The sequence below is a fragment of the Mytilus galloprovincialis genome, chromosome 14 (genome assembly GCF_965363235.1).
Source record: "Mytilus galloprovincialis chromosome 14, xbMytGall1.hap1.1, whole genome shotgun sequence".
In the NCBI taxonomy this organism is placed as follows: domain Eukaryota; kingdom Metazoa; phylum Mollusca; class Bivalvia; order Mytilida; family Mytilidae; genus Mytilus; species Mytilus galloprovincialis.
The window spans coordinates 10,742,488-10,886,666 of NC_134851.1; the positions used below are offsets into that span (position 1 = coordinate 10,742,488).

A 144,179-nucleotide genomic window follows, 5' to 3' on the forward strand; every position below is an offset into this window, starting at 1 on the left:
AATAAGTATGTCTCTACAACAGTGGAAAGCAGAAGTTGCTATCTATACATGTATCTTGCTAAGGACAGAATCAGTAGAAAAATCTATTAACAAAGCAAATACTTCTTTGTTCCTTAGAAATAATAAGGATCCGTGTGCTTGTTTTCGGAATAGAAGCCATTTTATTGGCATTTTTCTTTTTTAAAAAAATATGAAAAAATAAGCAGGATTTTTTAGTTTTTTCCAAATATGACTTTTTGGACTATAAGTATTGCAATTATGAAAAGAAAATTAGTGTAAGCGGGTACATTTTGTTTCTGGTACTACACGAATAATATCAGAGACTTCCGAATATCAGGCAAAAGCACATAAAGAGGATCGAACATCATTTACAATAAAAGGTAACAGACATGTTTCAAATAAGACAGCAGTTGTATACCGCTGTCCGGAATTCATAAATCGATTGAGAAAAACAAACAAATCCGGGTTACAATCTAAATCCGAGGCAGACACATCAAATATAAAAGGAGAACTGCGACACAACAGAAACACAACATTAAAATGTAACATGCACAGAAACGAACTATAATATAACACTAGGTATTTTCCTGAATTGGCATACTGCATAAGACGATTTATTAAAAAAAAACATATAAAACTCAACTGACGACAGGGCAAACACTCATTGGAATCTTGAAGATCAAAAGGATGAACAAACTAAAATATACTTTCATTTTTATTAAGAATACATAAATGTGGTTAGTAGGTTAATGATAATCTCGGTTTTTTAATGAATAATATTAATTTATTTATCCTTGGTGGAATACCATATAATCAGTACCATATAACTTATCCTTAATTAAAAAATAATGCCTTTCTTTCGTTAGTACACACGCTCGTTACAATAAAAAAAAATCAGTACTAAGACCTATTATGATTTACTCTTATTTTCGTCTTGTCTCCATATGAGCATCCTTTATAAGGATCACCACCATGAGTTATGGCGTATAAAGAAGGACATTTGGAGCCTGTATCGGTACAGATTAATATGAGCATTTGCCTACCCAATTACCCAGCCAGGCCGTGGCGGATCTTATTACCAGACAGTTAACCTTCCCTAACCATAATACAATGTAATAAATTAACACATTCCAACTCACACACTCACCTGATTCAGGTTGTCAACACAATTGTTAAGTAACATGTTTCGTAAGTGACCCTTTCTTTAAATATCGCGATAATACCTGCATTTTGATGTGTAAAATTAATAATTGTCAAATTGTACGTTTCAAAAGGTTGTAAAATATCAACACAGCATTACAAGTTTGTTATTGCTATTTTTGTAAATATCGCGATAATATATACTTGCAATGTAGATGGAAAAGTTTCAAGAAGTATATTTCTCACAGTGACAAACTGTCTGTTCATCATTACAGGTATTTAAAAATAAAATTGAAAATGGAATTGAGGAATATGTAAATGAGACAACAAACCGACTAAAGACCAGATAACAACCGAAGAACACCAATGGGTTTTCAACGCAGTGTGAAAATTCCGCATTCGGAGAGGCCCTTAACTGGCCCCTAAATTAAAATGTGTACTAGTTCAGTGTAACTCAAAACCATATAAAGAAATGATAAATGAACTAATGAAAGTATTGATGCTTCAAAATAGTATTTAAATTGAATACCATATTGTTGATAGTTTTATATTTTGATATTCTTACCGACATTTCTAATTATGATTTTACAAACACTATTTGAATGAAAAACCTACTTATCTTATTCCAATTGACAAAATGAACAGAGTTCATCTAGGTGATATTTATTATCAGACGCACGTTTAATACATAAAAACATATACTAATGCTTCAAAATATTATTTACAAAATTGAGCAATCGTTTAGAAGTTGCTTAGTAAAGGCAACAGTAATATACCCCTGTTAAAATTCGTAGATCGATGGGGAAAATAAAATGGGGGTAACAAACAAAAGCTTAGGGAAACACATTAAATGAAAGAGGAGAACAACGAATTAACATTTAAATGTAACAAACAAAGAAACGAAATAAGCATTAGACAAAATATATATCTTTTATTTTATTAAAAGCAGAATTAAATCGAACTGATCAATGTGCATCGTAAAAAAAGTTGTTGTATCCGACGTAGGAATACTATTGTTTTCTATCTTCATTAAATCTACAAGTTTTTTATGGTTGTTACGGGCATGACATTGTACAAATAATACTTCTGGAGGAATTTAACGAACCAAATCAGTGGCAATACTATACCCCAACTTTATATAGTATCTGTTTGATGCTTACCATTTCTTAACTTTCAGTACTATGGGGGGAAGCAACAAATTCAAATCCAAATTCAAATCATGGCAAAATATCTCCTTACATTTCGTCTGTGGAAAAACCTTTTTGATTTTGTTTTTGTTATGATGTTTTTTCTTCACTTTGTGCTGCTAAGATGTCTGATGGTTTGGTTAGCAAGAGATTTTCACACATGCTATCGACTAGTGTAGATGAATATGTTATACCAAATGCCTTTTGAAATTTGATGCGTCTCTCGTACAAGTGAGAGATTTAGCGCTATAAAACCAGGTTCAATCCACCATAAGACAATGCCTTTACCAAGTCAGGAATATGACAGTTGTTATCCATTCGTTTGATATGTTTAAGCGTTTTATTTGCCATTTGATAAGGGACTTTCTGTTGTGAATTTTCCTCGGGGTTCAGTATTTTTGTGATTTTACTTTTTGTATCAGTGTTATCTCCTTTTACACGTGTTTTCCGTTGTTTCATAACTACTGCTTTGAAAGATAACTGTGACACGTGAATGTTACAAAACGGTAAACTGTGAATGATTTAATTTATATGAAATTTTCAGCTTTTCAAAATCAAAATAAAAACATCGATAACTAAAATGTTATTTAAAAGATTTAACACCCTCGCATATCCATATGATATTTACAGATAAGAAAAATTAGTTTAAGTGAGTGTCCCAATTTAACACCAGCTACAATTAAAGGTAACATGCATTCTTAAAAGTAGACAAAGGCTTTACGCAGTATGTTAGAAATGTAAAATTCATGCAAACATTTTTTCCATCAATCCAATTTATTCTTTCAATATATGTTAACTTATTTTTTGTTAATATGACTTTGAAATGAGTTAAGCCATTTTGATTAATATGTCAAGTGTGTCTTTCTATGTTGTGATGTAACACTTTAATTTCAAGTCAGGGCGAAGGTTAGCTCCTTTTGAAACGTTTAAAAACGCTGCGTTTGTTGTGCCTGTTCTATGTCAGAAATCTATTCTTCGGTGGTTGTCGAGTGTTGATGTTGATGTTTTTCGTTTTTATACTTATTTTGGGTCCGTTATATCTTGCTATTTGGTATGAGCTAAGGTCCCATGTTGAAGGCCGTACTCGTCCTATATTAGATTGGTTTTCTTTTACAAATTGTGGACTTGGATAGAGAGTTGTCTCATTAGCACTAATAGTTTTTATAGCCAAACAAGTACAAAGTTGAAGAGCATTAAGGATTTAAAATTCCAAAAGTTTTGTAAACAGGAAATTTATAAAAATGACCAAATTATTGATTTTCATGTCAACACCGAAGTGATGACTACTTGGCTTGTGATACCTTCGGGGACGAAACGTCCACCAGCAGTGGCATCGAACCATTGTTGTTAATAGTTATCAAAGGTACCAGGATTATAATTTATTACGCCAGACGCGCGTTTCGCCAACGTAAGACTCATCAGTGACGGTCATATCAAAATATTTTTAAAGCCAAACAAGTACTAAGTTGAATAATACCACCTCTTATATCTAAATATTGATTGCAAAAACCGTGTAACTAAAAATAAAACAACTTCTTCGAAGCAGCTAAATAATGAACACAATGAATCTGAAAATGCATTTGCAAAAAATTGGTCAAAATTTTTAAAATCACGTAGAAATCGAGACATGACCACCACGGAAATAACCACTTACATGAATGACTATTGGGTTTAGGCGAGTAGTGTATCAGGAAAAAGTAAAGGAGAAGTACATAACCATAAAGAATGTCGATGAAAATATTTCAGTAAGACAGTTGTCACTTGGATGGAGAGTTGCCTCATTTGCACATATACCACATCTGTTTATATCTATAACAACAATATTTAACCTCATTTCAATGAAACATTTATTCAGTTAAAAAAAAAGATTTGAATGATAATAATGGACACACAAATTATATTAGCAATGATGGTATTACCATTTGGTAACTAAATGATCATGTTTCCGCAAACAAATTTCAAAAACCACCCACACAGATTGTTACAAAGACTTCAAAATTTAACTTAAAAAAACTTATTCGGTGAATGGCCTCCCAATCAAGAAAGTGAAATATGTAAACCTTTATGTATACCACTATTTTTTTTACAATTTGTCTATAAGTACTGATTGAGTCAAAATAACTCAACAATAAACAACAAACTTGACAAGGCAAATTATGGGCACATAAGTTGCTCTCCAACATTTTTCAAACTTAATGAAAAGGTGTTATACATTATACATTATGTTTGGTAAAACACACCTCCGCCAAATTTTTGTTTGGTTAAAACATGTTTGTCCGACTATTTTGATGTTTAACCAGGTTAAAACGTGCAATATTAGACTAAAAAAACAATATGTAGTTGCAACTTTGATGGCCATTGAGAAAGTTTGCTGCCTACCCAATGAAATTGTACTTGCTAAATTATCAGCATAAGTTGTATTAAATCTTTCGATTTCACTTTATCATTTCTACAAGTTAAACATAAAAACAGAAAGATAAGATCAAAAGAAGTCCTAGCAGTTTGATTGACATTCTTAAGAAGATTCCCCTATGTTTCATTTGCCTACTTCTTTTATTTTTATATAATATGCCTTTTTGAACAATGGAAACGCTAATAAATTCGAGTATTCCAACACAGATTATGATTTTCGACTAAAAAATCAGAAATTTTTTATTCTTTAGAAATTTCTTACAGGTCCAGTCAAAATCTGACAAACATAAAACTATAGATTTAGCTAATAACAAAAGTGGGTAATCTGCAGCTTTAATTGTATTTGGCCGGGATTTTAAAAGTTTACCATTGTTTTTCATCTTACCCATCGAATGCTTGATCAAATCAACTGAATGGGCGTGTTTTCAAACAGTTGCATCATATAAATCGATGCCACTGCTTGTGAACGTTTCGTCGCCAGCCCAGTAGTCAGCACTTCGGTTTTGACATGAATATCAATTATGTGGTCGTTTCTATAAATTTCCTGTTTACAAAACTTTAAATTATTTGAAAAACAAAGGATTTTCTTGTCCCAGGAATAGATTACCTTAACCGGATTTGGCACAACTTTTGGGAATTTAGGATCCTCAATGCTCCTCAACTTTGCACTTGTTTGGCTTTATAACTATTTTAATATGAGCGTCACTGATGAGTCTTATGTAGACGAAACACGCGTCTGGCGTACTAAATTATAATCCTGGTACTTTTGGTAACTATTTAAATAGATTTTACAGGAATTAGATGACAACCGAGATATATTTACGAAACTACGATTTACATTATTATGCCCTAGTAGTTGGTGCAAATCACTCTGTATGTCTAAAATAGTTTGTGCATGCGCAAAATAAATTACCGCATGTGTCCCATAACCTTAAAAATTGTTACCAAACAAATTCATAATATCATGAAATATCCAAAAGGCACCAATTAAATAGTAAATAGTTCAAATGTTTATGTGTGACTTTTGTTACATTTTCGCAAATGCGCAAACCCTTTAGAGTCAAATATTTATTTCTATTAAATACGTTACATGAAAGGAATGTGGCCACCAAACCTGATAATATTTTTGACTAAAAGAAGGTCAAAGAAAAAGAAAAAAAGAACTGGAAAACAGCCATTTTTGAAAAAGGTCGTACCCATCTTTTTTGTCATGGTCAGCTGTTTTTTCTTAAAAGTGTATAATAATAATGTTTCGTGCTGGTTTTAATGTTTGTATCATTATTTGCACAAATCTCTGGATTTCTGCTACATTTTTTAAGATGGGTTGTTGTGATGACAAGGATGACGAAGATTTTTTTTATGTCATAGCTATTTTTCAACAAAAAAGTAACATGTTTTCTTATAATATTGACCCTGTTCCTTAAATATCGCGATAATGCTAACGTCCCATGTGTAAATGAAAAAAAAATATAAAAATGTGCAATTTCATGATTCAAAACGTCAGATCAGAATTTCAATGCGTAATATTGTCATTTTTTTTTTTTATAAATATCGCGATAATACTTGCAATGTAATGAGTAGATAAAAAATTATCACGTTGTGCATTTCACAAAATTTCAAACTGTCTACTCAGCATAAGAAGTATTCCTGTAAATTTGTGTATCTCTTAAATAAAGAAGACATGGTTAACATGGTATAACAATGCTGTAAAATAGTTTCAAGAATGAAAGTATTGATGCTATATACGAAAATCTAAAGTAAATAACACATGGTCGACAAATACATGTTTTCAGTTCATAACTAATTATGTTATAAAATTGATATCAAAGGAGATGGTATAGTAAAAATTATTGTTTGGCCCCTTAACAGTGTAGTACCTCGGAGTAGGGTCGGTTGTGCTCCACTGGCGGATGAGACAGATCTGGACGACAAGGAGTCTCGTTCTGGATATGTCAATCTCAAAGCTATTCCTAATAACAGAAATGTCGTGCTACAATTTGTTTTAACTAAAATTAAGTGCTAGAAAAAAGACTTCGATTAGTGTATGAAAACCTATCAAGGTCATCCGGATATAAGGGCGAAAAATCTCAAGCGTCTTTGTCGATAATTAAAACCTAAAATACAATAACAAGTTTCAATCTGATTAACAGGATTTATTAGATTTGACAAAATGTCAATGTTCGCAGAGAAACCATAACTTCCGTAATAATCCCACTAGTAAAATCAAGTTTATTATCGCAGCTAGTTGTCTGAGGAGCTACCTGAACGAGAAAGAACTCATAACGTATAGTTGTCTATGGAGCAGCCTTCAAAGTCTTCCGGGACTACCTACACGGGAAGACCCTCATATCGTATTCAAAGATAGTACAAAAAGGCAACAGAGGAAACCACTGTTCAATGATCATGATTCGTTCATGTGAAAACAAATCCGGATCACAAATCAAAATTAAGAAAAATACATCAACTATACACGGAAAACAATTGAACAACAGAAACACTGAATATTAGAAGCAAAAACATTAAACGTCAACATACGAAGATACGTACTTGATTCGAGAGTCACTGGAGAATCTTTTGTAGACAAACTCACGTCTAGAAAATTCAAAATGTTAATCCTGGTATTTATATTAAGTTTTTTTTTATAACAACTGCCATATTCCTGACTTTGAATAGGACATTAAAAAAGTGTGTGGTGGAACCAGGTTTTATGGACAGTAAATTCTCACGATTATATGACAATGACAAACATACCGTTAAAGTGAATATAATACGTGACAGAATTGCTCGTCAACTTTGTACTTGTTTGGCTGTATAAATATGTTTCTATGAGCGTCACTGATGAATCTAATCTAGACGAAATGCGCGTCTGGCGTACTAAACTATAATACTGGTACATTTGTACCTTTGATTTAACCATTTACAGTACAAAAAATAGCAAGAATACTCAAGACAGAACAAATACATTAATAGGTAATAAAATGGTACATTACAACATTTAAACCTCAGGTTAACAACGGATACCTCCCATGACTGACTCATATATGTTTTAAAATTTTACCGTGCATTTATAATTATGATTTGACGAGCAATATTCCAATGAAAATCATCCTCATCTTTATCTTGAATGTCCCTCTGGTTATCGCTCCTCTTTATCTTATTCCAAATGAAATAGTGAGGACAACTGTATTAATAGAGCTTATTTCTAAATTTCCTGTTGATAAAATTCAGTACCTGATATTGTTTTGAGATTTCAACTATAACATGCAAATTTGACAAGTTCTACTAAGATCTTATTATATCATCTGGAGGCCGAGTGGTCTAGGAAGTTACTACTTCAATCACTGGTCAGTCAACACAGAGGTTGTGAGTTCGAATTCGCTAATGTGGGTGCATTCGACTTCAACGGTTACCTCAATTGACTAGTATTGTCAGTTTTCCTATCGAAGGTCGATGGATTTCCCAGGGCACGCCGGCTTACTCAACCAATAAAATCTGGCCGCCACGAAATAGCATAAATGAGGTGCTTAAAAGAGGCGTTACAGTGCCAAAAATCAGATCAAATTATATCATCTGAAATATGCTTAAATTCATTGGCCTAAATTATTTTACGAGCGTGCAGATGAAATTTATTTGTAAAAAATTCATTAAATTGAACTGACCCATGTGGTGAAAATTTGTCTATCCGACTTAGGAATACTATTGTTTCCTTTCGCTATTAAATCTTTCAGGTTTTTTTGTCGGTTGGTACTGCTATGAAATTATAGAACTGTTACTTCTGAAGAATCTAACGCAACCAAAGCAGTGGCAATAACATACCCTAACTTTGTGTTATATCTGTTTATTGCTTTCCAATTCTTCATAATTTAAATTTCTGTAACTGAACTTCACTACTATGGGGAACTTATCAAATTCCACTCATGGCAAACTATTGTCTTATCGGGGCCTTTTATAGCTGACTATACGGTATTGGCTTTGTTCAGTGTTGAAGGCCGTACGGTGACCTATAGTTGTCAATGTCTGTGTCATGTTGGTTTCTTGTGGACAGTTGTCTCATTGGCAATCATACCACATCTTCTTTTTATATCTCTTTACATTTTTTGTCTATGGAAAATATTTTTTGATTTCCTTCTCGTTAGGATGTTCTTTCTTCAATTTGTGCTACTGGAGGCTTATTTGTTTGGTTAGCAAGATATCGATAAGCCTTTTTGCCACATGCAATCGAACGGTGTAGACATCTATTTGATACCATGTACCTTTCCATATCATACATATCTCCTTTTTCACGTTTTATTTCTCACAAATGTTTCATAACTACTGCTATGGATCCGTAAAAGACAACTGTGACTGTTACAAACGGTTAAACTATGATTAATATATATAAAGTGTTCAGCTTCTGAAATGAAAACATCGAAAACTAAACTGTTATTTGAAAAGATACACAACCTCGCATGTTCATATGATATTTACAAATAAGAAAGATTAGTTTTAGAGCTTGCAGAGTATCATAAACATTTATTATATTACATGTCTCTGGTTACATCTATTGAAATGTTTAATATAATTTTGAGGTTAATAACAAGAGCTAGAATTAAAGGTAACGTGCCTCCTCAAAAGTAGAAAAAATCGTCAAGCAGTATTTTATAAATGTAAATTCTGCAACCTCCATTCATGCCAAACGTAGTGCACATAAATCAAATTTATTCATTTAATGTATGTTTACTTATTTTTTGTAAAAATATCTTTTTCTTTGCACCTGTACTAAGTCAGGAATCTGTTGTTCAGTGGTTGTCGTTTGTTGATGTTGTTCATAAGTGTTTTGTTCGTTTTCATATAGATTAGAATGTTATTTTTTTATTGGAGAAATTTTGAACTTGTTATTTTGGGCTTTTAAATCTTGCTGTTTTGTTTGAGCCAAGGTTCCATGTTGAAGGTTGTAGTTTGTCCTATATTAGTTTACTTTTACCAATTGTGGACATGTATGGAGAGTTGTCTAAGTGGTACTCATACCACCTCAATCTAAATATTGATTGCAGAAACATTGAAACTAAATACATAACAACTTCGAAGGAGCTAAATAATAAACACAATGAATATGAAAATACATTCGCAAAGATTTGGTTAAAATATAAAAAAAAATTAGCAGAAATTGAGATAAGACAAAAACCACTAACATGTTTGACTATTGAGCTTAGGCGAGTAGAATTAAAGGAACAAATAAAGGGGAACCACATGCATAGATGTCTATGACAATATTTCACCGTTGTCACCTGGATGGAGAGTTGCCTCATTGACACACATACCACATCTTTTTATATCTATAAACAGCAATATTTAAACATTTATCTGACCTCATTTAAATGAAACATTTACTTTGTTCAGTTAAAAAAAAGATTTGGTTGATAATAATTGACACAAAAAACGATTGATGTTTCAGAATACAGGTTTGCTTTCTACTAATGGTATTATCAATGGTATTACCATTTTTCAAATAAATGATCATGTTTGCGCAATACACATTTTTAAACACATGTCAGAACCCAACCCCACCAAACGTTGCAAAGACTTCAAATTTAACTCAAAGAAATCTTCGGACTGCTCAATGAAATTGAACTTGCTAAATTATCAGCATATCATGCATATGGCGTATTAAATCTTTCGATTTCACCTCATTATTTCTATATATTAAACATAGAACACATTATTACCACCAGAGATATGAACACAATTGAAAATCCGTTTCTTAAAGGTGCAACGTACAACAAACGTATTTAAAGTGAATAAGTAACGAATAGGTAACGAATAGGTAACAGGGTATTAACCGAGCGCTGGAACGGGTACATGCACGCTAATAGGGTCATTTCATCTCTAATTACACATTGTTACCACCAGAGACATGAACACAAGTGAAAATCCTTTTCTAAAAGGTGCAACGTACAACAAACGTATTATATGTGAATAGGTAACGAATAGGTAACAGGGTATTAACCGAGCGCTGGAACGGGTACATGCACGCTAATAGGGTCATTTCATCTCAAAGAACACATTGTTACCACCAGAGACATGGACACAATTGAAAATCCTTTTCTAAAAGGTGCAACGTACAACAAACGTATTATAAGTGAATAGGTAACGAATAGGTAACAGGGTATTAACCGAGCGCCGGAACGAGTACATGCGCGCTAATAGGGTCATTTCATCTCTAAGAACACATTGTTACCACCAGAGACATGAACACAATTAAAAAACGATTTATTTCAAGGTGCAACGAATACCCTGTGCATTAAAATCGAATAAGGAACGAATAAGTAACCGGTATTATCCGAGCGCTGGAACGGGTACATACGCGCTAATAGGGGTATTTCATCTATAAGAACACATTATTACCACCAGGGATATGAACACAATTGAAAATCCTTTTCTAAAAGGTCCAACGTACAACAAACGTATTAAAAGCGAATAAGTAGCGAATAGGTAACGAATAGGTAACAGGGTATTAACAGAGCGCTGGAACGGGTATATGCGCGCTAATAGGGTCATTTAATCTCTAAGAACACATTGTTACCACCAGAGACATGGACACAATTGAAAATCCTTTTCTAAAAGGTGCAACGTACAACAAACGTATTATATGTGAATAGGTAACGAATAGGTAACAGGGTATTAACCGAGCGCTGGAACGGTTACATGCGCTCTAATAGGGTCATTTCGTCTCTAAGAACACATTGTTACCACCAGAGACATGAACACAATTAAAAAACGATTTATTGCAAGGTGCAACGTATACTTACCCCGCGCATTAAAAGCGAATAAGGAACGAATAAGTAACAGGGTATTAACCGAGCGCCGGAACGGGTACATACGCGCTAATAGGGGTATATCACCTCTAAGAACCCAAATCTACCACCAGAGACAACAAAACAATTGAAAATCATGTTTTAAAAGGTGCAACGTATGATACACGTATTATAAGCGAATTATAAGCGAGTGATGGAACGAATTAAACAAAGTAATAACATGCTCCGAAACGATGTACACCCTGCTAACATGTTTAACCCCAACACATTATGTTAGTATGTGCCTGTCCCTAGACAAGAGCCTGAAATTAAGTAGTTATCGTTTGTTTTTGTGTTACATATTTGTTTTCCGTTTATTTTTTTGTATATGAAATACGGCCATTAGTTTTGTTGTTTGAATTGTTTGAAATTGTCATGTCTGGGCCTTTTATAGGTGACTACACGGTTTGGGCTATGCTCATTGTTGAAGGCCGTACATTGACCTATAGTTAATAGTTTCTGTGTCATTTTGGTCTATTGTGGGGTGTTGTCTCATTGGCAATCATACCACATCTTTTTTTATATGCAAGCGCTAACACGGTGATTTCATCCCTTCGAACCAAGATCCATCTTCAAACATACGGACATAAAGCAGTTAAAAGGTAGAACGTATAAAAATCAAATAAGGAACAAATGAGTATCGAACATAAAGTAAAAGGATCGGTTGAGCACAAACACATATAAATAGGTCATAAAAAGATCATTTTACCTCAACAAATTTAGAACTATTACCAGATATAAGAGTATAAACAATTATAAAGGGGGAAGGATATTAAAAATCGAATAAGTAACGAATAAGGAATAGGGAATAAGTAACGAATAGGTAACGATAGGGAATAGGGAATAAGTAACGAATAGGTAACGAATAGGGAATAGGTAACGAATAGGGAATAGGGAATAGGTAACGAATAGGTAACGAATTGGGAATAGGGAATAGGTAACGAATAGGGAATAGGGAATAGGTAACGAATAGGGAATAGGGAATAGGTAACGAATAGGGAATAGGGAATAGGTAACGAATAGGTAACGAATAGGTAACGAATAGGGAATAGGGAATAGGTAACGAATAGGGAATAGGGAATAAGTAACCAACTTGACGTCCATGAATAAGTAATAGTATGCTAGCTGTTGAACGCGGAAGATACAACAAAACAGTTTTAGAAAATAGAATATGTCCTTTATGCCATAAAGATGTTGAAAATGAATTTCATTTTATCATAACATGTTATAAAACTAGGATCAAAATGTTTAATGAAATTTCTAGTATTGTCCCTAGTTTTAATTCAATGAGTGAAGAAAACAAATTTGATTTTATACTTTGCTGCGAAGAATGTGATATTTTCCTTATTATAGTTAACTATATAAGTGAAATATATAATGAGAGAAACAATTATTATGTCAATACATGAACTATGTAATTGACAGCTCAACTTATAATGTTATATATAAGCATACTATTTGAATTAATAATTTTAAAGAGGAGGCATGCTGTCAAAAATAGTATTATAATTAATATTAATAATCTATATTTTTTTTTCTTTCAATGCTACATGTTTGTAGTGTTTAATGTCTATTGTTTTGTAATAAGTATGCCTGTCTGTCTGTCTGTCTGTCTGTTTGTTTTGTTTTTGTTTTGTATTTTAGTAAAAATCCTATTGTTTGGATTTTAGACTAATACAGTTCTTATTCTTATTCTTATTCTTATTCTTATGTATACATTGAACCACTCAAGGTTATATATCTGAAATTCATCACTCGCATGTTTGGAATTAATGTAACATCAGTGTACATATACTAAAGGCATTACAATGAACACAAAATGAACGTCTATACAATTGGGTTAGATAAGTACGGTAATGTTTGGTCTTTCTTTTATTGTGGGAAACTGCAACTTATTTCACTTAAATATTATCTGAAAAAAATCTTGTAAAATGTTACATGTAACTCATTCAAATTATCAACCACAACGTATTCCGCATCTGCATGGTTGCAGCAAGATAATTGTATCCTCAGTTCGAATAACATACAGATTCAGGCTTTTCCCTGGTCGGCAAGAACAAAAATAATAAAACAGCAAACAATATTAAGTGGTAGATTATCCGAAGACACGGGCAAGTTGATGAAACCTTCAACTTATCTATAAGGGTGACCAGATCAATACAGAGGTAACGTGGCATCAGCTATCAGCTGGGAAAACAGACAAGAAAGATCGAAAATTGCCATCACAGCAAAAGAGAAAAGATGAAATATCTGTTATTAAATATTTAATCCTATGATTGTCAAAATTACAACTATCCACTATAGACCGAATGACAAAGATGTTGACAACTAGAGGTTATGGTCTTGAAAATTATAAAAACTCATCGCATTAAATCATCCATGATATTTCCGACAGGAATAAGTGATTAAAAACTTTAAAATAGAATGACAACAGCGCAAATTAAGTTGAAGCAGTATTCAAAATAATATTACGCCAGAGAAGAGCCAACAACAACAAATGTATAATAGACTGCTGACTTTGAACAAGTACATACAGAATGAATCGGGTTTAGATATGGTTGTAGGCCATGCCTTTATTTCTAAATGGTGAACTAGTGATAACCATCATGACAGACAATCAATTTTAGGCTGCTTAATTTTATCACAGGGTTAAACTATAAGAACTCAAAGTTGATTCACTTTAATAACTGATCACAATTAATGTATACGTCTAGTAAGAAAAGTCATTTTTTTCTGTCGTGAACCAAACTACCAATATGTAGAGCGTATGTTCCTTTTGATGATTAAAGGTAAGACACTCGTCTGTTCTAATGTTATAATAGTTTTTTCAAACAAAACTTCCGGATAACCATCACAAACCTAATAATAAAGTATGTATTTGTCGACGGAAAGTATTCAATGTGCATTATTCCATGTCTATGCAGCATACATAGCAGCATCACACTTTCCTGTGTGCATTTCTTTCAAACTACTGAAACCATTTAAACATCGCATACATTTGTTGTAAGTGTTTTTTTAGATTTTGCAAGGAAAATCTTCTTTATGTCACAATAGTATTGATCTTTTCATTTAGTTTTTCTGTTTTTCTTAATTTTTCTGTAATCTTCTAACAGATCGATAATTTTACGACTTTCACGCATGAATCCATAGTGAAACACAGTCAAGCCATGGTTATCTCTGGATTTTAAATCTGCTCCGTTGTCGAGTAAGAATTGAATAATTTCTGTATTCGATGACAAACAAGCTTCCATTAGAGGTGTTAGTCCTGAAGAAAATTTAAAGTTCACGGAAACTCCACCATTAATCAACAATTTTAATAATTTAGTTTTGTTTGATAACAATGCCTCATACATTTTCAGTCGGACTTCGCTTGATTCTTCTTTAATCTGCTTTTTCATGATGATACAGAATTGCCCTGTGCTGTTGGCAGAATGTGAAATGTGCTAAGATAATTGAATTTTAAGTAAAACAAGAGATGTAGGTGTTAATTTAATTTGTTAAACATTTTTTCATTGGATGATTCAAACCTTCTGTTAGCCAATGCTTCAAGGGATAATGTATACGTTGTTTGGGTGTTTTCGAACTAATTGAGTATTTTTTGTTATTATCACTAAGATGAAAGTTGTTTTTAAGAAGGTTTTAAGATTCAGTTTAAAAACAAAAACAGAATTACTCTCTTTCAAATAGAAATCAAATATAATCAAACAGGGTGATGAATACATCGACGTTTAAAGACCAATATGATACAAACAGTTATCTTTCCTTCATGACAAATGATTCAACATTCTAGCAGTGCCTGAACACTGAGTATGCATCTCCCAGTTGATGCGATGTTCCAGGGATTGTGTTTTCAGTCATGATTTAAGTCATAGAGGATTGTTGCGCAAAAGGAAACTTTCAAGCGAAGGGTTATAAGTGGTTAAGTTAAAATCATCGTTTCGTGAATATTACAGATTCCATCATTAGTTGGTTGTCTGTTATAAAATATCTATTTCACCTGATTTCTTGTAGCTCGTTCTTTGTTGTCCGTGTTGTATTTTGTGCACTGTTGTTTATCTGTTTAATTCTCTTTTTTTCCCAGCCATGTCGTTGTCAGTTTATTTTCGACTTATTACTTTGAACGTTTTTGGAACGTATTTCACCATTGTTGCACAATATTACACAAGAGAACATGAAACAAACCTTGATAAACATTTCACATGACTCTTATAGTATATAAAGATCATAGATCTCGAATACATGTTCAGTTTAAATAGAATTTTATACAAATAAATTAAATTGGATTGGGTAACAGGCATCACCTATGTAAGCCCTCTTCACATATTATATGTCATTTGGGACACAAGCCTCTCCACATATTACCTGTCATTTAGGACACAAGCCTATCATAGATATGTGATCATGATGATTGTTAAACATATGTTTTGCAGATATAAGTTGTATATCCTTTTAACCATAATGATTTTTTTTTTCATGAGTACCACACCGGTGCTAATGAAAACCGTCGAATAGGAATGTAATGTTGCATCGCATCTCAAGTGAGATATAAAAGTGGACGTATGATTCTCGTAGGGTATGAACTGCGAAATTCACATGTAAAAAATGACATCGTTATATTTGTCATGGAAGAAATGATTGCATTTTGGAGGTTAAATTGACCTTTTAATCATTGCTTGACATATCTCTTTTTGACATTTGGTAACATTGCTTTTTAATTATTGACAAATCATAGTTTTCAATTTGTTTTAGTGAGCGTTCATGGGGAACGCTAATTCAAAAAAAGGCCTTCCGACTTATACAACTTATAAAGTGTTTTGACATGTAGGAAGAAAACGGATAAACATTAATTCTGATATATCGCCTAAACCTGAGTATCTGTATGGGTTTGGGCTGTAAGAATTATGCTTAAATTGAACAAAAACAAAATATTTGGTAAAATACACAAATGTATTTTGTCTAACTGTTAATTTGTCGTCAATACATTAAGAAGATTTATTTGCTTACGTGATACCATTAATGCTAAATGTCAACTTATACATGCTATAGGTGTAGGTCAAGATGTTTAGCAGCTCTGGCTGTTTCTGTGATATCAGTTATTTTGAGCCTATTGCCTAACTGTCAATTTATACATGTTACAAGCGTAGGTCAAGATCTTTAGTAGACTTAGCTGTGTCTTTGATATCGTTTAAGTGCAACAATCAAAGTTAACTTAACTACTATTTAATTTAGATATTATATTTGATTTTGAGCAAAATATGAAATGAAGAAAGAATGATCAATTTCAGACGCTCTTGAATAATGCATGCCGGAAAAGTCGGAAAGCATTAGACGACTGGTAGAAGTGAATAATTGTTCCATTTGAATGCTAATTTGGCTGTTAAAAGATCTGCTTACCATACATACATAGATAGGTTAATCAGAAGAATTTTGATCATAGTTACTCGTCTTTAAAACAAAAAAAACCTGCAGTTAATAATTAGTGAGGACTAAAAAAAAGATTATGAACGGGGCCAAGGCATTCATCCCACTGGTTAAAAGTATAAATGCGAGCCATCATATTTGTGTAATGAAAAATAAAGGAAACTAAAATTAAAATATTGTATGTAAATATATAACAGTTATTCTCGAATTTAAATATGACAAATATATTAAATTACCACGCACAGATTCTTACAAATATTAGACTGGGTATAGAAATGCTAAATGTTTACTGAATGTATAATAGTATGTCATTTTGTTTTCAATGCTTGACCTATAATTGTTTACTTTTATAAAACAAATATGATATGGATGGAGAGTTGTCTCATTGGCACTCATACCACATTTTCCTATATAAATTAACATGAACTTTATGATTAAAATCATAAAACGTATTTAGAAGATTTATTTTTGTACAGTTTCGTCTTTATGTATCAGGCTATAAAACCACATGTAAACACTTAATGATTTTACTCCCTTCTTTTTATTGATATTTTTAGGTTTTCTCTGGGTTTTTTAGTTTTTTTTTTTGTGATTATGTGCATTGAAATAAGTTAGATGTTGGATATCCGAAATAGTGTTTCTTATATATCGCAACTAAAAAAGTACTTACATTTTTGTAGCGTAGTTACAGCGACTATACAGGACGTTTTGGCCTTTTGAACTAAAATGGTTCAATTTGTTTAAATTCAAATTCAAAATTGCATGTTGATAAAGTCAAAAGTTGAAAATACTTTTGAATGAAATAATAAGGCAGTTGCGTTTTAATGAAAATATTCTTCTAAGTATTCCGATTTCGACGACTGACAATTTCATAATTTAAAACAATTGTAGAAAATTCTGGGTTTTTCTATCATGTTCATCATTATTGATCACAAAATACTATATGCTTTTAATCCGTTCTTTTTCTTGTTTTTTATGGATTTTTTGGGTTCTTTTGTGATTATGTACATTAAAATGAGAACTTATTTTTTGCTCCAACAAAGCATTGGAAAAATGTTTCAAATATATCAAAAACTAAGAAATTTCGTGTGTGTAGTTCAGTTACGAAGTACGTTTTATCCTTCCTAAACAAAGTGAAACTTTGAAATATTTGTGAGTGAAAAAATAAGGTAGTTGCGTTGTAATGAAAATATTCTAACATTCCGATTTCGACGACTGACTATTCTTTGGGCACACTAATATAAACAAGACTGTTTAATAACCTTAATTAAACTGAGTATATAATACTAAGATTATCGTTATCAGTTTCGACAAATTGTGGATTTAGTTTATCTTAACAAATTGATAAGTTTAATATGCCTAATCAATTTCCAGGTTTTAACATCATAAGCTAATCCTTTTTTTTTCAAAATTTAATTTTTGTTGAGAAATGGAACCTGTGTCCTCTATAGTATCATAAACAAATATCAAGTTCCCCTTTGTCCAAATAAGAAAAAAAAATGATTCCTTTTTCATAATTTATTAGTCAGTTCATCTAATTACCTCTTTTTATAAATCTGCGAGGTGGGTTTTTGTTATTTTGTCAACCCCCTGATATTTCCCAACATTGTATACTTCTTTGTAAAATGCAGGGATGTGTTAGATAAAATCTTGATGTTTCCTCTCTTCAAAATTCATTTTAAAAATCAGCCAATTTATACCAACCACAATGTGATACATGACAGAAACCAACTTCCAATTTGAAACGCTTTACTATTTCAAAGACTTTTCTCACACAGCATGTTTTAAGAGAAATTCAATAACTCATTTAACTATATCAATCATGTGCAAAAGAGGGGCGAAAGATACCAGAGGGACAGTCAAAGTTATAATTCGAAAATAAACTGACAACACCATGGTTAAAAATGAAAAAAGTCAAACAGACAAACAATAGTACACATGACACAACATAGAAAACTAAAGAATAAGCAACACAAACCACACCAAAAACTGCGGGTGATCTTAGGTGCTCCGGAATGGTAAGCAGATTCTGCTCCACATGTGGCACCCGTCTTGTTGCTAATATTACAAAAAATCCGGTAAATATTCTTATCCAGTAGGTCACATTCGTGAAAGGTTAACGAATATTGTAGTTATGACGTAAGGAACATATCCGAAATCAATTATGAAACGGTTATTCCATAACCAACTCGTGATGGCGTCCTTAAAATTTACGAAGGGATGATTTCAACTTCACTATTTGGAACTCTTGGTTTAATAGCTTCCTTGTGAGCAGCAACCCTCTTTTAAAATAAGCACGGAAATATCTTATAGATTGGGAGATATATATATACTCCCGTATGCATGTGCTGCTGGAATATTTTAATCCACCATTTTCTACATTTGAAAATTCCTGTACCAAGTCAGGAATATGACAGTTCTTGTCCATTCGTTTTTGATGCGTTTTGTTATTTGAAATTGCCATGTGATTATGGACTTTCCGAATTGATTTTTTTTAAGTTCAGTATTTTTGTGATTTTACTTTTTGCTACTTAGAAATGGAAAGTTCACAATTGGAAAGCTGAAATCCCACCTTTTTTTATGAAACTTAATCAAAATTTTTCATTTAACCTTATCTTGATTAGTATTCCAGATGTATTTATAGCAAAAACTTTCTATATTTTTTATATTTCTCTAGATTTGTATAAAATGTGGTTAACTTAATGTTTTTTTTTATATAATGAGTATAAGTCCAGATCAAAATTTTGGTTCATAACCTCAGCTTTTGTATCTATTATTGTCAATATCTTATTATATGTTTTTGGCTATGTTTACCGTGTTTATTTTGACTATAGAATATAGGAAACGTTTAGTTCTGTCTGTTCAAAGTATTCATGCATTCTTCGTTTTCAAGTTTGTAATTGCCTTATGTGTGATCCAAATTATTGTTTCATTGACATTTTCAAATGATAGAAGTTTGAAGCGTTAAGGTATTTCAAAGTGTAAATATTGATGTCTATAAACTTAATCAGTTGATTGGTAGAGTTTGATTTTGGCAAGTTTAATAGACCTCTTCGTTGTCGACTTTTCGTGAAGTTCGGTATTTGGATAATAATTTTTTGTCTTCTTAACACCTTAATAATGTTTTTGGTATATTTATTATACCTTTTGATGTTTAAAATCAATGAATAAAAAAGATAGCCCTAACATATTTACGTTCTTCAATAATATATTGTTATTGCTGTGCAACAGTGGATACATTGAATTCCTTTCATAGTGTTTTTGGTACATTTCTATGAAATCACAGCCTATCAAAAGAGAGACGAAAGATACCAGAGGGACAGTCAAACTCATAAATCGAAAAAAAACTGACAACATGTGCTTATAATGAAAGAAGACAAACAGACAAACAATAGAACATATGACACAACATAGAAAACTAAAGAATAAGCGACACGAATCCCACCAAAACTAGGGTTAATCTCAGGTTCTGTGGAAATATAAGCAGATCCTGCTCCACACGTGGCATCCGTTGTGTTGCTTGTGTCATAACAAATCCGGTAAATATTCTTATTTGGTAGGTCATATTCATGAAAGGGAAGTGGATTGTAGTTACGACGTTGACGAGATCAGATTGTGTTACCAATTAATGTTCGTTGAAAAATCAATTGATGTTGGTCTCATTATATTTGTTCGTTCATTACTTTATGGTGTTGAGATGTTTTGCGTTTGTTAATCAAGGTATCGAAAAGTTTTTTCGTATGTAATCTACAGGGTAATTCATGTAATACCGAATACTTTTTTCCGAATCACAGTTATCACCCGTTACTTGCATTCGTTGCATAACTACTCATTTGCATGCGTCATCTATGTCTATTACTTTGACATGTAATTGCTTAACTGTGAATGATGCATTTACTCATGTTAATGTTTTCAGCTTCTCAAAATAAATATAAAAACTAACTTGTTATTTGAATACATTAACACTTAATCAATAGTAGTTATGAAATGAATAGTTACATTTGCATACCAAAAAGAAAGAACAAATATTGATACGAAATCTCTCTTTACACTGTTTTTATTCGTAATTACTGCGTCGTAATGTAAGAGAAAATGTTGACATGTACAAAATTAAACCAACACGTTACAGCAAATTACATGGGTCCGAAATGCTTTTCTGGATTAACTTTTATTCGGAACGAACAAAGCATAATATATAAAAGCAAATAACGTATATGCATTATAAGAATAAAAAACTTAAGGAGCTTTAACACAAAAACAACATACAGAGTGAATTTAAATCATAATTTCTAAATAGATTTAAAATTAGACAAAAGGGTTTTTATAAAACAGGGACGAAAGATACCAAAGGGACAGTCAAACTCATAAATCAAAAATAAACTGACAACGCCATGGCTTAAAATGAAAAAGACAAACAGACACACAATAGAACACATGACACAACATAGAACACTAAAGAATAAACAACACGAACCCCCCAAAAACTAAGGGTGATCTCAGGTGCTCCGGATGGGTAAGCAGATCCTGCTCCACATGTGGCACCAGTCGTGTTGCTTATGTGATCACAAATCCGGTAAATAGTCTAATTCGGTAGGTCACATTCATGATAGAGAAGGGGATTGTAGTTACGACGTAAGACAAAGAATATCCGATATCATTTGTGAAACGTGTCGTTACCTAAATACTGACTACACAGCTAAAAAGTGATACCGACAGCATTAAAATGAACAAAAAACTCTGAATGACAAATATAACAAATATAACGGTTTTAGCTTTCAAAAAAATTACTTGTACCAAGTTAAATAAATGGCAGTTGTTATCTTATAGTCATTTCAGTATGTGTTGCAGTTTTGTTTGGTGTTTTGTTGCATTTCAGTGTTTCTGTTGTTTCGTTAATTTTCGTTATAATTGATGTGTTTCCCTCAGTTTTAGTTTATAACCCGGATTTGTTTTCTCTCAATCAATTTATGACTTTCGAACAGCGGTATTCTACTGTTGCCTTTATTCATCAAAAATTAATTCTTGGGTGCCTTGATATGCTGATTCTAGCAATTTGCTTATATCATGTATATTTTGGATATAGGAACATAATAGGTAAATATCCAATTTCGAATTTTGCAGTTCTTTGACCACAATTATTGTGTGTCACAAACATATGCTATATCAAATATTTCAAATATTTTGGTCACGAGCATCACTGAAGAGACATGTATTGTCAAAATGCGCATCTGGTGCAAGAAAATTGGTATCGTTAATTTTATCACATATGAAATCAAAATGCAAATTAACAGCTGTTTTAAGATTAAATGTCGTGTCCACACTTGCTCAACTGTTCTTGGTTCGACCTCTGCAGTCTCTTGTCTTCTATATGGTGTTTTATGAACTGTTTGTCTTTAGGTATTTGTTTTTTGCCACGGCTTTGTCAGATTTTTTTCAGCTTATGAGTATCAATTTCAATTTTTCTTGCGTATCTTTCGCCTCTCTTTTGATGTATAATCTTTTTCGTAAATGACATCTTTAAAGAATTGCGCTAGGAGTTGCAGTTGAATACGTCTGTGTATAATCCCCGTTCCTTACTCTTGAATATAAATATCTTTACCTATCGCGTTTCTAAGCGAAGTGAATATTCCAACTGTCGCTCCCGTTTTCTCGTGTTATATTTTTTCGTACTTCATGCGGTAACTTCCCGAGAATTACTGGTATCAATAGCGATCTGTACATTTCCTGACATTGTCCGAGAAACTCTAAACCCCGTATGTACGCTTCCTATTTATCGTGAAATGTTCTCAATCTTTCTAATGTATCATGTATCAGTTAATGTGTGATTGTGATGAATCGTGGTTTCGTATGAATCCCAGAAGTATTCCCATTGTAAAATATCTCCTTTGAAATCGGGAAGCGATAGCTTTGGTAGGCGATGGTTATTACTTGAGGTCGAACTTGATTGTGATAATTGCTGACTTGTGTGGGTAAATGGTTTTGAATACGTAACAAACTCTGGGGCGTGCGAATCTATTACTGAATTACTAAATCACAGCGAATGTATAGATCTACACGTAAGAGGGATAATATCATGCACCCCTCAGAATAAACGTCTGATCTAGGATTTGCATAATCAGAACCGAATGAGAACCAGCTTAAAATAATATAGATTCTAAAATTAGCATTATAAGAAGAACACCCTCCTTTCATTAATTTAAACATATTTATTTATAGTGGATTGGGAAACAAGTTTTGCAACTTGTATTAATCCCTTTCCACTTTGCGGGTGCGAGTGCTGCCTTGTAGCGGCATTAGCCTACTCTTTTTTGAAATCTATAAGGGTGTCTTTAACGTGCAAGAGATATGGCTCTCTCTTAACACGGGTCAGCCATTTATCGTCCCCTTCCGACGGACTATCATCGTTTCCTCAAGACCATACTCGCAGATGGTGTCAAGGGAGAGCCGAAAATTGAGTTCCTTTCATTAGAACTAGGTAATGGCTTAACAAAATATTGCTATTTCCTTCTAAGATCTAGTAATGTTGTATATTACCAAGACTGAATCATGAGTTATATATTTTTTTTTCACAAGCACAATTCTAATATGGATTATTTAAATGCATCGTCTAATTGCAGGATTTCACCTCTAAAAGTTAGTAAACATTAACAACTCAGGGGGAAAAAGCTCCAACCTGTAAATGTTGTAGCTTGAATGAAGAGGATGAGACACAAATCTTGCTCGACTGCACCCCATAACAAATGAAAAGACAATTTCCCTAATTGAAGGAGTGTATATCAGCATTATTAGTTTGTAATCTTGTACAAGCGCATTTTCTGAAAGCGGATATTTATCAGCTGCAAATGAACTGTTTGTATCATATTAAAGGAAGTAGTACATTATCAATATTAAAAAAACTGGAAAAAGATCTATGTGGTGTGCATACTAATACAATTTGGAAACTACACTGAGATACCCCCAGTTTCTTCTGAGTATTGTGCTTATCAGTTATCTAGTTTTCTGTGTCTTGTTTTATACACTGGTGTTTGTTTTGTTGTGTCTTTTTTCTACTGCCATGGCGCTGTCAGTTTATTTTGACATATGAGTTAGATAATTCATTTTGGTATCTATCGCCTGTCTTTTACTGTTAACTTTTTGCTTTGCTTGGATTTCAAAATTATTAAAAGTCAGGACTATGACTAGCGCACACATTGTGTTCAATGCTTTTATAGACAGAAAACAAACTGGTAGAAACGGGTATACTTCCCCTTCCTTCAGTTCATATACAGTACTTGTTTTAGGTTTCAAACCTGTGAGGTCCTTATATTAAATTATGTGTTGTGGTAAGTTATTTCACATACATATGGTGCTCCATGATAGAAAACATATGAATGCAAAAGAAGACGATAACTCAATTGATTGATGTTTTTTTTTTTTCAATTTGACTTTGAGAACTCTGTGCTAGTTCTTTTGGTGGTCAGGTTTTTTTGGGGGCGGAAGAAGCCGTAAATAGCTTAAATCTTCAGCAGGAAAATTTAATAACCCGTCATTTAAGATTGGAGTCGTGCACACCTATCACTGACGGGGGAAAAGGGGGGGTGAAAATTGCAACCTTAGTGTTGACCGGCTAGTTATAAAGTTGTTTAAATACTTAGAACACTCGGACAAAAGAAGAAATTAATGAGTGAGAGTAAACAATATTGATGGGTCAAGCTCTTTCTTATAAATAGTTTGACCAAAAATCTTTATTGAAATGACCATTTTGCACCAGCCCTGTAGTCAATACTTCGGTGTTGATATGAATATCAATAATGTGATCAAATTTACGAATTTGCTGTTTACAAAACTTTGAATTTTTCGAAAAACTAAGGATTTTCTTACCCCAGGCATAGATTACCTTAGCCGTATTTGGCACAACATTTTGGAATTTTGGATCCTCAATGCTCTTCAACTTGTTTGGCTTAATAAATAATTTGATATGAGCGTCACTGGTGATTCTTATGTAAACAAAACGTGCGTCCGGCGTACGAAATTATAATTCTGGTACCTGATAACTATTGATAGAAAATGAATTTAAAACTGTGGAACATAGTTTTAGGGCAATCATGCTTCACTTGATATTGACAGATCCTTATGAATAGTGACTGATGTTTAAAACCAGGTATAATCTACCATAAGGAACCAAGTCAGAATGTAATGTTTTCCATTGTTTGATGTGTTTGATTTTGAATTTAAATGATAACGTTCCATTCTGAATTTTTTTATTGAGTTTTGGTATTTTTGTTGTTTTACTTTCCAGTTATGTATACCTGTTAATAAATCATAGATGTTAAAACACTCACCCATCTCATTGTATATTTACACAGTTGTGTGTGAAACCTTTTAATTATTTTTATGTTAATTTTGAGAAGCTGAAAACATTCTATAAGCCAATCAGACATTTTGTCGGGGCCTTTTATAGCTGACTTTGAGGTATGGGCTTTGCTTATTGTTGAAGGGCGTATTACGGTGATCGAAAGCTATGTGTCATTTGGTCTCTTGTTAAGAGTGGTCTCATTGGCAATTAAAACATATGTTCTTTTGATTATCACTTTTCAGTTAGTACACGGTACCGACTTGTTTACTAACCTAATGTCTGATTGAAAATTTAGAATTCATTTAGAAAGTTTAATTTTAACTTACTCACGCATTGTTTAACTTATTTCTAGGACCTTTTTCGTGTTATAGGTTTATGACTGTTTCGGTTCTTATACAACATTGGAATAAAGGTTAATCCAGAAAAGCACACATGTAATTTGTTATACAGTGTTGTTTCCATTTTGTACTGTACATGTCACAATTTTCTTTTACAGTAACGAAGGAGTTGTCACGACACAGAAACTTGTGTAAAGCATGTAAAGGGAGATTTCGTATTCATATTATTTTTCCTTTTTGTCTTGCAAATTTGCTTTTAGGTTTCTTTCATTTAATGCCAAACAGTAAAACCTGTAAAACTAGACTCGTTCGGATATCATGTCATTTATATTTAGAAATGAGCAATACGTTTTTCAACATATCGTATTTTATAATATATATTTTCGTAAAACATCGAATGATGAGCTGTTGCTCATTTATTTTGATCAAACTCTTTGGCTGAAATGGATATATTAGGTCAAATACTAGTGCACTAATGTCAACATGTTTATGACTTCTAACTGACATACCACATGACCTTATTGCACTGAGTGTACTGATTATATTAACCGATTCTTTTCATAACTAATATCAACCGAGTGTAAATTTATTGCAATAACAATTAAGTTTTTGTGTTTATTTTTGAGAAACTGAAAACATCAAATATAGCATTTACAGTTTAATCATTTGTAGCATTTACATGTCACAGTTATAGATGACGCATGCAACTATGTAGTTATACAACGCATTCAAGATACAAAAAAAGTATTCGGTAATAGTTGATTAACAACTCTGTTTGAATTCATGTGACAAAAAGTTTTTGGTATTTTGTTAAACAAACACGAAACATCTCAATAGAGTAATAAACAAAAAAAATATAACGAGAACAACATCACAGGTTTGTCTCAGGGGAAAAGGATACACATAATTCGATCGTGTTCAATAGGTGTCGGAGACATTAAAATTTGTAAAAGTCAAATCAAATTTGAAGGTGACAACTCTTCAACTACAGCACTCTAATTCCGATTCTAAGATGTCTAATGCTTAAAAAAGAAATAACACGTTAACTTAGAGCTTGAAACAGGTATTCATTTGAACTAAAATGAATACGTTATCTGAATTTAATCGGGACAACACGAATACAAAAAATATTACTTTTATCACATTTTACCTTTTTGGCAAATGACTGCATTTATAGTTCCACAGAATATTATAAAAAGAAAAGATAGAAAGCAAATATTATAAATATGTCGAGATACGTCATAAAAAGATTGAACCCTTAATATAGCATTCATGGCCTTAAACCAATAAAAAAAAAATTTCCCCCAAGAATTCACCAACAGTTCTCAAAGTGACATTGAAATACTTCAATCAATCGACCTAGCGCCTTTTTTTGCATGAATAATCTTTTATTTATGAAACACCATCTGTATGTGTACAAATTTAGCACAGCACAGTATTTATTTTGTAAAAACTCACAGTTTTAAAATATAAAATAAATACCTTATACGAATTGGATTAAGAGTAAGTAAATCTTATAATCAAAGGAACTTTCACGGTAAGTGTGTTATATTCAAAATTGATATGTCTGGGATACTCATATTTGGATGAGCAGATCCAAACATAATTGTTTGTGCTGAGGTATATAAGAGTAGTTTCTGAGCCATTTTAGCATGTTAAGATTTAAGTGATGTAACCAAAACAGTTTGATAGATATTTACAGTAGATTTCGATCATAGTTAGATGGGGGAAAAAAGATGTGGTGTGATAACCAATGACGCACTCTTCACAAGAAAACAAATGACACAGAAATTAACAGCTATAGGTCACAGTACGGCTTTCAAAACCTTTCCGTATAGTTAGCTATAAGAGGCCCTGAAATGACAAAATTTATGTAAATCAATTAAACGAGAAAACTAACGGCCTTATTTAATGTACAAAAGAATAAACGAAAAACAAATATGTAACACAGCAACAAACGACAGTCATTGAATTACCGATTGAAAATGTCAATCCGGGTGCAGACATATTAAACCTTATAATACAGGGTTAAATATTTTGCCCCATAACACCTATTTTTCTTTTCATAAAGACTTTAATAGCTCATTATAGATTATTTTCCAAAATTTAAGCAGGTTCTTGAGGTTTTTCTTTCAATTTCAGACTCAAGTAATACCAATGCAAATATAAGGTAAAAGTCCGAGTCAGCCTTTTTCAGCCATTTTTTAAAACTTAGATATCACAAAAATGAGCTCCATGACCTATCAATATTTTTAGCTTATTTTGTTCCTTAACTCATGCTCTTTCGACTTAAAGTATCAATTTCAATTTCTTGATGTTTTTAGTGCATCCTTAAAAACTAAGGATGTCAACGAGTACTTGAGAAATCGAGTATCGCTCGGTAGTATCGAGTATCGATTATCAAAATGATACTCGACTAATCGGTTTACTGTTATAATGTTGTGGCTTTTTTTAATAAAAAAATATTTTTATTGAGAGCGCTTCCAGGGAAATTATATAGTAATCAAAATGAATGAAAATTAAAATACAATTCGAATGTTTGCGTTTAACTGTCATTTAAAATTTCTCCAAACAGAAGTACGTGTAGGATATATGATCACGAGCATTTTTCCAAGGCTTACACTTTTAGCTATTCTTAGTCCCTCCCACATCTTTGTACCGTCAGAGCATATATTTTCATCAGTAGAAATGTTATTACTCAATTTATTTCACATGACTGGGCGGAGTTTATCCAGTTCGCTCATAATAAACCAGTCCATCTATATAGATAGGTGTTTTAGGATACACTCATCAGTGCATTGTCCAGTCATTCTTTTGTAAATTCCTTGGAGGTCACTGATAGGTGATTAGAAATCAATAATAACTATAACGGCAATTATCGTAATCACACACATTTTCAAATCGACTGTCCTCATGCAAATTAAAACGTAAGCTCTGCCCGATCATTTAAAATAACAATGGTAATAGTTACCTATTTCATTGAAGAAATCGCTATGTCCCTGAAAAAATTGACAAGATAATATAATTTAAATAAGAACAATTGTATTGCACCGTGTATCGACCTTCTACAAACGATTAATGCCATCCAATCATCACCCCTTTGTTGATAATTAAATATGTTTTTATGGTTTTCAAATACTGTTGTTTGGGTAATACTTTTTTCTATAGATATTGATTAATTACTTGATTAGATTATTACCAGTTTAAATAATTAGTACAAGTATTAAATGAGCTATTAGTTATGGTATAAAATCCCTTCAACTATTTTTTAGTCCTTGGTAATAATGTTGAGAATATTACGATCATAAGACAACGACCCACAATACAGAACATGGGTATAATTTTGTGTTTCCCTTTTATTTAAATGTTTTACCGAGCAAAAACTCGAGTATCGCTCGGTAAATCCAACGAGTAATCGATTCATAAATCGCAACCGAGTTGACATCACTATTAAAAACTAATTAAAAATCCAAATATTACGTACAATGAGAAATGTTACGCATTCTTTGACAAATTATCATTTCTTCAGTAATTTTATTGCATGGTGTCAATATGACATCTAACTCCTCCTATTTGGTCTTATCTTACAGTGTGATAAATATGTTGTTGTCCCTGCAGATAAAGCCCCAAACAACATCATTTTTGTGTGTAAAACTCATTACATTAACAGCTTAATAAACGAATTAGGTATTGACAATTCACTTGGAAAGTCAACATATACCTTTACGACACTTAACAAAGAGGAAATCCTGGATAATCATAGGTCTGTTCTACGTTTCTTTGGAATTTCAATCAAAGATGAAGAACGGACTGGATCTTCCATCACTGTATTGGATACCTAAACTACATGGGTGTCTTTACATATAACGGTATATTGCTGGGTCTTCCAAGTGCTCTACGAAACCTCTTTTTAAATTGTTAACATCTATTTTATCAGCAATCAAAGCCGGGATTCAAAGTTATTTTGAAACGGCCTATTCTAAAGGTGGCGTGAATCTGATGTGGAAACTAAAAAATCCCAAATTCTTTCAGGACGCATACAATATAATTCTCCTTCATCTTGCAATAATATTAAAACATTTGACTTTTCTACACTTTACACAAGTATTCCACAATCTAAAACAAAAGACAAATTGAAAGAGTTGGTATTTATTTGTTTCATAAAAAAGAACGGCCAACGTAGATACAAGTATCTAGTCTTAGGGATGGTACTTATTAACGGATCACTCTGATTCAAACAAAAAAATTCTCTGAAAGTGACATTATTAAGATTCTTGATTTCTTGATTCTTGACAACATATTTGTTACGTTCGGAGGACGTGTTTTTTTTTCAAGACTGTTGGAATTCCAATGGGAACCAATTGTGCCTCTCTTCGTTTCGACTTGTTTCTTTATCATTATGAGGCTGAATTCATACAGGAACTTCTTAGGAAGAAAGATAAGAAGTAAGCAATATCCTTAAACTCTACTTTCCGCTATATAGACGATGTTCCCTCACTAAATAATTCAAGATTTGTTAATATGATGAACGCATCTATCCCATCTAACTAGAGATAAAGGATGCAAGAGATACAGTTAAGTAGTCCTCATATCTTGACTTACATCTAGAAATTGACAATGAGAGTCGGTTGAAAACAAAACTTTACGACAAAAGAGATGATTTCAGCTTTCCAATTGTGAACTTTCCACTTCTTAGTAGCAACATTCCAGCAGCACCTGCATACGGGATGTATATCTCCAAATTGATACAATATTCCCGTCCTTGTTTTTCCTATCATGATTTTGAAAGAGGGTTGTTGCTCACAAGGAAGCTATGAAACCAAGAGTTCCAAATTGTAAAGTTGAAATCATTCCTGCGTAAATTTTACGGACGCCATCACGAGCAGGTTGACCGTTTTGGAATACCCGTTTCATAGATGATATCGGATATGTTTTTACGTGGTAACTACAATCCCCTTCCCTTTAATGAATGTGACCTACCGAATTAGACTATTTACTGGATTTGTGATAACATTGGCAACACGACGGTGCCACATGTGGAGCGGGATCTGCTTTTCCCGTCGGAGCACCTGAGATCACCACTAGTTTTTGGTAGGGTTCGTGTTGCTTATTCTTTAGTTTTCTATGTTATCTCATGAGTACTATTGTTTGTCTGTTTATCTTTTTCATTTTTAACCATAACGTTGTCGGTTTATTTTCGAGTTTGACTGTCCCTCTACTAGTATATTTTGTTCCTCTTTTATAAACATATGCAATGGCCTTTGCATTGCAGAATTGATTTTGTCTTTCTTTTTTAAACGATACTATTGATTTATTCATCAAATACGCGTATTACATTTTTACATCAAGAGTCCTAATTTTTCGTACGTATCTTCACATATTTATAATATTTACTTTCTATATTATTTGATACTTTTCCTGTGGAACTGTACATGCAGTCATTTGCAAAAAAAAGGTAAAATGTGGTCAGATAAAGTATTCATTTTAATTCAAATTAATACATTATTTCAAGCTCTAACGTATTATTTCTGTTAGTAATGCATTAAAATCGGAATTAGAGTACAGTAGTTGAATTTTGTTTTGACTTTCGCAAATTTCTGTTTTGATTTCCCCGCCACCCATTGAACAAGATCAGATTATGTGATGTTGTTTCTGGTTATATTTTTTGGTTCATTATGGTTTTCAGATGTTTCATTTTTGTTAAACAAGATACAACAATAACTTCTTTCTTAGTGAGCTCTTTGGCCTACAGTTCTCAGTATTTAAAACACTTCTTCACTAGCCTTTCAGCACTGATAGTGCACGTTTCATCACATCCTCTCAAGGATGCAGTCGACTACAATAATTATTGACAACGATTGTCAGTTATCCTGTCTAAAGTCGGTATGTTCTTTCTGGGCATTCCGGCTTCCTCTTTAATAAAATAAATAAAACGTACCGCCAAGAATTAGCCAACAGTTGTCAAAGCGACGTTGAAAAACGTCAACCAATCTAAGTGACCTTGAAACATCAATCAGAAAATCGTCTTGTTTTGCTTTCACATTCTTAAAACATGGAACACCATATGCATGTTAAATGTTAAACCCCACACAGTTTTAGAATCTGAAACAAATACCTCACATGAATTAAATGAATGGATAGACCACGACCCTCCCAATTTGTTTTATATCTATTTAAGCATTAAACAAAATGTTAGCAGTATTAATAATCAGCACTTTTATTATAGTTGTTTTGTCTATTGAAATCCAAGAAAAGCAATAACCTTTAAATAGAAGTGAATAACCCCAAATGGACATTCTAACTCATCGGTAGAGGAAAAAGAAGAAGAAATCATGACATAGGACAAGACAAACATCAGTCTATTAAATACGAGACAGAAAACTAGAGACTTAGAAACACAATACCCAGTTGAAACAGGGGAGATCTAAAAAAAATAGTAGCTAAATTATATGACTAAGTAACTTACAACATAGATCCTTTATAAGCATTTGAATATTGATAATGCACATAAGAATACCAAATAATAAGTTTATTATCAACTGTACTGTCTAAAAAAAGAATGCCTTTGTCAAAAGTTGTAGCCTTATAATGCTATAATTATATACTCCAACAATTCTGGAAAATGTCTTCTCATTTTTGATATAATGCAGTCAAGCAGGAAATGCGTTTCATCCTCTTCATTCTAGCTACAACATTTACCGGTTGTGGTACTCGTATTTGGGTGATATCGGTTATCTCTCGTAGTTGATATATTGAGAGTAAAGATTCAATCTTGTTTAAGTGGCTGGTTAAATTGGCATATTTATAAGGGTTTTACATTTAAAGAGTATCTTTATATTACTGTTTTCAGAGGATATAAAAAGTAGATGTGGTGTGATTGCCAATGAGACAACTCTTCACAAGAGACAAAAGGACACAGAAATTAACAACTGTAGGGTACCGCAAAGCCCATGCCGCATAGTTAGCTATAAAAGGCCCCGAAATGAAAAATGTAAAGCATTTAAGCGAGAAATCTAGCGACTTGTTTTTGTTCAAAAAAAATGAACGAAAAAACAAATACGTTACAAGGTAAAAAATGAAAATTAATGAATTACAAGTCAGGGTACATAATTAAATAAGTAATTTTCAAATCACTGAATAAAAGAAAATAAGGTCAAATTTACTGTCGTGAGTTTGAATTAATATTTCTAAATAAATTATAACTTTATAATCAGACAAAAGTTTGTTATTAATCATTTCGGTACAGAAGTACTGACTACACAGCTGAAATATGATATAAAAAGGATGTAAATGAAGCCTATGATACAACTCTTCACAAAAAACAAAAATAACACAGACATTCACAGCTACTGTTACCGTACAGCCTTCAACAATACGCAAAGCCCATACCCCATAGTCAACTATAAAAGGCCCGGAGGGTACACTAACAGTAGTGTGACAAAATGTCAAATTAAGATTGGCATATATTATGTTTTCAGCTTCTCCAAATTAACACCAAATTCAGAGGATTTTACCAAATGAAGACCTGAGATCAAACGAACCACACGCTAATTATTTTTTTTTTATATATACAATGGGTGCAGAAAGGGATAAATTTACGAAGAATTAGAGAAATGATGTTTTCAGCCTCTCAAAATTATCATCAAAACAGACCTGTTAATTAAAAGGTTTCACACACACCTGTGTATATTTAAAATACGATTGCTGTGTGTTTCAACATCTATAATAAATTAACAGGTGTACATTAGTGGAAAGTAGAACAAACAAAAAAAAAACCAAATAAAATTCATAATGAAACGTCATTTATCAAATGGCAAAATCAAAAGCTCAATCACATCATAAAATGGAAAGCATTATTCCTGACTTGGCTCCTTGTGTAGAAAGGGTGGATTAAATCTGGTTTTAAACCATCAGTCACTATTTTTATATATGTCAATATGAACTTAAGCATGGATGCCCAAAACAATGTTAACGTTATAAATATATTCCTTATTAAAAATGATCAATTCAAGAAATGTTTTTGGTTAAAATATTTATAAGAAACAGTCTAACCCAACAAGAGTTTGTCCAGTCTTTAAACCTAGATCTTTTGCCAGCCTTTAAATATTGATAATTTCCTACTTCCTAAATAATGATACAAAATAACAACAGACAATTATCAGCTGTACAATTCCTGCTTTAAAAAATGCACATGTCAAAGATTGAGGATTAAAAATGTTGATTACATACTCCTACATGTTCTATTTCTGAAAAATGCTTTTTCCTTATTTATATGATGCAGCCCATTAAGAAATTAGTTAGGGTTAAGGTAACAATCATGTAATCAGACGAACTTTTTCTGTATTTTTACATATCTGAAATTTAAAAATCTGGGCAACTACGTTAGATTATTTGTACTGACGTTGTTTATCGTCTTAATGACTTGTTATTCTCTCCTTTAGTTTGTCATTTTAAATGTTAATTTTACTTTTTAGTCTATTTTTGGTGATATCATTGTTTGTAATCTTGTCTTTCATTTGTGCTAATGTGATTCGTCTACATGCCTTTTTGTGTTTGTTATATATTTTGTTTGTTTTAATAGTGATTACAATTATAACACAATGTTGAATGACGTACCCACATCGTTGTCAATATGATGGAATTTTATCCAGCAGACATACAAGTGAGAGGTTAATAACATTAACGGTACCTATTTTCCTGCACCAGATGCGCATTTCGACAACACATGTCTCTTCAGTGATGCTAGCTTAAATCAACTTTAATCCGCAATTTTCTACATAAGAAAAGGCCTGTACTAAGTCAAGAATATGACAGTTGTTTGATCTTTTTATTTTGCTGTTTGATTAGTGATTTTCATGTTTGATTTTTCATCGAAGTTCGTTTAATTTTTGTAATTTGGTAAGCAGACTAAAAAGCTACCGAAAGTGCTGAGATATTTGGGGGTATTTTCCGATCCATACCATTTATTTGATTTATGTAACCAAAATTGTTTGATAGTTATTTACAAATAATTTTAATGATAATTCAGTAGGTAAGCTTGTTGTAGAGCGGTTTTCTTTGGTAGTTGATGTATTGATAGTTAAATTCAATCTTGTTCTAGAGATTGGTTGAATTGGCAGAAACATAAGGGTTTGGCGTTCAGAGTTTCTTTATTTTACTGTTTTCGCAGGATAGAACACTCTGCACGACATTTACATTTGTGTATTTCAGTATCACGTGATAGTGCTCTAATTGACAGTAGCAGTACACAGTTCGCTGTTCTTGCTGTTAAAGATTGAAGATTTTAAAATTTTTGTAAGAAGAATTTATTTAATTTATCCATCTGAGACTTGTTCAAGTGTAAATTATCTAACCCATAGTTCTAATGTCTACTTGCAATGTGCATTCTACCATCAATGTTAAGTTGTTTTTCATGTGGTTGTGATCAAGTAATTTCTAGTTGAGACGTTTATTTTAGGGGTATATGATATCATCCACTTTTAGTGAAGAATAACCGGTTGTGGTTTGTCTGAGTGCTTTTAGTGTATACTTTCCTGTTTGGCATGCCAGCAAGCGTTAGTAGTTTCAACAGTGGATTGTACATGTTGGACAAACTCCAAATGTTATTCAAAATGAGAGACCCTTTTGTTTCCAAGTACACACAACTGGCTAAAGGAGGCCATTCAAATACATTTACAATAAATATCAAAAGAGAAGCGAAAGATACCTTAAGGAAATTAAAGTTCAAAATCCGATAATAAACTGACAACGCAAAGGCAAAAAAAAGACCAAAGACCAAAAATTCATTAAAAAATAACATAAAAAACTTAAGACTGAGCAACACGAAACCCTAATCATGCTAATTAAACCCTGGGTCGATTTTAGGTGTTCTTGGAATGGTAAGCAGATCCTGCTGCACAAGCTGCAGCTGACGTTCAGATACTGGTAAAAGACAATACAATTGTTCAAAGTTTAAAAAAAGTTGGCTATTTAAAGTCCATTAACAAAATAAATGACTATGTTGGACAAGATCATGTTAATGCAACATGATCATTAACCCTGCTTGGTACCAGACCGACATGGCACTAGTTCAAAAGGTAATAGTTCACAGGAAGACATGCCTACCTATACAGACACACTATTCATATCATTCCTCCTCCAAGCCATCATGTCCTTACTCTTTCTCTTTGATTCTGGGTGCATATGCAAGAATCAGTCTGGCCTCGTTTTAAATATAATACCTCTCACACTAATATCCAGTTCAGAAAAAAAAAAAAGAAAATTAATCAGTTATTCTTCCAATGTGGCAGTCAAAGAAAAATAACTCTAATTCAAATTATGTCAAAGAAAAGTTGTTTAATGTTAATGAATGTACTTGTTCTACACATGTAACTGGTATAACATTATAAATATGTATATAAATATAGTACACAGACATGACAGACAATTAAATAAATAGATATATCATAGTGTTACAACCATACATGTACAACATATTATTAAAATGTACCATTGTGAGAAAACTTGATGAGCACATGTGGTTAAACCCATATTATCACAGACAAATGATAGATCTACTTAATTCAATTCATCACTTAAGGATGCTCGCGGGTATAAGATTTTCAACAAAAAATCAAACATTTATTTTTCATTACAAATTTTATTTATTACCTTAAGTAGTTGTTGCTATATCATATGGTACAAAAACTATTCCAAAAAGGTCAATTCGTGTTGGCCCCAGATGACTTTTAAATTGTAGGTATCAATGAAACAGCTCATAATTATCTCCCTTTGGTCCAAAAATGACATTTTTTGGCATTAAAATTAAAATATCTTTTTTAACTCATTGGTGACCTATATTTTTTATTGTTGTTTTCGAATAAGCTGTACATAAACTAAATAATTGTAAAATTTAAGCGATTTCTGTAATTTAGTTCTTTTTTTATTCATTGTTACTTCGATATTACCGCTATTTCTACTATTAGTTCAACGAAAAAAAGGACACTAACAAAAATGTATCCTTCTTTCGAAGGCAGATTGTGAGCATAAATGATCGGTGACCCCATGTTTTTATTTCATTTTTCTATTAAGTTTAAGATAAAGTTAATTTATAGAAAAATATAACGAAATCCTATATCAAATAAAAAAAAATGATTTAGACCTGCAAGCCCACTTAAATGTAGATAAATTCAATTCATCATTTAAAACACACATTTCCTTCAACATGTTCAAAATGTATAATCAGCTAGACATGCTAGACATCTTGACATATTTAAATTCAGTAAATTTGTATACAATAAACATTTTCAATTACAAATATTTGAAGCAATGATTATGGTTATCATTATGATTATGATGATAATGAAGATGGATAGCTCCTTAAGGCCACATTTAAAAGAATGTCTGTGTCCCCTCCCCCGGGTCTACCTTTTGTAAACAGACCAGGAAGGCAGGTTCTTTTTTTTTTTTTTTTTTTTTTTTTTTAACTGGATGTGATTGTGGTTTGACTTGTCCAGTCCAGGCCACTTATCAGTTGTTTGTGCTCAATTTGAGTGTATTTATTTAGATTATCAATCCTTCTGCTTTCAAGCACTTTCCAAAAATGGAAACAAATTATTTTCAGGAAAAAAATAATTTCGATTTTTTGGTGGAAAATAATTTTTTGACCCGGGGGCTTATTTTTGACCCGGGTGGGGGGAGGGGAAATAAACATATTTTTAATTTTGGCCTAATCTCCAGTGGCAAATTTAATTGACATGATAGATATATATGCATATTTAAAGACGACCACAAATTTTCAAAGGGTGGTGCTACTCAAAGTTTAAGAATTTTAAGCACCACTGTTTGATTTATCCGTGGCTATCCTTGATCAAAATCTGTCAACAGAATACATAAAACACATTAGCATTCCTACAATTTCAATTATAAACAATGATAAAAAGTTGTAATTTACAAATAAGTTATAAGTTAATTCATAAATAAATCTAATTTATTTCATTTATGATATAAATTGGCATAGTTTAATTATGCTGAGCTGCACTGTGTTTATTCATTAACATGATTAAGGTACAGTATTTTACAATAGATCATTGAGACTACAGTTTTTACTAACATATTATTGTTCATTGATCACAACAGAAACGATTGTGAATTTTGAAAACAGGATGAGACAGTACATTAAATTTATCAATTCTTAAACAACAGTAACTTTTGATATCATTGAACATTACTATTGCAAACCAGATGAGACAGTTGATTAAAGTAATATAAGTGAATTGAGTACATATATAAACATTCATGTACTTAAGTGTCAAAATCCTAATAACAATTGATTGCTCTAATTCCTTTAACAGTATAAAATTGAATTAACAATAGATTGCAATGTATGTAAAATTCTATTTTATCAGTTGATGAATACTGTACCTGTACAGTATTTCTTTCCAGTTATTCCCCTTTGATCCCACACTCTTCCCCATTTACCATTGGATCTAGTATCCCATTCTCACCATTCACCAACCCTGATGTTGAAGCAACAATAGAGGAGATCTGATCAATGTGAATTTTTCTATGCATTTCATAATTGCTAAGAGATCTAAAACTTTCTTTACAAAACTCGCACTTAAATTGCAGTTTATTGGAGTGTGTATTCATATGAAATAAAACGTCAGCTTTTTTACTGAACGTCTTGTCACAAATATCACACTTATAATGTAGTTCTCCGTTATATGTTCTTATGTGCCTATTCAATGCCCTATTATCAATAAAACCCTTTTTACAAATTGGACAAATACAGAGTTTTTCCCCTTTATGTTGTTTTACATGCTTTTGCATGCTACGGTTATCAATAAATCCTTGATCACACATGTAGCATTTAAATGGCGTTTCACCAGTGTGTATTCTAATGTGGCGCTGTAAATCATAATTATCACGGAATTTCTTCTCACAAATGCCGCAAGTGAATGGTTTTGGATCAAATGGAATCACGTCTTTCTGGTGCCATTTTTTGTGCCGCACTAAGTTATATGAATCTCTATAGCATTTATCACATTCGTCACATTTAAATATCGGCCCCTCTGCAGTATGTGTTCTTAAATGACGTTGAAGATGAGCACTACGTTTAAATTTTTTATCACATAAAGAACATTCATAACGTCTCTCCCTTTGCTTTAACATTTCTTCTGTTAAATTCTGATACTTTTTTACTAAATCTTTTTCTGCATTTACTTTAACACTTATTACTTGTGCATCTGTTTGTAATTTTGTATAATTTTGACTCATTTCATTTTCAAGTTTTCTCTCAACAAACTGATTATGAATTTGACCAACTTTTAAAGTAGACAATTCACCTACTCTTTCTTCAGAATGAACTACAAATAGGTTACTTCCCTTTGCAGAAAGAGAGGCAGGAAAATCATCTAAATTTTGATGTGGGACATCGCCAGGATTTGATGTTAACATACTGGTATCATGGGGTGGATGTATAATTCCAGACTGGTTTACAGTGTCAAAATTAATTTCTTGATTGTTTATAGATTCAATTATAGCTGCTTTGAGAGATTCATTATCCCTGTCATCCAATAGACTTTTAGGTTTGTGACTAAAATCAGGACTTTTCTTGTCACAATAATTACATATATAAGTCTGTCCTTTAAGAAAGGGTCTAATGTTTCTTGATGAAACCCTGGCCCAAGGTAAAATGTGTGAACAAACATAACAAGCAAAGATTTTGTCACAAACTGTGCTCACACAATAAGAGCTTTCTCTGGAATCTTCTTCAGATTGGTTTTCTAATTTTAATTCATCACCTGGTAAAATGTACATTTCATTCGTACCATATTCCTCTAGATCTGAATCGGCCTCCATGATTGACATATCATTAAAAAAGGCGATTAACTAACACCAATTATCAACTACCTGAAACAGAATAAAATAGATTTAGAAACAGAAACAAAGATTGATTAATTGATTTCGTTACCTATTCAGACATCTGACTCAGACTTTTTTTAACTGAGTATTACTGTGCGTATTGTTGTGCCTATTGTTGTAAGTTTGTTTTTTCTACATTGGCTAGAGGTATAGGGGGAGGGTTGAAATCTTAAAAAACATGTTTAACCCTCCAGCATTCATGCATTGTTGCGCCTGTCCCATTGAATCAGGAGCCTCTGGCCTTTATAAGTCTTGTATGATTTTAAATTTTAGTTTCTTGTGCATATTTCAGTTTAGTATGAGGTCCATTATCACTGAACTACAAGTAGTATACATTTTTGTTTAGGGGCCAGCTGAAGTACGCCTCCAGGTGGGGGAGTTTCTCGCTGTATTGAAGACCCATTGATGGCCTTCGGCTGTTGTTTGCTCTTTGGTCTGTTTGTTGTCTCTTTGACACATTCCCTATTTCCATTCTCAGTTTTATTGTTGTTTAAAACACTACTTTTAACACCATGAACACTATTGGGTAAAAATGTATTTTGGGATGGAAAGTTTTTATTGGTGGAGGAAATCAAAGTACAAAGAGAGAACCACCAATCTCCATCAACATACTGTCATGACTTTATGTTTTATAAACCAGATGAACTACTTCCTTTTACTGGTATCACTTGACCAACAGAGGCCCAATTTACTGGTATCACTTGACAAACATAGGCCCAATTTTCTGGTATCAGTTTACTAACATAGGCCCAATTTACTGGTATCAGTTGACCAACAGAGGCCCAATTTACAATCAAAGAATTCAATAAGTAAAAGAGTTGGTCTGAACTTTGAAGGTAACTTGAAAGTTTAATTGGCTACACATCATGCAGATTGTTGGTTTTTTTTTTTATTGCCGAATTGACTATCATGGGTGTCGGAGTAACTAAAATTCATAAATCTATAGGAGGGTTGTAATGAGGTAACATGAGCCTCATAATGAATAAACATGATAAAGGTAAAAATTCTTGCTATTTGACGTTAACAGTAAATGTTGGTGCATGACCATAAAATGTACGTCTTTTAGACTATAAAAAAAAAATCACGATAAATATTTTCTAAATAACAATGGTAACAATAATTATTTGAGACATGAAAATATAGTATATATATATACCAATACACATAATTAACAGCGCCTGGTGATGTTTCTGAAACATTCATAGCCTGTCTGGTTTCGGTCCAAAAAGGACATCCATCAGAGGCAGAATGGTGGATTAATGGAGTTAACCGGCGATTCAGATTAAACTGGCGGTTGAGTTACTGATACACATATAGTTAATATGGCTTCTACTAACATGACTAACGAAAGCTCCATTTGGAGTTACATTGTAATGTGTTTAGAGACCACTTATGTCAGTACACCTTTCCTATATTGCCTATTGATTTTTCATTGACATAAGAGCTCTAATATAAAAAAGAAGATGTGGTATGATTGCCAATGAGACAACTATCCACAAAAGACCAAAATGACACAGACATTAACAACTATAGGTCATCTTACTGCCTTCAACAATGAGCAAAGCCCGTACCGCATAGTCAGCTATAAAAGGCACCGATAAGACAATGTAAAACAATTCAAACGAGAAAACTAACGGCCTTATTTATGTAAAAAAATGAACAAAAAACAAATATGTCACACATAAACAAACGACAACACCACTGAATATACAGGCTCCTGACTTGGGACAGGCACATACATAAATAATGTGGCGGGGTTAAACATGTTAGCGGGATCCCAACCCTCCCCCTAACCTGGGACAGTGGTATAGCGATTACCTGAAATTGATGTATAGGAAATACCTACATTACAAACTTAAAGTTTTGAAAACTTTTTAACACTGAGGATTAATATTTGTCTACCTTTGATCTTAAAAAGGAGTACTAAAGATAACTAAAGGCTTAAATGAAGCATTCTCAATAAGACCCCCCCCCCCCCCCCTCTCTCTTAAACCAAATTTTGTAATAGTTTTGACTTGACATTTTGGTGTATCACAAGCTAAAACATCAAGACTGCATGACTACCATGAAATACTATTATTAGACTTGATATGTAGGTGTATCATAAACCAAAGATCAAGACTAAATGATTACCATGTACTTCTTAAATGATTAAAAAAACCTTTACCCAATGCGAAAGCCCAAATCTGGTTATATCATCAGGTCACATGATTACCTTATAATGTCAAATGTTTGCTGTAACATGTCAAAATGTTAACTGTAACATGTACATTAGCTAAATATAGATAACTGTAACCATGGAAAATCCAACTGGGATTTTTCACTGAAAGGATAATTGAACCTGCTAAGATATCAACCACATACATATTATCCACTGGATAACTTTGATCCGCTGGTAAACTCTGAACCGCTGGTTACCATATCTATATAAATAGGGTGCAAACATTAATCCACCATTCAGACATTCTGCCTCTGATGAAGGTTCTTTTTGGACCGAAATTGGTCAGGCTTATGAAACATCACCAGGCGTTGTTAATTATGTACATGTGTTTTGGTATATATATATACTACATTTTTATGCATTTACATTTTTCTCACTGATACACATAGTTAATATGGCTTCTACTAATGAAAGCTCCATTTGGAGTTAATGTGTTTAGAGAGAACTTATGTCAGTACACCTTTCCTATATTGCCTGATAAGTATTTGAGACCTCTGACGAATCATATTAAGGATATTTTGAAGAATCACAATGAGAATATTATGACGAATCATAATAAAATCTTAATCAATTTGACGCAAACTGTAGCCTAATATAACCATTAACGCCTGACAGTACCCTTGTATACATGTACATGGTATAGGTGATCATAGGTGCTGTGACAGTGTGCGTATATACATAATTAGTTCTTCCAGATAAACACATCCTCATCTCTCAATTGAGGTCTAAGCATGATGCATTTTTGCTGACTTTTTGTAAGTGTGACACATGAAAGTCAAATTATTGTGCCGTGAAAACAGGAAATGAAGTCTAGCGGGACTTGTAAGGCAATTTACCAAAAAAATGAGAATTGCATAGGTACTAAGTGTAAGCAGGGTAAGGGAATTTGACATAACAATAAGCGGGATACAGGAATCTGACATCACAATAAGTGGGTTCCAGCATCAGAACCCCCCAATGAGACCCCCTTCATTCTTCACGCACAAATAAAACAAAAGGGACCAGTCCCAAACACATTTTGATTTTTAAACATTACCTTGATTCTAAATTATGTATCTGTATGCAACTTATGGTAAAAAAAAACATGGGACAATATATATTGACATATAATTATACTACGTTCCCAAGAAAAACATATCGGAAGAGATATTCGAGAAAGGGGAGAGAAACAAAATGCATCATTTTTTCATAATCAAATATTCGTATAATACTATTTACCACGATCTATTGCAGATCATGTGGCCGTGTATTTGTACAGTGTAAGATCAGATGACAATTACTTAAAGACGGTCGATGGTGTTTTAGCTGTCTATGTCTATATTACTCTGATCAATTTCATTATGTGCGGAAGGTTGTCCGGGGAAAGTTTCGATTTTTCCAGCTTTCTATTACTTCCGGTTTTCAGATTTCCTCCCAAAATTATGGACTCGGGTAGCTCCGAAAAATCTAGTCCTACGGCACCAATAAGTTTTGATATTGAGGTAATATATGGCAGATGTTATGTATGATAGAGTGTGAAGTCTTTATAAGTAGGTCTTAAGGTACAAATGTTATTCTGTAAAATTTCTCCACTTGAAAACAAATTATAAGAGTGTCTCAGGTCTACCTCAGTACCTGTCTTCCTGGTGAACTATATCATATGTACATGTCTGGTAAGAGGGTATGAATGCCCTTTATCGTCGGTCGTCAAACAGTATTTTTTTTTCAACTACCATAAGGGTCAAATTGGTTAAAATTCATACCTGCCAACTTTTGAAAATGCCCATGGGGGTTTTAGCGCGTGACAACAATTTCAAAGTTTAAAATTCTTTGCGACGACTATTTTGCGCGAAAAAGTGTCATTTTTGCATGATTTGTAAGATGAGCTTACATCCCTTTTTTTAAGTTTATTTGCATGATTCTAGTTATTATATCAGCAGAAAATATGAACATGTAGCTGTAAGACCAGGAATTATTTTCATGTGTAAGGATACTAAATAGTTGTTGACTTTTCCAATTTAAAATTATACACAAAGAAGGACTTTTATCAGGTTGGGAACAACACATAGGGATCCCCCCTCAATGTTAGGACATTAAAAACCACTTTTTAAGTACAAATGAGCATTCATATTATTTGAAGAAACTTTTCCCAAAGAACTGTACAGCTTATGATCTATCATTGTCTATCTGGTATTATATGGTCAACACATGTCCAAGAATTTTGATATGTTCTTGGCCTTAAATCTTCTTTATTATTCAAAATAATAGGACTCTTCATTTAGAAAAGCTGTTCCAAATATAATGTCAGAATTTCCCATTTCTAAGTTAACAAATCTACATTTTCCTATTTAATTTTTACAAGAGTGACCCCTTGACTAAGGGTTGTCCCTCATTTAAGGGATTCCTCATGTTGATGTGGGGAGGGGGGGGGGGTCCATGTGGAAAATAATGAAGAGTACATTATCCTTTAAATGATTGAATACATAAATAAAATTATGTTACAGTAAGTGTACATGTTATGTCAATAAATTAGTGAATAAACTACTATTTATTATATTCATGGTAGTACTGCATCATTGAAGTTTGTCAATCAGCCATGCTTTTATTCTTATTCAGTGTAAGAACCTCCTTGCAGTTGAAAAATCATTTGCCATGTTCACGTTTTTACAATTCTGACCAACAAACAGAGGAATACAACACAAGTTCAATATCTAGCATGTTAAAACAATCTTGAGAGAAAACGTTTTTGATTGGCTGATTAATTTGATCATGAGAAACGCACAATTTGATTGGCTGAACACGATTTTCCTCCATTGGACACAGTTCAAAATCGGGAACAACAATATTTTTCGTGTAAATTTTCACCAAATCGTGTTTTAGAGGGGTTTTCAGGAACACGATCGTGCAATCGTGACAAAGGGTCAAAATCGTGTAGTACACGCCTAAATCGTGAAAGTTGGCAGGTATGAAAATTTTAGTGTGATTTGTCAGACCATCCTTTCAATTATTTTTCAGAGTTCTCAAATAATTATTGTTACTGTTTTAAAAAATGTGATTCGTCGAAATCACTCAATTTTTTAAATCGTCTAAAATAAAAATGTACATTTAATCATTTGTTAATTGTCATGCACCAAAAATGACTGTAAACGTCATTTGGCAAGAATTTTTACTGATATTTGTTATGAAAAATGATTGTATTGTACCCCCATTACCATTTGTAATTACGACTCTCTGATAGATGTTTTGTGTTGTACTATATACACTGCATAGTATTGACGAGTCACAGAAAAACTCCCAAATGCCACTACAACATCAGATCAATATTGGATCTATAAATACTATGAAACAAAGTGACAGACTCAGTAGTTTATTTCTGAAGATGAAAATATTGTAAATATCAAAAAGAAGATGTGGTATGATTGCCAATGAGACAACTCTCCACAAGAGACTAAATATTAATAACTAAGAAATTAACAACAAAAGGCCACTGTACGGCTTGTACAAATGTATAACAATTCAAACGAGAAAACTAACGGCAAAATTTATGTAAAATAAAAATGAACAAAAAACAAGTATGTTTCATATAAAAAAAACAACAAACATTGAATTACAGGCTTCTGACTTGGGACAGGCCCATACATAAAGAATTTGGCAGAGTTAAAAATGTTAGGGGGATCCCAACCCTCTCCTTAACCTGGTACAGTGGTTATTGGAAAACACACAATGTAAGAACAAACTATAAAATCAGTTGAAAAAGGATTAACTCATCAGACATGTGAGGTAGATACATATAAAAATAAATCTAACAAAGTCATAGTGGATGTGGCAGGGTATTAAGACAATTGATAGCTACAGGAAATGAGAAACGTATGTATACCAGTGTATACTGAGGGAATCCTATGTCTGCTGCTATATGCATGCCATGCAATTTCACTTAAATGTAGTCAAAATGTCACAATAAAATAAGGAATATACAATAAGAGAAAACAATCAGAAATATTACAGATCAGAAGATATTTATTAATGTACATGATGTTTGCTGGTTTATTATTTATATCTACAAATGATCTAAGACATTTGTAAGAAACAGAAAACATGTTAATCCTGTTGATAGTTGAGATATTTTAATCATCGTTGGTTTTCTTTTTTCAGTTTGATGATTCTGAGTTTCAAGCAGATCTGCCTCAAGTTGAAAATCCAACATTAGAAAGCATATTAAATGAGGTATTTATATACAGAAATTATTGTGTGCATTTCATGCATTTATTAACGGGATTTCTGAAGAAAAATGAAGAATGTTAAAAAATGGGAGATTAATTATTGCGATTATATACAGGTTAAATTATTCGCATTTATGATTTAAAGAAAACCTTGCTATGAATGTTATAATTTTATGTTTTATGACATATTATCTAGATATTTAAAAGCCTTGAACATGCATGAAATATTTGCCACTGGACATTTAGCAACAAACATTTGATCATTCTAGACATGCTAGAGTTGATAGGTAAATTAAGGGGCTCTTATTTGAATAAGGCTACACTGTTTTGAGAAAACATATTCTGTGTTTCATATTCAGCTTTCAGATTCATATATTTTGAAGATGCATTGCATTTAAAAGCATGTTAAGTGTTGGTGTGATCAAACAGCAGGTGAAGATAGTGTTATATATAGACATTCATAATGTTTTTACCTATGGATTCTGTTTATTGTTGATTTTATGTATTTCAGCAGGTGAAGATATTGATATATATATATATATATATAGATATATATATATATATATATATATATATAGACATTCATAATGTTTTTACTTATGGATTCTGTTTATTGTTGATTTTATGTATTTCATCAGGTGAAGATAGTGTATATATATATAGACATTCATAATGTTTTTACTTATGGATTCTGTTTATTGTTGATTTTATGTATTTCAGCAAGAAGATGATGAATCTCTACTAGAAGAAGATGATGTGTCTGTCCCCTCCTCAGTACAGCTCTTTAAGGATGCTGGGGACACATCTTCTTTATCAAGTCAAGACAGTTTGTTATCAGACAGACCAAGAAAACGGGAAAAGTTAGCCAAAGTTTTATTTACTTTTTCAAGTCACTGCATCTTTTTTCAATTTTTAATAATATATAATATGTACATCAAGGGTTATCCATACTGTTTTTTATCAGACAGTCTAAAATAATGGAAAAGTAATACACTTTAATTTTTTCCCATTGTTAATCATATAAAAAAAGGCTTTACTATCAGACTATTAGATCTGTAAACTGACAAGTGTGATTAAAAGTTCTGAAACAATGTTAAATGAAACGTACAAACTTTTTATTCAACAAGAATGCAAGATGGGGAAAAAACTTTTTTATCTAAGTAATTGCCTTCCTAGGACATATTGGAGTAAATAAGTAAATTGTACCGTGTAGAATAATGGAGCCTAAATGTATATCAATATAGGTTCGAATTTACACTTAATGTTCATTTTCTTTTAAAAAATAAATTGAACATGTTGAAAAATTAACACTTTTGGACAATCAGATATATAATGACATACAAATGTAAATGGCAACAATAATGAATTTGTATTTTCAGGTTGAGAAAGAGCATACATTATAAAATCCATGGATCTGTACTGAAGCCCAGTAAACTGAAGAGTATTTCAGCTCAATTGTTGTCAGCTGCTGTAAGTTTTATACAGAGACAATCCCCATCACTCATACCTGCAACCTTTCAAAGCTAGAAAGTAGGAATCTGAGTTTTTTTTTTAAGTTCCACTAAGGGGGAAACTTGGTCTAATTATTTCATTAATTATATTCCACGATTAATTTGTTAACACCTGAATGCATCGACAATGAAAAATCTCCAATTTATCATTCAGAATAAGCTCAAGATTTACCTATCTGGATGGATGAAATTAAGATGATGCCTGATTGGTCACCTCTTCTACACAATCCAGTCTTTAAGAATTTTTATCATGTTAGAAATTCAGGCCCTCAGTATAGATTTGTTACAGGAAGGGTCTGAATTATTCTTGCTAGGGGAGACTTTCTGGACGACCTTTTCTTGTTCATAATTTTAAAATATGCCCAATTTATGGGCATTGTCTGTCTTTTTGTGCGTCTGTCCCGCTTAAGGTTAAAGTTTTTGGTCAAGGTAGTTTTTGATGAAGTTGAAGTTCAATCAACTTGAAACTTAGTACATATGTTCCTTATGATATGATCTTTTTTAATGCCAAATTAGAGTTTTAACCCCATTTTCATAGTCCACTGAACATAGAAAATGATAGTGTGGATAAGGCATCTGTTTACTAGGGGCACATTCTTGTTATAATAAAGATATGTAACTACACTGATGAGTATGTGAGTGTAAAACTTGCCCATGACAAGGTGTGTTGAACAATGATTTTAATTGAATAGGAGTCCAAATTATCCTGACAAATGTTGTTTGTTCTTTTGAAGTGGCGCAGCTATCTTTACAAATGAAAACTGCTTACTATTATAGGCAAGCACTAAAAGTTTTGTTAAATAATAAACGAATAATGTGACACATTAAAGGAAGAATTGCATTTACTTTCTTCTACAGGATAGAGTAGATGCTGGTATGCCAACAGCCATAGTGAGTATTTAACAAGTTAGATGTAGATAAATAGATATTAGAAGATGTGGTATGAGTACCAATGAGACAACTCTCCATCCAAGTCAAAATTTTAAATGTAAACTATACAGGGGCGTAGCAGCCGGTACGGCAGGTACGGCACTCGCCGTACCAATAATGTTCGTTGGTACGGCATGCCGTACCTAAAATTTATATAAAAAATATCAAAAAATAAGGGTTTTCAACGGAAATAAAGAAAATAAAGATTTTACAGAAAAAAATCATGATAGAAAGGTCCATGTAGAAGTCATAGCAATATACGGTATACATTCATAAGCAAAGTTCGAAAACTCGTATACGTAGTATATACGATAACGAATAATTGCCCTGTATTAATCAAAGTACGGATTTTTTTTTACTTACAAAAGATTTTAATTGACCATGCATATGGTCATGAACAGTCATAGTACTATCAATAGCATGTTACTGCCTTCTACAATTGTTCTGGTTTAAACACAAATGGCATGGAAGAATCAAAGTTAGAACTCTCAAATGGAGAAACAAACGTTGTGCGGCAAGCATGGAATTTTGTGTGACTGGCATACAAGATTAAAGTTTAGAAAGCTATAAAACCAGTTTTAGTCCAGTATTTTCTACTTTAGAAAATACCTGTACCAAGTCAGGAATATGAAAGTTGTTATTCATTCGTTTGATGTGTTTGAGCTTTTGACTTTACCATTTGATAACGGTATTTTCGTTTTGAATGTTCCTGGGCGGGGTTCGGTATTTTTGCTATTTTATTTTTTGCAACAAAACATTGTCAGTTACTCTGTATGCATGCACCATAAAGTTTAAGTAATCATGACTAAAATATAAACGAGTTGTCCCAATTTTATTGCGTGCCGATCTATCCGCTACAAAGACAAATAAACGATCTGCACATTGTTAAAATGCACATTCTGCTTCTAGGCACCAAGACGATCGGAATATAATCCAACTTCAACAACACCATATACAGTAACACATTTTTACTGTTTTATCAATAGTCATGTTTTGGTAATATCTATTTGACGTGGCTCGGTACTTATACATCCCGCCATTGTGAATGTGTGATATCATTTGTGCTATGGTAAATTTTTGTGATCGCGTCTTTCATTTTTGCTAATGTGCGTTGTATATATGGCTTTTTGTTTTCCTTCAAGATTTTAAGAAGTGTTTGCAAAGAATGTTGCATTTTGAACAAAACATACGAAAAAAACTGAATGCGATTTTCACTTGTAATTTAACACATTTTTTATTGGAAAATAACAATTTTTTTTCTTCATTTAACAGTTATTGTGTGAATTTTATATATAATAAACTAAATGTTCAAAGGTTACGTGCGACACTTGGTTGTATATTATTTCTCGTAATTTTGGAGGTTTACACTCTACAAATCTGCAATCTACTGTGTGATATCGAAAAAAAAAAAAACTAAAAGTATTTAGCGTTCCGTGACGCTAAAATCTGAAAGCAAGTGTTACGAATATTCGCCGTGGATATAAATCTAGCATTCACATAGTAGACGTGCCAACCTTAGCATGATCCTTAGAAATAAAGTACATAATGATAGACCAGTCCTAGTCACAGTGATTTTTTTTTAATTTTAGTTACTGAAGCCCTAAGTCTGATCTTCGACGGTTTACAAATACGTTTAATGCTATTAGAAAATGCTATTCCATTATATTCCCTGAACTCTCTGCATCTAACTGTTATGTATTTTTTTTTTCCGGTTACCAACCTTTCCCCCTGAAATACCTGTTTTTTTTTTCTTTAAAACATATCATATAAAAAAAAAACATGTACATGTATACATGTCATATGCATATAATTACGGAAATACATTACTTAGGGATTCGAATCAGTATTTCTCTTCATATATTAATCAGTCTCCCTGTAAACAAAAAGGCAAATAACTGCAAATAAAAAGTTGATTTTTTTGTCTGATCTTTCCTATATGATATGTACCGGGTTGGTGTGTGTCCAGGACTTTGTCTCACCCAATTACGATTCTAACCATGAAATACTATATATTCCAAATGGCTTTGAATCTACTAAAACTTGTTGAACTTGTTTAAACACAAGTAGATTTTCCTCTTGACTGAGGTTATTTTGCCAAACAGGAGTGTTTTATATTTTATGGGAACGGAATAGTATCTATTGTACGTTTTCGGACAAGGGAGTACACTCGAGAAGACAATGCTTACTGCTTTCGATTCTACCACAAGTACAATTTTTAATTTCTTCAAGATTTCTCTTAATACATGTTCGTTTAGATTACTGCAATCCATCCGAAGTCTGGCATGAAGTATTTGTCCTTTCCTTTCTCCATATAAATAATAATTTGGTATTTTACTTAAATTTTGATTAAGGTAACGTTTAAGTGTAAACTTAGATGGGACCAAATCTGATATCGTCCAGAAAAGCATTTCAGGATCGATCGAATGACTGACGTAAGAAAAGATTTCTGATACAATGCTGTTCTACACTTTATATGTTGTGTGTCATTCGTTCGACTTGTGTCATAGTTATGAATATTAAACAGTTGTGAGGGATAATATCGCTTAAATAATCAGGGGTCTTATTGTGAAACATTTCATGTTTTTTACCGTCGTCTTTCTGATAGTAACTCCCATCCTGTTTCATTGTATAATTTGTTTATGGGTGATAGCTTAGTACCGCCAGTAACTAGCATAGCCGCTTCAAGTTGCATATTTTCTAGTTTATCACTTTTAATAAGAGCCAAAGTGGTCGACTGGTCTAGCGCGCCGATCATAGTGCAATGCAATTTGGTACCACGATATCTCAGTTCGAATTCTGGTGAGGGGAAAACAAAAAATTTGCTAACGCAAATTTACAGTTCTAACATTGTTGGGTTGATGTTTAGAATATTTAAATACGTCTGAACGAGTGACAACTCTACAACAGATTTATCCATCGGATCGCTAGCAGTGATGGTGATACAATATATACAAACTAATCTGTAATCACGATGCCTTTATAAATGACTTGTAAATTGGGATGTCCCTCTCTAGAAATGTTGTTACTTTGTTTGTTCTAAGTTGTTTGAACATTGTTATGTTGCTACTACATTATCGCTTTAGCAGTTCTAGCATTGTCGTCATAAACTTATTGATCGTTATTGCGATGAAACCATATTCACAATGAAAATAGATTTTTTTCGCAGTGTCATAGATTCGTCGTTTGTCTTACCCTTACTTGATATTGTATGAGAAATTCTGAAAGTTATCCATCATGTTTATTTATTGGTCTTTGTAAAAGGAATTTAGAAAATCTGTTCATCGGTCAGTTCATAGTTCCCTTTACTTCCTGAATACTTTTAGCGAAGATTTGATAGTTTAATAATTTCCTACAACCGGTATGCATATTCGGAATGGCGCTTTTTTTTCTGTCAAAAATTTTCAAAAACAAAAAACAATCAAAAGTATTGTAGGAGCATGCCAAGGCCTGGCAAGGTGTCCAACACAAAGTTAAAGTGCGTTTATTTAGTTTTTTGATAAAGTTTAATTGCTGCCTTTTCGACACGATTCATGTTTCAAATTCTGTTTTCTATATTTTGAAATTGATTTTAACACAAGAGAGTAATATAATTGCACATAAAACAAGTTTTTTAGGAACTAAATTTAAGTGTCAGGAGATTGTCAGAATGCAGGATTCAAGTTGCACTTTTTATCATAATTTTTTATATTTTGATTTAAAAAAAAAAAAGAGTCATATTTTAAATTGTTGCCCATAAAACTAGGGTTTTAGAGAACCAAATTTAAGTGTCTGGAGGTTGTCAGAATGCAGGATTTTGCTCTATTTATTAAAATTTTCTCGGGGGCCTTGAGCGGCCCCCGAACCCCTTGCCGCATAACCGCCTCTACGAGGCGGGATGCGTCGCTTCGCGACCCATCATGATTTTCTGCCGTACCAATATAAATTAGGATGCTACGCCTCTGCTATATATGGCAAAGTATGTCCATCAACATGGAGCCTTACATCACACTGAACAATAAGCTATAAAGAGCACCCTAAAGAATAGTGTAAAATCATTCAAACAGGAAAAAACACAGTCTAATCTACATGAAAAAGAGATTCGAGAAGCACTTATGAACCACATCAGCAAACAACAACCACTGAACATCAGGTTCCTGACTATAAACTATAGTTTCCACAAATAAATGTCTATAGTTTGAATTGTTTTACAATGGTCATTTCTGGGCCTTCTATAGCTGACTATGCGGTTGAGCTTTTCTATAGTTGAAGGCTGTACATTGACCTATAGTCATGATAGTTGTTTATTTCTGTGCCATTTTATTTCTTTTGTTGTGAGTTATCTTAACAAATTAACAATGGGCAGTTATACCACATCTTCTTTTTTTGTCAATAATTACTGTATACTACATGAACTGCAATTACCTTGTCTGTCCATCATGTATTTTCAAAAGAGAACAATTTCGACTTCTTTTTAACCGGAATTTTGTGACAAAAATGTTGGTTATTGATTTGGAGATGTACAGAGGGCGGTCGGGCGTCAACCAAATGTTGTCTGTGCATTTACTCATAAACCGTTCAACCAAAGCTTTTAAAATTTTAATATGTTGTTGCTGACAACAAAATGAAGGTCAAGTTCAATAATGACTTCAATTTGGACTTTTACCGTTCAGGAGTTATGGTTCTTGAAAGATTGAAAAATGGCGTTTCCAGTCGTGTCCATGCATTTACACATGAACTATTCAACCAAAGCTTCCCAAATTTTGATATCTTGTTACTGATGACAAAATGGAGGTCAAGTTCAATAATGTCGATTTTGACTTTTACCGTTCAGGAGTTAAGGTTCTTGAAAGATCGAAATGGCATTTCCATTCATGTTGTTGCATTTACTCATGAACCATTCAACCTAAGCTTTTCAAATTTTAATATGTTGATACTGATGACAAAATGGAGGTCAAATTTGATATTGACGATTTTCACTTTCACCGTTTATCAGTTATGGTTCTTGTGATATTGCCAGGACACAAATAAATGTTAATAAATCAGGTTTGCTGTCATTGTGACAGCCTCTTGTTTTATGAATGAGTTACACCCGGCCAGTTGACATGTCAGAGTTCAATCAGTGAAAATTAATTCATGAAACAACTAACTAAGCATAAAATTTTCATTAATTTTAATTTGTTTGTCATTATTATTCTTTACCGTTATTGTTTTTTTTTTTGTTGGATTTACCTTGAATTTCAGATTTTGTGTGGCAGTTTCAAGTATATTTACATGTATTTAATTGATTTTATATAAATGTACCATGTATCTTCCCTCTTGACTAATTTTAATGCTACTATATATATAGCTACATGAAAATTTACTAAATGAAATGATATGTACATTTTGCTGGTTTAGTGTATATATATGTATAATGTATTATAAAACATTTTTATTACAGGTCGTATCCTCACTAATTGCCATAGGAACGTCACATGGTTTAGTCTTAGTATTTGGTAAGTCATTAGTTATGATTATGACTGGTAATAGTAAAGTTTTTTTTTTGGAATAGAGCATCTTCTTGAAAAAATATTGACTTATCAAAAAAAAAAATATGGTACATTTTAGAATCAATGTAATTGAATTTTTTTATCTATCTATTTAAAAATATTCCTTCAAGAATTTGAATACAATTGATTACTTTTAATAATCCCTGACAGCAACCAAACAACTCCCATAACCAAAGTAAAGATATACAGATCATGATGTTATTATTATAATTTCATTGATTGACTGGTAGAAATATTGTAAGACAAGCCCCCTTGTCATAAGGACAACCTTGAGATATTCTTAAGCATGACACATCAATTTGTGTTTCAGACCCTAAACAAGTATTGAAGTGGTGTCTAGGAAGTACAGCTGTGGGGACTCAGTATGGATCTGTATCAGCTCTGGGATTTAACAAAGATTGTACCAGGCTTTTGTGTGGGTTTGCAAAAGGACAGGTAATAGTTATAAAAAAAATTTCATATAAGAACATGTGGGTTTTTTTCTTATTAAGGATGCTTGCTACACAAGGTTTCAACTTGTATGTCCTGAGTCATAAAGTTATGAATAGATTTAAGGTACACAATACAAAGATTTTTCATCCCCATTCAAACATGTCAGGCATCTTTAAACTGATGTAATTCCACTCATCTTTCTTTATAAATTTTATAAATGAGGTAGCAAAAGAAAGAAGAAGGATTAATCTTTCAAATTGTGATAATTTCATTATGATATAGTTATTTCATAATTAATTGTTATGTAATTAGTTGCCATATTGTGATGGTCATACTTGAATGAATTTAGCTTCTTTGTTATTCATAGCATCCCAAAATATTTTATAGATTCTTGCAAAACACAGTTTGACCTCCAAAACCTCTCTAATAAATCTTCAATGAAGTTTGCAACATCAATTCATAAGCGACCACTAAATTCCAAAAAAAAAATTTGTTCTATTGATGTTTTTAGAAATCAAAGACACGGTTTTGGATGTCAAGGTGTGTTGTACAAGAATCTATAAAATATTTTGGGATGCTATGAAGAACAAAGACGCTAAATTCATTCAAATGTGGACATCACAATGTAGCAACTAATTATGTCATAATGAAATTATCACAATTTGAAAGACTAATCTTTCTTCTTTATTTTGGTACCTCATTTATAAAATATGAAGAAGGGTGAAATGAATTACATCAGTTTAAAGTTGTCTGATTGGGAGTGAAAAAATCTTTGTATTATGCTACCTTAAAAGAGACTATAAAAGACTATAAAAGATTTGTCATTGATATCCAATTCTCAAAATAAAGGGGGGATGGACATTAATGATGTGGTACATTATACTACTGGCCAGGGGTATAACTATGTAAATATCAGCTGAAGGATTTAATCACATTCTGTTGTTAAGGAAATACTATTCTTCTCAATTATCAAAATTAGTGTTTGTCAAACTGCTATATTTCCATTGAAATTTTTCTGATAAAGCGTGTGGTTCAATTTTTTTTTTAATTTTTAATTTTTTCTCAAAGGATCAAAGCAAATATTTTATTAAAATCTTAAGAAAATTAAAGGAGCCATATTAATGGTAGTCTCTGTGTTTGGTACCACCTAAAGTTATTACAAAGGTCAATTTCTGGCTTCAGAATTTCTTTAGGAACTTTTATACTTTATGAAATTTGATTACAGAAGGTCAAACATATTTCTGTTTTTACTCTCAGATTACTATGTGGGATTTAACTACTGGCAAGTTATTAAGAACAATAGCTGATGCTCACCCACCTGGAACTGCTGTTCTTCATATCAAGGTTAGTGAAAATCATTTAGGCAATACAAAAATTAATGTTCTTCAAATCCAACCTACGCTATTGAAATTTTATTGGTTTTGTCCATTATTCAAAATCAAACATACATTTAATGAATGGCTATTATTTATTTTAAATTTATTGAGGCAGAGTATGTAAAATGTGAAGAGTCAAAAATTAATTTTATGGTTAAAAAAATTCAAAATAAATGGTTGGCATTCATTATAAAATAAATTTCTATCAAAAATAAGGCTCAATGAACTTTTTATATTATTTATATTAACAAAAACAATGTACACACATGTCAGCATATGGATACACAACATCAGAGTGGGCGTGTAACCATAAAAATTGACAACATTGAAAATAAAAATAATACTTTTAACCAATCAGAAGACAGTAAATACACCAAATTTATTTATTCACTAGACTGAGTATTTATTGCTGGTTATTAAAAAAAAAAAAAAAAAAGGTTTCAAGCGATAGTAGTGGACTGATGTTTGAACAGGAAATAAATTCAGGATTTTTTTATTGATATCAAGTTAAAACAAACAAATGAAAGAATCTGCATAAAGCTTTAAAAGTGAAAATCTATTGTTATTAGGATTTTGTGTACAAATAAATTCCACAAAGAAACTAAAGCCCCCACAAACTTTGATGAATCCACTCTTCGCAGATACAATGTATATAAAAAAGAAGAGGTGGTATGATTGCTAATGAGACAACTCTTCACCAGAGACCAATGACACAAAAATTAAAAACTATGTAGACAGCTCTCTCACAAGCAAAAGACGTTATCTGTAAAAATATAAAGGTGGCTCGCGGGTCTAAATCAATTTTTTTATTTAATATAGGATTTCCCTATATTTTTCTACAAATGCACTTTATCTTATACTTAATAGAAAAATGAAATAAAAATATGGGGTCACCGTTCATTTACGCCCACAATCTGCCTGCGAAAGAAACATATATTTTTGTTGATGTCATTTTTTTCTGTTGAACTAATAGGAGAAATAGCGGTAATATCGAAATAAAAAAAGAACTAAATTACAGAAATCGCTATAATTTTACCATTTTTTATTTTATGTACAGCTTATTTGAAAACAACAATAAAAAATATAGGTCACCGATGATTTAAAAAAGATATTTCAATTTTAATGCTAAAAATTGGCATTTTTGCACCAAAGGGAGATAATTTGGAGCTTTTTCAATAATATCTACATTTTAAAAATCACCTGGGGCCAACACAAATTGATTTTTTGGAATGATTTTTGTACCATATGATGAAGTAACCACTACTTAAGATAAAAGATAAAATTTGTAATGAAAAATAAATGTTTCATTTTTTTCTGAAAATCTTATACCCGCGAGCCACCTTAAGGTATATACTACATGCATGCGACACATTCTACTGTAGTCCTGTCACATTGTTGTTTATGTCATGTGTATATATGATAAAATGATTATAACTTATAATGGTGTGTATTTTTTATTGACAGTTTACAGACAGTTTAGTGGTAGCTGCCTGCAGTGACAGTGGTGGATCTGTGTTTGAGCTGGAATTTAAGTATGATCTTTATTGTGCACAATGTTGTTGTTATTATTATAAAATTGTTAAATTTCAAAGTATAACCTAAAAAACATTTTAAGGATATCACTGGTTATGTAATGTTTATTGTGATACATGATAATTTTTCTCTCTGATAAAGTTGCAGATTGCTTGTTGCCAAAATATTTCTAAATCAGAATTTTTCAAATAATAAGCATTCAGTTTGCTTAGGGATATAAATTGTTATTTAACTTATTGGCATAAATTACTTATAATTAACACTAATAAATCTGTCACTAGAAATTATAAGCCTTCAATATAAAATTGAGAATGGAAATGGGGAATGTGTCAAAAAAGACAACAACCCGACCATAGAAAAAAACAACAGCAGAAGGTCACCAACAGGTCTTCAATGCAACGAGAAATTCCCGCACCCAGAGGCGTCCTTCAGCTGGCCCCATAACAAATATATATACCAGTTCAGTGATAATGAACGCCATACTAAACTCCAAATTGTACACAAGAAACTAAAATTAAAAATAATACAAGACTAACTAACGTGAATGTCTTATAAATGTCATGAATGTTCCTATATGACCTTTGACTTTTATTGATTTGTATCTATTTCAGACGTCTTATTGGTGTCAGAACATGTGAATCTAAATGCCTATTTTCTGGAAGGTAAGAGTTAAGTTTTATTTGGAGAAAATATTCTTAACTAGAGTGTTGTTGGATTAATCATGTTAAGGCGAAGTGTACGTAATTAAACTACACAATGGATTTTTTAAAAATTTTACATGTAGATTCTGCTTGTAAAAATAAATCGGAAAATAAAATAAAAAAAGGGGGTAACTGTTTTCGTTTTTGAGATACGAGCTGTTAAAGTTAACAGCATCATACACCAAAATTACAAAGGATATATAGGGAAAATCGTGAAATTCGGCAGGAATTGTTACATTTCCAAGATTTTCTATTATATTAGACAATCGATTTTTTTTTAAAATTATAAGACGATTCTAAAATGTCTGAGGAATCGATTGGTGCAAAGAAAGTCCTTAGCAACCGTTCTACTTTTCAAGCTATACTCTGTTAAAGTTGAATCTTGAGTGTAAAAAAACAAAAAACAACGACAACGTTATTGACGTCGCCGCAACAGTTACGACGCTTCATATAGTCCTATACTTGTATGAAGTATATACCGTTTTGTTGAGAGTTCGTGTTGCTCGGTCTTTAGTTCTTTATCTTACGTTTTGTGTACTATTGTATTGTATTTGTCTATTATATTCGGGTGCGTGCGGAGATGGCCAAGCTAGAAAACGGTTGACATTTTCTTCATTATGAACTAGAACTATTTTCGACCTTGTTGCCTTATTTTTGTTAAAATCTAAACACTGCGACGTGTTTTCAAAATCTTTGTTCCCATAAAACTTCATTTCATCAAGGTCTCTTCTCAGAATATGAGCCATCTGTCTGGCACAGGAAAACAAATCAATATTTAAGTAAATTTAAGTTGTGTGGTAATTCTTAGTACATTGTGGTAAATTAATCTTAACTATGTGCCGCATACGCGCATCTCTATAATTCAACACATCCCTGAGCCATGACATTATATATTTTATGCATTACATGCGCTTCTTTTTATTACAATCCAGACCGGCTAGTAACCGTTGTATAACGTCTGAAGACGAATATTTGCGTGAAACATTTTTGTATGATTTTTATTTCTGGAAATCAATCTGAAATCTACAAAAGTCCTTTTCCGAAAGTCAGCCTGGACCTTTACTTTTATGTGCAATCGGGATTTACACAAATCGTAACCCCATTAATTCAGTTGTATTATTCAGCTGATGTACGAATGCTACATTTCTCGTGTGGGAGAAAATCGGACATTGAAAGAGCTTGAATTATTCGAGTTACTCAAATTGAAACTCGGGAATATATTTCTAGATGTTCGAAATTCGCGGAAACAAATGATTGTTTTTCGGCATTACGGTATTGAATCAATATGAGTCAGAGATACCAATTATTTCTTTTAACAAATTCGAATACCAGTCAGTTTATAGGACTTCAGTTTGAATTAGGGGCGGCAATCCATTCATTTTATCCAATCAATTGAGGGGGGGAGGAGGGGTCCAGATCCCGAAATTCCGGGCTTAAAAACATGAAATCCCGAGGTCCCGAATTAAAAAAAAAATTAAATCCCGACTACCCGAAATTCGGAAATAGAATTCCCGGATCCCGAAAGGGTCAATCCCGAAATCCCGAGCTTAAAATCACCCGATCCCGGAGTTCCGATAAAGGTCCTATCACCCCCCCCCCCCCCCCCCCCCCGTAATTCTATATTCTTTTTATTCATAATCTTGAATTGAGACTTGATACTTCAAAATTACATTCTCTAATTTTGAATGATGCACACAGCCCACAATAGAAGAAAACAGATTTCGCTATATATCTCTTCGAAATTGGAATTTGTGAAAGAAGAAATGACATGTTATATTTTATTTTACATGTGTACTTTCAATTTTCAATATGGTTCTAAATTTAGATTTAGTTTTCCCATAAATTGCGGACGGAATAGAAGACACATTTTCTGCACATGTAGAAAAAGTTGAAAACTGGGAGTTGAATGACACAATTTTTACTTTTTTTAAGATAAATGTTAGAGTTAGACAACTTTTAAGTTACTGAGTAATTTTTGGGGCCTAATTTGTTTATTTTTTGTTTGTTTTCCGTCTTTGTTCTTCCGACTTGTAAGTGTTGCACTAGTGATCAAATTATTCTCTTGGTATAGTCTGATATCTTATATGAATATAAATCATGTCCTTAAATTTTCAATTGCACAAAATACGAACATTTCAACGTCTTTTTAATGAAACAATTAAATTCACACGTCTTTCATTAATTATTTGTAACCTAGTATTATAAAACTTTACGTTGAGTACTGTGTTTTTCGTTCAAGACTACGGCTTTTTAAAACGATATTGTTGGGTCAATTCAGGTTTCATTTTAATTAATTTGATATCAATAGAAGAAAAATTGTTACATGTTTATTTGTTTATTTGTTTATAATGTTGTTGTAAGGCGTTTTTTCTTTCTGTTGATATCATAAACATGAAATGCCTTCTCCTACGCTTCTAAAACAAAAAAAAAACAAACAGTGTTTTAGTCAGGCTGCACAGAGAACAACATACAGAATGCTGTGATTTCTAATTTCAGTTATTTAGATAATTTCTATGAGGTTTAAGACAGCACAGGCGTGCTTGTTGGATTCATTATAGACCGCAGAAAGTAGTTTCTCTTTCGTGTGTCCTTTCTTGGAGTAAGGGAGATAACTTGCGTAACTAACGACGAACGTTTTTAATCCCGTATTCCGCTAGAGGCAATTACGTACACTTCGCCTTAATGTTTGCATGCCTGCAAAAAAAAAATAATGATTAAGTTCAAACAAATTTGTTCCATTTTAGAACATAAAGTAACTTTGACTATGCTATGATTATAAATTGTTTATAAACAAATGTATGAAATCATTGTATGCCATAAATTTTTAAAGTCAGGTTTTCTCCCTTAGAATTGTAATTTTACATTGACATATATATACTGAATTCAAACTTATTTTCACATTTAAACAGGTTCTGTCCAGATTTAAAATTTTGATACATCCCAATTTGAATATTGTTACGAATGTTATATTTTATTAATTCTTTTGAGTTATTTATAACTGGAAAATTAACAATTATTTTCCACATTGGGATTTTAATAACTTGTTTACTGTAAAAACAACAGCAAAATAGTTTTCAAAAATTACTGGAAGAGATTTTTGCTTTGATAGACTTCTAGTTTCTCTCTATGTATATATCTGTTTTTGTATCTTCAGTCGAGGTGAGGTCTGTGTTATAGAACCACTCCATATGAATGTCACTATTAAAGATCATCCCATGCAGGATGTACAGTTGGTGGCCATGGCTTCTTTATCAAAGGTTTGTAAAATTGGTAGTTGGTAGACACACAAGACTACTAATTGATTGTTGAAGGTTGCACTGTGACTTAAGTTCCTTACATCTATTTCATTTTGTAAATGTTCAACTTGAGATCTATTTCCTATTGTCATTTGTTAGCTATGAATTATTTTGCTAATAGTCGTTAAATCCTTATCTGAAATTTATACTAGAAATAATTACGAGCCATATTGGGTCTTATTGAATCTTCTCTTTTACATCTAAAACTGAATACCACTAAGATTTTTGTCAAATAAGCTTTCACCTATTGTCTTGGAAACCTGGTAATTTTTTCAATTCAAGAGTTATCTTTTCTTTTTTGTAGATCCTGTTGGTAATTATTCGTCCTCAGCTGAAGGTCATCTTCACTCATTCGTTAAAGGTAAGATATGCTGTTTATGATTATATGTATAAAATGAATGAAGTGTTAAAATAACTGTTGATTATTTTGTCAAATCTAGTTCTCCAGTGTAGCATTATATATTAATTTAGTGTAGTAACCCCACCAAAATTTTGCGCCTGTCCCAAGTCAGGAGCCTCTGGCCTTTGTTAGTCTTGTATGATTTTTAATTTTAGTTTCTTGTGTATAATTCGGAGTTTAGTATGACATCCATTATCACTGTACTAGTATACATATTTTTAGAGGCCAGCTGAAGGACACCTACGGGTGCAGGAATTCTCGCTACATTGAAGACCCATTGGTAGCCTTCGACTGTTGTCTGCTCTATGATCGGGTTGTTTTCGCTTTGACACATTCCCCATTTCCTTTCTCAACTTTAATTTTGTATTTAGAAAATAATTTGAACATATCCTTTTATTCTCCTGTTGAAAAGTTCTGTTGAATTGATTGCAGGGCAGTCCAGGAACGTTACCACTTCTAGCCTGGCAGTTTGTTGTGATACAGGTATCGGAGAAAGATCGAGTCATAGATCCTGTCTTGGCTTTTGCAAGAGAATCAACTATATACTTTTATCAGGTAATCTTTATTAAATTCAGTAATTATTGCGATTTTTTGTTATTGCAAAAAAAGCAACAGAGTTACAATCGCGATAATTTAAACACTCATTTTAAAAATGTTTACATGTATTACCGGGTAAACTGGATTTTCCTCAAAATCAGAAAAATAAAAATCACATTTTAGTGTAGAATAAGAAAGTCGCAATAATAAATGCACACAATAATTTCTTAATTTACAGTAACATATGATCCAATAGTTTTAAAAACTACAAAATTTGAGAGATTCTTTCCCTACAGTTTTCATTAATGAAGGACTTCCTACAGTGAAAGTATAGTTTTCACATTTTGGGAGTTTTTTCTTATACTATATACAATAGGTCAACTATATTTGGTGTATGAAAATATTTTATGATCTTTATGTCAGTCGCACTGGTTTAATTTAACCTTGACCACATTTTCACGGTTCATTGCTCAGTGTTGAGTTTTTGTGTTTTGGTCTGTTTTTCTTAAACTATAAGCAATAGGTCAACTATATTTGTTGTTTGGAAGAATTGTTAGCTGTACATGTCTGCCTTGCATGGTTCATCTGACCTTGACCTCATTTTCATGGTTTATTGGTCAATGTTTTGTTTTTGTGGTTAATGTTAAGTTTATGTGACAGTTGTAATAAAGCTATATATTTAGGACTATCAACATAATAACAATGATTAGTAAAGAAGACGAGACATTTCAGCGTGTGCACTCTTGTTTTAAATGTTTATGTATAAATTTGCTGTTCTCTTGACTAGAATATTCAATCTCAGATATCAACTATTTTAATTCTTGAACATTTAAGGTGATATGTCAGAATGCAGCAGAAATAAAATGTACAGGCTTACAGAAAATACAGCTACAATATAACTTACTCAACATTACCGTAAGTAAATAATTTCAAGGACAATAGGCTCAAAATATTCTATACCTGTAGGAACTATGCTAGATTTTATATATATAAAAAAGAAGATTTTGTATGATTGCCAATGTGTCAACTTACACAAGAGACCAAATGACACAGAAATTAACAACTTTAGGTCACCATACAGCCTTCAACAATGAGCAAACCCAATACCGCATAGTCAGCTATAAAAGGCTCCAAAATGACAAATGTAAAACAATTTAAATGAGAAAACTAACTGCATAAATAATGTATAATGTATAACAAATGTGTAACGCAGCAACAAATGACAACCACTGATTTACAGGCTCCTGACTTGGGACAGGCACATACATACAGATACAGATCAAGAATGGTGCACAACACTTGGTTCTGGATTATCCTTCAGGTTTAATTTAGACCAAAAGTTTAGAAAGCAAATAATAGCAGATGTTTGGTAACATGAAAACCATGTATTTAAAAAATAAACAAAATCTTTAATGGTAAAATTACCTTACAATGTCTTTGACTGACCATTAATAGTTCCCCTAACAATGAACTAATCACAAGCTGTAACCACTTATCGTTAGTAAAATACATTTGGTAAGCAGTTGTATTTAATTTAGCATTTGCATACATATCTGAAAATGCTTTTGCACAGTCGCACTGTTCATAATCTATTGACTTAGTAAAGTGTTGCCATTTTAATTTCAACTTTTGTTTTATATCAAAATTACATACAGGTCTGACGACATATTTCTGTGCCAACAGTTTATCAACTTATGAAGCTAACTGTATTTATAATTTACAAATGTTCTCCTATAATTCTCTAATGCTATCAAAACTACAACTAATACCCATTTAATTTGTGTCTTTGTCCTGATAGTGGATGAATCCAAGAACACTTGTTGCCATGGATACCAAAGAAAAGATACATGTTATAGATGTCAGATCAGAAGAAGAGTTAGAGGTTAGTTTTTATGTACAAAACAAAAAAAAAAAACTTTTTACCAAAACAATTCTGTCAAAGTTAAGAATATGAATGAAAACTGTACCTGACAATTGACAGTCAATGTCTAATAAGCTATGGGAGTATTGATAAATACCAGAAACAATGATAACCTAAACATAAGAATTGGTTAGTAACAATTATTATTATTTCAGATGATAAATTAATAAAGTAATATGAATGAAATAAGATGTGGGGTATATATACGTACTGAGACAGTATTCCAACATCACTAATGCCAAAAGACATTGAGAGAGCTACAAACATACTAAGAGACAGGTTTCTTTTCAATATATCAAACTTAAAATGTTCCTGGTTTTACAAACTCACTGTTGTTAATTAGACAGTCTTTCAGTCTTTTGAGCTGACCATATGTCAGTCAGGAGACGAAATCAGTTTCTGTATATATCCCTGGATGTATAGTTCATTAAGTCATTACATTTACAGTAAATTCAGATATTTTTGTGTGCATTTATTAATGCGATTTTTGTAAAACAATAAAAAATGGGATAATAATTATTGCAATTTCGGAAAAGCTGCATACAGATAAATTCATCAGAAAATAGATTAAGAGTTTGTATTACATGGATACTTACCCAGTTGCATTATTGATATTAATAAAAACCTTGTTATCATTTCTGAATTTACAGTACTACATTTTTTACAGGTAATTGATGTATCAGAAGTTATGTTGGTCTACAACACGAGCCACTTCAAATCTTTAGCCACTGGTGGCAATGTCAGTCAGGCCTTGGCCTTCGCTGGAGAGAAAGCGTGTTACCAGACCATTGTCAGTCATAATGGACAATTGTTTATACTGGGAACTAAAACTGTTCATCTATATACACTGAGGTCATGGCGAGAGGTCAGTACATACATGTTTTTCACATACCTTCATTAATTTTTAAATTAGCAGGTAAAGTTAACTTTTTATAAAATATTTTATATTTTCAATGTTGTTAATAGTTTCAAGTTTGAAGAACTTTGAAATTTCAAACTGTTGAATGAATTTACCAATACTTTGAAATAAGAATATGAGAATGTGTTGTCAAATTCCATTGCAATTTCAGTATTCTAAACTGTTTTATACCTTTAATTCATACTGTTCATATTAACATGACTAAGTCTTGGATTTACAGAGAATAGATGTGCTAGCTAAACAGAATAAATACCAAGATGCTCTAGCATTGGCTCTTTCATTCTATGAGGGCAATGCTAAAGCAGTTGTTGGATTGACTGGTTCATCTGCTAAAAGGAAACAGATAGTGGCTGATCTGGTAAGTGTTTTAATGGGAGTTAATGCAACTTACAAATTGCTAAAAATATAAAAAAGAAGATGGGGAAAGAGACCAAGGGACACAGAAATTAACATCAATAGGTCACTACACCAACTTCAAAAATGAGCAAAGTCCTTACCACATAGTCAGCTATAATAGGCCCATACATCACAAACGTAAAAAAATCAAACTAGAAATTTAATGGCTTAATTAATGTACATAAAACATAAACAAAAATAAAATATGTTTTATAGTGTCATGACAACTTTATGTCATTGTGTTTTCTTTCAGATGTTGGACATGTTGTTTGACTATGTTGATCTGTCTATGACAACTTTATGTCATTGTGTTTTCTTTCAGATGTTGGACATGTTGTTTGACTATGTTGATCTGTCTATGACTACTTTATGTCCAGAGAAAGGCAAGATGGAGGAATTGGAGGAGTATTATATGGTAAGAGCTGTCCAACCTTATTGCCCTCATAAAAACAATATCATATGATGTATATCTAACTCTCACAATGCATTTGTTACTGCAATTGTCAAATGGTTCAATATTTCTTTTTGCATGACAGGCTTTGTGCCAAATTCATTTTAAATAAGATCTAATATTTATATATATGTATATTAATAGTTCCATTTGTATTTATTAAAATTAGTGTTGTCGATGGTTAACCATCAGAAGGACGGAATATCAAATACCAAAAAATGCTAATCGGTAAACTAGACTTTTTTTTTAAATATGATATAAATGTGTATCTAAATCATTAAATAATTTTGTTCCATTTAAAAATTATCATTGTGATGCTACTGTTAATTAAAAAAAACATAAAATTAATTAGACAACATGTCTATCAGCTATCCGATTTAATTTTTTGATGTATTTCATTATTTCATTTTGAATCTAATATTGCGTAGACCTACACTTAAATGTGCAACCTCAATCCTGCAAGGCCAACTCAAAAATTGTGAAATGCAAAAATCTATCTGAAAGTAATTAATTTATACTTAATGGGATGAGTAAAAAGCTTGATCCTTTATAATATTTTTTAATCTAAAGCTATTACAAATACCATATATAGAAGATACGATGTATTAGTCAAACTTTTCCATGAATCCTCACCGACAAGCCGTATAAAGCCAAAGGACAAACTTCAATTCATCATTTTATTAAGAGGTACATTTGAAGGGTACTACAATGTATAGATTAGACCTTCAAAAATCAACGTTAAATATCGCTTAATTGGTTAATCGGTCAAACAATTATCGGAGTGACCGGTTAGGCAAAACTGTATGATTTGACCACACTAATTAAAACATTATGAAGCTTTTACAAATAAAAGTATATGTGGGGTATATAAAATTGAGAAAGGAAATGGGGAATGTGTCAAAGCAAAAACAACCCGACCATAGAGCAGACAACAGCCGAAGGCCACCAATGGGTCTTCAATGTAGCGAGAAACTCCCGCACCAGTAGGCGTCCTTCAGGTGGCCCCTTAAAAAATATGTATACTAGTACAGTGATAATGGACGACATACTAAACTCTGAATTATACACAAGAAAAAATATGAATCTATATGTCTAGAAGACAACAATTTAATGACACAAAGCAAATAAACCAAAGTGCAATATAGTCATAATAAATAAACAGGTCATTAAAGTTTGCAGAATTTACAGGCCCTTATTGAAGAGTGAAATTAAATGTAACTTCATCTATAGAACATTGTACCTGATTCAGAATGCAGATGAAAAATACAAAAATATGAAATCATTGTAGAATATTTCAATTATAATGCATCCTAACTTAACTTCTCATTTTATGTTTTTATTATTTCAGACAATAGTACCAGTTTGTGTAGATCATTGCCTGTATCTAAACAGAACGTAAGTATGATAGATATAAGAAGATGCTATATGGGTGCCAATGGAACATCTCTCCATTCAAGTCATAATATGTAGAAGTAAACCATTATAGGTCAAAGTATGGCCAACAACACTGAGCCTTGGATGACACTGAACAGTACAGCAAGCTATAAAGGGTCCCAAAAATGTCATGTCAGGTGTAAAACTATTCTAACAGGAATTGCATTATGGGCATTGTAATTTTGATAAGAACAGGAAGTTGGGCATCCCTCAAAGATATAGCTACTCACCAATACTATAAAATCAGAAAAGTGATTTCAAGAGAAGGATCAATGTAGGCACCTCATATTGCAAAACCAAAATCACTTTTAGTCAAGATTCAACAGACATTATGTATGTAACTACACTGTTCATCCTCATTAAGCAAAATATGTAATTTGATGAGCTGTTTAACAATAATTGCCTAAGCCCAAAGAATCCATGCAAATTGTTATTGTTTTTAATTTTTTGGTGATTCGATTTTACTTCACACACATTTGAAAATTCCATATTTCTAAATTATATTGATTTTTTTTCTTGTTTTTAACAGAGATATCCTGTTTGGGAGAATCTATGAAAGATTTAGTGAAGATATGATTGCTATGGGAACATTCTTAGAATGTCTTGAGCCGTATATCTTGGGAGACAAGCTAATGTCCATTCCTCCGTCTGTTATGAAAGATTTTGTTGACCATTACCAGAGTCGTGAGATGTTAGAGAGTGTAGAGGCCTGTATAGTACATCTAGAGGTCACCAGCTTAGATATTCATCAGGTATGGTAACTTTAAAAGTTCCAAGTTTTCTTTGAAAAGTTGCGTCTGTGTCAAATTTATGGATATGTTGGTACATTCACAACCGAGTCTATATGTAAAAAGAAGTAGATGCTAGACAGCAATCCAACAAAAATAAAAAAAGCTCTGACTTTAAAACTTAAACTTAATCTGAGACCCTCTCTGTTTATACAAAACAAACCAAAAACAAACAGAAACTGTCCTGGCTTTGTGTTTGTGTGGTACTCTAAATAACCCAAAGTCTTCATGACTAGTCGTGCATGGTGTGAAAAAAAATTAAATCTTTGAATGTCAAAAGGAAGATGAAAGCAAACAACAAGACTTCTAAAAAAAATGAATTGGTTGAAATCTAAAACTTATTCATAATAAAGTCACAATATGGCTTAAACTTAGAAAAAACATATGGAGACTGTTATTTGTATCTTTATTTTAACAGGTTGTATCATTATGTTGGAGCCATGGTCTGTATGATGCTATAGCTTATGTCTTTATTTTACCAGGTTGTATCATTATGCTGGAGCCATGGTCTGTATGATGCTATAGCTTATGTCTTTATTTTAACAGGTTGTATCATTCTGTTGGAGCCATGGTCTGTGTGATGCTATAGCTTATGTCTTTATTTTAACAGGTTGTATCATTATGTTGGAGCCATGGTCTATATGATGCTATAGCTTATGTCTTTATTTTAACAGGTTGTATCATTATGTTGGATCCATGGTCTGTATGATGCTATAGCTTATGTCTTTATTTTAACAGGTTGTATCATTATCCTGGAGCCATGGTCTGTATGATGCTATAGCTTATGTCTTTATTTTAACAGGTTGTATCATTATCCTGGAGCCATGGTCTGTATGATGCTATAGCTTATGTCTTTATTTTAACAGGTTGTGTCATTATGTTGGAGCCATGGTCTGTATGATGCTATAGCTTATGTCTTTATTTTAACAGGTTGTATCATTATGTTGGAGCCATGGTCTGTATGATGCTATAGCTTATGTCTTTATTTTAACAGGTTGTATCATTATGCTGGAGCCATGGTCTGTATGATGCTATAGCTTATGTCTTTATTTTACCAGGTTGTATCATTATGTTGGAGCCATGGTCTATATGATGCTATAGCTTATATCTTTATTTTACCAGGTTGTATCATTCTGTTGGAGCCATGGTCTGTATGATGCTATAGCTTATGTCTTTATTTTAACAGGTTGTATCATTATGTTGGAGCCATGGTCTGTATGATGCTATAGCTTATGTCTTTATTTTAACAGGTTGTATCATTATGTTGGAGCCATGGTCTATATGATGCTATAGCTTATGTCTTTATTTTAACAGGTTGTATCATTATGCTGGAGCCATGGTCTGTATGATGCTATAGCTTATGTCTTTATTTTACCAGGTTGCATCATTATGTTGGAGCCATGGTCTGTATGATGCTATAGCTTATGTCTTTATTTTAACAGGTTGTATCATTATGTTGGAGCCATGGTCTGTTTGATGCTATAGCTTATGTCTTTATTTTACCAGGTTGCATCATTATGTTGAAGCCATAGTCTATATGATGCTATAGCTTATGTCTTTATTTTAACAGGTTGTATCATTATCCTGGAGCCATGGTCTGTATGATGCTATAGCTTATGTCTTTATTTTAACAGGTTGTATCATTATGTTGGAGCCATGGTCTATATGATGCTATAGCTTATGTCTTTATTTTAACAGGTTGTATCATTATGTTGGAGCCATTGTCTGTATGATGCTATAGCTTATGTCTTTATTTTACCAGGTTGTATCATTATGTTGGAGCCATGGTCTGTATGATGCTATAGCTTATGTCTTTATTTTACCAGGTTGTATCATTATGTTGGAGCCATGGTCTGTATGATGCTATAGCTTATGTCTTTATTTTAACAGGTTGTATCATTATGTTGGAGCCATGGTCTATATGATGCTATAGCTTATGTCTTAAATTTTTAAAAGGTTGTATCATTATGTTGGAGCCATGGTCTATATGATGCTATAGCTTATGTCTTTATTTTAACAGGTTGTATCATTATGTTGGAACCATGGTCTGTATGATGCTATAGCTTATATCTTTATTTTACCAGGTTGTATCATTCTGTTGGAGCCATGGTCTGTATGATGCTATAGCTTATGTCTTTATTTTAACAGGTTGTATCATTATGTTGGAGCCATGGTCTATATGATGCTATAGCTTATGTCTTTATTTTACCAAGTTGTATCATTATGTTGGAGCCATGGTCTGTTTGATGCTATAGCTTATGTCTTTATTTTAACAGGTTGTATCATTATGTTGGAGCCATGGTTTATATGATGCTATAATTTATGTCTTTATTTTACCAGGTTGTATCATTATGTTGGAGCCATGGTCTATATGATGCTATAGCTTATGTCTTTATTTTAACAGGTTGTATCATTATGTTGGAGCCATGGTCTGTATGATGCTATAGCTTATGTCTTTATTTTAACAGGTTGTATCATTATGCTGGAGCCATGGTCTGTATGATGCTATAGCTTATGTCTTTATTTTACCAGGTTGTATCATTATGTTGGAGCCATGGTCTGTATGATGCTATAGCTTATGTCTTTATTTTAACAGGTTGTATCATTATGTTGGAGCCATGGTCTGTATGATGCTATAGCTTATGTCTTTATTTTACCAGGTTGTATCATTATGTTGGAGCCATGGTCTATATGATGCTATAGCTTATGTCTTTATTTTAACAGGTTGTATCATTATGTTGGAGCCATGGTCTGTATGATGCTATAGCTTATGTCTTTATTTTAACAGGTTGTATCATTATGCTGGAGCCATGGTCTGTATGATGCTATAGCTTATGTCTTTATTTTACCAGGTTGTATCATTATGTTGGAGCCATGGTCTGTATGATGCTATAGCTTATGTCTTTATTTTAACAGGTTGTATCATTATGCTGGAGCCATGGTCTGTATGATGCTATAGCTTATGTCTTTATTTTACCAGGTTGTATCATTATGTTGGAGCCATGGTCTATATGATGCTATAGCTTATGTCTTTATTTTAACAGGTTGTATCATTATGTTGGAGCCATGGTCTGTATGATGCTATAGCTTATGTCTTTATTTTAATAGGTTGTATCATTATGTTGGAGCCATGGTCTATATGATGCTCTAACTTATGTCTTTATTTTAACAGGTTGTATCATTATGCTGGAGCCATGGTCTATATGATGCTATAGCTTATGTCTTTATTTTAACAGGTTGTATCATTATGTTGGAGCCATGGTCTATATGATGCTATAGCTTATGTCTTTATTTTAACAGGTTGTATCATTATGTTGGAGCCATGGTCTGTATGATGCTATAGCTTATGTCTTTATTTTAACAGGTTGTATCATTATGCTGGAGCCATGGTCTGTATGATGCTATAGCTTATGTCTTTATTTTACCAGGTTGTATCATTATGTTGGAGCCATGGTCTATATGATGCTATAGCTTATGTCTTTATTTTAACAGGTTGTATCATTATGTTGGAGCCATGGTCTATATGATGCTATAGCTTATGTCTTTATTTTAACAGGTTGTATCATTATGTTGGAGCCATGGTCTGTATGATGCTATAGCTTATGTCTTTATTTTAACAGGTTGTATCATTATGCTGGAGCCATGGTCTGTTTGATGCTATAGCTTATGTCTTTATTTTACCAGGTTGCATCATTATGTTGGAGCCATGGTCTGTATGATGCTATAGCTTATGTCTTTATTTTAACAGGTTGTATCATTATGTTGGAGCCATAGTCTATATGATGCTATAGCTTATGTCTTTATTTTAACAGGTTGTATCATTATCCTGGAGCCATGGTCTGTATGATGCTATAGCTTATGTCTTTATTTTAACAGGTTGTATCATTATGTTGGAGCCATGGTCTATATGATGCTATAGCTTATGTCTTAAATTTTTAAAAGGTTGTATCATTATGTTGGAGCCATGGTCTATATGATGCTATAGCTTATGTCTTTATTTTAACAGGTTGTATCATTATGTTGGAGCCATGGTCTGTATGATGCTATAGCTTATATCTTTATTTTACCAGGTTGTATCATTCTGTTGGAGCCATGGTCTGTATGATGCTATAGCTTATGTCTTTATTTTAACAGGTTGTATCATTATGTTGGAGCCATGGTCTGTATGATGCTATAGCTTATGTCTTTATTTTAACAGGTTGTATCATTATGTTGGAGCCATGGTCTATATGATGCTATAGCTTATGTCTTAAATTTTTAAAAGGTTGTATCATTATGTTGGAGCCATGGTCTATATGATGCTATAGCTTATGTCTTTATTTTAACAGGTTGTATCATTATGTTGGAGCCATGGTCTGTATGATGCTATAGCTTATATCTTTATTTTACCAGGTTGTATCATTCTGTTGGAGCCATGGTCTGTATGATGCTATAGCTTATGTCTTTATTTTAACAGGTTGTATCATTATGTTGGAGCCATGGTCTATATGATGCTATAGCTTATGTCTTTATTTTACCAAGTTGTATCATTATGTTGGAGCCATGGTCTGTTTGATGCTATAGCTTATGTCTTTATTTTAACAGGTTGTATCATTATGTTGGAGCCATGGTCTATATGATGCTATAATTTATGTCTTTATTTTACCAGGTTGTATCATTATGTTGGAGCCATGGTCTATATGATGCTATAGCTTATGTCTTTATTTTAACAGGTTGTATCATTATGTTGGAGCCATGGTCTGTATGATGCTATAGCTTATGTCTTTATTTTAACAGGTTGTATCATTATGCTGGAGCCATGGTCTGTATGATGCTATAGCTTATGTCTTTATTTTACCAGGTTGTATCATTATGTTGGAGCCATGGTCTGTATGATGCTATAGCTTATGTCTTTATTTTAACAGGTTGTATCATTATGTTGGAGCCATGGTCTGTATGATGCTATAGCTTATGTCTTTATTTTACCAGGTTGTATCATTATGTTGGAGCCATGGTCTATATGATGCTATAGCTTATGTCTTTATTTTAACAGGTTGTATCATTATGTTGGAGCCATGGTCTGTATGATGCTATAGCTTATGTCTTTATTTTAACAGGTTGTATCATTATGTTGGAGCCATGGTCTGTATGATGCTATAGCTTATGTCTTTATTTTAACAGGTTGTATCATTATGCTGGAGCCATGGTCTGTATGATGCTATAGCTTATGTCTTTATTTTACCAGGTTGTATCATTATGTTGGAGCCATGGTCTGTATGATGCTATAGCTTATGTCTTTATTTTAACAGGTTGTATCATTATGTTGGAGCCATGGTCTGTATGATGCTATAGCTTATGTCTTTATTTTACCAGGTTGTATCATTATGTTGGAGCCATGGTCTATATGATGCTATAGCTTATGTCTTTATTTTAACAGGTTGTATCATTATGTTGGAGCCATGGTCTGTATGATGCTATAGCTTATGTCTTTATTTTAACAGGTTGTATCATTATGTTGGAGCCATGGTCTATATGATGCTATAACTTATGTCTTTATTTTAACAGGTTGTATCATTATGCTGGAGCCATGGTCTATATGATGCTATAGCTTATGTCTTTATTTTAACAGGTTGTATCATTATGTTGGAGCCATGGTCTATATGATGCTATAGCTTATGTCTTTATTTTAACAGGTTGTATCATTATGTTGGAGCCATGGTCTGTATGATGCTATAGCTTATGTCTTTATTTTAACAGGTTGTATCATTATGCTGGAGCCATGGTCTGTATGATGCTATAGCTTATGTCTTTATTTTACCAGGTTGTATCATTATGTTGGAGCCATGGTCTATATGATGCTATAGCTTATGTCTTTATTTTAACAGGTTGTATCATTATGTTGGAGCCATGGTCTATATGATGCTATAGCTTATGTCTTTATTTTAACAGGTTGTATCATTATGTTGGAGCCATGGTCTGTATGATGCTATAGCTTATGTCTTTATTTTAACAGGTTGTATCATTATGCTGGAGCCATGGTCTGTTTGATGCTATAGCTTATGTCTTTATTTTACCAGGTTGCATCATTATGTTGGAGCCATGGTCTGTATGATGCTATAGCTTATGTCTTTATTTTAACAGGTTGTATCATTATGTTGGAGCCATAGTCTATATGATGCTATAGCTTATGTCTTTATTTTAACAGGTTGTATCATTATCCTGGAGCCATGGTCTGTATGATGCTATAGCTTATGTCTTTATTTTAACAGGTTGTATCATTATGTTGGAGCCATGGTCTATATGATGCTATAGCTTATGTCTTAAATTTTTAAAAGGTTGTATCATTATGTTGGAGCCATGGTCCATATGATGCTATAGCTTATGTCTTTATTTTAACAGGTTGTATCATTATGTTGGAGCCATGGTCTATATGATGCTATAGCTTATGTCTTTATTTTAACAGGTTGTATCATTATGTTGGAGCCATGGTCTGTATGATGCTATAGCTTATGTCTTTATTTTAACAGGTTGTATCATTATGTTGGAGCCATGGTCTATATGATGCTATAGCTTATGTCTTAAATTTTTAAAAGGTTGTATCATTATGTTGGAGCCATTGTCTGTATGATGCTATAGCTTATGTCTTTATTTTAACAGGTTGTATCATTATGTTGGAGCCATGGTCTGTATGATGCTATAGCTTATGTCTTTATTTTAACAGGTTGTATCATTATGTTGGAGCCATGGTCTATATGATGCTATAGCTTATGTCTTAAATTTTTAAAAGGTTGTATCATTATGTTGGAGCCATTGTCTGTATGATGCTATAGCTTATGTCTTTATTTTAACAGGTTGTATCATTATGTTGGAGCCATGGTCTGTATGATGCTATAGCTTATGTCTTTATTTTAACAGGTTGTATCATTATCCTGGAGCCATGGTCTGTATGATGCTATAGCTTATGTCTTTATTTTAACAGGTTGTATCATTATGTTGGAGCCATGGTCTATATGATGCTATAGCTTATGTCTTTATTTTAACAGGTTGTATCATTATGTTGGAGCCATGGTCTATATGATGCTATAGCTTATGTCTTTATTTTAACAGGTTGTATCATTATGTTGGAGCCATGGTCTGTATGATGCTATAGCTTATGTCTTTATTTTAACAGGTTGTATCATTATGCTGGAGCCATGGTCTGTTTGATGCTATAGCTTATATCTTTATTTTACCAGGTTGTATCATTCTGTTGGAGCCATGGTCTGTATGATGCTATAGCTGATGTCTTTATTTTAACAGGTTGTATCATTATGTTGGAGCCATGGTCTATATGATGCTATAGCTTATGTCTTTATTTTAACAAGTTGTATCATTATGTTGGAGCCATGTTCTGTTTGATGCTATAGCTTATGTCTTTATTTTAACAGGTTGTATCATTATGTTGGAGCCATGGTCTATATGATGCTATAATTTATGTCTTTATTTTACCAGGTTGTATCATTATGTTGGAGCCATGGTCTATATGATGCTATAGCTTATGTCTTTATTTTAACAGGTTGTATCATTATGTTGGAGCCATGGTCTGTTTGATGCTATAGCTTATGTCTTTATTTTAACAGGTTGTATCATTATGTTGGAGCCATGGTCTGTTTGATGCTATAGCTTATGTCTTTATTTTAACAGGTTGTATCATTATGTTGGAGCCATGGTCTATATGATGCTATAGCTTATGTCTTTATTTTACCAGGTTGTATCATTATGCTGGAGCCATGGTCTGTATGATGCTATAGCTTATGTCTTTATTTTACCAGGTTGTATCATTATGCTGGAGCCATGGTCTGTATGATGCTATAGCTTATGTCTTTATTTTACCAGGTTGTATCATTATGTTGGAGCCATGGTCTGTATGATGCTATAGCTTATGTCTTTATTTTAACAGGTTGTATCATTATGTTGGAGCCATGGTCTATATGATGCCATAGCTTATGTCTTTATTTTAACAGGTTGTATCATTATGTTGGAGCCATTGTCTGTATGATGCTATAGCTTATGTCTTTATTTTAACAGGTTGTATCATTATGTTGGAGCCATTGTCTGTATGATGCTATAGCTTATGTCTTTATTTTAACAGGTTGTATCATTATGTTGGAGCCATTGTCTGTATGATGCTATAGCTTATGTCTTTATTTTAACAGGTTGTATCATTATGTTGGATCCATGGTCTGTTTGATGCTATAGCTTATGTCTTTATTTTAACAGGTTGTATCATTATGTTGGAGCCATGGTCTGTATGATGCTATAGCTTATGTCTTTATTTTAACAGGTTGTATCATTATGTTGGAGCCATGGTCTGTATGATGCTATAGCTTATGTCTTTATTTTAACAGGTTGTATCATTATGTTGGAGCCATGGTCTATATGATGCTATAGCTTATGTCTTTATTTTAACAGGTTGTATCATTATGTTGGATCCATGGTCTGTTTGATGCTATAGCTTATGTCTTTATTTTAACAGGTTGTATCATTATGTTGGAGCCATGGTCTGTATGATGCTATAGCTTATGTCTTTATTTTAACAGGTTGTATCATTATGTTGGAGCCATGGTCTGTATGATGCTATAGCTTATGTCTTTATTTTACCAGGTTGTATCATTATGTTGGAGCCATGGTCTGTTTGATGCTATAGCTTATGTCTTTATTTTACCAGGTTGTATCATTATGTTGGAGCCATGGTCTGTATGATGCTATAGCTTATGTCTTTATTTTAACAGGTTGTATCATTATGTTGGAGCCATGGTCTGTTTGATGCTATAGCTTATGTCTTTATTTTACCAGGTTGTATCATTATGTTGGAGCCATGGTCTACATGATGCTATAATTTATGTCTTTATTTTACCAGGTTGTATCATTATGTTGGAGCCATGGTCTATATGATGCTATAGCTTATGTCTTTATTTTAACAGGTTGTATCATTATGTTGGAGCCATGGTCTGTTTGATGCTATAGCTTATGTCTTTATTTTAACAGGTTGTATCATTATGTTGGAGCCATGGTCTGTTTGATGCTATAGCTTATATCTTTATTTTACCAGGTTGTATCATTATGCTGGAGCCATGGTCTGTATGATGCTATAGCTTATGTCTTTATTTTACCAGGTTGTATCATTATGTTGGAGCCATTGTCTGTATGATGCTATAGCTTATGTCTTTATTTTAACAGGTTGTATCATTATGTTGGAGCCATGGTCTATATGATGCTATAGCTTATGTCTTTATTTTAACAGGTTGTATCATTATGTTGGAGCCATGGTCTATATGATGCTATAGCTTATATCTTTATTTTAACAGGTTGTATCTTTATGTTGGAGCCATGGTCTATATGATGCTATAATTTATGTCTTTATTTTACCAGGTTGTATCATTATGTTGGAGCCATGGTCTATATGATGCTATACCTTATGTCTTTATTTTAACAGGTTGTATCATTATGTTGGATCCATGGTCTGTTTGATGCTATAGCTTATGTCTTTATTTTAACAGGTTGTATCATTATGTTGGAGCCATGGTCTGTATGATGCTATAGCTTATGTCTTTATTTTAACAGGTTGTATCATTATGTTGGAGCCATGGTCTGTATGATGCTATAGCTTATGTCTTTATTTTAACAGGTTGTATCATTATGCTGGAGCCATGGTCTATATGATGCTATAGCTTATGTCTTTATTTTAACAGGTTGTATCATTATGTTGGATCCATGGTCTGTTTGATGCTATAGCTTATGTCTTTATTTTAACAGGTTGTATCATTATGTTGGAGCCATGGTCTGTATGATGCTATAGCTTATGTCTTTATTTTAACAGGTTGTATCATTATGTTGGAGCCATGGTCTGTATGATGCTATAGCTTATGTCTTTATTTTAACAGGTTGTATCATTATGCTGGAGCCATGGTCTATATGATGCTATAGCTTATGTCTTTATTTTACCAGGTTGTATCATTATGTTGGAGCCATGGTCTATATGATGCTATAGCTTATGTCTTTATTTTACCAGGTTGTATCATTATGTTGGAGCCATGGTCTGTATGATGCTATAGCTTATGTCTTTATTTTACCAGGTTGTATCATTATGTTGGAGCCATGGTCTGTATGATGCTATAGCTTATGTCTTTATTTTAACAGATTGTATCATTATGTTGGAGCCATGGTCTGTATGATGCTATAGCTTATGTCTTTATTTTAACAGGTTGTATCATTATGCTGGAGCCATGGTCTATATGATGCTATAGCTTATGTCTTTATTTTAACAGGTTGTATCATTATGTTGGATCCATGGTCTGTTTGATGCTATAGCTTATGTCTTTATTTTAACAGGTTGTATCATTATGCTGGAGCCATGGTCTATATGATGCTATAGCTTATGTCTTTATTTTAACAGGTTGTATCATTATGTTGGATCCATGGTCTGTTTGATGCTATAGCTTATGTCTTTATTTTAACAGGTTGTATCATTATGTTGGAGCCATGGTCTGTATGATGCTATAGCTTATGTCTTTATTTTAACAGGTTGTATCATTATGTTGGAGCCATGGTCTATATGATGCTATAGCTTATGTCTTTATTTTACCAGGTTGTATCATTATGTTGGAGCCATGGTCTGTATGATGCTATAGCTTATGTCTTTATTTTACCAGGTTGTATCATTATGTTGGAGCCATGGTCTGTATGATGCTATAGCTTATGTCTTTATTTTAACAGATTGTATCATTATGTTGGAGCCATGGTCTGTATGATGCTATAGCTTATGTCTTTATTTTAACAGGTTGTATCATTATGCTGGAGCCGTGGTCTGTATGATGCTATAGCTTATGTCTTTATTTTAACAGGTTGTATCATTATGTTGGAGCCGTGGTCTGTTTGATGCTATAGCTTATGTCTTTATTTTACCAGGTTGTATCATTATGTTGGAGCCATGGTCTATATGATGCTATAGCTTATGTCTTTATTTTAACAGGTTGTATCATTATGTTGGAGCCATGGTCTGTTTGATGCTATAGCTTATGTCTTTATTTTACCAGGTTGTATCATTATGTTGGAGCCATGGTCTATATGATGCTATAGCTTATGTCTTTATTTTACCAGGTTGTATCATTATGTTGGAGCCATGGTCTGTATGATGCTATAGCTTATGTCTTTATTTTACCAGGTTGTATCATTATGTTGGAGCCATGGTCTGTATGATGCTATAGCTTATGTCTTTATTTTAACAGATTGTATCATTATGTTGGAGCCATGGTCTGTATGATGCTATAGCTTATGTCTTTATTTTAACAGGTTGTATCATTATGCTGGAGCCATGGTCTATATGATGCTATAGCTTATGTCTTTATTTTAACAGGTTGTATCATTATGTTGGATCCATGGTCTGTTTGATGCTATAGCTTATGTCTTTATTTTAACAGGTTGTATCATTATGCTGGAGCCATGGTCTATATGATGCTATAGCTTATGTCTTTATTTTAACAGGTTGTATCATTATGTTGGATCCATGGTCTGTTTGATGCTATAGCTTATGTCTTTATTTTAACAGGTTGTATCATTATGTTGGAGCCATGGTCTGTATGATGCTATAGCTTATGTCTTTATTTTAACAGGTTGTATCATTATGTTGGAGCCATGGTCTATATGATGCTATAGCTTATGTCTTTATTTTACCAGGTTGTATCATTATGTTGGAGCCATGGTCTGTATGATGCTATAGCTTATGTCTTTATTTTACCAGGTTGTATCATTATGTTGGAGCCATGGTCTGTATGATGCTATAGCTTATGTCTTTATTTTAACAGATTGTATCATTATGTTGGAGCCATGGTCTGTATGATGCTATAGCTTATGTCTTTATTTTAACAGGTTGTATCATTATGCTGGAGCCGTGGTCTGTATGATGCTATAGCTTATGTCTTTATTTTAACAGGTTGTATCATTATGTTGGAGCCATGGTCTGTTTGATGCTATAGCTTATGTCTTTATTTTACCAGGTTGTATCATTATGTTGGAGCCATGGTCTATATGATGCTATAGCTTATGTCTTTATTTTAACAGGTTGTATCATTATGTTGGAGCCATGGTCTGTATGATGCTATAGCTTATGTCTTTATTTTAACAGGTTGTATCATTATGTTGGAGCCATGGTCTGTTTGATGCTATAGCTTATGTCTTTATTTTACCAGGTTGTATCATTATGTTGGAGCCATGGTCTGTATGATGCTATAGCTTATGTCTTTATTTTACCAGGTTGTATCATTATGTTGGAGCCATGGTCTGTGTGATGCTATAGCTTATGTCTTTATTTTACCAGGTTGTATCATTATGTTGGAGCCATGGTCTATATGATGCTATAGCTTATGTCTTTATTTTAACATGTTGTATCATTATGTTGGAGCATGGTCTGTATGATGCTATAGCTTATGTCTTGATTTTAACAGGTTGTATCTTTATGTTGGAGCCATGGTCTATATGATGCTATAGCTTATATCTTTATTTTACCAGGTTGTATCATTATGTTGGAGCCATGGTCTGTTTGATGCTATAGCTTATGTCTTTATTTTAACAGGTTGTATCATTATGTTGGAGCCATGGTCTGTATGATGCTATAGCTTATGTCTTTATTTTACCAGGTTGTATCATTATGTTGGAGCCATGGTCTATATGATGCTATAACTTATGTCTTTATTTTACCAGGTTGTATCATTATGTTGGAGCCATGGTCTGTATGATGCTATAGCTTATGTCTTTATTTTAACAGGTTGTATCATTATGTTGGAGCCATGGTCTGTATGATGCTATAGCTTATGTCTTTATTTTACCAGGTTGTATCATTATGTTGGAGCCATGGTCTGTATGATGCTATAGCTTATGTCTTTATTTTACCAGGTTGTATCATTATGTTGGAGCCATGGTCTGTGTGATGCTATAGCTTATGTCTTTATTTTAACAGGTTGTATCATTATGTTGGAGCCATGGTCTGTATGATGCTATAGCTTATGTCTTTATTTTACCAGGTTGTATCATTATGTTGGAGCCATGGTCTGTTTGATGCTATAGCTTATGTCTTTATTTTACCAGGTTGTATCATTATGTTGGAGCCATGGTCTGTATGATGCTATAGCTTATGTCTTTATTTTAACAGGTTGTATCATTATGCTGGAGCCATGGTCTGTATGATGCTATAGCTTATGTCTTTATTTTAACAGGTTGTATCATTATGTTGGAGCCATGGTCTGTATGATGCTATAGCTTATGTCTTTATTTTAACAGGTTGTATCATTATGCTGGAGCCATGGTCTGTATGATGCTATAGCTTATGTCTTTATTTTAACAGGTTGTATCATTATGTTGGAGCCATGGTCTGTATGATGCTATAGCTTATGTCTTTATTTTAACAGGTTGTATCATTATGCTGGAGCCATGGTCTGTATGATGCTATAGCTTATGTCTTTATTTTAACAGGTTGTATCATTATGTTGGAGCCATGGTCTGTATGATGCTATAGCTTATGTCTTTATTTTAACAGGTTGTATCATTATGTTGGAGCCATTGTCTGTATGATGCTATAGCTTATGTCTTTATTTTAACAGGTTGTATCATTCTGTTGGAGCCATGGTCTGTATGATGCTATAGCTTATGTCTTTATTTTAACAGGTTGTATCATTATGTTGGAGCCATGGTCTGTATGATGCTATAGCTTATGTCTTTATTTTAACAGGTTGTATCATTATGTTGGAGCCATGGTCTATATGATGCTATAATATATGTGTACAACCAAGGGATGAGGGATTTCACCACACCATTAGAAGAACTACTTACTGTTCTCAGGTCTGCTGTTGACACTGGGAAACAACTTACAGGTATCAAAAATACTGCAACTAAAAACTTCCTGTTTTAAAGAAACATAGTTATATTTTATGGTTGATTGATATGTGCTTTACCTCCCCTTAGCACAAAAAGGCTATATTGTGGCAAGGTAACATTTTTATTAGTTTCTATTTCATATCATGTTAAATGTTTTCACATTCTTGGACTTGTTTTTAGACGTAAACTATTTTTGCAACCTATGTAAACACTGTTGTTTTCATTGTAATACATCCATTGCACAATACACATGAATTGCATTTTGGAGTTTCAAGAAATTTTAAACTGTAAGAAATAAATATTTTTGGGTTTAGAATGATCAACATTATTATAGAGGTTATTGATGTGTAAACTGGATCTCATTCATAAACTTTACACTGACAAAAGAAAGTTGTCCTAGAAATCATGAATTTATACTATAGTAGTGTACAAAATATTGTTGATAATTAAAATATGGAATCCTCTTTTTTTCAGATAATCAGATAAAACTAGGAAATAAACTGTTGGTGTACATAAGGTTTGTAGTTAATGGTATCAGCTAATAGTATGATAGTGTTGTTTTATATGTTATATAAATATATAAATTCAGAACAGTAGACACACTTCAAGAAATAACAAATTAAAATATAAATGGAAATGGGAAGAAGTACCTGTCTAAAGCAGAATTTAGTCTGTGAACATGACGATTTTAGTGGCAAAATACTTGCATGAAGGTCTAATGTGAAAATGTTTAATGTGATTTATATTTATTAATGATTTTTCATTTATTTTCAGTTGTTGTTTAGCAGGAAGAGCCTACCCATTAGGAGATATACCTGAAGACCTTGTATCAGATGTCAAAAATAATGTAAGAATATATACATTTGATTGGCATATAAATGCCTAAGCAGTATGGGTTTTGTTTATTGTTGAAGGCTGTATGGTGACCTATAGTTGTTAATTTGTGTAAATTGGTCTCTTCTGGAGATTTGTCTCATTGGCAATTATACCAATATTTTTTATATTGAACACAATTTCCATTGGTTTAAATTCAAAAACATTCTTATTTGATCCATAATGGTCTTCGTACCTTTGGAGACTTTTGGAATACTTAGAATAATTCTTACATGATATGTGCAATTATTCATTCATTTTGAATTTCTGCACTCCACCAAATTTCTGTTTAAAACTTAGTTTTATATATGCTAGATCTGTATTATTTAGATTATTGCCAACATAACTTTGAAATAGAATTGTAAGATTGAGAAGTCATCAAAGTAAATTTAATCATGTATATTTTTGTCAAGATATACTTAATAATTTTATGTAATCAATGCTTATTTCTTTTTTCAGATGTTTCATTGCATAACAAGTTTACATTCCAAGAGTCACACATCAGGTATGGCATTATTATTGACATTTAAATTATTTTGTGTTGAAGGTAAACACTAGCTTAAAGAGGGGATAAAATAGATAAATTTCTAGTACTTTTCTCATGAATGTGTACCCGAGGTCAATCTCTGTAAATGATGTTATTGTATAGAAATATAATATTTCCCACAGAAAGTAACCAAAAGTTAGCGTGCAATAAATTCTAATATTGCACTAGTGCAATAAATCTTCAAAATTCATGACATCACCAACGACCAAATTTTAGTTTAAAACAATTTTTACTTTCAAATATTATATTGCTATACAATAAAAGGGTTATTGCATGAATATTTGGGAATATTGTCCCTCGTAGAACATATATTGCACTCGCAAGCTCGTGCAATATAAAATTCTACTCGGGACAATATTCCCCAATATTCATGCAATAACCCTATATTATTAAGTAATCAACTTTTACTGTGATGTTGTAACATTATCATTGTTACATCTAGATGTAGATCTGAAATGTGCATATCCTCAACTACATGTCAATTTACCTTACCAAAACCAAAAATTGGTACAGAAGTTGTTATTTATTGTCCCTTTCAAATTTTGCAAAACATGTAATGTTAAATGAATTGATGTGAAATTAAAAATTTGCCTGATTGACATTTATTCCATATCTTTTATTTATATATTCTTCTGTAATCTAACACTGGACAAGATAGTAGGCTATGTTAAGGAAACACAAATTGAAAGTTTTACCAATGGTTCTTGATCTGGCTTAAAATTTGTATGGAAACAAAAGAATATAAACGAAAACAGCATTATGATGGAACAAGATTTTTGATAGATTTGTTAGGCTAGTTTTTCATATATAAGTTAAAAATGAAAATATAATAATTTTGTTATTTTTTCTGTTTCAGAAGAACCCATCTATCCTCATTTGAGAACATTATTGCAGTTTGACACCAGAGAGTTTTTAAACGTGTTAGCTTTGGTAAGTGTTTGTTTTTAAGTGACCTGGCCATATGAGCCAAGTCAGTTTTTCTCATCACTTGGCGTCGATCATTGTCGTCTGTTAACTTTTACAAAAATCTTCACCTTTGAAACTACTTGGCCAAATTTAACCAGACTTGGCCACAATCATCCTTTGGGTATTTTGTTTAAAACATGTGTCCGATGACCCCACATGCCAACCAACATGGCAGACATGACTAATAGAACATAGGAGTAAAATGCAGATTTTGGCTTATATCTCAGAAACTAAAGCATTTAGAGCAAATTTGACAAAGGTTGAGATCTATCTATCCTTAAATTTGGTAATTTTAAGGAAATTTGCAGTTTTTGGTTTATATTTTCTTGAATATTTTTATTGAAATCAGGCCTTTATTGAAAGAGATAAACTGTAAACAGCAATTATGTTCATCAAAGTAAGATCTACAAATAAGTCAAACATGACCAAAATGGTTATTGCCCTTTGGTGTCAAATTAAAAAAAAATATATAGGTGACTGTACAGCCTTTAACAATGAGCAGAGCCCATAAAGCATTGTCAGCTATAAAAGACCCCAAAAATAATGAGTTAAAAACAAATAATGAAACATGTAACACATCAACAAACAACAAACACTGAATTACAGGCTCCTGACTGGAGGCAAATACATACAGAATGTGATGGGGTTTAACATGTTAGTGAGGCCAACCATCCCACTAATCCTGGGACAGTGGTGCAACAAAATAATACAAGAAATGTACAAAAAACAACAAATAATAACCACTCAATTACAGGCTCCTGATTTGAGGCAGGCACATATAAAATGTGGCGTGGTCACACAAGTTAGCCGGCACCCAACCCTCCCCTTCTCCTTGGATTGTGGTGTAACAGTACAACATAAGAACTAACTTTAAAAATAAGTTCAAAATGGCTGAACTCATCAGATGGATACAAATAGAAATACATCTAACAAAAACGCTGTGGATGTAGCCAGGTACTTGTATATTATATCAACAAAAAAACACTCAGTACAGATCTTAGAAAAGTTACAATTAAATTAGTTAATTTAAAGTCAATATATAACAACTAATAAGAAAAAATAATGTATCTGTGACTTTTGAATTTTATTACTCAGTATACATCCAACATGCAATTGATTTAGTGTAAAGGCGTTATGATATACATGAATTGTACACAGATACATAAGTTTTATACTTTTACAGGCATTTGAAGAAGAAGAGTTCAACACAGAGGAAGGGTAAGCTATTTTGGTGTTAATCTTTAACAGATACTGAAACTAGATCTAATCAACAGTGGTATTTTTATCAGGGAAGATATTATAAAGTGGTATTTTTATCAGGAAAGATATTTTAAAGTGCATCTGATTTATTAATACATAATAGCATATCATAATTTACAGTAAATTGATTTTTCAGAATAAAGAAAAGACAGAGAGTTGTAGATATATTACTGCAGGTCATGGTAGAAAATATTGGTTTTACTGTAAGTAAATAACAGCTACAACATATAAAAAAGAAGATGTGGTATGATTGCCAATGATATAACTCTTCACAAGAGACCAAATGACACAGAAATAAACAACTATAGGTCACCATACGACCTTCAACAATGAGCATAGCGTATACTGCATAGTCAGATATAAAAACTTTTTGGTTATATCTAGAAAACAAATCTTTTTCAATATATCATTTGAAGCAAACGTTATACACTTAGAAATAGAACTACAAATGAACTGAAATTTGTATTGTCTAGTGTAAAAAATCACATCCAAACTAATATTTCATATCGACATCCTAGGCTATAGTCTCTAATAAATATAATGCTCATTGTTGAAGTATAACTAAGAAAAAATATTAAGTTTGTTTAAATAAACTATAATAAACAAATGTGTATTCTTGATAAAGCATTGATATCCTGTAAAAACAATGAACTTTGCATATATTAAATCAGTAAATTTGTTTTGATTTTGTCTTTGTTTTAGCCTACCCAAGTTGGAATTTTGTTCACCTTTCTTGCAAGACAAATGGCTAGACATGAGAATACCATCCAAGTCAAGAAAGTATTATTTGAACAGGTAAGTCATTTACTAATGGTTGCATCATTATGATTTTTTCACAAAAATATTGCCAGATAATATTAAAAATTGCAGTGGGTGAAGTGCTGTCCCTGATCATAAAAACATACCGGGGATTCATTTTTATCTGCCTGCAAAAATTTGATTTGTATTTCAGAAACTATTTATGATTATTGCATAAAACTTCCACACAAGACGACAGGCGTATCATGCGCACATGGCGCAGCTGTTTATTATTCATTGGATATTAATTTTCTTGGGTTTCATTGATACAGGTTAACTGCACATTATATATTCAACAAACTTAAACTTTTCTATAGGTGGTGTATACAGAGATTGGCAAAACCATGAAATAAAATTAACACAAAAAAGTTTTACTCAATCCAAGAAAATAAATGAATCTACAGTAAATATAATAATCGCTATTTTGTGCATTTTTCCTTTGATCTTTTTTTGTGATAATTTTTCATATCATGCTACTCGCTTGAGATATAAAATTATTGCTAGAAACTAAGCAGTCACGTGGCGTTGCTAAGGAAATTGACATGAAATTGACAACTTCGTCATAGGTAAATTAGCGATAAATAGAATATCATTGGTCCTCTCAACTTGATTGACTTTCTCGCTTTCGCCGTCCCAGCTCAAGCGAGAAAATAAATCTCATTGAGATGATCAGCGATTATCTATAACTTTACTTCTCTATAAAGCTATTGTCTTTATTTTAAAAGTTTGTTCTTTCAGGTGCTTGAGTTCCTGTCTAACCCAGATGATGAATCGAGGCATGAAGAAAGACAACAGGCATTAATGGAATTATTGAGGGCAGGTGGACTTATCCAGATTGATGAAGAAAGACTATTGTACCTAGTAGAAAATGCTAAATTGTAAGATTTATATACATATTGTACCAAATTGTTCAATGGACTTTATAAATAAAAGTGAAAATAGTTCCCTTTAAAAATGTACTAATGTATAATAGTAAAGATATTTCTTGCTTTCGTGCAAAATAGAATCAGTAAAAATATTAAGAATACTGTCCATGAAAAATCAGTAAAATGTAAAAACAGCAGGATTTTGTGGGGACAGAACATCAGACTATTTGAAAATTTAAAAAACAATTGTCAACTAGAATTGCCATTGCAAGCAATAGCGGATGTCACCCTTCCCCTATTGCCACTAAGCGGCATCCATTTGAAAACAATTTAAAAGTGAATGCAGATCAACGCATTGCGATATATCTTTCTGTAAATTTTTAGTACGTTTTGAGCATTGTCAAAAGTTTCACATTTCTTCTGTTTCCATGGCAACGGCAGCCATTTTGAAAATCCCGAAGTCAAAAGTCTCATCTATACATGCCAGTTAACAATTATATTAAGTTTCATTAAGTTTGGAGCATTTTGAAAATATCTGACATTTCTGCAGTTTCCATGGCAACGGTGGCCATTTTGGAAATTCCAACTTCAAAAGTCTCATGCAGACTTGACAGTCAACAAATATATTACGTTTCATCAATTTTGGAGCATTTTGAAATTTTTGAAATTTTTGACATTTTGGCTGGTTTCTATGGTAACAGATACCATTCCAAATTTCTAATGGCAGATACCACATTGGTACATGGGAGGGAAAATACCATCAAAATTTCAATGGATTTGACCTACCATTTTAAGAAAGTAAATGCCACTTTAAGGTTTTTGAAGCATTTTGACCATTTTCGACTTGTTTCCATGGTAACAGCAGACATTTTCGAAATTCCAACGCCAAATTGCACATCTACCAATGTTGCTCATCGTTACTATGAAGTTTCAAAAATTTTGGAGCATTTTGATATTTTTGAAATTTTTGGTGCAGTTTCCATGGCAACATAGTAGTTCCAATGATTGCCAAAATCATCTAAAACCAGTATATGGCTGGCACCTACATTGTATCAAAATATGATGATTCTGAGTTTAAGAATCTCCAAATTATTCACCAAAACCAAAAACTGGAAATTTTCACAATTATTCTGTTTCCATGGAAACGGCAGCCATTTTTTATGGTCTTAGACCCACCTGCACCCCGAAATTTTTTGTTCCACCTTATAGTGAACTATCATTAAGATTGGTTCCATTTCACTCCAAAAAACATGCCGGACAAAATAGGTGGAAGTATAATAATAATACAGAAAAAGAAACAGAGGAAAAGCAATATGTCACCCGACATTGTTGATCGGGTGACATAATAATCATGATAATTTTTCTTGTATGATCACTATAATGTAATATTTATTATATTTCCAGCTACCGTGTTTGTGAAATGTTATAACTATAATACTATGTTTATTATATTTCCAGCTACCGTGTTTGTGAAATGTTATAACTATAATGTAATGTTTATTATATTTCCAGCTACCGTGTTTGTGAAATGTTATATGAGAAGAGAAGACAATATGATAAAATTTTATCCTGCTATCTAAGGGACTATGCTAGGAAGGTAAAACAATTATCATTCATTTCTAAGATAATCTTATACCAGTACTTGAATTTACCATAAAGTGTGAGGTTCATTTGTCCATTTAATAGTTGTACAAATGTAAGACTGAAACTGTTAATAACAACATTCTCATGAAAGACATTAAATTAAAGTATATATATTACCGTCATTAACCTTTATTAATATATTCTATATATAGTAACCCTTAGAAACCTCCCTAGAGAATATCAGAATAGATATTTACCACATTGTTGACCTCAGTATATATAGAAAAAAGAAAACATACAATGTATATAAATAACTGCATTTATACTTTACTTTCAAATTAACAATACTGTTGACATGACTGTCATTGTGACATCAGACATTGCACTTCCAGAGCACCACTCAATTGCACGTTTTGTACTTTAGTATTTCAATTCATACTGATGTCCTGAAGATGCCACACTTGTTGGCAAAAGATACATGTATATACTATAATAAACAATTACTTTGTTGTAATTAACAGAGGTTGTTGTCTTTAATGTCATTTTATTCAGTAACACTGTGTATATTGTTTTTCCTTCCAGTACCATGCGTTCAGTTATATAACCAGTATATTAAACAGTGACAGATATTCCAGCACTGAGAAAGAGGCTCTAAAGGAGGAGGCTTTGAGAAATCTACAGGTAATATTTAAAAAAAATTCACAGAAATATTAAAATCAGACATTGGATTGATAATTAAAACAGGTATACCTATAAATTATCATTGAAAGAAGTAAATTCATCATGTAACAAGTTTCAAAGCACATGAGAAGTATTATGTTCAGGAGGGGTATTGGGGGGAAATGCTAGATGAGAGAATTTTCTGAGCTGCTTAGGCCAAGTCAATTTTAGCAAGACTGTTTTTTTTCTCAACACAGTAACATTATATAAATTTTACTGAATACAATAAAAATCGTCTGGTTGAACATTCAAAAGTAAATTTGGATATTCACTTGCTTTCACCATGTTCACTATGAAGGATAATAGAACCAGAAAATGATTTTCACAAAAACAAAAAAGGATAGAAAGGGAATTTCTTGTGCATATAACCTAGTGTATAAATAACACATGTATGGACTTTGTATTAAAATGTTCCACTTAAACCACTAGTGGATGTTTTGTGATAGTGGCATAGACTAGGATTTTGTAGTAGATATACAATTTGCAGATCAAAAACTCATGATTCAAATTAAATTTTCAGGAATTGGTTTCCATAGATTGTAAACAAGCAGCTCAAATGGTGATTGGATGTTTTGCTAGTAACCTTGGTGACATATGTAAACAATTAGAGGACACACCCCAGATATTGTTTGAATTTTTACAGGGTGTCATGTCATGCAAGTAAGATATATGAAATCAGGCCTCATTATTTGCTTATCTCATCATACTTTTTCACGTGGGGAAAAACAGCTGCTGTTTTACATTTACAAAAGATGTAAAGCAAATCCATATATTTTTCATTTCAAGTTCAGAGCTTATTTTGAAGAGGAGATAACTGTGATCACTTATTTAATGATTCCTGTATTATTTGATAATTTATTAATTCTAGGTCTTTCTTTAAATTTACAACTTTTTGGTAGATATATATTTTATTCTTTAAAAATAAATTAAGAAAAATTATAATTTGATACACAATGCTTAAGGTGATAAATGGAGAAAATTTATACAAAAGACCATCCAAAATAGAAAACCGCAAACAAAAAAACATGAAAAACCATTAAAAACAAAAACAGAAATATTTCATTAATAAAAATTATGAAACATTTCAAAAGATATAATTTTTAAAATAAAATGTCCATAAACCAAGGTGGTTGTCTTTTTCATTCATTACTCAAAATAATTTACAGTCTTTTAATGTTTGTTACATTTAGTGGTATTTGTAATATTATGTAAGAGGGAAAATTTTCTTTTCAGTTTATATAACAGGGAACTATGAAATCAAACGTCCATGAAAATAAAAAATTTTCCTCTATCCCCAAAAATTGATACTCAAAAAAATAAAGGAATCCTGAATAATTTATTTAGAAAGGAGAGATAACTTCTACTTATTTATAGATTTCTACATTATTTCATAATTTATCAACTCTTCATTTAGTATATCATATTTTGATAGGGACACAGGAAGTAGTGCTATCCACCAAGATCGTGGCATCAACATAGAACCACAAGTGTTTGAGCTGTACATAGATTTAATGTGTCAGTTTAAACCTAATGAAGTTCTCAACTACATCAAGATGAATGAAGGTTACAGACTAGAACAGACATTACAGGTATACCATGTTTATATGTAGAAATTTAGTCCGGGATAAACAGTCAAGGTTAAACAGGATCAACTTGCATGTTTAATTGCTTTTAAATAATTTTGTTAGGGGTGCAGGATTTGGTGATTCTAATGCTGCCTATTTTATCAGATCTTTGCTAATATGAATAATATAAAACTAGACTGACTTACTGAGATATAATTATAATGTCTAATTCACAAGGTAACAGTCTTCATTAAGAAATGAGCAGACCAGTCTTTTACTTCTAAATGTTGGTTGCTTAGCAAAGAAGCAGCACCAAATACCAATTTTCTCTTCCTTACTTTGACCTAGCAAGGTTCAAATCAATTACTTTCCTGCATTTTAAGGTGAACATGGAAACTCAAGACCACATTGTAGATAAAAAAAAATAATTCAGAAAACTTTTTAAAACTTTTTTGTTATCAGTATATTGGATGTCAGAAACACATGTCCAGAAATAAACAAAAATGAATTATATAAGAATTGATCAGAAGACGAGAGTAACCTAAAATACTTATACATAAGACTTTTAACACAATTTTTTTCATTCATGGTTGTTTTTTTTTTAATTGGCAGATATGCAGAAAATACAAACTGTCTGAAGCGACTGCATTTCTTCTGGAGAAAGCTGGGGACATACAGGGAGCTTTTGGTATTATATTACAGGTATGATTGATTAACTTCAGTTTACATAGTGAATAATTTGCTACTGAAAGATAGTGAATGTTAACTTTTTTTTATAGTAATTCATGTTCTATTAAATATCAAAGTTATACTCTCCTTTGGAAATGTAGCTCATTTTTACTTTTGCAACTTTTCAGTTTCAATGAGGTGGAATAATTCATTATCAATGTTTATCAGATTAATTTGACAAAATTGAACCATACAGGCTACTAAAAACCAATTATTATTTCACTTTTCCACTTCCATTAATGATTGAATAAAAAAAGTTCATATATGTACTTTAGATTTTTTATATATCTCATATACAGTTAACTCTCGTTGTCTTGAACCCGGTTGACTCGAAATTTCGGATGAGTCGAAGTTTTCACGTGGTCCCGAACTTTGTTCCATATAAATGTATGTAATTTGACTCCTGATGAGTCAAAATTGGATTAGTCGAAATTTCGGTTGAGTCGAACTAAATTTACGATCCCAAGGTTAACAAAAGCATTCAAAGTTCATTATTTATCTCGAACTAGTACACATATGTCAAAACATGACCTCCGGCATTTAAATGGATTGAAGAGTTAATCTGACAATATACACGTGTAATTAAATTTCCAGTCACTGACCACTGTATTGATTTATGACATGCTATTTCTAAGAGTGTTTAGCTAAGATTATCTTTTAGGGAGACGGATTTATAAAAGTTTTTCCAAACTTGTTTCCGAATCCCATATTTGAACTTTATGTAACATTGTAATATTTGTCTTGACATTTTTCATTAATAAATACTGTTTAAACTAAGATTATCTTTTATAGAATTTTTATAAATAATTGGTGATACATTGTTAATGTTCATGAAAAAGTATTTAACATGTTTACAAAACAATTAATTGTGATTTACACTAATGAGCTTGGGTGTGTATAAAGTAAGGATTATGACTTCCATTGATGATCACCTCATAAATACTCAATCGGCTTCTTTAATCTTGTTGTATTTTCTTCTGAAAAGAAAGAAGAAGATAAAACAAAATGAAGAGAAATGTAAATTTTCTAAAATCTCTTGTTTCCGAGAATAAACAATTTTGTCAACTATAAACGACCTGAATAACGAAACTATCGATTGGAAATTACTCTCTCGAATAAAAGCGTTAGGAAAAAATTGTAACTGAAACAATTGAATAAGTAAAGATAATTTTATTATAATAATGAGAAACCATAGCATACAAATACATCGATCTGATACCAGAATATCCATCCCCTTCCCATATTCACCTCGATTTATTTTAGCTTTATCAAGCTAAGCAAGAGTTATGTCCCTTGTTCTGTCAAACTTCCGGTTTCCGTTTGAGTCGAACTACCTGTATCTCGAAATATTTCTCTGGTCCGGCTGACTTTGAGATAACGAGAGTTGACTGTATATATATAGCTAGTGCCCATTTAAAGTTTTTAAAAAAATCAAATCTTGTGAATTCAAACAAAATGTTAAACACAGCGTCCACATATTTTAAGAAGCTTTCAATATAAACAAGAACAGCTTTAAATACATAATAATGTTTTGTAATAGAACAAGTTTTAATTTTTTATTTTAGAAATTACAGGCCAAGTTGAAATTATTTGTTGATGTCATGCAAGGTGGAAATACAGACAAAGGTAATTATTACATTGGTTTCAATGAATTGCATAGATTTCCCAGTGAAATAAAGGTGATTATGTCATTCCTCTGATGTAATACAACAATAGGCATCGTAGATAATTTTGGATCAAAACAAATTGTGAATGCGTAGAATAAAATCTGTGTTCTTTAAATTTAAAAATATACACTAAAAAGGATTGCAAATAAGAAATCAAATAGAGATTTTTATCACTCTAAAAATACTTGTCCATTAGCAACACTGAGACTTTCTTTGTATTTGTAAATATATTTAATAGTATTATTCCACCTCTTTCAATAAAACGGACTTTCATTTTTTATATTTAATACCATGTATAAATTAAAATCACGGTCATATTATGAGTATTTACATTTTCTACAATAATTTCATAAAAAAAGTCATTTGCCAAATTTGCAATGTAATAAAAAGAATAACTAATAAAAGAATTCAAATATCGAAAAATATTCAACTTGTGACCCAACAACACTGATAATTTACATTATTACGCACATTTGTTAATTAATGTGATGTTCGATCACTCGTTGAATATTTTTCTCTATTTAAATTTGATTAGTTATTGTATATTTCTAAAAATTAAACAGAATCTAATATCTACTTAGATCTTTCTATATTCTGATATGTTTTCATTTATCGATTGTGAATGTTTTAAGCAGCAAATATATTAAGGATACATTAATTTCTTTGCAAATATGTGAACATCAAATTTACTGTAACAAAAGGTAAACACTGTAATTAATTTTTGAAAGAATTTTACTTTTTTGTTAAGAAAGGAGTGTCATGGAAAAAATTTCAAACATTGACTATTTTGTGAAACAAATACAATGAAAAATTCTCAGTGAAGTCTTAAATGTATGTTTATTTCAGACTTGAATGTTTTATTCCTTGAGATTGATACTCTCGCTATAGTCATTATACAACTTTGTCAAAGGAATTCTGGGAAAATGGATGAAGCCAGCAGAGAGGTAATTATGATTTTGTGCATTCTGTATTTCAATCATTGTGATAATTACCTTTTACAAAAATGTTGAGCTTTGAATTGTCAGTTTTCATATTTCCCTCACAAGTTCTGAAGATAAAGAATCTGTATTTGACATTTTTATGATAAATTTTTCGCTGAATTATCAAAATAGGTCCTGGATTTACTATAATCAGTAAATAGTCAATTGAAAACAATTCAAAGATTTATCCTATTTATGATATTAGATAAACTAATTTCATGCCTCTTTATTTATCCTGATTTAGAGTAATTTCTCGCAATTTGATTGGCTGATATTGTCCTAATAAATTTTAGTAAAATTTTGTATTACGTCAATTGGAATTATCTCCTATTTTTTATGTCAATTGGAATTATCTCCCTTATACAATTGACCTAAAAAAAAAATTAGAGTTACTTAATATTCCTTATATTTTTGATTTTTCACAGTTTTGGATTAAATATCTAAAATGATTTGGTTTATTTTGTCCTAATATTGAATTTGAATATAATGATATGTGATATAACAAAATCAGGATAAATTCGTTACACAGTGTTCAATTGTCCTAATACAGAATTTATTGGGTCAATAAAATTCATATGGGGTTTGGCTTTGACTCATCTGATTCTGATATGAATTTTAATTACCTGATAAGTTCTTGTATTAGGACAATTGAACACTGTGTAACTTATAGTATCCCTCACCATTTATACACCTGTACATTGCCAGGTTTAGGAAATTACAAATAATTCATATAACTCTATAGTCTAGGTTAGTATTTGTAGATAATTGATGGTTTTTCTAGCGAAAAGGTGTTTCTCATCTTCAATCTCATTGAAGGATTATTGAAGTTGCCACGAAACATCCTGGAGTTTGACAGACCATTGATAATCTTTCTATCACTAATTTGCCTATAAGTTTGTTGGTGTTTACATCGACAACCACATGTGCAGCCTTAGTTTCTGACAATAATTTTCTATTTCAGCTCAGTAGAAAGATATAATAATTTATCATAGGAGAAATACACAGAATAGCTTTAATGACCCTTATATTATAAACTTATTTAAGGCACTATGGTTTCCACTGTTAGAGACAGTTATGACACCACAGAGAAAGTTAAAGGATATAGATAACAAAGATGTACTAGACGGTAATTATGGTATTATGTTGAAGTTTGATAATATTGATTTTTAGCCTGTAAGCAATTTGATTTCTGCTTTGCAGTCACTTTCTGTTTGCTGCTAGTTTGAAATTATAGAGCACCTTTTGTACAGGGAAAAGTTTCCTGCTACTTTTTTTGGCTTCAATGAAAGGTCATTGTCAGTTATACTACTGTATATATGTAACATAGATCAATTGAAATCATGTGACCAATTTGTTACTTATATACTCATATATTCAATTTTCCAAATTATCTGTTGGATTTTCTTCAAAAGGGTATTAAAATAATAAATGGCAAAACAATTTAGGAAAAATAAATATTTTAGACATGAATCAATGACAGTCACTGAACTACAGGCTCTTGACTTGGGACAGGCACATATGGAATGTGACAGGGTTGAATATGTTTGGGAACCATCCAATTAACCATGCATATATATGTTAACCTGGGACAGTGGTGTAGCCACACCTTCAACTTGAGAACAATCTATAAAAATCAGTTGAATTGGACTGAACTCATTAGATCAATAAAAAGCATAAAAAAAAATTAACAACAACACTGACTAAACAAAGTACGGATCAGAGAGTAAATACTGTTTATTGTAGATATTGCACAAGTTGCAAAAATAGTGAAGTGCATATGGACCTATATGTTTTATAAACAATTTTATAAACAATTAGGGACACGAGATGGTGTGTCCAATTTAAAAAAAAATGCTTTATACAATGAAAGTATTAAAAATTTGAGCAATCTCAACCTCCTGATCAGTGCTTTGATATTTTATAAATGGTATAAACAAATATTTTTACAGATTTTAATAAACTGACTCATCACATATTAAACAGCATGATGGGTTACATAGCCTTACCAGCTATTCTACAGAAAATTATGCAAGTATGTACAAATAGATTATTAGAATAGTTTAGTTCAAAATTTAAAAACAATTGCAGGGAGAACAAAATTTTCCACATTGAATTGTAGTTTAAGAATGCAGTATGCTCTTTAGATTCAAAGCAATAGTGCATACATTTTTCTATAAGTTTTACTTTTTTTAATTTCAATGAAAATAACCTATTTTCACATTAAATTTAATATGAAAAAAACATGGACTATTGAAATACACAATTTGGTTTTGATCCACTTTATCTAATCCAAAATGTCTTTCTATTTTCAAAAAAGAAAAAAAAATAGTTGTTATACTCTATAAGCAGAAGAATTAGACTAAATTTGGCTTCTCTCTTATTAATATGTGGTGTAAAATAGTGACTGTTGATATTTAATATGTAAGCTCATTTCGATCTTTTTAAGTTTTCATGCATTCAATTGTTAATGAAAATTTGACCTTTCAAACTAATGCTAAATCTGTAAATGCATATTTTTTTGTGCACAGAAGAAGCTGAAGTTGATTGTATTATTATGCATGTGTTGTAATATAGGGTTATTGCACGAATATTGGGGAATATTGTCCCGAGTAGAATTTTATATTGCACGAGCTTGCGAGTGCAATGTATGTTCTACGAGGGACAATATTCCCAAATATTCATGCAATAACCCTTTTATTGTATAGCAATATAATATTTGAAAGTAAAAATAGGGTTAAACTAAGATTTAAACGTTGATGACGTCATGAATTTTGAAGATTTATTGCACTAGTGCAATATTAGAATTATTGCACATCAACTTTTGGTTACGTTCTGTGGGAAATATTATATTGCTATACAATAAAAGTTATTCTAAAATCTTCTTATATTCTTTTCAAGGACCCAGCATACAACACAGGAAAATTTGGTGAAGTGCGAGAACTCATATTAGGCATGCTGGAAACTTATAATTACGAACAGACCTTGATGAAAACATGTAAAAACTTACTGAACCATGACATACACGTCCATCTGAAGAGTTTGACCAGTGCTGCGGTCAGAGGATACATTCCAAGGGGAGATAACTGTAATCTGTGTAATAAACTATTTATTAATCAGAATGAAACAGATTCTGTAGTTGTGTTCAGGTAACAGTTTATATGAAATTATTAATAAATAATGTCCATATGCTAATTACTACAATGTAAGATTTAATGATTATCAATGTTTTTTTAAGACAAGGAATTTATGAGTTACTAAATTCATCCTATATTTTGAAAGCCCATTGATATTCTATATAGAACTGTTTTCCTAGGCAACATCATAATGTATGATCATAGCATCATACATTCTCTCAGCTTAATTGTGAAAATCCTAAATCACTCAATAGGATGGTATAAAAATTTATCAAAGACAAAAAAATATTTTCTAATCTTTTTCGATTTTTTGTCTGCATTTCTAGGCCTATTGAAATAACAACATTAACTGTACTAAATTTACTACAACAGTTGCACTTTTCAACTATTCAATGGCATTTGAAACCTTAAAACAAGTGCAATTGTTTAAGAGCTGAACAAATTTTAAAACTTCAAAAGGGTGGAAAAAGTAAAAGAAGCTGTTAAGAATTTGATATCAATTAATTACCACTTTTAGAAATATTGTCTCTTTTGTGGCATTCAGTTTTTGATTTTGAAAGAAGGACAGATTCCCAAGAGAAAACCAAAGACCTTCACCTGGAATCAAGAACTTAAATCTTTAAGTAGCTTTTACTAGCTTTGCAAATTGTAACACTAAAAGTATCATTTAAAATCTCAGGAATATATGTAAAGATTTGAAATAATATTCTAAAAGATAAAATTACAATATACGATGTATTAAAATTTTAATATTTTGATTTTTCAGATGTGGGCATAGTTATCATTTACCATGTTTGAGGTCAGTAGGATCAGTCCATGTGATGGATGGGGAGGAAATGTGGGCGTGTTACTTGTGTAGTCATTCAAAAAGGGGGCGTATCCAAAGTACAAGGTTCCATAGGTCATTATCTAATCCTAATCAGGCAGCTCTACAACAAACTAAAGAAAAATCTAAAGAGGTTTGTATTGTATTTTAACCAGTCTGAAAGGATTGGCATTAAAAGATGATAATAATGTGACTGGCAGTAAAAGATGATAATAATGTGTCATCCAACATAACATATTTCTCATTAGACCATGAATAACAATTTAAACAAATATTCCTTTTTTTACTTATAACATACATGATAAACACATGCATTTGTCATAATACCAGTTTCCCTAAAAGTTACTAACTTAGCCATAGAGATTCCTAATTAACTAGAAATTTACTTAACAACTTCTGAAAGTGAGATTTGGGGCCTAGGCGGCTGAGTGGTTTAAGTTGTTTATCTTATGTATTAGTAGCCTGTCAACACTAAGGTTGAAGCAACTGGCAGATGTGTTCCTAAATATAACTTTTAGCGCCATGATTAAGATTTTTTTAAATTTATTTAAGAACTGATCTAGACATCAACATTTTTATGCTTTTATCAGTGTGGTGCTTTTTCAAATCTGTTTGTCAATCATTTTAGATGACACTTGATTCACAACATATTCAAGCCATTGATGCTGTTAGGAAAGCTATGAAAACACCGTCCAGAGTAAGTATCAGATGTTCCTTAACATGTAAAATAAGTTTTTGATGATAATTGTGGAAGTATTCAACTTTCTGTGAACTGACAAACATTTTGAAGGGGTCTGTCTTCCTTTATAATTATTATATCGGAAAAATATACCCAGCTGGTCATTTGTCTTGAATAGTAGATCATGATCAGGGAAGAAATACAAAAAAAAAAGAGTTAAAAGACTATAAACATCATGAAATTTAAACTACAAAGAAAATGAAAATTGTTGCATTATATGAACTGTAAGTTATTATTGTAACATCTGTTGATATTAAGCATTTGAATCTAAAAAAAAATTGTCTTCATGTTTTAAAGCTGGGACAGTGAATTAAATGTAATAGAGATAAAATCATTACATGATTGCTATTCTTGTACTGAAGTTTTATGCATTTTTATCTTCAGATGGCCATACTGACAGAACTCTCCAGATCAGACACTCGTTCAGTTAGAGGCTCATCAGGGATATTTCACCAAGAAAACTTTCAGCTCAGACTTGCACCTCCCATTGCCCCAACCAACTCTTGATATAATGTGTGCCATAGTAAGAACAGCTGTGATATGCTGTAGCCACATGACTGACTTAATGTGAAGAACAAATGTTTCTTGTATTGTGATCACTGCCTACAAAATGTTACATTAAGACTGTGATAATCATTTTATTGTTGTGTGTTCAAGACAGAAACTGTGTCATTTGTTATCAATCCAACTATATATTTTTTTAAAGAGGGGTCCATGTACTCATTTCCAAGGTAATAGTTAAAATCAGTGGAAAAAAACATCTTTTTCAGATATGCCACAATTTCAAATTTGTCAAAAAGTAACATTTTACATTAAAAGGTCATTACCTGTAACTGTATTATATGCCATTTTGAATGGTGTACTGATGTTTTTAAAAAAACAACTTTGGAATAGCATGAATAGTGTGTGCAATGTGTAAAAACAAAAACATACATATATATGTATTTGACTCTTGTACACATTATTAGTTCATTAATTTGATCATGTGGGCATTATATTAGTGTAAGGAGTTATATGTGTGTATTGTTAATAGGTCAAGTGTAACTGAGAAAATTGTCATTTGATACATTAATAGTATTCATCGATTATCGTTGGTACATTTGTACCAATTTTCATAGATTAAGGTTAGCATGAATTTTTTCGTAGATATTGATTTTGTAGTTTTTCCTAAGTGTGCATTAAAGCCGATGAATATTACAAATAATTCATCGAACATTTTAATTTGTGTTTCACCTGTACCAACAAAATCAATGAAAATTGGTATATATTGAATGAAAGTCAATGAATTAACAAAAACACCAGAAGAAATCTTATTGTATGAATTGTTTATGTAAAGGGAATGTGCAATTTATAAGAATTGATATATATATATATATTACATAAATGTTAAATGTGTGCTTGCAATTTCCCCATAGTATATCCATATGGTATAATTTGGGAGCAGCAAGCATACATTTTGTTAGATATGAGTTATGTTTGTCAAATAAATGACTTTATATATATATTTATTTTGTTATCTTTGTAATGACAAGTTTCCACTCTGCCTCACATGGTTGTTTTTACTTAAGGTGGTACCTAACACCTTTACTAAAATTAATTGGGCTTGTTTAATTATCATAAAAATTTTACAAAGTATATTACTTTGACCCTATGAAAAAGTAGTAATTTTTTTTTAAAATGAACAAGATACATTATCGAAAAAAATTGGTTGAATATATAGCAGTTTGGCAAACACTTATTTTGATCATTGAGAAGATACATATTTTCTTAACAATAGAATGTGATTAAAATGTTCAGCTGATTTTACAGAGTTATCTCCCTGTAGTGTTATGAACCACCTTAATGGTGGATACAAACTTATTCATCAACTTATTCTTTTTAATTCTGATTGGCTTGTGAGGAGTACATATAATTGTTGTTAATAATAACTATATTTCATCTCCCAAAGATTTCATCTATTGTGAAACATGCAATCAACATGATCAAAACCGACAAATGATGAAGACATCAGCATCAGTATAGTGGAAAGCAAATACTGTTTAGCAGAAGTTTCTGTGTATTTAGTTTTTAGATATTAACATAGAATTTACATTTTCATAACTTTCAAATCATCATATTTCTTATTAAAGTTATATAGTTATAGTGAATATGTGTCGCAAATCAAAGTCATCAGCAGTATTTGCATGTTATTTAAGTTCAAAAAACATATTTTATACACTTTTAAAGTTTCTATATATCATCTTGATCCAGTGACACAAGAAAGGCTCTTCGCTTTTGGATTTAAACTCCTTCACACGATCAGTTATACTAAGTAAGATACATCATTCACCTCAAAGATTGACTGAGTTAGGAAAACATGGTCATGCATAATTTCCTAGTGGTATTGTTATTATTTCCCTTCCTAGTCAACAGAAAAGGCAAAACATTTTCACTGTATTAAAATTTTAATTTTTTTCGTCATGTATACAAAATATTTGCCACTTGACATGTAGCAAGTAACAATCAACCTCGATCATATCTTGTGAATATCACAAAACCATAAACTATCGGCATATGCCAATTAACAAACACTAAAATGTGACCAACTGTAAACAAAGAAAAGTTTGTAACTGGTCAAATAACAGTGACTATAAAAAAAGAAATATCAGAAAATTCATCACTTAAAACTAATGCTAAATCAATACATAAATTTAAAGGACAGTAATTGATTAATGATGATTCATTTAACTTGATTACTAAAACTAATCATTTGGAACGATAGGTTCAATAGCTTCCATATGAGGTAAGCAACTCCTATGAATTTCGAAACTTTGATAGGAAACGAAAGAATTGGAAAATCGTATCAGGTTGGTGAAATGATACTCCTTATATATGCACCCACTGGTCGGATTTGGTAAAAAGGGAATGAATAGTTTACAATGAGAATATTAAAATATTTCGTCTTCAGTAAATCTTAGTTCTTAGACTACCTTCATTTTCCAATCAGGGTAGACTTACCTGTTAAAGTATAGTATGTTGTAATTTAATGGGGTAAATGCCAAACTTTATTATATTAATTGTAACAAGACAACAATTATAATATGAAACATGGCCAACTCAAAGCACTAATAAAAAAATATGATATAAGAAAACAAATAGTCAACCCTGCTAATAAAAACTATAATTGTTACAACGCAGAATCCTTTTTTTTTCTCAGCCAGACAGGATGTAATTGAAAATATTTTTTTTTTTTATTATATTCTTAACTTTAGAACGCAGCAGTGTAACATAAAAACAAATATATTCTTTTAAAAAATATTTACATCAAATTATTCACTATGTCATAGTCACAACCCCTAACCATTATTGCCCTTACAATAATGTATGTAAGTATGCCTTTCTTTTACAAAATATTTCAAAAGATTTTGCAAAGAATTCTGCTCAAGCTGGTGCCATCTTAAACTTGCTATTGAAGGCCTCACCTTTTTAGATGAAGAACAGCAATAAAAGCTCTATTTCTTTGTTTTTTGTGTGTTTTTTGTTGTGCATGTTTTTTGTGTGTTTTTTGTTGTGCATGTTTTTTGTGTGTTTTTTGTTGTGCATGTTTTTTGTGTGTTTATTGTTGTGCATGTTTTTTGTGTGTTTTTTGTTGTGCATATATTGATTTGTGTCATGAATGGATACCTCATATCCATTGTTTTTATCATCATATACACCAGAATTAAATGTTTGTACCACAGACGTGCATTTTTTAAACAAATAAACTCATCATAGAACCCAGGAATGAAATTTTGTATTTACGTCAGATGCACGTTTTGTCTACAAAAGACTCGTCAGTGACGCTCAATTCAAAAAAACAATAAAAAGGCAAAATATAGTACGAAGTTGTAAAGACTCCTCAAGTGACGCTCTAAACAAGGCAACCCAATAAATAGTTGAAGAGCATTGTGGAATATAAATAAATTCAAGCAGGAATGTCATAGTTGAGGGGGAAAGGACAGGACTTTGTCATGTGACACAAATCAATGGTCATCTGTAACATACAGGAATGTCATAGTTGAGAGGGGAAAGGACAGGACTTTGTCATGTGGAACAAATCAATGGTTATCTGTAAGATACAGGAATGTCATAGTTGAGGGGGAAAGGACAGGACTTTGTCATGTGGAACAAATCAATGGTTATCTGTAACATACAACAGACAACCAAATCATAAATAATGTTTTAAAAAATGTATTAAGTGATTACTTAAATCATTTGGAAATACAGATTCAATAGCTTCTCGATGATGTAAGGAACCCCCTTTAAGGTAGCACAATACAAAGATTTTTTCATTCCCAATCAGACAACTTTAAACTGATGTTATTCATTCCATCCTTCTTTATATTTTATAAATGAGGTACCAAACGAAAGAAGAAAGATTAATCTTTCAAATTGTGATAATTTTATTATGACATAATTATTACATAATTGATTATTATGTAATTAGTTGCTATATTGTGATGTCCACACTTGAACGAATTTAGCGTCTTTGTTCTTCATAGCATCCCAAAATATTTTATAGATTCCTGTACAACACAGCTTGACCCCCAAAACCGTGTCTCAGATTTCCAAAAACATCAATAGAACAAATTTTATACCCAATTGAATTTAGTGGTCTCTTATGAATTGATGTTGCAAACTTCATTGAAGATTTATGAGAGAATGAAATACAATAGGAAAAATCTGAGACACAGTTTTAGAGGTCAAACTGTGTTGTGAAAGAATCTATAAAATATTTTGGGATGCTATGAATGACAAAGAAGCTAAATTCATTCAAGTGTGTACATCACAATATGGCAACTAATTACATAACAATTAATTATGTAATAATTATGTCATAATGAAATTGTCACAATTTGAAAGATTATTCCTTCTTCTTTCTTTTGGTACCTCATTTATAAAATTTAAAGAAAGATGAGTGGAATTACATCAGTTTAAAGATGTCTGATTGGGGATGAAAAATCTTTGTATTGTGCTACCTTAATTAAACCATGGTAGGAAACAAAAGCATTGTAATATCGTTTCGATCAGCTTGGAGATATAATACTCCATATGCAGACACAAGTCAATTTTTGTCGAGCCTGCAACTTTTGTTGCAGAAAGCTCAACATAGGGATAGTGATCCGGCGGCGGCGGTGGCTGCGTTAGCTCACTTCTTAAAAGCTTTATATTTTAGAAGGTGGAAGACCTGGATGCTTCATTCTTTGCATATAGATGCTTCATGTTACGAAGTTTCCGTCAGTCACATGTCCAATGCCCTTGACCTCATTTTCATTGTTCAGTGACCACTTGAAAAAAAAGTTCAAATTTTTTGTAATGTTGAATTCTCTCTAATTATAAGTAATAGGATAACTATATTTTATATTTGCGTACCTTGCAATGTCCTCATGTCAGTCAGACAGTTTTCACTTGACCTCGACCTCATTTCATGGATCAGTGAACAAGGTTAAGTTTTGGTGGTCAAGTCCATATCTCAGATACTATAAGCAATAGGGCTAGTATATTCGGTGTATGGAAGGACTGTAAGGTGTACATGTCCAACTGGCAGGTGTCATCTGACCTTGACCTCATTTTCATGGTTCAGTGGTTATAGTTAAATTTTTGTGTTTTGGTCTGGTTTTCTCATACTATATGCAATAGGTCTACTATATTTGTTGTATGGAATGATTGTAAGGTGTACATGTCTAGTGGGCAGATGTCATGTGACCTTGACCTCATTTTCATGGTTCAGTGGTCAAAGTTAAGTTTTTGAGTTTTGGTCTTTTTATCTAATACTATATGCCATAGGTCAACTATATTTGGTGTATGGAAATGTTTTATGATCTTTATGTCAGTCGTGCAGGTTTTATTTGACCGTGACCTCATTTTCATGGTTCATTGCACAGTGTTTAGTTTTTGTGTTTTAATCTGTTTTTCTTAAACTATAAGTAATGGGTCAACTATATATGTTGTATAGAAGCATTGTTAGCTGTACATGTCTGCCTGGCATGGTTCATCTGACCTTGACCTCATTTTTAAGGTTCATTGGTCTTTGTTTAGTTATCTTGGTTAATGTTAAGTTTATGTGACAGTTGTAATGAAGCTTAGCTTTATACTTAGGACTATCAACATAATATTAATGATAAGTATAGAAGGCGAGACATTTCAGCGTGTGCACTCTTGTTACTAAAGCGGACTGAACATTTATATATCCCGTCTGCTATTAAGCTTAGTTCTTTACCTCCATAATCACTTATAACCTTTGAAATATTACTTCAAAGAGGACAACAACTATAAGATGGAACTAGGTCAACTTAAATCATAAATCGAGAGACATGATTTAATTACGAAAACAAATACTTTACCCTGCTAAAAAACTGAATTGTTTCAATTGTTTTTCCTGGGTCACACCGAAGCCTTCAAATTTGGTATTTTCTGTTTCTCCTACAGACATGTATATTTAAGTATAACATAAAACGTTAAATGTCTATTCATTACTTGTTCATAGCCCGCATATCAAGAAATATCTGCCGCTGCACATTGAACAATTATTAATTACCAATCCGCCAGTTCACAATTGTGTTTGCTTTTTGTGAAGATAAATCACGTTAACAATTTTAATTGAGGTAAAACGTGTAGCAACCCAAATTTAGGAGGCCCGGTGTAACCTTATATAATTGTTATATTCTTTTTATTGCATTCACATCAAACCGAGTCACTATCGTAGGCACAGCCCTAAACCGCGATTGACCTTACAATAGTCAATACTGTACAAAAGGATTAAATACGAAATATTTTTTTTTTAATATTTCCCTATTTGTTTCTTTTTTATCGTTTAACTTTCTAGTAACATTTCCATTATATTTAAACCATCAGCAATGTGTAGGTTTAGATTTACCCAAAACGAAAACAAAAAATCTAAATATAAACTTACAAGTATAAAAATCAATTGTACTTATGACAAATGTACCGGAAATTTATTGACAATATACCTTTTGTGACTAATACACTGATAATTGAAACAGGAAAATAAATACATTCAGTTTCACATAAATAGGTTATGCCTTATGAAAATATATAAATACATATATCTGATGTGAAATTTATGTGTAGGAAATTGTAAACGGAAAATACACTGTTTTCTATTATCGAATACCTTTTTACCATGTGTGTCGATAGCAAAACGTTTAAGTAAGTATAATTAAATAATTAATTTAGAAATAATTGTACGAACTGATAGCATTTCAATCACATGTACATATTGTACCATGACCATTTAGAGAATCTTTCTAGGTCATCCTAAAATAAATATAGAAATATTTTTATAATATAACAGCACTTGGTATCGCATGTACGATGCATTTGTGTACAACTGTGTAGAAACAAAATACTTTTTGATTAAAATCAAAACAGAAATTCACTTTATCAATATAAATGTGTTGAAATAAATTGATATTGCTATATTTATAAATTAACATAACCTTTTACAAAACTTCGAACTGTTCAAAGTCTTAATGAGTGTACACTTCCAAAATTCATAACCTTAAATGTATTTTGAAAAAAACCGTTAGGAATGTTTAGCCCTTGTTACTTTACCATTTCCAGCTTTAGTTTGCCATTTATGCTTTTTATTCGAGTATCACTGATACTTAGTTTGAAGACGAAACGCGCGTCTGGGGTACAAAACTGTAAGCCTGGTATTTTTCGTGAGTATTTTAATCAACAGTTCATTATAGATATTAAATTAAAACATACATCAGAGAGTGGATGTAGTAGTTATGTTTCATATTTATATTTATGGTTTATTGCATAATATTTTAACAAGTATATTATATTACCTGAGCTCACATTATGTGTCTCTTATATAACAAATAAATTGATACCGCACATAACCCTAACGATGAATTTGAAGAACATAATCGTTTCTGCCTCAATTGTATCAATTCATCTGTACTGTCTTTACTACGTTTATAGTTGTTCTTTTAAAAAGAGATCAAAGGACACGTCAAGGTTTTCTTATCGTCAAATATTTGATTCATGTTTTATCATATAAAAATGCTTAATCTCTCGACATACTCTAAGAAAAGTTGTACACATAAGTTATATATAGTCATATAGAGATATGATCGGTATATGGACACAATTTTGACACATAAATTTTGATTACAAAAAAAATGATATTTATGCATTTTTTAATGCTTCGATATGTAAGAGACAAATGATATGAGATGTAAAACAAATTGATACTCAACCACTCGACTCTATTTTCGACAGAACAAGTATGCTCATTTGCATATTTCATACGTAAACTATATTCACCAAATTAGTAATTAGAATGTGTTATATATTAACATGACTTGTGATACTGAAACAGGAGTTTCTGATACAATAACCCGTGGATAGCTAACAGGACATTGTCATTAATATACAGTATTTATCCACTTATGTATACTATGATATTTATCATTGTTTTTTATTAACATGCACTTAAATGGTTATGTTTTCAATTTACAACAATGATGTTAGCTTTTTGTAATGCCATATTTACATCATATATATGTGTATAAATGTATGTCCTTTTCAGTAAACAAATAGTAATGTAAGTTATTGAAATGAATGGAAACTTATTACCTGTGATCAAAGTTAAGGTGGTAGTTGTCGGAGATGCAGGGGTAGGGAAAACGTCACTGGCTGTCAGATTTACAGACAATTCATTCATTCAACATTATAAACAGACAGTTGGAGGTAAGTTGGAGAAAGGGATATCGACTCTTGATTGTAAACTTCAGAACAATATTATTGTCATTGTTATTATCATTATTTTTATTATTATAATTATCATATACTGTATATTAATTATTCATAGGATACCAATTTTCGAAGATTTCGTGGGTACTGATGAACCACGAAATTGTTCAAAGAATAACTTAATTTGTATAGGCTTGTAATCAGACTTCGGTAAAACCACAAAATTAAATATCGACGAACGTGTAAGTTTTCCCTAATCCACGAAAATTGGTACCCACGAAAATTAATTAATCCACAGTGCATGTTTTGCTGAATCGGATTATTTACTATATATTCATAGGCTAAAATTATTTAAAGGAGTAAATACTTATGAAATTATTGTTGTTTTCATAACTCATACGAAGAACATTTACGGAAGTATAAAGTTGGAAAGTACACAATTAAAACTTAAAAAGAAGTGTATTATATTGTAAGGAAATATTCTTCTGATTCTTAGAAAGTTTCCTGATTTCTGTTATCCATTTACTGAACAATGAAATGGTCAATTATAGTTGAAAACACGGAAAACTTACTTTTACATGTTAATTAACATTAAAGACTTAATAGAGATTACCGTAGCTATTGAGAGATAACATAATTGAACAAAGTATACACTTCTAAAACTGTTCACTCAATTGTATAGTCGGCTATTGAAGACCCCAACGTGAAAAATGTGTAACAATTATATTACAAAAAAAAAAAAAAAATAAAAGTCAAAATAATTAAAAAAAAAAAAAACAATTTAAGAAAAACAATTACAAGCACTGCAGGGACTATCTATTTTGGTGGTTTTTGTTTATTATAACAGCTATATGATCTTGTATTTGTGCAAATAATGTCTGTACCACTTTGTATTTTTTCTGTGATTTAGCAAGTTTTTGCAGTCGTGCTTTAGATTTTAAAGACAAGACTGTTGTGTTTAACATTTGGGATACTGCCGGACAAGAAAGATTCCGAAGTTTAGTTCCTATGTACCTTCGAGATGCAGGAATAGCATTGGCTGTTTATGATATAAGTAGTCATGTAAGTACACATTAATCTTAAAGAAAACATGATTTTTTTCGTGTTAACTTTTTCAACTTTCCTGAAAAGGTACTGGCTTTGATGGTGTTAATAATTTACTTAGTTTTTGCTTATTTTTCACAAGTTAAACTTGTTTTCGTGTATAAAAATTAATCATAAACGTAAACATAAGCGATCGTTTTAAGTTCGCATGATCTATAAAAATAACAGTCTTTAAACCATGGCAAATTATTTGCCTCTACATAAATTAAACGTTCAATTACAATATCTGCAAAGGTAAAAACATAACAAGGAATGCCTTATAAACGTTCTGACAACCACAGGCTTTAACAGAAGCGTCAAAGTTATTTTTCACAAATTTCGCGTTTTGGCCTTTTCTCTCTTTTACAACTACTCGTGAATATAAAGCATATATCACAGAGTATGTACGAATTCCAGTCCTTGTAGAAAAAGACAATTTGGAGCTAGATATGAATCTGTTGTTGTACACATAAGAAGGTTTGTGGTTCCTTTTTCAAAATAGACTTTGATTAAGTGACGATATGTCAATTGGACAATTAAAGTAAAACAGATAGCAGAGAGACTATCAGAACAATGGTAAAATGAACAAAGTGATAAGGGAATACTAATCCAAATAAAACATTTCTTAGAAATATATCGCTGAACCCGCACAAACGTTACTTAAAAAAACTTATATCAAATGTCCTAAACTGGTGACCATATTGCGTTCTAAACATTGTGTCTATCGTTTAAGCAAGACTTATCAAAGGTATGAACAAATGATAGTGCTAGTTTTTTTTTTTTTCATATTTTATAAGTATTTATTTCAATAAACAATATTGTACAATTTTATTCATTTCAGAAATCCTTTGAGAATATTGAGAGTTGGCTGTTACAGCTACAACAGTACGGACCTAGGGACTTAAAATGTGCATTAATTGGAAACAAAATTGACCTAGATGACGACCTGAGGGAGGTTCCAACGCAGGTAAGATAAGACGTCACTACTGTTTCACTTGGGTTATTTTGACTCATTGGTCGATTATCAAATTTTGTGTTGCATACAAATTAATAAATTTTTATCTCCGATAATGATAATACCCTTTATTTTATATTAAACCAATTAGAAGATAGAAGGAAACTAAGCAGACATTTTTGTTGTGAATTCTATTCTCGTCCACAATGTTGAAGAGAGTCCTTTGTTGACTGTGCACATATACTTGAGTGAGCGACACTGGCTCTTTAGAACATCAAGTTACATTTAATAAGTTTTAAGGGCTCGTTTTCTTTTATTTCTATGTTTCAATTACACATCAAAGATATTCGTACTTTTATATATACCACGATATGTAAACGCCAATCTATCAAAGAAGTATTCGAAGCGGATATTGATTTCCGACATCATGAGATGAAGTTCAGACCAAATGTTTAATAAGCCAAAAGCATAAAAGATTTGAGTGTAAAACCAGTTTCCTGTCCATTCCGTCCGAAAATTAAAGTCAAATTTCCCCCCTTCAAAGTCTTTTTTAAAAACACTTTGTAAATCGGACCTTGTGTATTCTGAATTCCGGTCTAATTATGCAGTCTCAATACTCTTTATTGCATCCATTATTACCTGCAAAACCGTTTGGTAGCATATTTTTTTTTTTTTACACAAGATGGATTTCCAGGATAATCTACTAGTATTATTCAGGTGTAAACCGTAAACTTACAAGGGTACAGTAGTAAGCTGTATTATAAACAATTTATAAGTGTAAATAATCAGCGATCATACGACAGAACTTTCACATGCAATATATCGGACGTCAAAAGTCATTAACTTCCGGTCGAAACGGAACCCGAATAAACCGCCCCCATGTCAAATCGGTCATTTTTCATAGTCCCGTAGCCAACCGGTTTATACAGGTTTTACTGTATCATAAGGAGTACTGATACATACTGAAAGCAAATGACAACTAGTAATTAGGTTCTCCCATACAATGTTCAGATTTTTTTTTAGAATATTTGAACTAACGCGATAACTTTTCTATCTTAAGGAAGGTCAACTACTTGCAGAGGGCCACGGCTTGTATTTTGAAGAGACATCTGCCAAATCAGGGGACGGAATAGATAAAGTGTTTAATGATATTGGTATGTATGAAATATAAACTCATCAAAGATACCAGGATTAATTGATATAGATGGCTGATCATAAACCCTTGAAAAGAAAAATCATGCATTTACTACAAAACATTAATATATAAAACATTACCGATTAGTTTTAGCTAGTGAAGTTAATATCATTGAAAAAAACACTCAAAATAGCATGGACAGGGAAAAGATTGATTTTGTTTAAATAAACACAAAGTACGCAATCAAACTGTATGAATTGTATAAAGGGTTTTAATTTTGTCGCACTTATATTTTAAATGGGATTCATATTTTCAAATGAGAGACTTGCGAAATTACTCCACAAAACCATGGAATGAGTTTAATAATGGAAAAATCGGAAATCGGGGATCAATTACACATTAAAAAAGGAGATGTATTATGATTGCTAATGACACAGGTCTAAACTAAAAATCAAATGACAGCGAAATAATCAACTATCGATCACAGTACAGCATTCAACAATGAGAAAGACCCATTTGAATAGCCAGCTATAACATGCCCCGAAATGACAATTCCAAATGAGAGAACTAACAGTCAAATTTATCTACAAAATAATGAATGATTAAAAACATATTTTACACAGCATCAAACGATAACCACTGATCACAGATTCCTGACTTTGGACAGAAACGTACAGAATGTGGCGGAGTTTAACTAATTTTAAGGCGCCAATCAATAGCCTAACCTATGACTATGGTCTGACAATACAACCTCAGACCAAACTATATATATATATATATATATATATATATATATATATATATATATATATATATATATATATATATATATATATATATATATATATATATATATATCAAATATATCTATTTTAATTAGGTATTGCATTAGTGGAAAGATGTAAGAAAGAGAAACGATCATCTACTGTGTCTATATGTGATTCATACGTTCATCGGAAGAAGAAGACATGCTGCTGATATAAACACGATTATTTGTATTGTCTATTGTAAGGTTGTGTGTTTCCTTGAGATGGAATTACTGACCGCCTATTGCTGTATGATGAACATGTTCTTGAGTTACCTATTGTGTGGTTTATTGCATTTTTGTATAGAAGAGTTAAAATTTAAGCAGGGGTTTTAACTATGTGCAATATTTGTAAAATCAGAAAATGAGGAAATGTCGGTTTCTACCTTTATTGGTAATATATTTATCTTTATCTTTTGTAATTAAAAAGTAAAAACAATGTTTGCATCATGTAATGCAATCAGAACTGTGTTTCCAATGTTTACATTCCATGTGTTGATATGTTCGTATCACAAAAATGTTATCAACAGGGATGTGTTAACAACGCAAAACATGCTCCAGCATGGTAATGAATAACAACTGAATTTATAATGTATTTGGGTTACTGAATTATGAATGATGTTGATGAGTCGGTGTCAAATGAAGAGGCCATAATGGATGTCATGTGTAAGTGTCAAACACCGTTATATTATATTGCATTAAATGACTCTAGACAATTATACTCTTTCGTAAGTATGCAGTAGTCAGATAACAGTTAAGTCAAATTGAGTAGAATATTTATTTTGAATTTGAATTTTACTGAACTGTATCATTATTTGTTATATGTTGTACCCAGATCCCACTTTCAGACATGGTCAGTAATTTGGGTTTTTTTTTCATCGAGATGAGGAGATGACTATATGATATAAATAGTATGCCGTAATTAAGATTTATCTTGCTTTTTATATTTTCCAAACTGTACAGATTTTAGCATATTGCTGCATGTAACTATCAAATGGTCTGATAAGACGAAATATTTATCAGTTTCATATTCTAAAATAAAATGACCAACTTAAAGTTCATTTCAGTTTTCTCAAAACACTGTATATAAATGCATTTTCAAATATATCGCAGTAAACACAACAGTTAATATAAAAACAAATGTTTAGGGATATTAAAATAAAAGAAAAAAAGAGAGACTTATTATTCTATTAAATTAACTGAAAAGTCATGTTCATAGAAATTATAATTCACACATTAGGTAATCTTATCAAATGAGTAATAGGGTTCATTATACATGTTATATGAGTAAACATAGTAGACAAAGTAAATCTTTGCAAACAGAATACTGTTGATACAAGTAACATTTGGATTAATCGTATCATTTTAAAATACTGTTTGGAAAATAATAACACGAAACATACTGTATAACATATCTGTCGAGGATAAATAGAGACAATCACAATACGCGGGATTCATACATGTACCTGTACGCGTTACCGCTCTCTATATGTAACGTCATGGTTGCTATGTCTTAACGTCATTGTATTCCAGCATTAAATCATCCATTTTGTATAGACGTCTTTTTTCCTCTATTCATAACACAACGCAAACTACAACTTATACGATCACGAGATTGGTACCGAGACCAGGACAAAAGATGGATTCGTCGAGAATCAAGTCTATTCGAGCTGGAAATAGAGCCGCTGTCACGAAATTCTTCAAGACACTAGATGAGCTGAACACTGATTCGGAGATGGATATTGACATTGCAGGTCCAATTAACGCTATAGTGAAAAAAACAAAGTGTAATACTTAAACTGGATGAACAGATTTTGGAAAATACATCAGATGAAGATATAGAAGTTGAAATCACAGATGCAGATGAGTATAATTTAGATCTTGAAACACATTTACGCCGTTATAAGAAATTAGCACAAACAGTTACACGTACATGTACAGAATTATCTCACGAAAGTATCCCAAACACACGCCTCGTTATGAACATGCATGAAGTCAGTTCCGAAACCCGTCCTGTAATGAACACAGAATTCATCCCAAGATTTTCGTCACAAACTAGTTCCCTGTTTAGTCAAAATCACCGCTTGCCGAAGCTAACCCTACCTACTTTTTCTGGGGATATTCTTGAATGGCAATACTTTTGGGTGTCGTTTGAAAACACCATTCACAGCAATCATACACTTACTGATGTCCAGAAATTCACGTACCTACAGTCACTTCTTGATGCAGACGCTATGAATGTCATAAATTGTTTAAACTTGTCCAGCGCAAACTATCACAAAGCCGTGGAGTTATTAGTAAATCGCTTTGGGAAAACACACAAAATTGTAAACGCTTATATGAAAGCCCTTTTAGATTTGCCAGCACCCTCATACACATTAGATAGTATCCGTAATTTTTCGGATAAGTCAGAGGTTTATATCCGTGGACTAGAATCTTTAGGACAGTGCCAAGATACATATGGTTTCCTGTTAATCCCAGTTATGCTTGGTAAGCTCCCTATTACCGTAAAAAGTAATATTACAAGAGAAAACGGAAACGACGACTGGACCCTTGGAAATATAAGAAAGGCAATACAACGAGAAATATCTATTGAAGAAGCCAGTACTAATGGGAGTGAGACTTATGATATACCTACCGCAAGTTTCCATGCCGGAATTGGTAGGAAAAATAGAAATTACGTAAATAAATCAAAATCTAAAAACTATTCTCCAAGTAAAATGTGCATTTATTGCAATGATCAACATTTGCCGGCAGAATGTAAAAAGTTCACCGACAGCAAATCAAGAATGGAGATTGTAAAGAAAAGAAACCTATGTTTCAATTGTTTGGGTAACCATAAAATATCAGAATGTAGATCGAAAAACACATGCCGTACATGTAAACGTAAACACCACACTAGTTTATGCAATGAATCTTCAATTCAAAAATCACAGAATCAGAATATTACAAGTAATACAGAAAACGGCAAGCCAATCATGCATACATCTGCTAAACAGGAAAACTCGACCGTCTTCTTGAAAACAGCAATCGCTCCAATATGGTTTCAGAATCAGTGCGCCGACGCTCACATCCTTTTCGACGAAGGAGCGCAACGATCATTTATGACGCAGGAAATAGCCGACAAGTTAAACATCAAGCCAGACGGAAAGGAAACCCTCAATATATCCGCCTTCGGAAATTCTGACAAGAATGTTCGTCACATGAATAAAGCCACAGTGTATTTAGAAGCAGACTCAGGAGATAAAATACCTTTACAGGTATTGATTGTACCTACCATAGCAGCGCCGATTCAGAATAATCGCAGGTACATTTCGCAGCAACTACATTATTTGAAAGGACTTAAACTAGCCCACCCATTATCAGAGGATAATAGCTTTGAAATTTCTTTACTCATTGGAGCAGACCACTACTGGGATGTAATCAAGGATGATATCGTTCGAGGCGACGGACCGACAGCGATGAGCTCAAAGATAGGATATTTGTTATCTGGACCACTTACATGTATAAGTAGACAACGCAATTCACACATGATGCATATATTATCTAGTCACACAAAAGAGGATTATGATATTGAGAGGTTTTGGAAATTAGAGTCCCTTGGTATACAAGAAAATGACAAACTTAACACGGATAAACAGAACATCAAAGAATTTTCATCGACATCGATAACATATGAGGAAGGAAAGTACGTTTCAAAACTTCCATGGGTTGAAGAATGTCCTGAATTACCGACAAACGAAATGATTGCAAGAGCAAGGACCCATAGAGTCGTTAACCGCTTAAACCAGGAACCAAACTTATTCAAAATATACGGCGACATAATTAAAGAGCAGGAAAAACGTGGTTTCATCGAAAAGATAAAGGAGAACGAGGACGAGCCACAGCGCATACACTACATACCGCATCACCCCATCAAGAAAGATTCTACAACTAATCCGATTAGAATTGTGTATGATTGCAGTTGTAAAGAGAACGCAAAAAGTCCGAGTTTAAATGACTGTCTTCACTCATATCCGCCAATTTCAAATGACATAACAGAGATACTTACCAGATTTCGTACTCAGAAGTTTGCAGTGACAACAGATATCGAAAAGGCATTTCTGCAAGTTGGACTTCATAAATCTGACCGCGATGTAACTCGCTTCTTTTGGTTAAGTGAACCAACAGATTCAGCCAGTCCATTTACAACTTATCGTTTCAAGTCAGTCTTATTCGGAGCTACATGCTCACCATTTATACTAAATGCAACTTTAATAAAACACTTTGAAGAGAATCCTATTCCAACAGCTTCAAGAATTACACAAGACTTGTATGTGGACAATGTTTTAACTAGTTTTACTGATGAAGACGACTTAATGCAATTTTACCGTGATTCAAGGTGTTTATTACAGAAAGGAGGCTTTGACCTCAGATCATGGAACTCGTATTCTAACAGACTACGAGAACTTGCTGAAACAGAAAACGTACTAGATTCCAGTAACGAGGTCAACATACTTGGAATGCGCTGGAATGTTACTGACGACAAACTTTTATTTGCAGAAGTAGACATATATTCAACCATGGTAGATGTAACCAAAAGAGAAATATTACGACAGTCGTCTAAAATCTTTCATCCGCTTGGCATACTTAGTCCCGTGACAGTGAAAGCTAAGATACTAATGCAGTCACTATGGAAACGTAATTTTGGATGGGACGAACGCTTACCTGAAGATGTAACTACGCAATGGACTACTTTATCTACAGATCTTAAAGATACAAAATCAGTTGAACTTTCCAGACTACTTAACAACGATGGATTATCGCCACAAACAGCTAGAATACACATTTTTACCGATGCTAGCCAACAAGCTTATGGAGCATGCGCCTACATTGTACAAGGAAAACAGTCGCAATTAGTTATGGCTAAAAACAGAGTTGCACCGCTTAAAGTAATTACTTTGCCGCGATTGGAGTTGATGTGCGCCGTAGTTGGAGCGAAATTAGCTAAACATGTGTCAAATATTTTAGGAATTACAGAAATTACATTTTGGTGTGATAGCCAAATCGTTCTGAGTTGGTTGTATTCGTCGAAAATACAAAAACCATTTATAGCTTATAGAATTACAGAAATCCGACAGCTTGTGGAAAATAAAACTTGGAGGTATTGTCCAACTGACTGTAACCCCGTCGACTATCTTACCCGCGGCATGTCTTCATCTAAGTTTTTGAATAATGATACTTGGTTCAACGGACCGAAATGGCTTGCACATGAAGAACAGTGGCCGCATTGGGATCGAAATTCCGTTACTATGACAACAATTACAGACAATGAAAGTAAAGACATAGACCGGCAAATTCAACAAAATGATGACAGATTCACAGTTGTAAAGGAAGTCATCAATATAGAGATGTTCAGCAGTTTTCCAAAACTGCTTCGTATAATGTCTTACGTATTGCGCTTTATAGCGAATTGCAGAACATTTTCACAAAACAGGAAATACCAACATTTAGAGATAGACGAGATTCAAAGTGCTTCACTCGTGTTGATACGGAAAGTACAGCAAACTATTTTTATGAATGAAATCCGCAATATTGTTTCAAAGGATACTAATCGACTACCCATTGTACGTCAGTTACGATTATATATCGACGAAAAAGGACTACCACGGTCCGGAGGAAGAATTGACAATGCGCTCATTAGCGAAACAGTGAAATACCCTTATTTATTTCCGTCAAAACACCCGTTGACAACATTGATAATTTTGGACGCACACAAACTACAAAATCACAGTGGAATAAATGGGACAATTACGTTAATTCAACAGACATATTGGATACCGAAAATCCGACAAAGAGTGAACACCGCATTACGGAATTGTATTCCCTGCAGGAAGATAATAAGTCGACCGTATGTGGCGCCTGACCCACCACCCGCTACCAAAGGAAGAAGAGAAGAGCCGCCATTCAGCGTCAGAGTTGATTTTACAGGAGAGTTACATGTACGACAAAATGGTAACAAGGAAACAAAAGCGTACATATGTCGTTTTCGTGCGCCTCAAGCAGAGCTGTTCACATTGAGTTAGTTCAGGATTTAACGACACATTCATTTCTATTAGCTTTTCGCAGATTTGTTAGCCGTCGATCTTTACCGAACATTATGATAACTGACAATGCTTCTACGTATAAATCTGCAGCGACAGAGATTTGTAAAATATTCAAATCAGAAACTGTGCACGGAAAAGTTAGTGAATTTGGAACAGTGTGGAAGTTTATACCCAGCAGGGCTCCTTGGTACGGAGGATGGTGGGCGCGACTAATTGGACTCACAAAAACTTCTCTCAAGAAAACATTAAAACGTGCCTGTATCGACTTAGATATGCTACACAAAGTTGTTACAGAAATCGAGTGCACACTGAATGACCGACCGTTAACGTACATCTCTACTGATGAAATGGATCCAGAACCACTAGCGCCGTCTCATCTTTTGTATGGCAGAAGATTAAAGACACTTCCGTATCCTTCAAATAACCACAGCGAATTCAAAGACACTAGAAAGACACTAACTTGCGCTCATGCGCTAAAACGTAACAAAAAACAACAAGAATTACTACAACACTTTCGGACGAGATGGAAAAAGGAGTACCTAACATCACTACGGGAATTCCACAGAGCCAGTGGAAATAATCTACAGAGGATAAAGACCGGGAACATAGTACAGATTCATGATGACTCGCCTAGAACTGTATGGAACATTGGTATCATCGAGGACCTTGTGCGTGGTGGAGATGGTTTGGTGAGATCAGCTTTAGTGCGTACAAAATTTGGACTTACGAATAGACCAATCGTCAAACTCTACCCACTAGAAATAAATTCAAATGACAATAATGAATCGCAAATACTTACAAGGAGTGTTCGTTTACAAAACCGCAATCAGAGACTGTAATTATAATTGAGAACATTTTTCAATCGCAACTTGGTTCAACGATAGTTTTATATGTGATTTATAGACTTTAAAGTTTCAAATATTTCATTTCTTTTCATTGATAGATAATTTTCTTAATTTGGATAAATTGCTCATTGAGAATTTAATTGCACAAATTCGCGGCCCCGAGTATGTCGAGGATAAATAGAGACAATTACAATACGCAGGATTCATAAATGTACCTGTACGCGTTGCCGCTCTCTATATGTAACGTCATGGTTGCTATGTCTTAACGTCATTGTATTCCAGCATTAAATCATCCATTTTGTATGGACGTCTCTTTTTCCTCTATTCATAACACAACGCAAACTACAACTTATACGATCACGAGAATAACACGGTTCCCATGTGTTATAGGGATCATACAATGAGGAAAATACACTACTGATTTGTAATAAATTTTAGTATGTTCCATACTCATTATAGCTACTAAGTGTTACTTCTTTTTTAAAAGCAGCAAGGTCTAATTTTATGCTGACGTGTAGATAAATTTCATTCAGGTCAAATCAGAGTTCTTGTCCAGCTTAATTTGTATTACCAAAATGTTGTTTGATCCTTGAATAGTTAGTTTCCCTACACAATAATTTGTGTGTTTGCAAGTTGGTAGTTTGAGGAATTTTGCAAATTATTACCGTGTGTTCACAACGCCAAATTATCTACGAATCATCAATTAATCTGAACAACACAGTGGAATCGTTAAATTCAATCTAAGATTGTGAATAGTTCAGACTTCACGAAGTTCGGCACTTGCATTTAAGTAAATTTATTCGAAGGGTCTAAGCCGTCCATCCAATTCAACAGTTGAGTTATTTTTCCTTTCGGTATTTCAAGATTATTATGGCATATTGGCTAATAAAGTCGTGTTCAGAACATCAACATACACGAAAACTATCAAAAACACTGATCCATGGGGAGTAAATTTGTGGTTTTCGAATCACAAGCTGTTAGGCCAAATCCCTATTCCTATCATTTTTAGTTTGATCATTTCAATATTCCGTTTTTCGGAAAATGGGAATCAGCCAATTTTAGATAAAAGCATTCTGCTTTGCAATTATTAAATCCACCTTGATTTTGCAAGTATACATTTCCCATTATTTTGTCAAAATAAGTAGAAATAAACTAATTTGGGTAACATTTTATTTGAATAGTCCCCCACAATCAAAACTGTGCTTGCATTGATTACTATGCAAAATATACATTGCAATGTGAATCATGTTTATTTTTGGAAGCCATGTAGTGCCAAACAATTGTTTTAAACCTAATGACGTTTGGTTTCTGATGGACATTTGTTTCATAGGCAAAAATAAACCTGTTATGAATTTGAGTAAATTATCAATCTATATTTTCTGTTAAACGGAAGATAATCCAAGTTGAATAAGGCTAAGTAACATCTTCCTTAAAACATAACATATATGGCTGCATTACAGGTGGCACGGTAGTATTTCCTGGCCCATAAGGGATAATGATAGCCTTTTTAGAATTTTCACCACTTTCTAACACTGCAAAAAATTCTACATTCACAGTTAACTGAAGTACTTTCATTTTACTATTCAGAAATGAATTTGAATATGTATCATGACCGTTTACTTTTTTTGCTATTTTTAAAAACCTAAGGCCACTAGTACTTTTAGGTATTTTATGGTGCAGTGAATACAAAATTTAAAAAAATTCTCAAAAATTCATTTTCATCTGTATGTAAAATTATTTCATATTTTTCTACACCTGATTCATCCCTCAGTTTGGGAAAGTATGTTCAGTTGATACTGTATTTTTTGTCCAATCACACTGTTTAGATACATTTACCTAAGTAGGGTACACAAAAGAGCAACCTAAATTCTGGAATGCAAATACTACCGTGCCACCTACAGAGATTTACAATAATTGTATGATTTCGGCCTGACTATGAGTACGTATTCTTTCAGCATTCATAATTGCTTTTATTCAATTTTCAACTTTATAGCAAACTTCATCTGACTTCAAGTTTCTGACATTAATGTGTTCTAACAGTTTAATTAGTTTTAACTTTAAACCATGCAAAGATGATGTAATCTTACTAAATGATTTTAAGTTTGGTGAGTGTGTTTGTATCATTTTGTTATTGAAATAAGAAAACAACAGAACTAGATAAGTGTGTCTCTTATCTAGACTTACATGTAGATATCTATCACGAGGGTCGATTGAGAACAAACCTGACATTAACAAAAATGCCCAGCTTCCTGAATATGAACTTTCTATTTCTATCTAATAATTTTACATCCGTGTATGGCATATATACTTCTAAGTTGATACGGCAATTCAGAGTTATAATCTTCTATAATTATTTCCTTGATAAAGGTTTGCTGCTTATAAAAAAAAATTTAAACAAAGGGTCCAAAGTGGCGAAGTTGAAATCATCCGTTCTTAAATTTTACAGTTGTAATACGAGTTAGTTGATCAATTTGTAATACGTCTTTCACAGATGACGACGGATACAATGTACATGTCTTTAGTTGATGTAACCACAATCACATGCTCCTTTCCTCTCATGTGACTGTTGAGGACTTAAATCCGGGATTGTACTTCAATGAGCAACACGACGGATGCCACATGTGAAACAGAATCTGCTGGATTTTTATGAGATCATCCCCAGATTTTTAGTTGGGGTTTCTGTTATTAAGTTTTTCTGTTGTTAAGTTTTTCTTTTGTTAAGTTTTTCTGTTGTTATAATTTCTGTTGTTAAGTTTTTTTGTTGTTAAGTTTTTCTTTTGTTAAGTTTTTCTGTTGTTAAGTTTTATCTCTGTATTATATACGGCTTTAGTTTTTGTATCGGTTTACATTTTTTGTCCTGAAATTATCAGTTTGTTTTTAACCTATAAATTAGAATCTTTCTCCTTGGTTTTACTGAATTATCTTCATTTGAGACTCAAAAGTCCGTTAAACTGTTGTTGAGTTGCGTACATCATTTCAATAGATATAATAGACTATTCATTGTCCGATATAACGATTATAGACATGATAACGGTGTTGTATTATATCTTATCTCTGCGTATATATATTTTGATCGTTAAAAATATTTTGATTAATCAAAGAAATGTATTCCCTTTCAAATCATATTTGTTTACCCCGATCTCTTCTGTGTAGAGCATGTATTGCTTTGTTTATCCTAATTGATGTTATTCTGAAGTGTCTTGTTTATAGGCGGTGGAAAATAAATCGTAGATTCCATGTTGTGCAATGTCGAAAAATACTGAACTACTTATTTTTGAATCTCAACCAACCTTCTGTGTCTGTCGCATTAAGTGGATTATTTATTTTCTATTTGCTTCAAAAGTTAAATATTCTGAGTGGATTGAAACTAAAAATCACAATATATGAAAAAAATGCCTCGATATAGCACTCTACAATGAATGTTAAGTGAGGGTTAAACTAGCTATAAAACCAGGTTAATCCACCATTTTCTACATAAAAATGCCCATACCAAATCAAGAATAAGACAGTTGTAATCCATTCGTTTGATGTGTTTGAGCTTTTAATTTTGCCATTTGATTAATTTTTTTTATAGGGACTTTCCGTTTTGAATTTTCTTCTTAGTTCAGTATTATTGTAATGTTACTTTTTAGTTGAATGAGTAAGCCATACTCAATGTTTCGTGGAGGGTTTGTCTCACTTTTTTTTTCTTATTTCGTATATTTTGCTATACATGTACTAGACATGTTTTCCTAAGTATTACTTCTATAAACATATATTAGTGAAAGGTAAACGCAATTATTTTTGAAGCAGTAAATAATTAAAATAAAGCACAATTTTGAAATCGCTCCAATTGTTTCCCTGGATGGTAGTTTATGTTATCTGTACTCTAGTTTCGAGTCAGAAGTTTATTTAAAATCTTTAAAACTGAATATGAACAAAACGAAAACGCCAGGCAAAAATTTCGAAAATCCAGATTAATATAAACTACTCATTTGTTGATTAAATATAACATAAAAAAGAAAATATTTTGATAGTATAACTAAAATATAAATAGAAAACAAATATGAGTTGACTTGAAGGAGCATAAGAATGTAATAGGAATATCTTTAAAAGAATCCTGCTTCAAATGTATTGCGCAAAGCCTTTAAAGTCGTAAAGTAATTATGGTATTTTGCAAGCTTCCGAAGCGCGTTTCTGGATTTACCACTATCGGGAAGGCAATCAAAATTTGAAAGTCAATGTATATAGGTATACTCTATTACACCAGAGGCTCAATTTAACAAAAGGGACATTAAAGGAATATCCACATAAATTTACAGACTTCAACTTAGTAATTTTATAAAGATGTGTATATGATTACGTTTAAAATGATCAGGTATATTAGCATTCTTGTATGAAATTCGAGACACATCAATTTCTTTTCTCATGATTAACTAGTTTGCGTACTTTTCGAAATCACATGTGCATGTCAAACATACCGGAAATACAAGGACTATTTACGTTACGTTTACATGGTATTGATAACAGGAAGAGAAACAATTCCTTAACTCAGTTGGATATGTAGAGTTGGAAAGTGAAGTGACGAAAATTCAACTGTTAAAATTAAAAGACGGAAACTCTTAAATAGTTACACATGATATGTTACTATATATTACTATATATTACTACTGGAAACATTTTTCAAGTAAGTATATTGGTGTTTGGCTTCAATTCTCAATTTTATGATAATTATTTTTTGGCAGGCCATAATGGTGTCACTTCTGTGAAAAAAAATCAAAACAATATTTTGCATGCATTCAAACAATTTCTGAATTGTATACTGTTTATGGCTATATTGCATTTTGTTTAAAATTACCCCCATTTATAACATTATCATTGTCCGAACGTGAATTTATATCAACATGATAAAAGAAAGATCAGATACCGTCAAGCTAAACTGAATACACAGCTACTTTTGCATAGGTACTATTTCTGTACTAAAAAAATGAAGTACTGGAAATTTACTTTTAATATTTAGTACTATATCTTTGCTTTAAAACTATTGTAATATTTAGGTAGTTGTATTTTACAGTACTTGATTTGTACTAAATATTTTGGTACAGAAATAATACAATATTCCATGTTTGAAAATCATAACTTTAAGAGATTTGAAATAGAAAAACTTTCATATGCTGAAAATGTAACGGTAGTAACCAAAAATCTATAGTACCTAAATTTCAAGTACAAATAAAGTACTGTGAAATAGAGGTACCTAAATATTACAATAATTTTAGAGTAACAAAATAGTACTGAATATGACAAGTAGGTTTCCAGTACTTCACAAATTTTTAGTACAGAAATAGTACCTATGCAAAAGTAGCTGTGTATGTAATGTTAACAAAGTAATTAATCTTTCTATAAGTAGTGATAATAGTGATTAGATGCAAATAGATTAACAAGTTGCCTGATAAAAAAATAGAAACGTAAACGTGATATGCTGTTTAGTTTAAATATGAGTTTATACGTTAATTTTAAAGGCGTTGATATCACTGAAAGTAATTATACAGTATTTACTCTTTAAGGTATAGAATATTTCGACAAACAGGAACAGAAATAACAGCATTGTTTTGTTGTTTATATAACAACGTTTACAGACAGTTTACTTTTAGGAAAACCGAATGATGTGTATTTGACTACAATGACTGCGACAATTATAGATTCGAAAAATGATTTAACTTAGGTATATTTTTTGGGGCTAATAAAAAGAATACAATACAATTAGCTATATTTTTAAATGATGTACATTGTTTGATTAATATAAAGACCCGTTTTCTGTTATAGTTGATGCGTGTTCCTCAGTTTTTGTTTGTAATTCGGATTAGTTTTTTTTCTCAATTGATAATGACTTTCGAACTATGTACTGTTGCTTTTAATTCAGTTGTTTTTTTAATTGATACATTGTGGATGCTCCTTCTGTCTCTTTTTGATGATTTTATTTTAAAAACAAATTGTTTGTTGCTTAAATAGGTTAAACTATCAGCTATTATTTATCAGGGAAGAGGATATCTATACATTTCCCTTGCATTTATGAAATAGTATAACCGTGATACTTAGGAATTCTGGTTCACAAGACATACAAGATTCATTTGAACATACAATGGTTGAAAATTAGAATATTTATAGATAGAGTTCATAATATTATTAAGCTGAATCATATATGCTTACACATTGTCTTCATTGAAGAACAATGCTAAGGTAACATTTTAGTTGTTGCACACATTTAATCATGTTGTTGACACTAACTGATTTAAGACCGATCAATCAACAGTGTTACGATCATAAAAGATGTTTATTCAGCCATTACAACATTTGTACCGTGTCTCTTGTATATAACAGTTAGAATATTTTGAATTGTCGTAATTTTGCTCTGACGACATAAAAAAGCAAGCTTGCAATGAAATTATAAAAAGAAAATCACATGAGAATCAGGCAAAAATGAAATGAACACTTAAGTATCGGATATTATCACGGGAAATATATCAACTTAATTTTATGAAAATCAAATATTTACTTTTAGAACATGAAATGGGAATAATCCGGTCTGATTTTGTCCATAGTGCGTCGGCTGATATTAGGTATTTTTATAGATACTATGCCCATAACGAGATATTGAAACATAGATGGATATCGTTCAATGTCTGAAATTATACAACATACTTTATTTTCGACTTATACGTACAATTGTGGAAAAAGCCATCAACGAAAACCACGTATATTAGTATCCCACGAATAAAAACAACTTTCACAGTATACTTATTTTCCCACTGTAAAAATAAATACAAAATACCACAAATAATTGTTATTGGTTTCTGCCCCGGCCAAACTATTCTTGATAAGCTTATCTGATTTAAACTACTTGCGGAGTTTGCGGTCTTTCTTAAATGTAAACTTAATTGAAAATATTGAATATAGTAGCGAAGACTGTAACAATTTCATGAATCAGTTGAGTGCACATTTGTTGACAAAAAGGTTAATTAATTCACAAATTCCTATGAAATCGAAGTGATCAAGTAGTGTTATGAAAAATACAGTTTCACACTTTATTATTTTTGCGTTCCAGCATTTTGATATTTACTTTCCGAAATTTTTATCAATAACAAGTTCGATGACGTACTATATGCTTAAATAAATATAAGTAATAATGACTACTACAAAGAAGGAGAAACTAAAGTATGTGTCTGAATTTGCCATCTTTAAAACCAATGAGAACTCTTCAGTTATTATAAATTAGATAAAAATAAACTACAGAATAAAAGATTTTGACATCTGATAATAGCTGTGAAAAAAAGACTGTTTATAAATATAGGCAAATATATTCAAATTTTCGTTTTACAAAAAGGTTGTTGCAATCTTTTCAGTATACTCTTGTCGTATAAACGATTTTAGGAAAACAATATGACCATACGAAATTGTTACAAGAGAGTGAAAAATATAGCAGACATATTTGTTTTTAAGTTAAGACCTTTTTTAACCGTGTGTTATTTGGGAAGATTAAACTCAATAATGAGACGACTAGTTGCAGTTTTGTCACAGCACTTACTTTACCAGGAGTTTCTGGTTTTTATCACGATGATTGTGCTGAATATTTCGTGCATCGATCAACTGTAATGCGTACTTATACGAAAATAAAATTAGATTAATTTTGTTTAATATCAATAAGCACATGATTGGTTATGATTTCTTTTGACGCCTATTATAAAGCATAAGGATAAAGCATATTTAAAAAAAGAATCATGTTGGTAATTGTTTCTTTTAGTTTCCGAATTGTAAAGTTAGTAAATCATTGAAATGAATTATAAAGCATCATCTGTAATCAAAGTAAATGTGGTTGTTGTTGGAGATGCAGGGGTAGGAAAATCGTCACTGGTTCTCAGATTTACAAAAAATGATTTCCCTGCCTATAGTAGTTATATGCTTGGAGGTAAGTGCATTAACTAAGTATGGTATCTTTGGGTAGGAGTGTTGGATATTCATTTGATAAATGTGGTTTGATTGCCGACTAGATAACTTTCCATTACAGTCCACAGAACAATAGTTCAATCCAGGTGGTACCGATGAATTATCTTGAGATCTGGATATCCCCCATTTGCACTGATTACCATAAACAACTACCCATTGATGTTAAAAGAACAAGGATGGTTACATCTATAGGTCTTTTTTGTAATCTCATATCGTACATAACATGCATTTAAGGTGGTATGGGAGTCTAAAATAAAAATGTTAGAATTTGTTCATACTTTGCCAAAACGTAGTATCTATTAATATATGTTGAAAAATGTAATAAAAATGATAGGTCACCGCGCATTTTTCAAGCTACAGGACGTGACAAAATGACAAATTGTGTATGGATTGTACAGGAAAAAGCACCATTTTGTGATTAGAAACTACACAAAATGATAGAATTGTTAATTACTTAAGGTAAAGATAGCTTTCAGACAATGCTTTGAAGACCTGTTGGTGACCTGTTGGTGACCTGTTGGTGACCTTCTGCTGTTGTTTTTATATTTGGTCGGGTTGTCTCTTTGACACATTCCCCATTTCCATTCTCAATTTTATTTGAGAATATCAAAAGAAAAGATAGGGTCACCGTACGTTTTTCCCGCTAAAATACTAAATAGGAAAATTCAAAGTAGAATCCTTCAGAAAATGCACTATTTTAGAGTTACCTCCCCTAAAAATGCCGATTAAAAAAAATAAAAACAACCAAAAATAATTAATATTTATAAGTTATATTCTTATAAATTGGTTCTTTTAAATGAAAATTCACATTTAATTACTACATTCCTGCATCAAAATTTGCTAGCTTAATAGAAAATCTAGACCTTTGGTTCTCTGTTTTTTACAATCCAAGATGGAGGAAGACACCCATACCACCTTCAATAACAAATGCATTCGAAGGACAAAATGTGAAAAAAATCCAATGAGACTATACCAGAAAAATAAAAGCAGCAGTACTACACCGCTGTTCGAAATTTATGAATTTAATGGGAAAAAGCAAATTCGGGTTACAAACTAAAACTGAGGGAAACACATCAAACATAAGAGGAGAACAACGACACACAAAAGATGACGAAACATTATTGAAGACTTCAGCCAACGATAATCATTTCGCTGCTGACTCCTGGTTTGAAATGCATATATACAAAATGATAGATACCAAGCTGATACACTTGATAACTCATTACCTAAACTGGAATATCATCTTAAATACTTGTGTATAACTTCTGTATTTGAACAAATATAGTATATTTTAATTCATCCACTTATGTTTTTTCGTGTGAGTTATAGTTGGTATATTAAAATCGAAATGAGAACAAGTTTATAAGACAATCTTATAAAAAAAAAAGGATGAAAAAAAGTCTGACCAATGATTGAAAAATCGGTTACAGTACCAGTATCATACCAATCTGTAATATATTTAAATCATAACAATACAATATTATGTCCGATATATTAATGTGCTTACAATTCGTTCAATATTTTCCCGCGGATTATATCCTAATAGTAGGAATATTGTAATAGAGAAGTTGTTTTCATAATAAAAACAACAAAAACACACAGAACTGGGTAGTTTTTCCTAAAAGTTCAGCAGACTACGTGATAAACAAAGACAAAGAAGTATGATGAATCGAAATTTCCTTTTCTGCATTCAAAAAGTAGGAGTATAATTTTTAATGATTATGGTTGTTGTGATTTCCTTAAGTTTTGATTGAATAGCTCGAAATTAAAACGAATTGTTTAAGTTTATGACTTTTAAAATGGTATCAACTGTTGTACTGAATTACGAAAACAATCATTTTGGATAAGTTACAGATTACATCTAAACGAATCATGTCATTGTACAGACAACTGATCAGGGGCAAACTTAAGGATTGACCAGGTCAAATGAAACAAAATTCAAACATATGAAACTATCACAACAAACTACCTATTGTAGAATCCACACAAAAATAACCGATTAAATAACACTTATACATTGCATTGACTATTCGAATGATCGGTATACAAATGTAGCTGATGAATTGACAAGCATAAATTGTGTTTCTGTTCAAGTTTTCTGTTGTTTCCTTTTTCTATCAAGCATTTCCGAGCAGACGAGTTTTAGGCTGTAAAGAAAAATCTGTTGCGTTTACCATTTCGGAAATTGCTGGATCAGAAAGTTTCCCAAGTTTGTTTTATCGAGATGCAGGAATCGCATTAATTTTATATGATATCAGTAGCCATGTAAGTACCTTTTAATAACTACAAATATATATTTATTTTCCTTCACGATTTTTAAAATTATTTTCTTGAACGTTGGCGGTTTTGAAGGCTTACGTAATTGATAAAATATGGGATTACAATATAAAGGCGTGACATTTCTCTAGGTTTAGTGTATATCATTAAAGTATTGCCGTGACGTCAACATATTCATTAGGCCACACCAATTAGATTAATAGTTATTTGGATTTTCCCGCTCCTGTTTTGGAAAAATCGACTTTTCAATAAAAAAAAATAGTACCTCTTCTGCAACTTTTTGGCCCGCATGCCGCTCCAAAATCAGTTTATCCTTGACATTGTTTTGTCTCTCGTAGACGTTTTTCTTGTGCATATATTGCCTCTATCAATTTAAACGCATGTGTCATCAATTGATTTGTTAAAAAAAATGTCAAAAATCGGGATGCCAACATGACTTTGTGTCAGATCACTGCATATGACAAGTAGTTATCAAAACACACATGATCAAAATGGATTTCGTTTTACCTATATTATATCAATACGGACCAATTTATATACAATCGATCTTCAAAAAGGCAGGGCGCACTCGAAACTGTAAAAAGGGCACAAGGCGGAACATTAGAAAGGGCGGGCGCCGCGCCCTCTGCAAACGACCTAGCTGGCACACTGATGCAGACCTGTTCTAGAAGACAAAATAAAAAATCTTTCGTTAGACGACCACGATCACACTGTACTCATTAGAAAAATTGTCATTCCAGATCATTGTTTCAACAGACATAGTCAGTCTTGTCCGAAATTAATCGGACATACACTGGCTGTTTAGACAGACAAGATATGTTGTCCGACGGTCCCAGCTTGTCTGTCAAAACAGCCGTTGGACATCAGAGTAACCTCGTACTACAACAGACGTAGATTGAGCTATCTGTCTTGGATGAAAATGATATTAAATTCACATGATTAAAAATAAAGGAGATATAAATCTTATTTTGATGAAACCTCATATCCTCTTGTTAGTCATTTTACATGCACTCAGAGCTATTTTGTACAATTTAAGAGTTCCAATATTCGAGATCAAAGTGATGATGGCCTGCAATTAATAATAAGGCATGCATCATTATTGCAACCACTTCCAGTTTAAGATGGATTTCAGGTTTCAACTGCAAAAGAAAAATGTATTTTGTCAAATCCGGAATAATTCAAGTAAATGTGGATTAATGACTTAAGGTATTTTAAGGGAATGTTTCTTTTCACTGCAAAATAAATATTTTACTGTAGATGTTGTTGAAATATTCACATCATGTTGATCCTATTATGGATAATTATATTGTTCCAACTAGATGCCAACTAGCCAATGAACAATCACGACCGTATACGAAAACAACTGTTTCAAAGAAATTCAATATTTTTCAAGGGCATTTTTTTTAATATATACACATATCTCAATTAATTCTATTTCGTACAATATATTTACCTTCCATAACCCCTCATGATACACTTTACCCACTTTGCCTTCTTAATATATACACATGTGTGAATTTAAATAAAAATGCATGCAGTTGAAGCTTATTTGACCAAAATAGTCAAAAGTATAATAAACCAAAGCGACCCATAAAGTTGGGTATGGTATAGACTGTACTACAGACACAAATACGTCAAATTATATGCATCAGAGCATGTTTCTCTTCCTTTTTCTTTGAAATTACCAAATTTTAACATGAACATTAATTTCGAAATTGCACAATTTAAAAAAAAAATATACCGCTCGCTCCACTTGTAGAGCACACGCCTCAACAAAACTCATTTCCAAGAATTTTTTACCATAAAAAAAAATTCTCTCGCTCGCCCCATATTTTTTGGAGCTATTATCCAAAGAACTATTAATCAAATTGGTGTGGCTTTATGTATAAATTCTTTTTCTAGAATCAACGCTCCTTAAACCTGGCACCTAAAAATGTTCAATTGTTTCCTACCCGGCAAAGCATGCTTGAGCTAAATAGTATCTAATATTCGGTACGATGAAGTGCAATTACAGAAAAAAGTAGAATTTCTGTTCACCGTGGTATATATTCAACACCTGTTCTAGATTAAAGGAGAAATAATAAAATAAAAAAAAAAAAACGCATCAAACAACTGAATTGAGCAGACTTTGTCTCGAATTGTGGAATATCCCTTTTAATTTTGCACACTTTCTGGAAATAAATGTAACAAATTGAAAATATAAACACAGAGATTGCGCAATATTCTGTGCATGAGACGAATTAAATGAAATAAAGACCTAATTTATTTACCAAAAATGAGCGACAAATATTCAACATATGTCTATTATGAATGCATAACCATCTTATTATTTTGCTTTATAAAAAAACATTTAGTAACATATCATTTATTTTCAAACGATCATACTGCCTCCTTATTAAAAAGAGCAGAACATTAAGATCATAACCATCTGTTCTTGTTGTCCAGGAAAAATCACTATTCAAGTTTTAATACTAAAATTTACATAATCGATATAAAGAATCTTATCATGTAACAAACCTTAAGTTTTGTTTTTATTTCCAAATTGAGTTATCAGTTTTTCTTTATTTTAATAAATTTTGTTCTAATATAGCAGAAATTTAAACAAATATGTTACCCCCTGAAAAAATAAATTGCAATCCCATCCGGAAACTCTAGTTAAATGCCAAAGTTTAATTTACGTCATGCAATTACCCATAACAATTTTCCATAACAACACGGAGTCTGCTTTGCAGAAAAGCAAAATGAGTATGTTAAATTTGATGTATGCCTTTTTGTGCTTCTTCGTTACATTTGTTGTTTTTATAGTGATATTAAGATGATAACACAATATTGACTGCTGTACCCCTATTTTTGACATTTTACTCTTTGAGTATGTTTGTTTTGTTCATACATCGTTGACAATGTAATGGAATTTGAAGCGACTGTCATACAAGTGAGATGTTTAGCTAGCTATAAAACCAGGTTCAATCCACCATTTTCTACATTTGAAAATGCCTGTACCAAGTCATGAATATGACAGTTGTTATCCATTCGTTTGATGTGTTTGGACTTTTGATTTTGCCTTTTGATTTTTGATTTTCCTTTTTTAAATTTTCCTCGGAGTTCAGTATTTTTGTATTTTTTCTTTTTGTGAAATTTAAGAACTTAACGGGTCAATACACACTGTCAAACATAATTCCGTCTATTTTGACATCACCCATTTCATTCGTGCCATGCATAGAAATGCAAATATTGCAGTGATCATAGTAACTAGTCTTGCAAAATACGTGTAAATATCTTTATTTTCATACTTTCCGTTCTATTTAAACAACTACAATTGAAATAAAAAAACATTCGAAACAAGGTTCACTCTATTCACCGTTTTGAAGTTTATTTTGACCTTTTAAGGTTGTAGAAAATATAACATATCACAATCAAGCATAGTTTAATGTGCATGTTTATTCTTCATTATCATTAAAACAACAGATGCATCAACAGAAATTCCTACTTCTCTCTGTCTTTAACTAATCGCCGTACCGAATATTATATATTCTTGAGTCTAAACATTTTTTGTCGAGGTAGTTAAAACACATTGTAAGTTTCTATTCACTAAAGGAATTAATTTTTAAAACTTACCTTTAACTTATTTTTATGCTAAATTTGTATTTCCCTTACCAATTAGTTGTGAACTAAGATTTATTAATTCATCGTTGAACATGATAACGTGGTTATCAAAACATAACAATTCCTTCTAATTAAGGGGGTTCGCGGGTCTAAATCATTTATATAGGATTTCTCTATATTTTTCTATAAATGCACTTTATCTTATAGTTAATAGAAACAAAAAATAAAAAAGTGGGGTCACCGTTCATTTGCGCTCACAATCTGCCTTCGAAAGAAGCATACATTTTTGTAAAGGTGTTTTTTTTCTGTTGAAGTAATAGGAGAAATAAAGGTAATATCGAAATAAAAAAAAGAAATTTATTACAGAAATCGCTAAAATTTTAAAATGATTTAGTTTAAGTACAGCTTATATGAAAATTATATTAAAAAAGATAGGTCACCGATGAGTTGAAAAAGATATTTCAATTTTAGAGCCAAAAAATGGCATTTTTCCACCAAAGGGAGATAACTTGGAACTTTTTCAATGATGTATACATTTTGAAAGTCATCTGGGGCCAACAAGAATTGATTGTTTTGAATAATTTTTGTACCATATGATAAAGTAACAACTACAAAAGGTTATAAATAAAATTTGTAATGAAAAACAAATGTTTGATTTTTTTCTGAAATTTCTATACCCTCGAGCCTCCTTAAGACAAGGCTTACACATCACAAAATAGTTTTAAATATAGATCGATGCATAAAATACAAACCATTCGCTCTCCGGGCTCAGGTTTTCGTTTGCAAGAATCAACGCTTATTTATTTTATCTCTACTACATAACGTATGTTACTAAGTTCTAGAAATACCACCATAATTTAAAATCGTGAAATGTTGGTACATTACATCAAAAGTTTGATTGTTAGATCTGTAATGTTGTGTCGATTTGGGACATAAACCCATTAAGAACACAAATATGAAAGCATGTCAAAACATATAACGCTAAACTAATCTTTATTCATGACAGCCTGAACTTTATGTGATATTTTAGAAGCTGTGTCCTTACGCAATCATATATAGACGTACTGGATCCGTACTCAATAACCTGTATGAAAAGCTGTATATTATAAACACAAACAAAGAAGCAACATATTTATCAAGCAAATAATTCAAACATTAGTCAGAGTATCTGAATGGGCAACCAGTGGTATCTCTTTTTTACTTGTACCAAACTTTTTTTGTAATGACATGCTCATGTGAAAATACCAAAAACTGTCCTTTTCTGTATGTTACAATGAACTCTAATGATGTTTATTACTTTTCAATATAGCAATCCTTTGAGAACGTAGAGAAGTGGCTGTCACAGATACAACAGAACGGACCGCAGGACTTGAAATGTGCATTGATTGGAAACAAAGTTGATTTAGACGGCAACGAGAGGCATGCAAGGGAGGTTGAAACCCAAGTAAGATAACAATTAAGCTCATCATAGATACCAGCATTGAACTGCTTATATTTGCGGTAGACGCGCGTTTCGTTTTCAAAAGACCCATCAGTGAGTCTCGAATCAAAAGAAGTAAAAAACACTAAATAAAGAACAAAGTTGAAGAACATTGAGCATCAAGATTTTTCAAACTGCAGCTAAGGTAATCTATTCCTGAGGTTATAAAAGATTAGTTTATTTTTAAAAATCAAGTTATTTCATGATTAAAATCATATCAATGATAATATTAGTTCTGACTTCTTGTCTGGTGATACTCTCGTGATATAAAAGCTCCACCAGCAGTGGCATCGACACAGTGGTTGTAAATAAAATCTTGCCTTTATTTGTAAATAAAATCATCATAGATACCAGGATCTTTACTGTTGATGGAAAACACATTTTGGTTTATTGATACCATTCACTTAAAGTGCTTGTAAGATAGCTTTGTAGAAAGCTCACAAAAATGTATCGAACACACCAAATTTGCAATTCGATATTTATATTTTCTAACACTTCGTTGATACTGCAGCTTACGGACTACGAGTATCCAGCTCAGAAGTCATTGCATCAGAATTGACGTAAATTTTAATATTTGCAGTTTAATCCATATAAACGTTTTGTGTGGCAAAGTATTTATTCATCCCGGCACTTTTTTATTCTGCTTTGCTCTTTTTTGTATTCAAATTTCTTTTTTGCTTATGCAACTTGTCTTTATGCCGTTATGAACAAAGAGGTAAAATGCGAAAATATGACAAGGGCAGAATGTAGACCTCTACCAGTTGTCAAAATACGAAAAACTGCCCGGGGACTTTTGATGAGAATTCTAGCCATTAAATTACAACTTCTACAATTTTATTTTTACATTTTTGCTTGCATATTATCGTAAAAACAAAAACATTTACAAAGAAACTTTTCAATGCAAGAATGATCAGCTACAAAATAATATTGATTTAAATCGTCAGTCGATTGCTCCTTAAGTCCCAGTCACACTAGACCACTTACTACGACTATACCACGATTAATACGAGCTATAGCAGTTGAAATCTGTTTATCTGATGATTTTATCCTTCCTATTTGCAGAAAGATGTGTCACCAGACATGATCGCTTTTTTCATGAGGATATTTAGAAGAAATCGAAAAAAATTTGATGGCGTGATAAAATTTGACAAATCATTTGCCGACAACAAATATTTAACTAATGAGGAGAACATTTTTTTCACACCGATTAATAAATGCGAAAATAACACAAAATTTTGACAAACTAAACACTCAGACAAACAAATCAGCAATGCAAAATATACATAAAAGATATTTATATCATGAAATTGTAGAAGAGTGTCTGTTACTGTTTATGCACATATACCTATGTTAATATAGTTTGAACTAATACGATCATATTTCCATCTTAAAGGAAGGACAACTACTTGCAGAAGCCCACGGCTGGTATTTTGCAGAGACATCTGCTCTATCGGGGGAAGGAATAGACAAAGTCTTTCATGATATGGGTATGTATTATTGAATGAACTGTCATATCCATGTATTCCTGACTTAGAACTGGCATTTTTATGTAGAAAATGGTGGATTGAAGCTGTTTTGTATAGGTAGCTAAACCTCTCACTTGTATGACAATATTGGTGAAGTACAGACATCCTCATATAGTGGAGAAAACAATGTGTAAAAGAAAATATTGTTTTGTTTAATGAAGACGAACTACGCAATAAACTTGTTATAAGGGATTGTTCTCTAATTTGATTGATTGTTTCAACTTATGAATCCTCATGTGAGTTTATTAATCAGAGCAATTAAAAATTGGATCCATAGTTGCCATAATGAAAGGCTGGTACAATTAACCCATATCACTTTTTGTCGCCGAGAAAAACATCTTTATTTTTAATTAGAGTCCTTTCAAATTTAGATAACGTAAACAATGTATTAACCGTAACCAGTTGTTCTGCGTTATAGAAAAAAAAAAACCTTTTTGTTTGTTGTTGTGGTGAACCATTAGAAATTAGGATAAGATTTTCAGTTATCAAAACTATGACTGGATTAGATAATAAGGGAACTCTGAATTAAAGCAGCTGCTTTTACTAATGTTCTTTACCAATGTATGTAACATTATCCCCTTCATATATGTTAAAATCTGCCTTGTCTTTAATAGAAAAAACATTTGTGTGCAAAAATATCCAGATAATCACATTGCAAGGTGTGCGTTGAAAGTAAGCTTGCTCCTCCAACGTACATTATATTTTAAAATTTGTTTTAGTATTGGGGTTATGATAATGTTAGCACTATATCTTTTTTCGTTATTATATCTTTAGTAGATATATCTATATGATACCAGTGCCGATGATACAACTCTCCATCCAATTTAAAATTTATAAAAGTAAACCATTATAGGTTTATAATTATATGTCTTTATGCACAAAAAGCCTGTACATTTTAAAAAATATCACAGTTTTCTGTATGTACGATAATTACAATATATATTTATGTTCAACTAGGTAGTGCATTGGTCGAAAGCTGTAAGAAAGAGAAAGAATTACCTACTGTGTCTTTGTGTGATTCTTACGTTCATCGGCTGAAAAAGACATGCTGCTGATTTAACTTCAAATGAAATATCATTTACAATCTATATTATTTGTTGGTTTTACATTTCTATTTTTCAGATAAACACAACTTACTTATTTGCGCCAAAAAATAAACACATGCTGATTCTCGTAAAACAATTAGGTATATACTTTTTGAAAAAAAGTTTTCATTTAAGATGTGTGAAATTATTTGAAAATGATCAATTCAAATAAAGATTTTAAAAGATTGTGGAAAGGAACATTAAGTTTTGCTGTACATTTATCAAATTTCAATAAAAGGGAATAAGTCAAGTGTCATTATAAAGGAGTTCATATACTCGTGAGCAAACACACAATAACTAGAATAATGAATAATTCCAATTGTGTTGCAGTTTTATGTCGCAAAAAATAATATATTACGCTAAAACAGTCTTAACCTTTTCTGTATCTAGATAGTTTGTCCTTAATTACTTGACGAGATAAGCCTATCAGTTTGTTATGGAAGTTACCACCCACTGATAGTTAACTAAGATAATAAACGTTATGTGTTGGGCTTTGTGATTATAAACAATAGCAAAGTAACTCATATGAGACAGAAGTCTGTTAATCTAATCATATTACGATTTTTTGTATACTAAATAAGCCATTCTGATATTTTAAGCATCATTTTAAAAAAAATATAATTATACTTTCGCTTACTAGGCGAAAAATACCGAGGTGTTGAAAAAAATAAAACCTCGGTAAACTTCGGAAAAATAGAGACAAGATACGGTTTTAGCTTATACTGTTTTCCTTAATTTCATCTACACTATACAGATATTTTTTTTTATATAAAGCTCGGTAGTGACTTTTTGTGAATAAATTAAAGTACTATTTAGGTCAGTAGCGAGTGTATACTCCACGCCTACAAAAATGTTCATTCACACGTCTCACGATTTCAAGAAAAGCGTCGTAATGTTCTAACAGAAATTCTTTGCCATTCTTCAATCAAGGCTGCTCGTAATACCTGTACATTATGACAAGCTGGATCTTGGTATTGATATTTCGACCAATATTATTGGAGACGTTATCAATGGGATTCATTTCCAGTGAGATGACTGGCCAAGGCATAGTGTCAATTGTCTTCTGATCTAAATAATCGGAAACAATGCATGCTCTGTGTGGCCTAGCATTATCGTCCATAAATGTTGGTCTGGTTGCAAAATTGTGATTGTCAAAATGTGGCTGAACGATTTCCCAGATGATTTGTCACGATATTTTTGACCCGTCCTAGTCCCATACAGAAGATAGAAGTTCATTTTCCAGACAAATGAAAGCATCCCCAAACTGTCACCCCCACCATCGAACGCTTTAGTTCCAAAGATTTGCCGTTCGCTGTATGCTGTATTCCAATGACGCCATACGCACATGCGCCTATCAATATGATGTAGGAGGGATTTGCTCTCGTCAGACCAGTGGACTCGACGCAACTATCTCAAATTCTAATGGCGGTGATCATATGACTACTGATGTCGAGCTTGATGATGCATAAGATCAGCAATAGTCTTTTGACTGGATTACGTGCACATATATTGACACAATGCAGTCTGCGGTTAACTGTTCGTAGACTAATGCGACCATGTATACCATAGTTGTCTCGTAGGCGGCGAGCTGTAGTGAATGGCTGTCGACTAGCTGACTGTGAAAGAGCTGGGTAATATCCTGTAGATAGTTTACGTTTCCTACCAGAACGTTTGCGCTCATCAACGGTCACACTTTCACTATGACGCTTTAATAACCTCGAAATTACGCTGTCAAATATACAAAATTGAACAGCTATTCTGCACAGACTGAAACCAGTAGTGTACAAACCAATGACTTTCTGTGAAATTGTTATTTTACGTCTTGACATCTTCCAAAATATTTATAGTAAACACTGACAAAACAGCACGTGAAATACCTTACATTTTATTGCACGAAATTTGCAAGGAAAAAGTTTGTATGAAGCTTTAGAAAATTTGTTTTCTAAGATACCTAGGAATAAAACTTTACCTGACTTTCTTAACTGTCGATTAATAATAAATTAAAATATATTAAATATATGAGAACGAAAGACGTATCAAATTTAATTAATTTAATTAATTAAAGCAAAAAAATATAATCAGGTAATAATGATGTAGGTTTTGCTTAACTTTTGGCGCGGTGTATATATTGCAAAATCTTAGAAACTTCATCTGGCTTCTAGTTTTTGACATGAATGCTTTTCAATTATCTAATTACTAATCACTTTATATTATGCTATACAGAAAGACAACAGTAGCATACCGCTGTTCAAAACTAGTAAATCTTTGGACAAAAAACAAAATTTGATAAACATGATAAAGATAATGTCCGCTCATTAACAGATTTTTAGATTGATGACTGTATTTGTTTTGTGTTTTTTATGACTGTTCTGTTGTTCTAAAAATAAGAAAACATCAAATATAGTCAAGTATGTTACCTACATATACATTTTGTAGATAGAGTCGAGAAGTCGATTGAGAACAAAACTTGACAACAAAACGGAAATGTTCAGGTCCCAAAATGTAGACTGTTTTTTTTGTTTGTTAGTACTCTTTGGTCGGGTTATCCTCTCTTTGGCAGATTCCGTATTTGCATTCTCTGTTTTATTTCTTTTTCTCAGCAGCACTTGAATATGTAATATATACCTCTTAATTGATCAATATTTCGAGGTAAGCATTTCCTATAATTATTTCCTTGATAAATTGTTGCTGCTTATAATAAAGATTTTAAAAGAAGAGTCCAAAGTGGCAAAGTTGAAATCATCCGCTCTCAAATTTTACAGCTGTAATACGAGTTCGTTGTTCAATTTGTAATATGTCTTTCACAGATGACGACGGCTATATGTCTTTTGCATGTACAAGAATAATGGACATTTTAAGGCGAGATAACTCGTGTTAATTTTCTATTCTGGTTCCCAATTTGTTCTCATCGTCTGGTGACCAGTAGATAAGAAAAGATAACTCCCCTAAACAAACACCCCACCAATAGATGTCGATTTGCCGTTAGGCATATTGCGTAATTAATGATATTAGCAATTACACGATAATTCCAGAAGCAATAGATTTTAGAAGGGATCCCCACTATGACTTTAAAAACTCTAGGTCAGCCAAATAAAGGTTAATGATCCTTGATTTTAGAAGAAATATCCGAAGCAGATATCCATTATAAATTATCTGTTGATTTTGTAAATATGAACAAGGCCGGAGGTTATATGATACAGACTATTGTCTTAAATTGTATTTGAAAAGTAACGGTGTAACACAAAGTTGTGGAATAGAGAACTTGAAGCTGTAAAGTCTGATTTTGTCATTGAAATTTATAAAATTATTTGCTTAACTATGTATTAATTATTAATTCTATATAAAATTGAGAAAGGAAATGGTGAATATGTCAAAGCGACAACCATCCGACCATAGAGCAAACAACAGCCGAAGGCAACCAATGGGTCTTCAATGTAGCGAGAATTCCTGCACCCGTAGGTGTCCTTCAGCTGGCCCCTAACATATGAATAATAGTACAGTGATAATGGACGTCATACTAAACTCCGAATTATACACAAGAAACTAAAATTTAAAATCATACAAGACTTACAAAGGCCAGAGGCTCCTGACTTGGGACAGGCGCAAAATTGCGGCGGGGTTAAACATGTTTATGAGATCTCAACCCTCCCCCTATACCTCTAGCCAATGTAGAAAAGTAAAAGAATAACAATACGCACATTAAAATTCAGTTCAACAGAAGTCCGAGTCCGATGTCAAAAGATGTAACAAAAGAAAATAAATAAAATGACAACAATACATAAATAACAACAGACTACTAGCAGTTAACTGACATGCCAACTCCAGACCTCAATTAAACTGATTGAAAGATTATGTCTTCATCATATGAATATCAGGTACAATCCCTCCCGTTAGGGGTTTAGTATCATACTATCATAAAATATATGAGAAGAACATAACCCGTGTCATGCCAACAACTGTTTTTTTAGAAATAAATGTGTTTAGTTCCGATGCAAAGACCCTATCAGTGAATCAATGTTAAAGCCAAAATATGCAATCTTTAATGACCTGACAACAGTATCGTAACTATATCCCCTTTTAATAAGTCTATTTAAAGGTTTTGTTAGTTTCTGAGGAGAATACTGACATTTTTGTGCTTTTTAAAGAATATTTCCATAAAAAATTGGATGTGAAATACCTGAACGTATAAGATGTCTGCATGTTGAGTTATATTTACGAATTATTTCCTTATACCGGTGATAAAATTTAGTAAATGTTTTGACCAGTTTGTGATATCGAAAACCCTGGTGTAATTATTTTTCAGTAATACATAAATTTCTCTCGCTAAAATCTAATACGTTGTTACATACACGAGCGAATCGTACAAGTTGAGATATATAAACACCATAAGATGGTGACAAGGGAACGTCACCATCTAAAAATGGATAATTAAAACAATAGGAAATAAAAAATCATCTCTTTTATCATAAATTTTTGTATTAAGCTTCCCGTTTATGATATAGATGTCAAAATCGAGGAAAGGGCAGTGATCATTGTTATCATAAGCTTTATTTAAAGTAAGTTCTACAGGATAAATTTCTTTAGTATACATACTGAAGTCGTCATTATTGAGAGCCAATATATCATCCAAATATCTAAAAGTATTGTTAAATTTTTGTATCAAATGTTGTTTTGATGGGTCTTTGCTAATTTTAGTCATAAATTGTAACTCATAACAATACAAAAACAGGTCCGCAATAAGTGGTGCACAGTTAGTCCCCATTGGAATTCCAATAACTTGACGATATACTGAATCTCCAAAGCGAACAAAAATGTTATCAAGTAAAAATTCAAGCGCATAAATAGTATCAAAGCATGTCCAGTTGACATAGTTCTTTTGTTTATTGCTACTAAAAAATGATCTAAAAGAGTTTGAACATATGTACTCGCATTCCGACTTTTTAAATGCCCAGTTAATTAGGGATGTGAATTTTTTCTTAATAAGAATATGAGGCAAAGTGGTATATAGGGTAGAAAAATCAAAACTTTGAACAGATTCAAAATCACCAATATATGCATGCAATTTATCAAGTACTTCCAACGAGTTTTTGACACTCCAAAAGTAATTAATTCCACTATTTTCAAAGGCCTTATTTGAACAATTTATTATCAGGTTTTTTATTGTACCAAGTGTACTAGTAAGTAAAACAGACAATTTAGTAGTTGAACAATGGCTAGAAGATGAAATAAATCTATATTTGTAAGGTTTTTTGTGCAGCTTCGGAAGCCAGTACATAGTTGGGACTTTCATTGTGTTTGGTTCTGCTTGTAAAGAAGTAGCTAAAAGTTTATGTTTGTTACAGATGTCGTTTTCTGAAAATGAAGTCAGTTGGAATGTTGGTGAATTTGTGATTTCCTTTTGCAGAATCTCTATATGAAATTTACGTCAAACAATAATGATATTATTAGCAGCTTTATCAGCCGGGACAAAAACAAATTCCTTGGCTAGTTCTGTTAGTTTATTTTTATATACTTTATTTAAGACAAATGTATCAACAAGTTTCGATTCGTTTATTCTACATTTGCCAGAGGTACAATTAATGTATAGCGAGAGGGTTGAATTCTCACAAAGCATGTTTCACCCTGTCGCATTTTTACGCCTGTCCCAAGTCAGGAGCTCTTTTTTATTCTTGTGGGTTGTTTTTAATTTTAGTTCATTCAAGGATTTGTATAGTTCATTTATGTGTTTAATTTTTGGAGTTTAGTATGACGTCGAATTTCATTAATTCATTCACAAACATTCGAAACTCAACTAGATCCAACTCGAATAATTCAGTGCCCTCTATCCACTACTTTTCTCGAGGATGTGATCGAAGTGATCGTAATATAACGACTGGATTATTCGGGTTAAACTAGACCTAACTAATTCAACAGTGATAAACATAGAGTAGGAAATTTTCTTTGTTCGCAAGTTTAATAGAGAGAATCCATAGGTATATTATAACCAAATATACACGGAACAGAAATTTAATACATTTTATGAACGGAGAACAAGTAATGACCGCAAATAAACAGAAATCCTGACACAAATTGTTGTGATTTAGGAAATATTGTAACCCTCCTGTGGGTTTATTGGTCAAGTATTTCCAACAACCGCTGTCAGTAAGCAAATACACGGAAATAATTCAAAACAGAAACAAAATATCTAATAGCGCAAAACATTTGTCAATGAGGAATGTCATGACACACAAAAGTCAGGTGCTCGTTTAGTTCACACCTTTTTTATTGTTTGTTTAATCAATTTTTGAAAATATTCGTTCATATTTCAACGTTTCTAAATTTATTTTCACTTAATAAAATACGGTTTGTTTTTATGTATAACCCTCTGTATATTCTTATGTGTAGAAATAAGAATGCCCTTATACAAAAGAATAGAGAACAACAAATACAAATAAGTATGGTTATATCGCCAGAATAAGAGTTATACAAGAAAGAAAAAAAATGAAATATGAAAAGAATATTTTCAAATAAAATTTAACCAAAATAAAATGAAAAAAAAGGGGGGCACTCAATAAGAGCCTGTGTGTGAAATACTTTATTTTCAATATAATACTTCCATGATAAGATAAAATAGCAACATATGGTATTAATTTGGGATAGGATTTGTCGTGGCCCCATGGGACGCTTATATACTATGTAAATATTGACACATTTGTGTTTATATGGCAGTTTAGATCATGGAAGTACACAATGTATTATATAATAGTATTATTATGGAGCTTTTCTTAAAAACGATTTTCGATGTATTTTTGTCATTTTCATTCATTGTTTATGTTTTGAATAACATTAAAATTTCACGTTGGCATCTATATTCTATTTCAATTTAATTTTTCAGATTATGTAACCTTTTTTTTTTTAACAATACAATCATTGTGTATTCAATTAATTGATCACAAATTAATGCTATTGTTACTTGAAACTAAATAAGTTTGTTTAGACAAAAAGCCTTTTTTTTTAAATCCTTTTTCTGTACCTTTCTCAAAGATGTCGACAGAACCACACTACTTAACTTTTAAATAATGGATGTCAAAAAAAGGAAATTCACATCATAAAATGGAGAATTCAACTTAAAACACCAACCACAATTCGTCTTTGAATACGGTCAATCCTAGTTGTCTGAATATACGTCGTATAACAAAAAAATATGAAGTTCCACTTTTAAAAGCATAGGGACACCAGTAAACATTATTGTAAAATGATGATTTTTATACCATTTGATAGGAAAACTTTTTGCCAATATTGTATAACGT

General features: G+C 32.1%; 3 protein-coding genes and 1 long non-coding RNA gene across 5 annotated transcripts; 3 read left to right on the plus strand and 1 right to left on the minus strand.

Moving 5' to 3' along the window:
• Nucleotides 1-35,975: 35,975 nt before the first annotated feature.
• LOC143059196 (uncharacterized) lies at nucleotides 35,976-43,139 on the minus strand. Of its 2 annotated transcripts, none has more exons than XR_012973424.1 (2): nucleotides 43,011-43,139; nucleotides 35,976-39,559 (listed from the first exon to the last, which is right to left on the minus strand). It is a non-coding gene; the product is annotated as an uncharacterized LOC143059196 (long non-coding RNA). The 2 variants fall into 2 exon arrangements; XR_012973425.1 differs by lacking the exon at nucleotides 43,011-43,139 and adding an exon at nucleotides 42,829-42,984.
• Nucleotides 43,128-100,787, plus strand: LOC143059195 (vacuolar protein sorting-associated protein 8 homolog). The gene is made up of 42 exons (XM_076232685.1): nucleotides 43,128-43,273; nucleotides 45,924-45,995; nucleotides 46,712-46,851; nucleotides 47,371-47,461; nucleotides 48,361-48,393; nucleotides 53,852-53,906; nucleotides 54,271-54,395; nucleotides 55,650-55,736; nucleotides 57,233-57,300; nucleotides 57,913-57,963; nucleotides 61,157-61,259; nucleotides 61,603-61,659; nucleotides 62,131-62,253; nucleotides 63,070-63,150; nucleotides 64,034-64,117; nucleotides 64,824-65,021; nucleotides 65,296-65,433; nucleotides 65,794-65,886; nucleotides 67,271-67,317; nucleotides 67,886-68,108; nucleotides 81,886-82,027; nucleotides 82,506-82,548; nucleotides 82,806-82,878; nucleotides 83,364-83,409; nucleotides 84,308-84,381; nucleotides 85,601-85,635; nucleotides 85,814-85,880; nucleotides 86,380-86,472; nucleotides 87,214-87,353; nucleotides 88,854-88,938; nucleotides 89,508-89,606; nucleotides 90,166-90,305; nucleotides 91,078-91,234; nucleotides 91,823-91,912; nucleotides 93,505-93,565; nucleotides 94,453-94,550; nucleotides 95,631-95,712; nucleotides 96,536-96,618; nucleotides 97,485-97,732; nucleotides 98,487-98,679; nucleotides 99,175-99,243; nucleotides 99,670-100,787. Exons 1-42 carry the CDS (start codon nucleotides 43,133-43,135, stop codon nucleotides 99,790-99,792), a joined length of 4,251 nt encoding a protein of 1,416 aa, XP_076088800.1. The 5' UTR covers nucleotides 43,128-43,132; the 3' UTR covers nucleotides 99,793-100,787.
• Nucleotides 100,788-106,296: 5,509 nt separating this feature from the next.
• Nucleotides 106,297-112,390, plus strand: LOC143058032 (uncharacterized). The gene is made up of 6 exons (XM_076231495.1): nucleotides 106,297-106,473; nucleotides 107,867-108,027; nucleotides 108,941-109,092; nucleotides 109,955-110,080; nucleotides 111,129-111,222; nucleotides 112,084-112,390. The coding sequence occupies exons 2-6, from the start codon at nucleotides 107,895-107,897 to the stop codon at nucleotides 112,179-112,181; spliced, it is 603 nt and encodes a 200-aa protein (XP_076087610.1). The 5' UTR covers nucleotides 106,297-106,473; nucleotides 107,867-107,894; the 3' UTR covers nucleotides 112,182-112,390.
• Nucleotides 112,391-126,748: 14,358 nt separating this feature from the next.
• LOC143059361 (uncharacterized) lies at nucleotides 126,749-137,086 on the plus strand. Its single transcript, XM_076232847.1, has 5 exons — nucleotides 126,749-126,881; nucleotides 129,042-129,184; nucleotides 134,109-134,243; nucleotides 135,673-135,766; nucleotides 136,763-137,086. Exons 1-5 carry the CDS (start codon nucleotides 126,749-126,751, stop codon nucleotides 136,858-136,860), a joined length of 603 nt encoding a protein of 200 aa, XP_076088962.1. The 3' UTR covers nucleotides 136,861-137,086.
• The last annotated feature ends 7,093 nt before the right edge of the window (nucleotides 137,087-144,179 follow it).

Excerpts from the sequence above, each read along its gene's own strand:
- LOC143059195 (XM_076232685.1), top strand. The coding sequence starts at position 43,133 with ATGTGCGGAAGGTTGTCCGGGGAAAGTTTCGATTTTTCCAGCTTTCTA. Across the intron at positions 47,462-48,360 it reads CTCAATTGTTGTCAGCTGCT|GATAGAGTAGATGCTGGTAT; the intron begins GTAAGTTTTATA and ends TTTCTTCTACAG. Across the intron at positions 68,109-81,885 it reads CCAGCTTAGATATTCATCAG|GTTGTATCATTATGTTGGAG; the intron begins GTATGGTAACTT and ends TTATTTTAACAG.
- LOC143058032 (XM_076231495.1), top strand. The coding sequence starts at position 107,895 with ATGAATGGAAACTTATTACCTGTGATCAAAGTTAAGGTGGTAGTTGTC. Across the intron at positions 109,093-109,954 it reads TTTATGATATAAGTAGTCAT|AAATCCTTTGAGAATATTGA; the intron begins GTAAGTACACAT and ends TATTCATTTCAG. Across the intron at positions 111,223-112,083 it reads TAAAGTGTTTAATGATATTG|GTATTGCATTAGTGGAAAGA; the intron begins GTATGTATGAAA and ends TATTTTAATTAG.
- LOC143059361 (XM_076232847.1), top strand. The coding sequence starts at position 126,749 with ATGAATTATAAAGCATCATCTGTAATCAAAGTAAATGTGGTTGTTGTT. Across the intron at positions 126,882-129,041 it reads TAGTAGTTATATGCTTGGAG|CATTTCCGAGCAGACGAGTT; the intron begins GTAAGTGCATTA and ends TTTTCTATCAAG. Across the intron at positions 135,767-136,762 it reads CAAAGTCTTTCATGATATGG|GTAGTGCATTGGTCGAAAGC; the intron begins GTATGTATTATT and ends ATGTTCAACTAG.